This window comes from Arctopsyche grandis, chromosome 8 (assembly GCF_051622035.1).
Source record: "Arctopsyche grandis isolate Sample6627 chromosome 8, ASM5162203v2, whole genome shotgun sequence".
NCBI classification, from domain to species: domain Eukaryota; kingdom Metazoa; phylum Arthropoda; class Insecta; order Trichoptera; family Hydropsychidae; genus Arctopsyche; species Arctopsyche grandis.
This window is the reverse complement of record NC_135362.1, coordinates 11,099,950-11,208,914: the sequence shown is the minus strand read 5'-3', so window position 1 is coordinate 11,208,914 and position 108,965 is coordinate 11,099,950. Positions and strand designations below refer to the sequence as shown.

At 33.6% G+C, this 108,965-nt stretch overlaps 5 protein-coding genes and 1 non-coding gene across 6 annotated transcripts; 3 read left to right on the top strand and 3 right to left on the bottom strand.

Annotated features, from left to right (window-relative positions):
- Positions 1–7,296: 7,296 nt before the first annotated feature.
- LOC143915572 (isochorismatase domain-containing protein 2-like) lies at positions 7,297–8,468 on the bottom strand. The gene is made up of 4 exons (XM_077436271.1): positions 8,227–8,468; positions 7,947–8,156; positions 7,755–7,871; positions 7,297–7,672 (listed from the first exon to the last, which is right to left on the bottom strand). The coding sequence occupies exons 1-4, from the start codon at positions 8,359–8,361 to the stop codon at positions 7,517–7,519; spliced, it is 618 nt and encodes a 205-aa protein (XP_077292397.1). The 5' UTR covers positions 8,362–8,468; the 3' UTR covers positions 7,297–7,516.
- Positions 8,469–11,580: 3,112 nt separating this feature from the next.
- LOC143915827 (uncharacterized) lies at positions 11,581–17,904 on the top strand. The gene is made up of 9 exons (XM_077436645.1): positions 11,581–11,932; positions 13,375–13,599; positions 13,685–13,835; positions 13,973–14,258; positions 14,345–14,509; positions 14,582–15,738; positions 15,815–15,974; positions 16,059–16,205; positions 16,287–17,904. The coding sequence occupies exons 1-9, from the start codon at positions 11,581–11,583 to the stop codon at positions 16,449–16,451; spliced, it is 2,808 nt and encodes a 935-aa protein (XP_077292771.1). The 3' UTR covers positions 16,452–17,904.
- Positions 17,905–19,281: 1,377 nt separating this feature from the next.
- LOC143915826 (THUMP domain-containing protein 1 homolog) lies at positions 19,282–20,340 on the bottom strand. Its single transcript, XM_077436644.1, has one exon. It carries the CDS (start codon positions 20,338–20,340, stop codon positions 19,282–19,284), a length of 1,059 nt encoding a protein of 352 aa, XP_077292770.1.
- Positions 20,341–23,203: 2,863 nt separating this feature from the next.
- On the bottom strand, positions 23,204–92,326 carry unc-13-4A (BAI1 associated protein 3). The gene is made up of 22 exons (XM_077436296.1): positions 92,155–92,326; positions 82,983–83,214; positions 76,116–76,308; positions 54,758–54,977; positions 38,148–38,436; positions 36,205–36,383; positions 34,767–34,933; positions 34,467–34,690; positions 34,170–34,343; positions 32,295–32,378; positions 30,388–30,549; positions 30,239–30,290; positions 28,967–29,249; positions 28,824–28,887; positions 28,598–28,749; positions 28,436–28,526; positions 27,996–28,167; positions 26,495–26,720; positions 24,687–24,849; positions 24,453–24,612; positions 24,130–24,376; positions 23,204–24,050 (listed from the first exon to the last, which is right to left on the bottom strand). The coding sequence occupies exons 1-22, from the start codon at positions 92,324–92,326 to the stop codon at positions 23,956–23,958; spliced, it is 3,801 nt and encodes a 1,266-aa protein (XP_077292422.1). The 3' UTR covers positions 23,204–23,955.
- Positions 58,211–62,347, top strand: LOC143916064 (uncharacterized). The gene is made up of 2 exons (XM_077436952.1): positions 58,211–59,495; positions 61,950–62,347. The coding sequence occupies exon 1, from the start codon at positions 58,300–58,302 to the stop codon at positions 59,416–59,418; it is 1,119 nt and encodes a 372-aa protein (XP_077293078.1). The 5' UTR covers positions 58,211–58,299; the 3' UTR covers positions 59,419–59,495; positions 61,950–62,347.
- A 2,346-nt stretch (positions 92,327–94,672) lies between the features above and the next one.
- On the top strand, positions 94,673–94,746 carry TRNAI-AAU (transfer RNA isoleucine (anticodon AAU)). Its single transcript has one exon. It is a non-coding gene; the product is annotated as a tRNA-Ile (tRNA).
- Positions 94,747–108,965: the final 14,219 nt, after the last annotated feature.

The following is a 108,965-nucleotide window of genomic DNA, read 5'->3' as shown; positions in this document are numbered from 1 at the left end:
GTTCAGCAGCTTCCATCTCTACAATTTTTATACCTGCTTTATATTGAATTTCTAAATAATTCTAGTTGGAAATGTTGGCGAAATTTTCAGCGTGGCGGGCTTTCAACAGAAAAGACGCCAGCATTCAAAGGGTTATCCAGAAAAGCAGACAGAAAACCATGACGTTTAGTTCTGAACAGGACCAGACGACAAGGGAGACTGAACGTTTTCAAGTTCATTCATGAAAATATAGCGCTTTTGCCTTAATCCCAAATCTAGGACATTTTTCTTACGATGACCAAACAATATTCAAAGGCAGTCGCAAAGATAATAGAACATAAAAGACCTATGCGGACCGAAGCTACCTATATATGTATGTACCTGCTATCCCGTTATTTCCCAGAATTATAGTTCGGGTATGTTACAAGTTGTAACTTGCATCATCAATCCACAATTATACAACAAGACAAGCTAAATGCATTTTTAAAAGTGAGATGACTCTTTTCGTATTTTTTAAGGAATACCTATAATTTTTTCGACTCTCATTTCTTTCGACCGCCTTTATATTCCGGCCGCCTATGTGCGTTGCGCACATTTGTACATATGGTAGGCGCGGCCCTGATTATATCATAATGTTTCATAAAATCGACCAGAAGTGGTACCTCCTCTAATAAGTATTCTCTTTTTAAAAGCTTTTTATTAGCTACACTCTGATATACATATGTATATCATGTGTATAAATTGGAAAATAAATACATTAATCGAATTGAAAACTGTTTCAAATCAAAGTTTTACATCTACATTTTAATACATTTAAATTTTTGTGCCTTTTTATGTTCAGTTTCAAAGATTTTGATCAATACATACAAATAAAAAAAACGTATGATTGTCTGACCTTTGCTTTTGATGGTCTCTAACCTTTTACATAAATATGTGTTTCGAACCTTCCACGTTTAGTGTTTGTTAGGTCTTTTTATAATATTTCATCCCCTCTATGGTGGTGTGTTCATGTTGCGTTTACGGCAATATACCTACATACATTGTACATCCAAGTGTTCTCGTCTCGATAAAAATAGAATGAATTGTATAATCAAGCCAAGTTTAATCGAACAATGAAACTGACGTATAATCAATGTTTGTTCCACTTGCAACGGATGCTTTCGTGCAAATTTTACAAATGGGTGGATCGAATGAGCGAAAGGCAACATTTGAATGAAACCAATGCTTCAATCGAGTTGGATTTTGAATTTAGAACTACACATACATACATATGTATTTATATAAATATTTAGGTATATCTGCACAGTATAATATTGCGTTTGTATCACTTATTGGCTATTGCACGTCAGTTATTTATTGAAGGGTATCTCAAGCTTTGCTTCTGCGGCCCGATAAATCTTCATATCATACATTGTTATTTGTTTAAATTTGCGTTTACATTGAAATATATGTAATAGCTGCATATATGTAAAGATAATTCAGCTAAAATTAAATAAAAACTACTCATTTAATAATAAATTTAAAGTTTTCTCATAGTTTAGTATCGTTATATCTACATAACTAGCTGTATTACATGGCTTCGCTCGGTATTTGTAATATAAACCGCTTAAACATGACTAATCTAATAGTAAACATTTTATTAAATTTATTTGAATAGTTTTATTTCAAATAAATTTATTTGATTAGTTTTATTTTATACAAATTTATTTGAATACTCATTTGTTTTTTTTATTAAATTGACTGTCACGAACAAACAAACATATATAGTAAGTCTCTTATAAAAAATTAAATGTACACGAAATTATATGTATATCAGAATTCGGCGCTTGCGCCCCCGCGGCTGCGCCCCATAGGGCTTCGCCCCCGGCGCGAAGGTGGCTTCGCCCTCGGCGCCTTTGCCTCCGGGGACTTTGAATCTTTTGAATAGAAAAATATCGAATTATTTGTTCAATGACGTCACGGGCTTACGACCAACGAACGAAAGTTACATACAAAGTCTCTTTCCAAATTATATATTAGATATATAATTTCGAAAGAGACTTTGTATGTAAGTATGTTTCTATGTAAGTATTTTTGGTTGGGAACATTGAAAACAAAACAAAGTTTCTATGACGACGATTCGATATATATTTTTTTTCGATTCAAATAAATTTAATAAAAAAAAAATTAATATTTAATATTAGATTAGCCATGTTTAAGCTGTTTATATTACAAATACTGAGCGAAGCCGGGTAAAATAACTAGTATAATATATAGTTCGTTTACCATCGTTTTATATGCATTCTTTTTCATGTTACATAAAACGATATTTACATGCATTGAAAATCTATGTATACACTTATGAACATATGTATATGTATATACATATATACATATCTATGGAGTGCATTTGATCGAATTTATGCCGTTTTCAAATCTAAAATGAAGAAAAAGATCTTGGACCAGTGATGACTAGACGTCGGCGCTCGGGTTTTATTTCCCAGGAAAGATGGTTAATTTCTATTGTCCTACAAAGCTAGAGACCAAAAAATAAAAGGTTGACTATAGAAATTGACAATAGTGAACCCATTTTTTGTCCAAATAGAAGCCGACCGCCTACCTTAGTAATGACATATGGATGCGAAACTTGGGAATTGAACGCCAGAATGATGCATAAGGCCCAGTGCACTTAAAGAAGTATGGATCGCTGTGTGCTTGGCATAACGAGGATAGACAGAATACGAAATGAGAGTAAAGATATTGAAATGGCTATGGGCAGGTCACGTAGATAGAAGAACGGGCGATAGATGGACGAAAGAAGTGCTCGAAAGATACCTGGGAGAATGTAAAAAGTGCAAGGAAGGCCACAGATAATATGGGTGGATGAAATCATAATGCGTGGAATGAGAGAGATGGCAGTTGCCGAAAACAGAGACGAATGGAAGTGTGTTGGAGAGAAGTATGTAAGTATATATGTAAAGTTTAGATGGTATAATTTCTATGTCATTTTCTATGTCAAAGATATCGATTTCGATTTCGATTCAGATTTCGATTCCGATTCATGTTTCAGTTCTGGATCCGGATTTGTTTTTCAGTTCCGGTTCCGGATTCTTTTTTCAGTTTCAGTTCCAAATTCCTTTTTCATTTCCAGATCTGGAGTCTTTTTTCAGCTCCGGATCCTCCTTTTTCAGTTCTGGTTCCAGATTCATTTTTCAGTTCCGGTTCCAGATTCCTATTTCAGTTCTGGATCACGATTCCTTTTTTTAGTTTTTCTAAAAAGAAATACGGATCCGGATTATTTTTTCTGTTCAGTTTTTTATATAAGGGAACCATATATATGTAGGTATAAAAAAAACATTCGTTGTGTGGGTGTGTAATTGATTTCTTATTGGCATTTTCGATTCAAATAAATTTAATATAAAAACAAATTAATGTTTACTATTAGATTAGCCATTTTTAAGCGGTTTATAATTCAAATACCGAGCGAAGCCGGGTAAAACCACTAGTATCTTATAGAATGTAAAAACAAACTCGAAAACTTTGTAATATTATATATAAAAAAAAAAACGTGTTGGTCGCTTTTTTGTACCTGACTCGCCATTGGTCCAAAAAGATTAAACGAATCAATGGATGCAATAACTATTTAAATTTTATCAACGTGCTATGAAGGTTGAGGAATCCCTACACAGTTTTATATTTATTGCATTTTGGTGATTGTCTAGAAACCCTATGAGCAGTGGCGGACTGGGACTGAAATCAGTGCATGCCAGGAGTCAAAGGGGGCCCACCCACGGTTAAAAAAATTTGTCCCCCCCCCCCCCATATAACAAAATTTTCTTCTTTCCATCACGCTTAAAATCAAGGGTAAAAAATAAATAAAATTTTCAAAAATGGGAATAAACAAATTTAGGTACAAGAGAAATGGCAAACGCAAAATATATCCATAAATTGCATTTTATATTTCGTTTTAAGCCTTGTCCTAGGTAAATATTATAGAATGCATAGAATGTGGCATTAAAGCGGCTTTTACTTTCGGTAGAAAACAATTGGGGACGTCATTTCAGCTTTTTCTTGGGGGGGGGGGCAGATCTTGCTTATATCAGAATAAAAATGGATACACTTTTTCTATGTATACACCTTATTGAGTTATAAAATATGAAAAAAATATGCTTATTTTTAAAAAAATATTATGTAAAAAGCGAAAAAAGCGCCGCAGGCGAATCTTCACATGGTCAACAAAAATCGACCATCTAACTGAGTCACTAAAAAACTATCAATTAACTTAATTTCTACCGACTGTCTTTTCACTTTATCTATGTACATATGTACGTAATAATAATAGATAAAGTTGAGTGGAGTGGAGTGCCCCCCTATGCCCCCCCCCCCAAATTACGTCCCTGAAAACAATGCATAATATTTTCAATTAATGTTAATCGAAAATCAGGATTTTGGGGAGGGGGCCCCTATCCTATATTTCTATATACATGGATGTGTCTAGATTAGGAATAGATTTTAAATTCGGAAACTGTTTAAAATTGTGTATTTAAATCTTACTATATCGTCGAAGCATAATCAAATGTTATTTTGAAAGTATGAAATAAATTTAAATCGCTGGTTGATGATGAATCTTCCTATCGAAATTGTTTTAAGCAATTCAGTTTATATTATTCACGGAAATTCGTTTATTCCCATTTTTATTTCAGTAGGTAGTTGTTACATAGGTATTGGTAAATACATAATATTGAGGTTGGAAATGGGCCTGACAAAAGGGCCCACGCAACTTACATTTCGAGCCTAATAAAAAAAGTTAACCGATCCTTGGGCTGTTAAAGCAGGTATTATTAGTTGGTTGTGTATATCGTAAGAAATTTATTTTGTTGAAATACCCAAACTTTAGGTCCCAAAGTCCTATAAATTTTTACATACGTGAAATATAAAAAGTTATTTAATTTTACTGAGGGCCCATATTTTCTAACAGATAGTGGGGCCCACATGCCATCGGGCATGTTCGCATGTATGGCCAGTCCGCCACTGCCTATGAGAGTATTGCGCCTCGACAATATTCCTCCCTTTCTTAGTTAATCGTCCATAGGCAGTGGCGGACTGGGACTGAAATAAGTACATGCCAGGAGTCAAAAGGGGCCCACCCAGGGTTAAAAAATTTTGTTCCTCCCCCCCCCATATAACAAAATTTTCTTCTTTCCATCACGCTAAAAATCAAGGGCAAAAAATAAATAAAATTTAAAAAAATGGGAATAAACAAATTTAGGTACAAGAAAAATGGCAAAAGCAAAATAGATCCATAAATTACATTGTATATTTTGTTTTAATCCTTGTCCTAGGTAAATAGAATGCATCATAAAAGAATGCGGCATAAAAGCGGCATTCTTTTATGAAAAAATCGGGGATTTTTCTTGGGAGGGGCAGGCAAAGATTGGTCAAATTGAAAAATTTTCAAAAAATCTTGTTTATATCGGAATAAAAATGGAAAATATTCTTTGCATTCACCTTATTGAGTTTTAAAATATGAAAAAAAATAATCTTATTTTTGATAAAATAATTTTAAAAAGATATTATGTAAAAAGCGCCGCAGGCGAAAATTTTTTCCCAAAAATCGACCATCAAACTGAGTCACTAAAAAACTACTAATTGACTTAATTCCTACCGACTGTCTTTTCACTTTATCTACGTACATATGTACGTAATAACAATAGATAAAGTTTTGAGATCATGCGAAAATTCGAAAATAATGCATAATATTTTCAGTTAATGTTAATCGAAAATCGGGATTTTGGGGAGGGGGCCCCTATCCTATATTTCTGTATACATGGTTGTGTCTAGATTAGGAATAGATTTAATATTCAGAAACTGTTTAAAATTGTGTATTTAAATCTTACTATATCGTCGAAGTATAGTTAAATGTTATTATGAAGTAAATTTAAATCGCTGGTTGATGATGAATCGTCCTATCAAAATTGTTTTAAGCAATTCAGTTTATATTATTCACAGAAATTTGTTTATTCCCATTTTTATTTCAGTATGTAGTTGTTACATAGGTATTTGTATATACATATACATAATCTTGAGGTTAGAAATGGGCCCGGCAAAAGGGCCCACGCAAATGTTGAAACTTACATTTCGAGCCTAATAAAAAAAAGTTAACCGATCCTTGGGCTGTTAAAGCAGGTATTAATTGTTTGTGTATATCGTAAGAAATACGTTTTGTTAAAATACTCAAACTTAAGGTCCCAAAGTGCAATATCCTATATATATACACACGTGAAATAGTTAAAAAGTTATTTAATTTTACTGAGGGCCCATATTTTCTAACAGATAGTGGGGCCCACATGCCATCGGGCATGTTCGCTTGTATGGCCAGTCCGCCACTGTCCATAGGGATCGTCCATAACGAAAAGATACTGCATCTAATTTTAACAAGGTATGATCTTCGTATGAATCTAGTGGGATTTTGGTGATAATGAAATACTATTTTAATTAACACAAAATGTATTCATTTACTATCGAAATTCTACAATTCATACACTGTCGAAATTCGCTAGTATGTATGTAGTTTATTTTTATTTTGGAGTGCGCTTACCGTAAAACTGTACTTCTTCGCTAAATTATTTTATGGAAATATAGGTAAAGTCGTCGCTTCTGGTAGCAATATCATCAAGTGGATACCATTGTAACATCGTACTGAAGGCACGTATCTTTTTGAACGGGTCAGTACGTGGTTTGTTTCCCAAGTGTGACCCGCCGCGCAACTTGCGCCTTCGATCGCACTAGGTCACAATAAGGGTTGGTGGAATTATATTTGGGCCTCGGGTAGTCAAGGGGTGGAGCCGACATTACGCCACCATACCCTTTTCGCGGGTTTCTAGGTTACCAGGTCACGTGGAAGAGCGTCAACAAAGTACCTGACGCCTATCTACCAAAGAAAAACAAAACGCATAGGTAGTACTAAGCCTAACGCTTAATTCCATCTTTAAAAGTTTGAGAATATCAATAACTTTGGAGACGAAGCTCGTGTAGAAATTCATAAAGGAGATCGACCACTCCGTAGGTACACGCAATGAGTATAAATTACATCAATAAAGAAAATTGCTACCTCAGTGTGTGGTGTGATGTCAATAGATATAAAATAAGTATTTCACAAGCGCCAAATTATGACTGTATGTAAACTATAGACTGTTTTTGAAAAATTAAAATTATGGCTATATTTAATCGTCTGTATTAAAGTCTGAAATATTTTGTTGAAAAAGTTCTAATACACGAATGTATTCATAAAAGTATGTACATATGTGCATATAATATGTATAAAAAATATTCACAGCAACGCTTTTATACAATATTTATTCATTTTTAATACTCATAATGAACAAAAATAAATATACATATGTAGATATAAATGTTTTATTTGATAAAGATATAAATCAAAGGATAAAATATAAGAATAATCTCCATATTCATCAAAATTATGAAATTAATAACAAATTTCAATCTAAGCACCATGCATGATACATATATACAATTTTAATTACAAAATCAACAAATTTTACAACTTTGACAATGCGTCAAAGCCGAATGAGTCTGGAATAGGCTCTCGAACGAGTTTAGAAATTTCTTTAAATTGTGGGTGCTCTTTATCTTTCATCAGTTTGAAAAGCACGCTCTCCGAAGTTGTGATATGGCATCCGATGTCACGAAGCCTCTAAAAATGAAATTAAAGAAAACATATTTTGAAAAAGTGACGGCAGAAAAATAATAATCAAATTGGGTAAATGTATACACACTTGTAAAGCAAAAACTCTATCTTGTTGAGATCGAGATATGCACCCGTCGGCTAAAATATGCACATCTATGTTTTGACTTCGGAAATCCATCGCAGTCTGTTCTACACATACGTGAGCCTAAAATTTTAATTTACATATAATCAAATCAACTTGTTCAAAGATAATTTCAGTTGCTGTATAAAATAAATTTACTTCTAAGCCAAATAGAACTACGGCGTCCAATTTGTTAGGAAATTGTTTTTTTAAGTCATCGAGTAATATTGGAGTCGCCATGCTGAATTTGGTTTTATCGTATGTGATAGCTGCATTTTCTTTGTTGAAATCTTTAGTAGTGGGCCCTAAGCCACGGGGATATTGTTCAGATACGTATAGAGGGACGTTGAGAATTTTCGAAGCGGCGGACTGAAAAAAAGAAAATGTTAGAAACGAATATTGTGATATTGTTTGAACAAATTGTGTAATTTTTATTCACCATTCGGTTCGCCACTAAAACTAAAGTATTGAAGTTCGACATGGACTTCCTGAAGGCTTCTTGCACATCGCACGCAAGAAAAATAGTGCGGGATGCCTCTAAAAAACCTAGACGAAGCAAATTGTTTGCCGCCATCCTTCTTACAAATATATAGAATAAAAAATAGTCGGAAAAGCGAGCGACCTTTAAACTGTCATTAATGTCTGTCTAGTTCCGTCTAGAACATTCGTATTTCGACCATTAAAACAAAAGGTACAAACCTGAGAAAAAAATATACAAATAATCTTCTGAACGAAATACTCAATCGTTTTCCCAAGAATAATTGAAGCTATTTAAACATTTTCAAGTTGAAGACATCACACTGGGTAAATTTGTATTGAAAAGGTAGCACGAGTGTGAAAATAAGGTTGAAGTTCTTCTAGCATAAAATTAAAATTCTCGTTTCATTATCGTCGTTCTTAAATTGTATTTTATTTCCATTGTAATTCGTCTTAAACAGAAGTACAAATGGTGTATACTCGTAGTGTTTTCTGTCTTCGAGCTATTTGTTGGATGGGTTACAAATAATCCGTCTAGAAGAGTTGTAGTTTTTTCAGTAAAGGTAAAGAAATTATTCGTAATGTGACTGCAGCCAAACTGTGACTGAATTCTCACGAGCCACTACCTGATTAATTACAAGGTAGTGGCGGTTTATCATATATTGAAAATAAGCGCGCGCTCTTCCACCGAATACGTTGATGCACACGTATCGTGACTGATGACGGCGGCAGAAGTCCGTATGCGTCACCGTCCTGTGGCGGTGCGCGCACACCCATTACAAACCACGTACGTAAGTTGCATACTTTGGCGCAAATACGATACGTGTGCGTCAACGTATTCGGTGGAAGAGCGCCTTGAGGCTCTCGAATCTTAGGGACCCCGAAATGGGCCTTTGCTACCAAAATTCACAACTTACAAATTTATTGTTATCATTGTCCATAATACGTTTGTAAACCAAAAGAAATTAAATCAATACCTATTTCATATAGTATCTATTTTATTCCAAAAACTTTTTGTGTTTTAAGTAGATAAAGTAAATAAATTAAAAACATATGGTTTTGTAAAATCAAAATGAAAAATCATATATTCACTGAAAAGAATGGTAAAAAATGATGGTAGCATTTTTTTTTACTGAAGTGGGGGCCTCAAATTTCAAATGCGCCTGGGGTCCAGTGCCGCCCTTACACCCACCCTATGGCGCTCTCGGGCAATTTTTCTAAGCGCCCATAGAAAATTGTGACAAATTATTTTGTGACATTGTAGACAGGAGATAAGTTTCAATTTCAAATAATCAATTTAAGTTTCGCCTTTGGCACTCTAATCTAAAATTTTTTAGGGTCTTTGGCGCCCTAATTTTAAATTTTAAAGTGCCTTTGGTGTATGCAGTGGCACCCCAACATACATGCAGCAGCGCCCTCAAACGCTGCCCGACCCAGCCCCCCCCTAAAACCGGCACTGCTGGGGTCCCCCATTTACTTGATCCATTAGTAATTATTAGTTGCAGGCTTGATCTATCATAAATATTTCATAGATGAGCGAAAGCAGATTCGAGCGATCTTTCGAAATGGCTTCACACCGGGCTATTTCGGTTTGGTGATTACTGGTCACAGTCACTAAGATCTTATGGAGGATGAACGAATGAGACGACTGGCATGTTAATGCACGTGTTTATTATATGACAGCTGAAGACAGAGTGAGTAGTAGCTCTCCGAACCCAGCCGGTTTGGTCCCCACTCGCAGGAAGGCAACCAAACTCGACCATGTCGTATAAGCGAGCCGCCACATCACTCCCCCCCCAGCATCAGCGATACCAAAATTACAAAGAAACAAATTTTACAAAAGAAAAAAATTATTGTTACACAAAGAGAAAAAAATTATTACGTGGGGAGAAAAAAAATTGTTGACGTGGGTCATCCGCTGTGTACATAGGTGTACCGCCCTGAATGGTCGGTAGATTCGAGGGCGGTGACGTCGCGAGCAGGACGGTGGGTGGTCCGATGGTCGCGCCGATGCGATGCGATGCTGCGCCGGCGCCGCTCTTCCGAGGCTGATGTCGGTTGGTGGGGCGGCGGGGGCGGCAGGGGCATCGATGTGGTTGATGATACTCCGAGCTGGACTGTGAGTCGTTGTGGCTCGTGGAGGTGTTGTAGCGCTACCGCCCGTCTCGGCGTGACGACGCTCGTGGGGACGGACGGGGCCTTGATGATGATGATGATGATGGTGCTGAGGTGGTGTATGTCTTGTGGTGCTGGATGACCGTTCTATGTGTAGTGGATCGCGCATGACTCCACATCCAGCTGTCAAGATCGTCGTCTCATTCGCTCCCCCATTTTTTAAAAGCACCTGTCGTCGACGTTGTGGCTGGACGTCGGTAGGTAGGTAGGTAGGTAGGTAGCCGTGTCTGCTCGTTTATTGTCACCCGCGGGCCGCGACGCGCTCTGTTGATGGCGATGGGGGCGCGGCGGGTAGCTTCTCCCGCCTGACTCGGCGAGGCAGGGATGAGCGGCATGTTGAAATTGATCGAGGCTGCGTGGCTCGATGTCGGGGGTCACCAGTATGGAGGATGAACGAATGAGACGACTGGCATGTTAATGCACGTGTTTATTATATGACAGCTGAAGACAGAGTGAGTAGTAGCTCTCCGAACCCAGCCGGTTTGGTCCCCACTCGCAGGAAGGCAACCAAACTCGACCATGTCGTATAAGCGAGCCGCCACAATCTCTATAACGGAACATCTGGCAGCTGAAAAGTCCATCATACTATCGATAACTATCATACTAACGAGAACTTGAGTGCCAAAAATTGTCTTTGTGACCACCGCAACGTGACGAATAGTCGAATTACCGCTATTTCGATAGTGTTTTAGTTAAAGATCGATTTAAAAATTTTCAACTTGCTGTATCTAGTCTGCGTCTAAAAGTGAAACGACGATCTGAAACGACATAGAAAATTGTAAACGAGGGCGTCGAGTCAGGAAGCGTCGGTAATTTGGAGATAAATCGAAGCGAAAGATTGTGAGTGCGGTGGAATGAGCGATGGTGGCATAGACAAGAGCCGCGTGTGGTACCGCGTGGCGTCGCGCGGGAGTGCAGGGCGGGGGGGCGAGTGCGGGGCGCGGGGCGGGGCTAGCTAGCGGCGAGCGGTGTGCTCGGCTGCTGGTGCTGGCTCGCTCGCTCGACTCGACTGCGGCTTGCTAGAAAGCGCGGCAATAGCGCCAGTGCCAGTGCCAGTGGCAGTGATAGTGGTAGTGACAGGGCGGGAGAAGTAGTGTAGAGTAGAGTAGAGTAGAGTAGAGTAGTGAGGATTGGGAGCGCGATGCCGGCGCCTACCGTCTCGAACGGATGCGGGTCTCAGGCGGCGGGGGGCGCCCTCCGGCTGGCGCTGCAGGAGGCGGGGAGCGCGGGGGGGGCGGGCGGCGGGAGTGCGGCGTGCGGGGGCGCGGGGGGCGGCGCAGGGGGCGAGCTGTCGGCGCGGCTGAGCGGAGGCGTTCGCTCGCACCTGCTGTCGGCCGTGCAGTTCGAAGAGGCGGGCTCCTACCACCACCACCACCTGCTGCACTCCGTCTCGCTCAAGGCCAAATATCTGCTGCTGCGCCCCGAAGACAACTCGCATTCGCATTCGCATTCGCATTCACACTCCAACTCGCACGCCGCAGTGCACTCTCCGGGTATACATAACCTCTACCTATTTACTAAGTGCACGTTTCACACATTCACACTACCACACCAACACACCAACACACCAACACACATCCACACTTACGATGTATCTTTCGGCCCCGTGTTGTGGCGACACTTCGCGAAACGTCATTCGATTGTTTCAATTTGTTTGAAAATTTTTCCTCATTGATCCGCTATGCGATGTTAAACAAATGACAATCGAAATTTTTACATGCACTTAAAATAAATAATACAATTGTTTTTCTCTTCATAATAATTTTTTTTTTCAATTTAACTGTTGAATATAAATGCACTATGCTGTCATTTAAAAAATAAATAATAAAAACAACCGAAAGCCGATTGTTTATGTTAACAGTATTTTAATATATAAATTTTATTCATTCGATGTAAAATGAAGCTTATGAAATCTAGTAATGCTTGATAACAGCTACTAATGTACGAATATATGTGGGCAAATATTAATCGGTCAAAACCAGGGACCCAAACCGAAAACCAGAGAACTGTTGTTTTTGCCAAAATGAACCGATATTTTTTGCGGTTCGGTAAAATTATACTTTGGAAATGATATTTGATTTTAAATGCTTTTTATTATTACGAAATTATGTTCACAATACATCTTATATCTATTTTAATAGCTACTGATCTACTGATCATTTTCTATTTTACAATTTAATTTAATTTGGTTAGTAATCATAGTATTATATTATTCTAATGTTAATCTACAGCATAATAGGAAAAATAGCTCAAAAACCTATTTACAATCCTTATAAAAAATGCTCATAATACATCTAATACTAATTAAAGACTCACTAAAGTCGATGACCTAAAGCAGATTGTGTTTAGGTAATCTGTGTTTATACCTGAAGGGTATAGATATTTTGTTGTAATCGATAGAATTAATGATCACACATACGGGAATGTATATTGATATGTTTATTACAATAAGTTATGGCGAAAAGCCGTATAAAAAGAGTTATAGACAGTGCGGTTGTATTTACATTCGCTTGCTAATATTTCTAAACGGAACTATTCAATATAAATAAAAATAAGAATAAATGTCTTCTATAAATTGAAATCTAGGTTTAATATAAAGATGGTGTTTTCAATTGTTTTAATATTGATTCAGAAATAGTATAATTATTGAATATAACTTGTCTACCGAATCAACTTAATACGTATTCTATTCAAATTTAATTTTACTTTTATACAGTATTAGATAGCAAATATATATGCGGATGTTACGTATCGTACGTTTAGATTAGTTGTATGCAGGTTCAAAGTTCCAGGGCCCTGACTATTCGAGGGGCCCCATGTCGGAAATCATACCTATTATATTCTGATTATATTTTTTCACCACAAACTGACACCTCACTTATCTTTAAACCGCAAAATTTAATTGTATGTTTATATCAAATTTCCAATTTTACAGGAAAAGTGGAACAAGAAAATTCACTTCCATCGCCAAAGCGTGTACTTTTTCCACAATCTGCAGTTCGTCACGGTTGGCGGTTAGGATGGCAAGTGGGATCGGGAATGCAAAATATTGGCAATACGTGCTATCTAAATTCAACATTGCAAGCTTTATTCCACGTGTCCGCTTTCGCGAATTGGCTAATATCGGAAAATCATTCCGAAAAGTGTAATCAACAGAATGGTAAATATTTTTCTAGTAAAATTTTTCGTTCAAGCTTCGTACAACATAAGTTAAATTTTAACAATTGTCTATTCGATAATGTTAGGTAATTGTATAATTTGTGGTATGAGAAAAACTCTCATCGATACCCAAAATTCTGGAGGACCTATCAAGCCATGGCAGGTGTACTCGAATCTACGACTTATATGTCGTCATTTAACTCCAGGAAGGCAAGAGGATGCACACGAGTTTTTAAGGTAAATAAAAAATGGTAATCGAGGAAATAAAAGCAATGAAAATGGTTTATCTTATTTACTAATTTACCACCTTATCGTTCATTTTTTTGATAATTATCTTTTTAAGCTGAATGATAAGGCTGTTTTGATTTTTCTAGGTATTTAGTTGAAGCAATGGAAAAGGCTTATGTGTCTCGATTTGATTGCGCGCAACTAGATCAGTACAGTAAAGAAACTACTCCGCTCAATCAAATTCTTGGGGGATACCTCAGATCGGTTGTGAGATGTTTGGCTTGCGGTCGAGTGTCTACTACGTTTCAACATTTTCAAGATCTACTCGTGGACGCTAGAAAAGCTTCAACCATAGATGAAGCTTTAGAAACATTTTTTTCTAGAGAACGTCTCGAGGATTTAGGCTATAAATGTGAATTTTGTAATAAAAAGGTATGTTTTACTGTTCTCGCATGTATGTTTGTTATTGATAAAGATGACTAATTTTAACTTGTTATTGTTATTTTTAATAATCGTAGGTTTCTGCAACTAAGCAATTTTTTATTGAACGCGCCCCGATGGTATTGTGTATAGCTTTGAAGCGATTTTCAATAACTGGTGGTAAACTTACTAAACATGTTCAGTTTAGGCAACGTTTGTCTTTAAATAAATTTATGCACAATCAAAACAGTTCTCAGCAATTAGTAAGTCATTGAATTTTTTTCTTTTCAATAACTCATCATAGCTTGCTAATTAAAAAACATTTTCATTACTAGGGTTATCGGCTCGTCTCTGTGGTGACACATCTTGGACAATCGCAGAATTGTGGCCATTATACTGCAGTTGGCTACGGTCCGTCTGGCGCATTTTATCAATTTGACGATAGTTGTGTGCGAGAAATATCGATTTCTTCAGTTTTGAACACCAATGCCTACATTATGTTTTATGAACTTTGTTCCCCATTGAACAGTCCTAGCAAAAATAATATTAAGTCCACCATAATGTCTTCTAGCCAAACGTTAAAGGAATCCAAGGAAAATATCCCAAATTCCATTGGACCGTTGATGCTCAAACCCCTGAAATGCTTGGAAAGTAATTCCAGTAAGTCCACTAATACATCTGAAAGCAATTTAAATTTAGATCAAGAAAGATCTTCACCGATTATTCTGAAATTTAAACCTGGGAATATCACACCTTGTAAGTCATCAGTGCATAAACTGAATGAGAATGGTTTCAACGATTCGTCAAAAGACAAGTCTTTACTCAGCTTATCTCTCACCAATTCTAAACTTTGTGATCAAAAAACTAACGGTACCTCGAATAGTGTTTCTAATGGTCAAAATAAAATAACATACTTTAATACGAATGGTCAAATAGCGAATGGTGCATCTAGTAATCCACAACATAATAAAACGTCTAATAGTTCAATTAAAAATTCTTTGGGCAATTCCATTGCCCATTCATCGTCAAATGGTAAAATTACTAATGATAAAAATTCTAAAATTAGTTCAAATGGTGATCATAAAACGAACGGTAGTCAATATGGTGAACAAAAGATTAATAATCTGAACAAAGTAACTAATGGCAACCATAAAAACAGTGAACATAAGAACAGTATTGGTGAAAATAAATCAACTATCGTACAAAAGACGTTGCAAAATTCGAGTTCTTCGGCCAATTGTGTTATAAATGAGTCAAATTCAAACAAAACTCAGAAAAAGTCTGGACCATCCAACGGATCAACACCCACCTCACTCGTGCCTTACGATTCGGATGGTGACAATCAAGATGATGACGACGATGATGCTGATGCAAAGAACGATCATGAATCTAAATCTCCCGTAACAAAAGCAACATCACACGGATGGAAAGTTTCGCACGAAAATCCCGATGAAAGATTAAGTTCAAATTCACAGAAGAGTTCGAGCAATAAGTAATTGCTTTACATTTGAATTGCGCGCTAAAATTGACAAATCGGTTTACTGACGCATTTTTTGTCTTTATTTTAGGTCAACAAATGGAAACGAATCGCTAAATGAGACAGGTACGTCACGTGAAAATTTACTGAAAGACAATGAAGCCGTTGGCCAACTTCAACGTCTGTCTCATCGTGGATACGGAGCACCAGTTAGTACATGGAATGGAACTCATGCACAGCTTAACAGACAGGTTCATAGTTTCGTTGTTGAATTATTATTAAGAAGTTATGTGTTAGTCTAATTCGTGTAATGTTTTTTTTGTTTATTTTTAAAGGTATTCGAGGACAAAAAGAGTGAGTTAAAGAGAGCTGCTGAAGCAGATGATGAAATGGACAGAGGACGGGTAAAAAAGCCTAGGTATAATAATTACAATAACAATAAATATTACAATGGGCGACACAGCAACTATAATGGATTTCAGGTAAAAATAGTTTCTTGTTTTTATCGATGGAAATTTTAATTTTTAATATATGTAAATGTAATTAAATTTTTGTTTCTGTAGGAGAGCCAAAATCAGTTAAACAAATGGGGAAGTAAAAATGGTTTCAAGAAATTCTATCATCACAATCGAAATTTCAAACACAAATCAAGAGGAAGATTCGCTTCACATTATTCACGTCATCATTCCAACAATCATTATCATCAACAATACAATAGAAATCACTGACAACAATTTTACAGTTTACTTATATTAGTATCATGATTCATTTTTCTTATCGCATTTTAATTTATCAAATACACAATTAGACGTTTATATACATATTATAATATACGACTAATCTGGTTTTTAGCAATACTATTTCAGTGGTAAGACTTTATTTACTCAAGTTGCATTTAATTTTTGTTTATGTGTAATGAATTGTTTTTATATGTGTAATGAATTAGAAAACCTTATTTTTGAAACTAGTTTTAAATGAATTGTTAAGCAATCTAATAAAATAATTTGTGGGTGTTGCATTTGTACATATGTATGTATGTATGTACTGTTCAAAAGTGTCCTTTAAGAGGCATTTAAAACTGATATTCACTTAAAATCAGAATGTTTCAATACTTCTGTTTATGACTAATTTTAATTGTGTAAATATTTATGATTAAAGCTGATTGTTGATTTTAATTCAGTTTTATTCCAGTGTTTTTAATGGGTCCCATTCTGAAGTGGTTTTGAATTGGAATTAAAAACAGCATTTTTTAATTTGACAATGCAATGAAATTTAACTGCATTTGTATATTAGAGATATGTAAATTAAATGGTTTTAAACTAAAAAGAATGAAAGGTATAATTTTTTGCTTTTACAAATATAATTTGTATATTTATTTTTTGAACATTAATATATTTTAATTAGTACAAATTAGGAAGATGTATATAGTTGACACGTGCTTGTAAATATTTACTTATTCAGTTGAATCAGCTTGTGTCTGTATGGTTACAGTATTGATTTTTTTATTGTAAAATACCATCAAGGTTTTAAATGCTTGTAAACATTTTTTTATAACATTTTGTATAATAGTTTCAAGAATTCTTATCCAGTTTTAGCCGTCTGCATATGTGCTCGACTGTTTTGAGTATCATGTGCATTGCTTCCGTAAGACAATCATGTTTTATTTTAAATGAAATGCAATTTTTGAAATCTTTTTGATTTCATATGAAGCCAAAGCCAAGTAAATGGCGGCGAATACATTTTTAAGACATTGATAAAAATGCATAAATCTATTTTAATTATTCTTTTCGTTTTCAACCTTTTAATTTGATGTTAATTATGAATTATCTTGTTTTTACTTGACTACACTATTCACGAGGCCTTCCATGTATGTTGAAAGGCGATGCTTAGTTTTTAATAGTTGTTGGTGGCATTTAGCCGTTATTTATAAATAAAATAAAGTCATATTTTCATATTGTGATGCATACTAGCAAAATTTATCAAATGTTGACAGTGAAGTCATTCTTAAAATTTGCAATTTAATATTTTTCTTAATATTACGATGTAGCAATAAGTAAACTGCTGATTTCGGAATGTGGAGGTGTAGAAATATATTCAATATATGTTGAAAGATGGACAACGTATGTTGAAATGTTTGTCTTGTTTTGACGTTTGACTGATATATGTGAATTAGGAAGATACAACAAGAAAAAACACGGTCTCCGTGACGAGCCGGAATGTGAAATGCCGGAAAACGCAAATATCGGAAGGCAAAGATCTTAAGTCGAAAGATCAAAAAAAAGGGTGCATGGTAAACAGTACATACTCACTTAATTTGCGCGAGCAGGATACAACAGGAACAAGAGGAACAGGCTTTTCCTCCCGTATTAATGTGCGCGCAGAATACGGGAGGAAAAGCCTGTTTCTCTTGTTCCTGTTGTATCCTGCTCGCGCAAATTAAGTGAGTATGTACCGTTTACCATGCACCCTTTTTTATCTTTCGATTTTCGATCTTTACTTCCGATATTTGCGCTTTCCGGCATTTCACATTCCGGCCCATGAGGTAGACCCGAAAAAACAATATATAAATAAATATATATGAAGCATACACAATTACAGTATGTGAAATTAAGTCGTTGTTTTATTTCAAATGACCTTGAATGCTTTTTAGTATTAGTTTTCATTTCAAAACACGGCAGAGGGTTCAATTTGGGAAGACCATCTTCCATTAAATTGGGTCTGTCGTTTGGATCTCTTTCGGTTTTTTTATTTAATCTTCCATGCTGTTCAATATTTGTGGCAAGTATACCATGAGAGCTTGTTGACTATGAGGAAGGGGTAAAAGCATGTCCAATTTCGAATACGCTGATGATACCACTCTCATAGCTAACTTCGATCAAGAAATAGCAGATCTACTCGAGATGTACAGAGCGAAAACTAAGATTATGATGATGGACGCTTATCTGATCTTGAAGTTTTACACAAGTTAAATTTATCTCTGAACAACGAAGGGTGTGAGACTGAAATAAAATAAAATGCTTCTGGTCCAAGCTGTGGTTGTTTCCGTATTTTTATACCGAATGGAGACATAGATGGTGCGAGCAGGTGGATAGATAACAGACGCTTTTGAAATGTGGTGCTGGAGGTGGCTGCTTAGAATCTTCTGGACAGCGAGAAGATCCAATGTCTCCATCCTGCAAGAGCTGAGGGTTGGCGATAGGCTGTCATCTATATGTCTAAAGCGTGTATTGTAGTTCTTCGGGCACATCATGAGGAGAGACCAGAACAGCCTGGATAAACTGGTCGTTCTTGGAAGCTCAGGAAGATCCCAAATAAGATGGAGTGACCAGATCGGGGCTGCCACTGGGAAAACTGAAGTTGGATTATTGGAAGTTGTGGGGTGTTGAGAGAGCTGGATCACGACCATCAGGCATGAAGAATATGTGTTTTATAATTATATCTTGAAATTACCAATTGTATTTAGTTTAGATATTATTACAAAAAGGCTTTTTTTTTCAAAATTATATTTATTTTATTAAATACAAAATAATATTTGAATATAAGCAATTCAAGTGCGTATTAACATGCGGGAGTTTCATTAGCTGCAAGTTTTTCTGCATCATTTTCTTCAACATTAGTAGTAATGGGAATATTATCATCGGCAGGAACAGGAATATCTTCGTCAACAATGGGAATGATCTTATCAATAACAGGGGCGTCTTTGTCAGTAATGGTTACACTGTCATCATTGGCTTGTTTGTTAGCATTATCTTTATCTGGACTAGAGCACAGTTCGATTAAATTATATTTTTTTAATTTGTGATAGTCCGGCAGCACGCTCATCATGCACACGCCCTTGAGCACTTCTACGATAATGGCCAATTTAGGATTGGTCAGGTCTGCCTTGTGATTGCAGTTTTTAGACGTGACCAAATCTGCCAACTCTTTGATGATAATATCCCTAGATACGGAATTGTTGTATCTTCGGTTGAAAACGATGGAGAAAGTTGTTGGTTCGCATAGGAAATGTTTATCGAAGAGTTTTCCAGCAGAGTTGATGATGTCCGTGAGAGTTACGCTGCACGTGACTTCGATGGGTACCAGCCTAAGAAGGAATCTAGATTTTTGGATTTTGGTGTCGGCTATGTGTTTTGCAATTGTGTGCCCGAGAACGACCGGGTCCTCGACGTTGGCTTGAATGAATATGCAATTGTTAACGTTGGTAGTGAGCGAATAGAATCGTTTAGGCCGGTGTTCTTCGGCCTTGATTTCGGCTATTTGTTGGTGTAGCATCTCTGAGGGGTCTTCGCATTCGTCGTCGACCTTCGGTGCCGGGATTGAGGTTGGGGTTGGGGTGGGGGTGGGGTTGGGGGTGGCGGTCTGATTGACGGCGGGATCGGCTGGAGCGAACTCATTCAGCAGGTTGTACGCTTCTTTGATGCAGTTTTTCTCTTGGAAGTTGCACGTGCAGAAGAAACCGCGTGCGCCGACTTCTAGCTGTTGGAAATGTCGTTTTTTGCCGGCGCCCCACCAGCCGCCCCCGCCGCCCCTTCGCTGTCCACCGGCTCCCCTGCCGCCGCCTCCGCCTCTGCCCCGTCCACCTCCCCAGCCCCCGCCTCTGCGACCGCGCTCTTCCATGGCAGTTGCTGTCAAACTCACGTTGCGAATTGCCGGCGCGAAACGTCAGCTTACACGCACTGCTGCCAACCCACATTAACACCCCAACAATTATATTCCCGTTAATTCGAAATATGAACTGAATATTATTTTTCTGTTTTTCAATTATGGACAGTTATTGGATAGTAAGTTCTCACAAAACAACAAAAAAATATGCATTCACTACTATTCTGCGATCCGGATACATTCACAACGAATTTCGAATGTTGAATGCGTAGTTTATATACTCCACGTAGTATTTTTCTCGTTATCGTATCCATCTCTTTCCTTTACGTGTACTCCTAGGAGAATGGAAAATATTTTTCGAGTTGTAGGCATATAGTACAACTGAAATGATCTCATCAGGTCACTGCGACACATATCCAGGAAAGTCATTAACGCATGGCACACGCTCGCCTCGTCAAAAGGTCGACACGTGTTTCTATACACGTATCTGGGAAACAAAGGAAGAACACACTGAACCCATAAAAACCACGAACTACGTCCAGGCGTATGAACCCATAAAACCACGCTCGCAGCATAACTAGGGCAGCGCGAGTACCAAGAACAAAAGATGTGCACACGACACACTTCAACCCAAAACGTTTATAAAGCAACGCAGCAACCTCCACCGGCAGAGTGAGCCTCTAGAGTTCAACTAGATCACATCTCCGAAGAAACCTCTTTGTACATACAATAACCATTGTACCAATTGAACGCAAATAAACGATCCTCTTTCAAACTACACAACACGTGTTTCGTTAGACCGGGATACGGTCAACATACCTTCCCTGTCTTACAGAGTTAATTAATTAATTTTTGAACTGGGGGGGTATGGGGGTATGAGGGGGGATTCGTTGACTTTACCCATGATAACGTCCCTGACCACGCTTTTTTCGGGCATTTAACATTCACTAAGAACTAATTCGGGCTCGCTACCTATATAATATATGATATATTTATGTTTAATTGTTATTTTTTTTTTTTTTTTTTTTGTTATATTTTTTGACCATTGTGGCGCTTTAGGAATCCCTGTTATGCCACAATGGTCTGTTTAGAATAAATAAATAAATAAAATAATGTGTATTATAACAGCGTGTTCGCAAAATTGAACTGTGACTTTATATATTTAACCAGCAGAATAGACTAGTGTTTACTAACCACCAGTCAACCGTTAGCGTATAATGCTTTGAACAAAGTGGTCACGGATTCATATCCCACTGGTTTCTGTTGGCCAGACCTTGGATTTGAGACTCCAGGTCGATTGTTTCCTATCAGAGTTTACCAATTTATCTGATTTTCTTTGTAACGGTTTCAACAAATTAGCAACCTTACTCATTTTCTCGGAAATTTCGAATTTTAAGCAATCTCGAATTTCACTGAATTGTATAAAATGCTGCAAATTTACAAATTTGACCATAGATGTCTCTGCGGATATTAATTAATATGTATTTACTTTGTATAATACTATGGGGGTAGGGCGAGTGAGACGACTGTGTTGGTAATGCACAATTGTTTATTTTGGCTGCCGGGGAGGAAGTAAATGCCAACCGGGGAAGCACTGGCCAATCGATGGTTTTACGGTCAGTACCTCGGGGTTGCCACAATACTATTTGGACAAAAAATGGGAGTTTTGTGGTTATTTTTCAGGAAAGAGGGCAAACTACAAATCTAGAGAGCAAAAAAAGGCTCACCATAGAAATGGACATTGGTGCGCATGGTCGCCCCGAAGCTTACTAATAAAACCTGGCCAGAAAGGAGCATTGGGGTTATTTGTTAGGCCTTCCTGGTATAAACTAAAAATAATAATATAAAATATAATATAAGTACACCTATATATGCGTATCTCGCATCGTGGAAAATATTTTTCTCAAATATTGGAAGTATGTATATTGGAAGATTCCATTTAGTTAAGTTTTCCCAAATATCCTTCTCGTTTTCTTCTTTTGGATAGATTTTTTGGATGTTTTATATGAACAAGCCACTTATTAGCATATCACATTGATTTTTATCTTATATCAACATGAACTTTTTTGTTTCCTTTTGTTAAATTTACTTGTGTATAAAAACTCTTTAGAAATACAGAACCTTTATTTTTGATTCCGTTAATGAATTTTTTCATTTAAAAAACGTGTGCAATTTTTTAATTATTTTAAAAGCAAAATAAAAATTGATTATAATGTTTACGACTTGTATAATTCAAGATTCATACATAATAAAACATTCAGAACATAAAAAACTTATATAATATATTCCCAAATAAATATATTAAGTGACCGATGATCTTACTATTCCAACTGTAGAGTAAATAAAACTTTTTGTTGGTCTTTATTTTATTTGGAAATAAGGAATTTTTAAAATAGTTATTATGAATTGATTTTCCAAAATGAAAATACTTAATAATTAATTAGTGCTTTATTGGTATGTATATATACATACATATATACACTCATAGGTACAATACATAATTTTGTTTTAAAGCTAATGTTGAGAAATAGTGATTTTTGGTCCGATAACTTATGAAGATATATATATAAAAATCAATAAATTCTGTGAAATTTTAAATAATAAATATAAATATAATTTCGTTTTCAATTATAACACATACATACATACATATAATAGAATATCTGCATAGACATACATACATACATATATTGTATATGCCCCATAAAAATGAACAAATGCATGCAATATTTAGAATGCGCAAAGCATCTGAGTAAATATAATTATTCAGATTATACAGGGCATATTTATGGAATCATATAATTTATAAACAGTGGCAGACCAAATGTAAGCATTATATAGCATTTGGGTGAAGTATAAATTCTAATATATTTTGTTTAAATTAATGTTTTAAAGATGATTTGTTAGAACTGCCACTGTTTGCAGTATTTAAAATAATATTATATAACGGTGAAATATAGTATAATTTTTCACATTAGCATCTCCTCACAGCCAAGATATTTATTTACAGAATTTCTGTAGCCGAAACTACTTCAAAATTATATTTAACAATAATAAAGAGAGATTTCGAATACAATGGCGATTAGAATGAAAAAAGTGCATTTGACAAATCATCGTAAAAAAGTTCAGTCTTAAATATGACAAATTAACGATAGTTTATATAATATAGCTGTGGCGGTCACAGGAGCAGGCAGCGGATTTGTGCATGAGCGAAATGCACCCATCTCGACGAAATTTGCATCTGAATTCCGCAAGCCGATCCTCGACCACGGCGATCATTGTGTCAGAGGAGAATGAACGAATATACACACATAGACATTTTGACATTATCAATATACAAGATGGCCTTAAATTTATTGTCGATTATCTTGCGTCGAATTGATTGACAAGCAAAATTTGATTCAATTACAAGTACACATCAAACATATCGGATTATATTTGTAGCTTAGTACATACATATAGCTTCTTGAACGTCTCATAACCCAGAAGATCAACTTTCAACATGGCATTTCAATATGGCACATCTCGAATAAACATTTAAGTGATTTTAAATTACATTACATATGTTCTCCTTTAATATACAGATTGTCATTAGGTGAAGTATCATAATTCGTTTCAGTGTAAACACTCTTACTGGGTGGCGAATCTCAACTTCTGCTTCTTTACAAAGTCGATTGCTTGCTTGTCCATTACTCTGGAATCCAGTATTTGAAGTATAGGGTGCTCTGTAAAAGATATGCTCATTTTAATGTATGATACATTTTGTTATGTGAGAGTATGTACATATATGTATGTATATTTTACGTCTGTCATGTTGCTGCATCAATGGTAAATCAACTTGCTTGAGTCCATGGAAGTTGTCCACGTTTGAGGAGCTATCAGCAACTCCAGGAATGTGGACCAGAGAGAGAAAAGCCTCACCAGCAAAGTCATTGGCTGTGATGACATCGTGATCCATCACAGTGAAGGCAATCATGGATTCCTCTAGCAAACACTGCTCCAAAGTAATTGAGAACTCAAAGCATTCGTCGAATATGGGATTTAGCGTTTTCTGTAGAAAAATGGTGGTTAAGTATTAATATAAATATAAAAGTGTTGAAGTTTTAAACTATTTAAACTATCGAAACCTTATGAACGTTCGTTTGCTGTTCAGCACAGTGTGAAAAGACCCGTCTTGGCAACAGTTCAACGATGACGAAAGGATCGCTGAAACCATTAGGATCCAAAGGAAGAACATCTCTTGCTGATAACACTTCCACACACAATGAATCATGATTGAAATATGTTCTAAAATGCAAAATAAAACATTACAGCAAACTTTCTATCTTTACAAAAAGAAAATTGTAAATAGGAAAGCTTACCGAACGGATAGTATACCATATGGAGCATAAGTCGTATTGAATTGATCTTGTAATCGGTAGGCATAAAACAAATCGATCAGCTTTTCAGTAGGTGTCTTGTGATATTGGAGTCGTTGTTCAACTCTACAGTATGCATCAGAATGTAGATCAGATATTGCCAAGCCTATAAGATAGAAAATGTTACGACTATTTCTAAATTGATCTAATAATATTAGGCAAAGTTATGAGTCAATATTGGCACAATTGGGTTAGCTTTCTCAGTGGCAAAACGTAAATGTTTTCGCCCTCACTTATATAACATGATTGGTTCGGCTGCAGGGAATGTACCGTAGCTCGAGGAAAATTCGAAAAATTATGTGACGTTGAGATGATCGGACCGAAAATATAAAATTACGTAATTCTCAAATATATAACCAGCAGCATAGATCAATGATTAGCATGTTATGCTTTCGATTATGCTGGCCAGACCTTTTATATGCGACTTCAAAGTCAATCGTTTCCTTTCAGAGTTTGCCAATTTATCTGATTTCATTGAAACGGTTCCAACAAATTGGCAACCCTGTACTATCTCTCGATTTTCACTGTTTTGTATAAATACTGATAATTTATTCATATATGTATGTTTCTGTGGATGTAAATCGATATCTGTATTTGCTCTGTATAAAACTTCTGTACAATTTTTGACCATAGATGTCGTGTTTAAGGTAAATAAATGGGTGTATACCTGTATACATAATTAATTATTCTTAATCTGTATAGCATACTCGTCGCGTGGGAACAATCTGTTAGACGAATGTGTACGATAGATTGAATAATTAAAATCTAACAAAACAAGTGGGTGGCGGAAAGTCAAACATATAAGGCTGCTGACTACTAAACGTCAAGATGTCCAAAATTTTCGCATTTGTAAACATGTCTATTACGATTATTTTTCACCATCGCATTTGGCGGAATTGATTAAAATATCTGCGGAATTGATAAAAGCCGCGCAAAATGGCAAAGTTTCAAAACTTTGGAAAAAATATGGAAATTTCGCCTGAATTATTATCGAAGTGAAACATATAAAAACCTTGTAAAGATGATATCTAATATATAATTTCGAAAGAGACTTTGTACATATGAATGTATGTAAGGTTGGGTGTTAGAATTCGTGACGTTAAATTTAATAAAAAACACAAATTAATATTAAAATAACATAAAACTATTCAAGATAAATTTAATAAAATGTTTACTATTAAATTAGCCATGTTTAAGCGGTTTATATTAAAAATACCGAGCGAAGCTATAATACAAAGATGATATAGTATATGTAGCTCTTCCTACCTAGCTGAAATACGTTACCTACATAGCTCTTAAAAAAAATGATAAGTAATTATAGCCCATTGTATGAAAGACGTTTCTTAAAAACCAGTGATGCAAAACTTGATCCGAATGTATATTATATGTAGAATTTGTCTCAGAAAGTATTGTTTATTTATACATAACTATACATATTATATTTGGAGGAAAATCCGATATTGCTGTGCAGCATATTTTTTCTCGAGATGCATAACATTTAACTGCGAAACGAAATCAGAGATTTAAACCGCTAGCACTTTATTTAACAGCGTCCTTGGGCCGACTTTAACTCGATTCAATAACGTTCCGCAGAGGAGCGATATAAAATTATGTGACTTTTACAGCGCCATTGAAAAGGCTTTACGATCACAGCGGATAATGGTCGCTTTATTAGAGCCGTTGTGGCTCAGGGCGGATGAATAAATTTGAATACGTCGTATAAGGTGGCAATCTTAAACACGCTCTTGTACCTTTCCCTTCGGCGTGGAAGAAATCGGTGAGGATGTCCAAAGCTTCGGCGAGACGATCGTGGAAAACAGGTGGACGATCACCAACAGGTGCGTCGACTTGGGCTGCCAATTCAAACAAAGCTCCAGCCCAGACCACGGCGAGGACTCGTGTGAAGTTGCGCGGCAGAAGAGCACTGTTCAGCATCGCCAAGTGCATGTCCAGGTACTCCAGAAGTGGTGTAATCGCCTGAACAAAAGACGGTTTTAACTAGTGCTCGTCACTGGTGTTCAAGATGCTAGAAATCGATCGTGACAGCTCAAACTTTTTCCTCAGTAACGGGGCTTATGAATATGTACGTGTCAGACCTTACAACTAGTAATAGTCGTCAACTCAAGATAAAATAATATAATAATATAACCAACAACATAAACTAGTGGTTGGCATGTAATGATTTCGAACAAAGTGGTGACGGGTTCGATTCCCACTGGTTGCTGCTGGCCAGACCTTGGATATGTAACTCCAGGTCAATTGTTTCCTATCAGAGTTTGCCAATTTATCCGATTTTCATAAAAACGGTTCCTACAAATTGGCGTCCCTGTCCTATTTCGCAATAATTCAGCATCTCGATTTTTCGTTTATTTTCGGAAACAAATTGATCATTATTTAAAATAAAATTACAATACAAATAGTAATAATTAATCGGGAACGGAACTGAAACATAAATCGGGAATCGGAACTTTAACAGGGATCGGAAATCGGAATTGAAACAGGAATTGGGAATCGAAACTGAAAAGGGGATTGAGAATCGGAACTGAAATGGGATTACGGATCCGGAACTGAAAAAGGAATCGGGATCTGGAACTGAAAAAAGAATCTGGATCCAGAAGAGTGCCAGTAGAAATTAACCTTTATACAGCTAAAATATTAAGAAGCATAGTTTTTGCTATTCAAAATTTTAAAGTAGAATTGTCTGTCTGTCGTAGCAGTTTTTAGCAAATTACAACTTGTTTGGCAACAGAAAAGGTTTTACAATGGAATCGATAGGGTGATCCGAGCTTAGGGTGATTATTTCGTAGTTATACAGCAAGTCTGTAGCGATGAAGTTTATTTTTCTTGCTAATTTGCTATCGAATGTTTTTTCTTCAGCAAAATATTCTCAGAAATGATGGCTAGACATTTTTTTTGATAGAGTCGTAGCAGATACCCCATGAGAGACAAATCTTTGCGTTCATGAACATTAGCTAGATTTATTTTAATCGGAGTTAATAATGGTGAGCAGCTATAAAAGTATCAGAAGACTTATAAGCAAATATCGGCGTTGGAAGGATGCTTTTCAAATAACAATAGACCACCTCATTAGTGTTCAAAGCAATATAGCAAAAAAGCAAGGTTTTCCTAATAAATTGACAATAGTGAATCATTTTTTGTGCGAAAAGCATCCATCGACCGCCTAAGACTGCTTATAAGCTTGGAAAACTGCTTTAAACATAATTATTACACACACAGATAAAAAAAACTCACTTGAGGAGTAGGCAAGGAGTCCGGAGACCAAGCCAAGTGGAATATAGTCTTCTTCAAAGGAGATTCCATCTGCGGTGCGACTCTAGAAAGGACTTGTTCTGCGCGAGCTTCCAATTGTTGCAAAGCCGTGTCTAGCACTCGAGCACGTTCAGCATCGCCAATTTGTTCGGGTCTAAATTATTAAAAAAATATATCATCATCATCATCATCTACCTATACAGCCATTCCAACACGCTTCTTGACGGCCTCTCCAACACGCTTCCATTCGTCTCTGTTTTGCGCAACTCTCATTCATCACATTCCACAAATTTTCATAATTTCGTCTACCTTTTGCATCATCTCGGGTACCATTCTGGCATTTATTTTGTCCAGATTTCTTGGAAAAATTTATATCAAATACCACAATTAATATTCACCCAAAATTTTCGCACAATACGTACTTGATTTCATCACCGAATTCAGCCAGAGATCGCCTGACGTACTCCAGATTGTTAACGGCGACGCACATTTCATCAGTAGTTTTGAATGGACCTGTATTAAAAAATAGAAAATTGTACATCTAAGGCAATACTACAGATAATTATATGAGGAGTAAACAATACCAATTATGTCATAATATCCACTATCGGCAAGCCTCTGATGGACTAAATCTGCATAGTGAAGTGCTGCAGCACACAGTGCATCCAGAAGTTGCAGGGCATGCCCTTGATTGGGCCAGGCTAGTAAGCGCCAAAATTCACGTGCTTGATAAAAACTGAAAGTACAATATTATTATAAATAGAAAATGTAATAGTTATTGATTGAAGGTTATGTGAATATTGTAATTACCAAGCGGCAGTATCGACGGAAGAGGTACTGTGCTTCACGATGAATTCCCCTTCACACATTCGATCTGAGAAATGATTTATTGAAAATTTCAATCTCATCTGATTGTATACGAGCTATATGTATTATTTTAACGATAAGGTTACCTAATGAGATAGCGGCACGCACTCTGTGCAAAGCTTTAGCTTTGGTTATGGCGAGCCACCGTTCCACTGCTGGGGTAAACCACTCGTGACACGCTGATAACGAGAGTGGTTTATCGGTGGCCGATATGGGCAGGTGTAGTTTGAGTGCTGAAAACTCCTGAAGACCCAAATAAAGCTCGAAGGGCAAGGTTTGGGCTGGTTCTTTGTCGCCTTCGGCAGCTGCCCAGTGGTATGGAGGAGGCTGCTCCCAACTATCCAAACAACGGGACACGTCGTCGGCCAACTTTGAAAGTACATTTGAATAATAAATTAGAGCTTAGATCAATTTGAACAGGTATCGTCGAAGCAGTGCGAATTAATTCAGAGGAAGATAGATTAGGCATCGTGTGCTACCGAACTATGTATATTTACTCGATCGCTTCGTTAGTATTCCTGTCAATATTCATATACGAAGGTACAATATAGCAATTTAATAATTCTGATTTGCCTCACATAAGTCAATATTGCGGTGATGTGAATTGTGTGATATACGTATGCCAATTATATACGTATATTCATATGTACATATATGTATATATGTATATAATATATTTAATTTATAATTCATGCTATTACAGAATGTTCCAGTCTGTTGCCAATCCTGTCTTATTGTTGACGGTAATATACTATTACTATAATATATTTGCGCCTTTGATTATAAATAGAGTTGTTGTTAATCTATTAAATAAATTAGAGTAGGTATATTTGTTCTCATAAATGGCTAATTAAAAAATTCATTTGTATCCAGTTTTATTACTATGGTAAAAAATTAAATACAAATCTAATATTAAAACGGCGAAAGTTGAGTATAATTTAATTAAGCTCACCACTCAGACTAAGCTGTCAGAATAAATTTTTATTATGGATGAGATTATTACAAAACTTTTTAAAAATTAAAATAATCAACGGATAAAAAATAATGTTTGAAACACACCATCTGGATGGGCTTTTAATATTTAATACTACATATGTATGCATGTATTTACATAGGTATCAAAACGAAATAAGTTTTAGTAAGGAAAACATTGCAGTCGTTGGCTACGTTGGATTTAAATAATATATAATATTGTAGCGTGGACGTGTGGAGTGGTTTCCATATTGAATGAAGACGCAGTAATTAGAGTTGCAAGAGGTTTTTTTTAAATTAAAAATATGTTCTTATAACTACTCTATACAAGAAATGATATTTAATGCCATAAATGACATAAGGAGAAGGGTGTGGCAAAAACTCACCATTTTATCGAGCTGTTTATACACAACGGTAAAGTAGGGTATGCCGTTGGTCCTGAAATCACAAAACGGACAATGTGTATGTACATATACATAAATAATAAGAAACACCATGAAATGTCCATTCAAACACAATTTAAAAGGAGACGCACGTTTCGAATAGAGGATGATAGTAGGTGAAGCCCTGCTGAAGGTCCACTAGTAGGGTTGTCGACAAGTCCAACAATTTAATGGCGCAAGTTCTCTTTCCTTCTCGCGCCAATCTCGTGTACCATTCTGCTGTGCCTTTTCTTATCGAAACGGCAATTTCACCCCTGAAAATTACGATCATCTTTACGTTTCGTATAAAAAAGCGTACGTCGTAGCGTGAATTTTCCTTTGTTAATATCCGGTGTAATGACACGCAAGGGTGCGCACCAGATCGTTACTGATTATATATTAAAAAAATTCTAGGTCTGTAGTAAAGCACGCCCCCCCCCCATGGTAATCTCACCCTTAATAGATTATGGACGTTTTAATAAATCTACGGTGTCTGTTCGGTTTACGTAACGACGTTCGGAAGGGCTATATTATTCAAAACGTTGAAAGTTAGCACGCCTAGTTAAAGTTTCTCCTCTTTCGAATAATAAATATTTAACGTACGAAGTTGATTTCATAACAAAATTTTAGCTAATACATATTTCAATTATAACTTTTGTCGAAATAATAAACAATAAAATTAGGTTATATCAATATTGTTTTGCGACGAATGGAGTCGGGCCGGGTCAAGCGAAACGGAGCGGAGCTCGACGTGCGTCATATTTTCGAAAAATTTACGAATACATACAACTCTATATTATTTAGATTGTATGGATTACTAGGCAAACTCTAGATCTAGATTATTATCACTAGATAATATTTATTGTTTACCTTTAATATATACAATGTATGTTATCGTATTTTTTTTTTATCTAAAGATCTTAGTTGACTAATAGGAATAGGGTTTTTTTTAGTACTTCCAAGTGAAATTTATTTTATTTTATATAATTTTTCACCATATGTGCTATGACAGGTTGTCCCAAAATGACATCTATGGCCAAACTTATAAAAAATACTATACACATTCTATAATGTAGGTAATATTAAACAGTCAACAAATTTGTGACAAAACTGATGGAAGGGGGGGGGGGGGTAATATGATGTGGTTTTATTAATACAGTAACAGCTTAGTGCACTGGTAGAGCTATTCCATAGATTGGTCCCTGCCAAATACGTTGCTAGCGAGTAGATATTAAAAATAGTCTTGTGGATATTAAAAAATACAGATTGACCAAGTCCAAGACCATGACCAAGAATTTTGCGATTTTTCTCTTTTAATTGTTGTGACGGATCCAATAAATCAACCTCCCTTACAGTTTCTCGCGAACTCGATTTATTATTATTTGGAATTTGTTGAATATTATAAATGCTATCTACATAATGCATTTCTTGCAAATTTTCTATGTATCAAAATTTTTGAGAAATTGTACATTGTCTGTCGATTGATGTCTCTATTTGTATTCTATGGTATTCTATGTACTGGTATGTTTAAAAAAATATTAGTAATCATGTTCAAAAATGAATCTAACCATATACGTCGCCTTGGGGGTAATTCCTGTCATGGCACATATGATGTATGTATGTATTTATGTAAAAAAATATATATATATATTGAAAGAGAATGATCACACTAATGAAGACACCGTACTACATATTAAAAAAAACATTTTTGATATATGCATGTATGTACTAATGTAATATGATATTAAATGCTGAAATATTTATCAAACATTCGTTTAATCTATGGTTTAAATGTTAAGGAAATTTACAATCAAATCATTAATAATAAAGTAAGTACATGTATATACATGGACACTATGCTTTTAGATAATTATACGCTGTTAATAATTAATTTAACGAAGGAAATGCTTTAATTAAGTTTTAAGAGTGGCTTTTTATAATTAAAATGTGGAAAATTTTGACATGTCAGTTTCCATTGTGCACACGCGCATTTTTAATGTTAACTTTTTATAATACTCGCCTGATTTCCTTGTTGAACGGACAGCATTTCCAGAAGGCTTTCATCTGAGCGAGGAAATTCAAGCATCGCAGTAAGCCCTCAAGCCTGCAAAAATGAAAGAAGCTTTTATATCGCGCAGATGCACTTTCCACGGTGCAGTATACTTATCAAAGAAGTAGATGTATGTATTACTGAAGAAACGGCACACTTCTCGCTTTACGACGTTCACGTATGTACATATGTAGGCAGAAAAAAGCTAGATAATTTCTATACTAAAGTGCACATCATCGAAACCGTCGAAAGTACATATGTCAATCGTCAACTTATACATTCGCCTTAATTAGAATACTATACTCAATTATATTAAATTAGAGAAGACTGGTTAAGTATATACAAGGTGAATATAATTTCTGGAAACCATTCCTAAGTGAAAGTCACGAAAAGGCCACAGCCAATTTTGATAATAGCGAGCGTATAACAGCTGGTAATTTATTATTCATTTCCCATTAGCACAAAATCCGATTATTATTGGGAATAAAATCGAATACGCCGTAGGTACGAAATGTATCATATTTAGACGCAAAATATTTAATTTGTAAGCTCCGATTTCGAATTGATATAAACGAAATATTAATTGAATAAACATCAAAATATGTTTTGAATGTTTCAGATTAATATTTATAAATATAAAATGAATAATGATAATTATTTACAAAATAACAATGGTGTGAGAGATTTTTTATATTTTAAATTTATTAGCTCTATACAGCATTTAGTTTTCCCTTGAATTTCGTCTTCTTTCTCCATCTATAATGATTTTTACTATTTTTGCATTTCTATATTACTATGTTTTTGTCATATTTATATGTTTAAATGATATTGTTGCGTACGGGTGGGTGTAGGATCCAAATGAGAGGCCAAAGTCGCTTCACAGCATTTATTCAACGATTCAAGAGGTCCACATGGAACCACTGCTCACTACAAAATGATCTGATCTACTGTGTGTACCTCCTTATAAAAGACAAGTTGTACATTACAGCTTTCCCGATCCATTAATATGTGTTTTGTCTAGGCAGGTAAATGTCTATCCGGGCGAGTCTATTGTTTACGCACGCATTCGTCCAGGTATGTATGTGAGAACTCTAGCGTATCCTTTGTTCGAGCACTTACTCCCGTTTGCCTAATCCGGGGTTTCTATTGTTCGCATATGAATGCACTGCTACAGTGAATACTCTTTCTCATGTTCACACGTTACAATATATTATTACTTTTATCCATTGATGTTATTTTTTATTATTATTATTGTTTATATTATAAAATGTATTGAAATGTGTTTTTAGTTGTAAATAAATAAATAAATAAATAAATATTATGTAAATTTTCTGCTAAGATTGCAAGTGGTCGTGTCGAGGTAACGAATGTATTTCCCGAGAGCTGAAAATTCTTTTGTTAGAGTGCTGTCTATTGTTGTGTCCTTGGAGCTTTCCCGCGTTGCAACTGTTCTTTAACAATGGTTTATACGAAATCGATATTGAAATTCATCCCTTCTGTTATATACATCTTTGAGAACGGAAGATTTTCCGCGACAGTCGCTCCAGCGTCCACTCAGGGATTTTCCAACGTCTAGGTTTACTTGGATGGGTCGCAAAATTTGCAAACCGTTTATGCTTCCGCACAAATAACATTTCGGTCGGTTTTGTGCGAAAGAATATGCGATACGTATTTGTGTGTATGTATATACATATGTATATACATATGTATGTATGTATGTAGAGTAAATAAAGTTTCAGTTATGCGTATGTGGTGAGAAGTTCGATTGCTCTGTTGGGTAAAAGGGACAAAAATTGCGACCGAGAAATTGGATGAAAGGGGAATCGAATTTAGTTCATTGATTACCTGACAAGGGACGGTGGATGCAGTGCCGGAAATAGTTCTCTGTGCTTTTGTATTTGAAGTAATGATCGTTCCAGAAATATTGCAAACGATTCTGCCAACCACTGCTCTTCTTCTTTGGATACGGTCCTTCCACACCAAACTTTCTCCAGATCAGCCAGCAATTTTTGCATATATCTAATAACATATTGAGTATTTAAAAGTGAAAAATATTGATTAAAAATGTGTAAATGACCAAAGGAATACTTTCCAAACTATTATACACACACACGCACACATAATAACATTTGACTGTAATACCTGGCATCTAAGGTAGTGTCCAAATTCTGCCGAGCAGCGCCGGCCCAATGAGCGATAGCCAATTGCATCGACGAAAGATCTCCCTGAACGGCATGCTGATGAAGTAAGGTGGCAGCTGGACCCGATAGACCACAGCCTGGATTACTAGGCAGTCCTTCATTTTGTCCCAGGCTGCGAGTTTCGTAAGCGAGAAGTACCGCGAACAATCGCTCTTGCTGGCGAACCTAACGTTTAGCAGATCCATTCAATTGCATAACAGAGATACTTTATAATTGGCTTTTGACAAATGTCACGACTTACTTCCGCCCAGTTGTCTTCCTCAGAAGTACCTCTGTCTTCTCGAGTACTCAACCACAGCTTGAGACGAATTCGACCCTGGACCGATGATCTTTGAGAGCGAGCGTCCAATTTAAACCACCCCTCAAGACCGGTCGATGGTATTTCGTGAAGCGGAATATTTACGCAACCTATGTAGTATATGGAAATATGAAAACGGTTAACATGTCTAAGCAATTCTAATTTAATTTAATTGATTTCAAATATACGATCTTTCAGAGGCGAGTAATTTACTTTGAAATAAAGCCATACGTGTGTCAAATACATAGTATTCACTAATGTACAATATAATATTATACATACATATATTATATATGAAAGCGACTTCAAAGCTTGATAAGATTGAAATAATAAGACCATAACTTCCACGTAACCTGTTTGTACGTAGTGAAAACTTAGATATATTATTAAGATGTTATATTAGAATTTAGGATATGTGATTTTGGAAACGGAAGTAGAGGATTTCTCAGAAATGGTAAACAAACTAATACAAAGTTCTATATTTGGAGAATTGAATATTAATTAACTATGTTTAGATAGATTTTTACATGAAAATAAACACTGGTCTACCAAATTTGAAGAAAATGTAGAAAACAAGTTGAAATAATAAGATCGTAGGAATTAATAATGACACAAAGATACACACGAGTGCGTCCCGTGCAGAGTGTTCTTACATAAGTCGTAGTGATTGATGGCGTAGAAAAAAATAAAAGATTCTTTGTATTTAAGAGGTTGTAATATAGTAATATATCTTTGTACCAATTGAAGAAATAAGAGTACTTTGCAATTAATTACATACATACTACATCTTTTGAGTGATGCAACGACGAGCAAACACATCCAAGAATGAAAAAAATATCGTGTATGTTTTTATTGATAAAATATGATTTATCATCTTAAACTATTTAAATTCTCTATAAGGCAAAAAGTGCGTAAATTTTAGGCGTTGATTTTCTCATATTTTCAATTGCCTTCAAGCGGCGATTTCTGTCTACAAACTATGTAGAACAACTTATTAAGAATATTCAGCGACGAAAGTAAGTTATTTACGTGAGTCGAAAACGAAGTTGAAAGTCGTACGTGAAGTAATTTATGAAATGGTATTCTTCCACGATGATACCTACCACGAACAAACGCAACTCTACCTCTGCTCTGTGGGATTTTATTAAAAAGAAAAGTTTTCAACGCTTTCCACGAAGCTGTAACCGAGCCGCCATCTACTCGCATCGGATTTTTCCGTTCGCTTTAACCTTCTCGAGGCGTGGTTTCGCATAAAAATGAAATATACACTCGCCAACTTTGTGTAGAAAAGGGAAAATTTGGGTCTCGTTTCATTTCAACGCCCGAACGTCTTGAAAATCAATGACGACAATAATACTTGAAGTTTCTTTTTATCTCTTACCCAAAAAGTCATCTTGGCTCCCCTGCCTTGCCGACTGGCAGACTTGCTTGAAGAAACGTCCAAGTCCTCGCACTCCTCGAACTTCGTTCAATTTTGAAACTGCATCCAGCACAGAGCTCTCGTCGTCGTGATCCCAAATGTCCAAATGCAATGAATCACTCTGCACATCGTCAATATCGCTGAAAAAAATAAAATTCTTCTATTTAAGTTGTGATTACTTAATTTATAGCCTCAAAAAGTCAACAACTAATGTCGACGCAGAAGAAAATAATGTCCTTGTGCGTGCAAAGATTTAGCAAAAACTTCGCTCTAACTAATTTTGTATATTGTGTTAGCAAAAAGTTTTTGCTTTATTAAGTTTCATCACGGTTTAACGGCGAGGGATACTATTAACCTTTTCCCTTTTCGCGTAAACGTATCCATTGATTGAAAAAATAATTAATACAAGAATACTGTGGCACATTTTTATGTGTAGATTGAACAAGGAAATATTTTTTTGTAATGTAATATCTAAAAATGGATCCGTGGTAAAACAAATAAAATGCTAAGAATCACCGACATAAATGATCTTTTTCAAGGAGTCAGGTAATTTGAAATTTAAACTAGCTTGCAGTTCCATTTTATCTACGCGTACTATATATCTATGTATGTACCTATTTTTATACGTATAGTAGAATCTCATTAACACCGGAACCCCTAGAACCGATCTCCAGATGGCGGTCGTCCAAAATGACGTTAAAATGGGTGCAACGTGCACCGATTGCAAAGAAGAAATGCTTCAACAGACAATTCTGGTCTCTGGCTTCCAATCCAGTGTGGGGAGGGAGGTACAAATTGCCGGTATAAAATTGTGTGCCAACCCAACTGGGATGATTCAATTTGGTTCGCAGCGATCGGGTACTTGCTGGGACCATTTTTAGAAGCCAACCGTCTAATTTTGCGTAAAGCAGGAGAGCACTCGACGGTAAATTCGTTACATACCCAACAATGGCCAAAGTGGGTGAAAATTGTCACCCGATGCAGCGTGCGGTTAGTTTAATTATTCGGCTCTGTGCTCGACCTCGACATGCCTTGCACAGTATACTAATTAAATCAGGGTTTAATTTTCTTTTCAGAAATACACTAATTTGTTATAAAATTTGATGTTAATTTGGGTTTTGACAAACATTTTTGATGTTAACATTTGCCGTACTGTGATGGATAGCGAGTGAACAGAAGGGTTTTCATATTTTATGTATTACTCATCAAAACCTCTATGACTCTAATGATGTCATTACAAAAATAAATACAGTGATCAATTTCAACAGAAAACCTTTTGTACAAATGCCTCACAGATACGAGAGAGAGAGAGGGAGAATTCAGTACGTGCCGCGCTCAACGGTCAGTGTAAGAGTGATATCCGCTTTTAATACATAATACGTTTGGCACACGAAATATTGATTTTTATAGAGAATTAAAATAATTAATCTCGCAGATTTTGCATTATTTTAGCTTGGCGTCCAGCACAGTGGCTATCGGATTATTTTAGCACAGTAAGGCAAGTGTTAATTTGAAGTTAAAGCTATATTTTCCGTTATAGAAAAGCATCACTAAAGCGAGGTTTCAAAGTTAATAAGTATTAATATATATCTTCTAATGAATAATTATGAAAAAAAATAAGGTCGATAAAATTTTTATGATCTTTGAAAATCTAATATATAATTTCAAAAGAGACTTTGTATGTTTGTTTGGTTCTTAGAATCGATGACGTCATCGAAAAAATCAAAGTTTCTGTGCCGACGATATTGATATCCGTTGAATATAATTTTTTTTCGATTCAAATAAATTTAATAAAAAAAATAAATGAATGTTTACTATTAGATTATTCATTTTTTAAGCGGTTTATATTACAAACACTGAGCGAAGCCGGGTAAAACCACAAGTATTTTATATAACAGACTTACAAGCGAAATTTCTCGCTCCACTTCGGGCACAACGTATGCGGTTTGACAGATGTGGCACGAATAAACTTGGCTGGAAGCTGTCCAGCTAAGCTGTCTCGATGCTCCCTGCGTGAAGAGCCTTCTCTACGTTTAAAACTGAGCCGAAAGCTGTGATGTTTGCGAAGCTTGTCGTGACCTTGGGGTCCATGATCTTCGCTCGAAGGTTCGCTCAACCGTGGAGAAGGTGGTTGGGGTGATGGGGGCGCCGCCACAGGTTGAATACCCAACATGCAGTATGGGTCACTGAAACCTGAAAAAGAATTATACATTCGAAATACATATTTTTGGACATCTACATACGTATAGATACATATATAAATAATACATACACATATAAAAGGCGATAAACGGACTATTGCGCAAATTACGATCGCGCGCACGACAATCGTTGCCACAAAAATCGCGAATACGGAATATCTGGCAATCGAGTTCTCATTATTATAATATTTCGTGTGGATAGTTTTCAATTGATGACGTTTTTGGGTGCCAGATGTTCCGTTATCGAGATTTTCATATTATGCATATATTTGAATAAAAAAAATTACATTACAAGGTATTGTAATGTATAATTACAGTGAGCAGAAAAAAATCACGGTTTGGAATTATCAGATCGGAGACTAAAAAATCTTCACTAAGTTTGATCCATTGAGTTCGAATATGATATAAAAATGATTTTTTGGTTTGGTCTTGTTTATGAGATATGTATGAGCGTTTAAAAAAATGCGCAATTTTCACGGATTTTTGGCTTTTGCAGTCTTTAGTTCAAAATCTAGTATTGCTATATTCAAAGTGAGTATTGAAATCAATAGTCAGATGATTTTTCTATTGATTGTGTTTTTTTATTGCTTTGAAATATTAATTATTTTACGAATTTTAAAAGTCAAAAAAATTTATTATTTTATACAATTTTTTTGATAACGTGAAGACCGCTCTTATATTATTAATGTACTACATATATAAATTTCCTTAAAATATGAAGTACTATAATATTTCATTTTATTGCTTACCGGATGGGAAATACTTCTTGAAATTGATAACAATCAACTAATTAAAATGAGAGCTTTCCACTACATCATCTGAGCAGTATTCAAAATTTGTAAACCACATTTAATATAGTAATAATTCAATACGAACAATACAAAGAATAATCGCCCAATCAAAACGATTAATTAATTTTGCGTTGAACGATCGTTTTGATATAAAATACGAAACCTCAAGTCTCAAGGGAAGGTAAGGCTTTAAACATTAATAATGAATATCATACTATTCCAAGAAAAGTACGCACTTGTGACACTTGTGATGAATTATATTTTGAATTAGTTTATTATTATTATGTATAAACAAGTTTGCTTTGCTTTCAAAATCAAAATTCACACATTTGGCTTCCATTATTATTATTAACATATATACATATTTATAGACTCAATTTTAATACTATTTAAGTAATTGCCGACGGAAAATAGCCTATTAAAAGATTAATGTTTTTGATAATTGCTTCCAAACTCAATAAGCATACATATGTATACGTGTATGATTATAAACGTAAAACAAAGGTATTCAAACTCGAATACACTGCAATGAAATGGGTCGTGACTTGTAGAACGTGAAAAAATCTCGGACATTTTCATTGGAGCAGGTTGCCATTCGTCTCGCTGAATGATGATAGCCATCAGCATTTTGCGAATAAGGTTTTTGTGATTTATGTCACACACTCGATGGGGAATTTTATTAGAGGGACACGGCTTATGACACACCTGTGACTCGAGAGCTTCTTTCAGCAGATTGATGGGAAAAGCCTGGCACGCGTGTAATTCAGTCTGTGGAATGAGAAACGAATGGATCGCAATAAAGACGCCATTCCCCAGATACGGCTTATTTTTATCGTGAATTTTGAACGATACTTAGTAATTTCTAGAAAAAATACGATTGGATTTTATGAATATCAAAGAAAATAGCTCGAGTCACATTATTGCACAAAGTGTGTGAGATTTTGATAGGACCGATGATTTCAATTGAAAGAAAATATACGACGGTGGAAATGGGATGGGGCTCGTTGGATTCGGAATATCTTGAATTCTTAGAATCACCCCAAAGTAAATCTGAATATCTGAGGGTCCTTATGTATATGAGATTGATCCTAAGGGTTCTCATACATTGAATGAAAGTCCGAGTTAATTTAATTCAGCGAAATATACCAATATCTTATCATTATGATTATTGAACTGTGTTTGATAATATAGGTACATATTTTATAAAATTATGTATCTTTGTCTCATGCCTATGTACATATGAGCCATTATATTTGAAAGTGGCGGAATTCCAATTTTAAGTTTTAAAAACACTATTTCTGTTGACTTATTTACAAGTTCTTATCCTTTCTTTTAATTCGACATGTCCATAATTCGAATAAACGTATTACAGGCCACCAGTATTTTTAAATATTGTTAAACGCAAAATATTATAGTTAATATTTTTCGAAATATTTCTCGAAATGTACATTCATATATGTATACATACAACCACGTGTATATGTGCATACATATCATATTGTTGCGTAGGGGTGGGTGGAGGATCCTAGTAAAAGGCCAAAGTCGTTTCACAGTATTTATTGGTGATTAAGGAGATACACGCACTGGCAGTGCTCCGTCCAGAATGTCTTGATATGGTCTAAGTACCTCTTTATAAAGGACAGGTCGCTCGGGCATCTTCGACGTCCGGTTACTTCCCCATTGTTTAGTCACATATTCGGATGTGCTGTCCCATGTTTTGGCATTGTCAGTTTTAAGAACTCCACGGGAATGCGACCGAGTGCCGTTACCACCGCTAAGTGCATTCGGGGGTCTCTCATTGTCAGCTGACTTGCACTTAAGCCTGGAGATAATCCTCGAAACTAATTATAACGGCGGCTCCTTTTAGCATACGCTACAATATCATAAATAACAGATCATTGGTGATGATTTATGATAGATTGATAATAATGTACCATACATACTCAATAGTTTAATTTTCCGCTATGCATATCTATATGTACAATATCATATAAGAAGTACTAAATTTTATAAATTCTTTGAAAATATATATGGGAAAACTATACTACTAGTATACCGTTTTTGAAAGGGATCAAAACTCGGTGTGTCTCATACAAAATATTTTGAAAAAGTAATTTTTTTTACATTTCAATTCAAATTTTACTTTTAAGGCTTTTCATTGAAATATTCCAAATAAGCTGGTTGGGGCATATTCTACAGATGTGTCAAAGAAGTATCGTGAAAAAATTGTAACAAAAATGAAAAGGGAAGTAAGATGAGAAGTTTGCTATGATATTATGCAGCTGAGGATACAGTGGGCTAATATTCTAAAGATAGCATACTTATATAGGGTAATAAACCCAACATATTGAATGTTTGATTTAATACAAATTATATTATACGTAGATACCTAGTACGTATGGATGTGGATAATATATAAACGCGAACACCTGCCATTTCTCATCATTTTCAATCGAACATCATTTATACGGTAAACGTATTATTTATTTGATTATAATCTTTCTCGCAAGCTCCGGCTGAAAAATATGACGATATTTTCTAATATAATATGTCTTTTTATGTTATATCCAAGTGTCACGTATGAGTTCAAAGACCAATACAAACTTTTTCCAAACACACGATCAGTATTGGAGGCACTTAATTGCGTGGCGAGAAAACCGATAAATTGTGGGCGAGAAGAACGCTCCGGTGTGTTTCATTCTCGGTCTGTGGAAAAAGGTTTCGTTTTTTATTTGCAACGCTTAAAAGCTGGCCCTCTTACGTCCAAAATAATAATGAACTTTGGGAAAATATGCCGAAGGCGTCCCAGGATAAGTTTTCGTGTGCCTAACTTCAAGACGTGGCCCGTCTACATATTTGATTTCGTGGTACATTTGAGAACAAGCAATTTGAACGTATTTGTACTTTTTAAACTGGAAATTTCATAATGGGTCTTTCAAAAGTTGAGTTGAGTGTTGACTGACTCGATGGAAAAAAAAAAGAAATTATGAAAGTTTGTCTTTGAAATACATAGCAGATTTTTCAAGGACTCGAGGTTCAAATGAATATTTATACTATTAACAGAATTATTTTTTTTTTCAATATTACATATGTATGTATCATATATAGGTATATGTACATATTTACAAAATATTTTTGTAAGTAGTGTAACGTAAGCGTATGACAGAGAGTATCCACTGTCTGAGTGCATTCGTGGGAGAACAATAGTTACCCCAGATGAGGCTAACGGGACTCAGTAAGTGCCCGAACAAAGGATACGCTGGAGTTCTCACAGAACAATAGACTGAGCATGATAGACTTGTACGTTCCTAGATAATAGATACATAAATAGATCGGGGAAGCTGTGGTGGGCGGCTTGTCGTTTATAAGGATGTACACATGTTAAATCAGATTGTTCTGCAGTGAGCTGTGGATCCGTGTAAACCTCTTGAATCGTTGAATAAATGCTGTGAAGCGACTTTGGCCTTTCATTTCGATTCTGAACTCACAACTACGCAACAGTAGAAATATCTACGTCAGGCAAATTGGGTGATATTAGGATTTGTGAGATTTAGTATTTTCATAGCTTTCTAAAGCAATTTAATTTATTTTAATATTTGCTTTTTTATTTTATTTATTTGAATCGATCATGCACACTTGTTGTAACAGATTGCTGTAAAGCAACGAGTGTGGTATATAGATTAAGAATTATTAATTATATTTGTATACAGGTTTACACCAATATATTTACATTAAACAAAACAATATATGTATTGTATTGTATTGATAGAAGTATTGTAAGTATTATACAAAGCAAATACAAACATCGGTTAAACATTAAACATGACATATATGGACAAATTTGCTGCATTAATAAAAATCAGTGAAATTCGAGATGCTGAAAAACTCTAAATGTTGTGAGAAAATAGGTAAAGGTTGCTAATTTGTTAGAACAGTTTCAATCAAAATCAGATAAATTGGCAAACTCAGATAGGAAACGATTGATCTGATAGGAAACGAGTCACATATTCAAGATCTGGCCAGCGGCAACCGGTGGGATTGAACCCGTGACCACTTTGTTCAAAAGAATTTTATGCTAACCAAGACCTGGGCAAACTGCGGCCATACATATGTACATGAGTATCAAAAAAGTCAAACATAAATATATCATATCCATAAAATTATTACGTCGACATCTTACTTCTTGTTATATTCTCACGTAAACTTAATAAAGTAGTGTACATATATATATATATATATATATATATATATATATATATATATATATATATATATATTGATAATAGGATAACATTACACTCCTTGTTTTGTAATAATTTATGTATACAACATATGAGGTTATTATTAGGATAATTTGAGATATCAATATTGAATTTTTTCTTTGTGTCTTTTAAATAGCTCAGAATAAAATTATATGTATGATGTTATATGTAGATAGAAAGTGAAGGCGTATTAAGACATCAAAAAGGTACATATTTTTATCATGTATTACACACACTTGTATATCAAAAAATAAATCAATTCTGAAATATAATACGATGGTAAATATTTGTGAAAATTTTCACGCTGTCATTTAAGATCTATGAATATTGTTGATACTATTCAAGTCAAATTTAATAAACAATAAATTGTTAAAAAAATGATTCCTAACAATTTACTATAAAATATAATATTTGATGTGTCCTCGATGCGATGTACAACATCTTGAAGTGTAGCAAGTTGAAAGCTTTGCTATTATAGTTCATATTTATACATGTATTACGTATGTACATACTTAACAGCTATATTTGTAGAATGTCGAACAAAATATGAGATGTCGACAAGCACGTTTGCTATTGTCGCAGGAAACATCGGTATCCGCGTTCAACCAGAACAGGAAACTTTAGACTTGTCCAAATAAGATAGCAAATAGTATATTCTGCGATGCTGAACTTGCTTAAGAAATATTAAATCCTTTCAGCGAAATTAAAATTCTACGAAAGTCCTGCTGGAGTTTCAATGAAAAAGTTTCACGCTTATATTACATTTGCTCTCGCTTTTGTCGAAGATTTGAACACAATCAATAGATTAAATATTATTCCAGCTGGAAGCAAAAATTTATCATGCGTTTTATTTTTGGTATAGTGTATGTATGTGTATCTACGTATATGTATATAGCTGGAGGTTATTGATTGGATTGTCCCGAACGGGGACATTGCATTTCCCCGAATTTTCCGCCTCATTTGAGCTACAATAAATTGCAAATCGAAACTGAAAATCAATTTTCCTCTTTGCAAAATAAACAGTCGCCTGTCGACAAACACAGCATTGATTTTAAAAATATAACAGTAATGGCAATGAAAAATCGCGTCGGACAGAAAAAATTGAATGAAAATTCTTATAGAAATATATCTATGTAGGTAATAAAATTTGTTATGCGCAAAATTGAACCGAATTTCCACTCATTTTCCGGTCAAATTAAATTTGACATCGACGGAAAAATTCTAGGGGAAATTTTTAAATTGCTCAGTCTCATCGCTCATTCAATTAGTGTATGTGATTTATGATTATATGTATATTCGCACAGCCATTTTAGTAACGTTGACATTTCATGTATGCCTACAAAATGCAATATCGATTTTATGGTCATTAAGTCTATGCACGATTTAGTGGCCTTTACTTGTCCGCGTTTATGAGAAATACACTTTTGATTAAGTCTACATAATGAGAAGACTCAGTGTGAATCTAATCAATTCAGAGACATGGGTAAACTTAATCAGAAGTGTGCAATGGAAGAGGGTGCGTTAATTCGATTATTCCACTCTGCGTGCTTTTATGGAGTCTTATAAGCTTTTATTCAATAATGTATATTTTCAAATGAGTTTAGGTATTTTCGGATATTTTCCTCGTTTGAAAATGCGAAACTGAGAACGAGACGTCAATTATGGCATGGTGTATGTATTATAAACCATGCAAGTTTTAATTGGACACTGTTACAAGTGTACATAGAATACTCGAGTGCTTTTGGAAAACTGTATTACACTATGTATAATAAAACGGGAAACTATACGTGGAAACAAATTCGTTGAATTTCGTGCTTGATATTAGTAATTTAGTTGAAACGAGAGCAAGGGAGAGACGTCCGTTCAAAGCAAATTTGATCCCCTTCAAACGATTCAATGAAATAGCCGTTTCTATCTAATGCAGGCTTACTTATAATAATGATTAATTATTATACTGCTAACAGCTTTCTGTGTTAGCAGTATAATAATTATCGGTGTATAATAGCAGTATAATAATTATCCACACATCGGTACTTCTAAAGACGGGTTCATGACGTAGCAATTAAAAATACATTGTATTGTAGCTATGGAAAATAAGAACTGTGAATATAAGATGGAAGATTATTATTAGACTGGCTGATTATCCTTTTTATGTATAACTAGTGAATAGCCCGATGAAATATCATCGCATGGGTATAAAATTATTATATACTCGTATAAAACTAAAACGGACCCGGAACCGTTATTTTTGTAGACTCTCATAGATAGTTTTCAATTATTTATTTGTAATAATTTTCAATTCTTAAAGTTAACGTTAAACAAAATGTTAATTAAAGTTAACAAAATGTAATATTTTCCGATTATACACAAACGGTCATTGACCTCGTAACGTTGAATATTATTATTGCACATAACAAATTACGTGCATATACGTATTCTGGGCGAGGATATGGCGTGCGGCGCGGCTCGTGAGAACATTGCGTTTGGATCGAAGGGTCCAAGGTTCGATTCCCGGCGCCCGCGGTGAATGAAATCAATTTTTTTCTCGAATATCGTCAAAATATAAATAATTTAAATTCAATTAAAAATAAATATATAAAAACATGGTTCAAAACCTCGCTAAATGAAATTATTAAAATTACATATTTTTATATGGCGAGAAGGAATATTTCAATTAATGTTTAAAAAAAAAGGCGAAACGAAGAATTGGATTTGGCGTGATGTTCGTGACCATTAGCTCAATTTAGACTTATATTCAGGCTATTTGGGGTGATCGGTTCGAGTCGCGACAAAGTCGTCTCGTCGAAAAATGAATTTATTGATTTTTATCGATTCATTCATTATGTTCGGCAAGAGTTAGGACACACACACAGATTACCGTCTTTATATATATGATATAAATGTAATCAAGTTTTATGAATATACATATGTATATTAAATTAAAACAATGTTAATATTAATTAAGTACATATGTTTTGAAATTTTTAATATAAAACACATTAAAACTATTGCTCAAACGATTTACTGGATATTTATTTTAAATTTATATTTTTTGTACTATATTTAGAAAAAATATATACAATATGCCGCAGGGGGTGTTTTTTAAATTACATTTTTTTCTTATGAATGAATAAAACATCAAGCTATAAGACATTATGTTTACATACTTTATACATACGTATTAGAAAGCCCATTATTAATAGATGAACATTATTATTATTATTATTAGTAAATGGTCCGAAAAATAACTCTGTAAATTATTGATAATTCTTGATATAAATATTCAATTAATTATTGATATAAATATTCAATTCGAAATATTGCTTATATTGTCTAGAACTTGGGATTTTTTGTTTAAAAATAAGATATGTTCATATTTATGGGTACATAAATATACGTATGTAATACATATGTATAATATTTATAGTATATGTATATGAATATGGCAGAAAGGAGGCGTTAGCTAGATTTTTGGTTTGGTTGGTCGTGATTTTACCGACAAAGCTTTATCTGAAACTGCTATCTAGTTTCAAACATGTAAATGTCGAGCTTAAAAGTTTTTCCCGTACTACATGTGTAACTTGGTAAATATTTACGAGGCGTCTGAAGTGCGGGCCATCCTCAGCGCTCAAGGGGTTAAAATGGATCTCGTCTGACGCCGATGCGATACGGAGAATGAGCTTGAAAGTTGAAAAGCCGGCATGAAATGGACACTGAGTCTTATGTATGGTTTATATAATATATTAAAATCGACGGACAAATATTTATTGTTTGGCAAGTGGAAATTAGGGCGAGAGAAAAGCAAGGCGAAGCCACCGGAAAATCCGGACAGCTTTTGATGTGTGCGTGCTTGTGGGGGCTTTTGTGCGTATTCATTATTTTTGATGAAAGCTCACATGAAAGGCTCCGGTATATTCGGATTGCGCAATAAACATGTCGAATTTACATGAAAATGAATATTATACTTATTTTAGTGTTTCACAAAAACAAATAGTCATTTTGTAACGCTTCACTTTGTTGGAGGACTTTTAACGCGAATTTATAATAATAAAATAGAGAATGTGATATACAATAATAGAATTGAATTTTTATACATATAACTATAAATAATATGATGTTTTATAAATTTCATGAGAAGTATTCATAATATTTTGATTTTAATTAAACACTTTATTTTATTTTGATTTTGATTTTTAAATGCTTTTTATTATTACGAAATTATGTTCACATACATCTTATATCTATTTTAATAGCTACTGATCTACTGATCATTTTCTATTTTACAATTTAATTTAATTTGGTTATTAATCACAGTATTATATTAGTATTATATTAATCTAAAGCATAATAGGAAAAAGAGCTCAAAAACCTATTTACAATCCTTATAAATGTTCATAATACATCTAATACATAATATTAATTAAAGACTCTCTAAAGTCGATGACCTAAAGCAGATTGTGTTTAGGTAATCTGTGTTTATACCTGAAGGGTATAGACATTTTATTGTAATCACCGAGACTCTTCACAAGTGTGTTAGTATGGTTATTAGTGATTCTGTCATAGAATCTACTGGTTAGTTTGTTAGTAATGTCTGTAACAAACGGAATATTATATATATGGCATGCAGATTTTTCAGGTTAGTATATATGGGTGTATTATAAATTATTTTTAGGGATTAATTTTGTATTACTTGGAGCTTGGAAAGGTTAGTATTCGAGGCGTTATTCCATACAGGTGAAGCATAGGTTAATAATGGTAATATGAGCGCGCGATATAATTTTATTTTATTTAGCGTTGATAAAGAACTATGGCGATTAAATATTGGATATATTGAGGATATACCCCGCATCGCCTTGCATTTCGCTGCCTCAATGTGAGGTGCCCATCTCATTCTTTTATCAAACGTTACTCCTAAATATTTTATTACTGACTGCCATTTATTTTATTTAAATAATATTATACATATATAATAATTGATAATGAGCACTGTTTCCCAACGTAGAGCGTAAGCTCCCCCTCCCCCAGCCGGGCAATTAGAATATTTTGGGGAGTAATGAGAAATTCATTAATATTTGTTGCATAAATTTGTGCTATAAATTCCATTTGCTGAAATTAATTTTTGGTACTTCAATTGAAAAATTATAAAAAAGGATCACCAATAAATTTGTTGATCTCTGCACGAAATTCTAAAAAAATCGTACTTTTGAAGCTGGTTATGATATTTCTGTTTTCATAGATTAATTAAGAAAAAAAATAAGGGAAGATTAGTTAAATCAGTTTTTCTCAAAAAAGTTCCGGAAATACATAGATAATAAATATGTCAGAGAAATTCCACTGAGCAATAGCACTATTGAAGCATTGAAGTGGGGCGTGGTACAAAAAAGGTTGAAAAAACTGACATAAAGTAAACGATTCATTTATTTTATTTTATTATTATTATAGAAGTTGTAGATTAAGTGTAAATTTTTAAAATAAACATTTAATATTTCCCATTTATTAAAGTAATTGATGAATTGTAGAGTAAATTAGTAGAATCAATGAGTTGATTAATTAATTAATTGTAGAATTAGTTCCATAAGACAGATAGTACATATATACACACATACACATACACATGTGTATATTCCAAATTTGGTGGGTTGCACAATTCATATTAAATTTGTGTGAAAATATCTGCGTTTTTTTAATTAATTTGCGGCTTGATGAAGTAGTATTATTATAATCTAAAGCTTGCGAACTCTACAAATATTTTCAGCTTAAACATTTCTCGTATTCCAATTGATATAATAATATTACTAATGTATCCGTATATACCTATATGTATGTATGTACATACAAATGTACACATATGAACGTATTATTGACAGTGTTTAGACTGGAGCTTCCTACATACATATATTAATATAAAGGCGTGATTTCAAATTGGAACTATTTACATTATTCATACGAATGTTTGAGATACGCATGTATGTAACTATTAGGTAAACAAGCCGGAACGTTTGAAACAACTGTCTTGTATTTGGCTAGCGTTTATAAGGCAGGGCGCGGCGCGCACACGTGTCGTCGACGTTTTCAGTTGATTCGTGAAATTCTTAATGCTACGTACAATTCCCCATGGCACCGAAGAGTATCAAAAAGACGTATATAGAAAGCTCCTTTAATACGTCTTCGTCCGGATGGCGGCTAATCCGCCTCTTTCCAACCTACAGGAAAAAGTAAAAATAAACAACGACAAAGGTAAATTTTAGCAAAGAATAGCACGTGATGAATTACAGTCGTAGACATAAAAAAAATGCCGCATGACTGCATAGTACAATTCGATGTTATATATTTAATGTTATAAGATCGATCTTGGCAATACGCTGTAAAAAATGTGATGATTTTAGAGTGTAATATATAGCATCGATTTGAGATATATTTCTTATTATTATGTACGTTTGTAACAATAGATGAAGTTTTGTGATCATGCGAAAATTCGAACTCGAGATTTTGACTGATTCGAACTCAGAATCGATCACGTTTTCATGATCTAGAAAAAAATGTGTGTGTGTGTGTATTTTGGGGATATTTTTAACACCGTTAGTCCTATCGAACTAAAACTTAGTATCGGTTACTGAAATTCTTATCGACACGACGTAATTTTTTTTCAAATTTTTAAGTTGACCGGAAATGGTACCTCCCCTTATAGGTGTCCTCTTTTTTTTAAGTTTTTGAATTCAATTATCTCCCAAACCACTAACTGAATCGGACTGATTTTTTTTTAAATATGATAGAAATAATAATTTTTATAACCTTATATTTTTTAAATATTTCTATCTGAACAGGAAGTAGTACTTTTACTTTAGAGAATCGAGTTTTTTAATATTTTTCTCATAAACGTTTTTGGTTTATTGAACTGAAATTTCATATCTAGAAGTTTAAGCTTAATACCAAGTTATTTATAAAATTTAGTAAGCATCCGTCAACCGGAAGTGGTAATTTACTCTTGTTCGATTTTTCTTCCACTATTTTTTTTTCTTATTATTTTTTAACAATGATAAGAAACGATCGACTTGTACTCACAAACACCCAAGTCTGACCAGTAGTATAGCGGGCTTGAACCCAATAATCACTTGGTGCAAAACATATACGCTACCACTGAGCCAAACTACTGGCTATACATATATACAAATATATGTGGGGTGCAAATAGAACATTAAATTTGATCATATTCACTTTTATAAAAAAAACTACAATGACTAGGTGTACCAAGTTAAAAGTATCTATTTTGAAGCTAAAAATTTTTGAAATAAAGTTAAGGCGTAGAGTTAACATTATATATTTTATAGTCAAGGTGTACCAAGTGAAAAGTATCTAATTTTAAGTGTAAAGTGGCTGTATTAAAATTCAGTGTATTGTACTTAGGGAATACCCTCTAACATAAAGTTCAATTATATATCCTCCATATATGTACACATACATGTTTGTATGCAAGGAAGGTGACTTTCACGTTTCAATTTCATTTCATTTTATGCGAGTTTGTATGGTGGTGAAAATGTAAAGAAAAAATTATCGATAATGAAAAAAATATGACGTCAGATAGTCACTCCGTTATGAACGATTGTATGTAGTAGCGGATGGAGATGAGAATGCACCAGAGTAGTTGATTAGCAGAAAGGGGCATATATGTATAATATATGTAGATACATATGTACATATGTATTATATGCACATATGATATTTACCTATAATATCATGACCCAATTTCGTATTGAATATATACATAAGTACATACGTGTATGATCTTATGTTTATATTCATATATGTATAATACGTGTACATAAATATACATATGTAATAGTAACTTATAAAAGATTATTACAATGCCGGTAAAAAAATTTATGCATTTTTATTCACAAGGTAAAACCGGCTATTTTCTACATCAAAGAGCTCGATCTATGCCTAGAGCCAGTTAATACGGCAATGCACTTTGTTGCAAGAATTGCTTTAGTTTTATTTTCAGAGAGTAAAAACGTAAAAAACGGAAAAAGAAAGAGCTTATGTGCATTGAAGCTTTGCTACGAAGTAAAACGTGTGGTTTATTGTCTCAGTGGTACAATTACATTGAGAGCTTTTGTATATACATACGTATGTATGTATCCATACAATAACGAGTGAAGAAAAATTTGTCTACAAATAGCTGAATTGTCTCGTGTTCGATATATTGGTCAATTATGATTTAAATGACGATCGAAGCAATTGATGATTACATAATTATTTAAAATATTTGGAATTGACTACTTGGGAATCATAAAATGGTATTAAAACGGCGAACGAAAAACGATTGAAAGGCCTATAAAACACGTGTGATAGAAAATGGTTTAAGTTTTATTAATTTTAATACGAATTGAAGACGAGTGTTAATTAATGTTTTTATCCATATCAAAAAAAAATAAAGGCGCTTAATTTAATTATAAAATATGTTTAAAATTCATTTCACTCGAAAGAGTATTGAAGTGTTCAATCTCTTTAAAAAATATATATATACCTGAAAAAAAAAATGAGTAAAGCAAACATCAAAAAATCGTTAGTATCTTTAATATATTCATATATTCATAGAGAAATGTTTGATAATAAATCATTCTATATATTTATGTACATATGTATATGTGCATACAATAAAATAAAGTAAAAATTCATTGATATTTTTACGCCTCTATAGTTTTTTGCCGATTTTAGCATAATTACATATTTTTTCATGACCGCTTCGCAAACATGCGTCGAGATCATACGCAACATCATTCATCACGCTTAATGATCCAATGGTGACGTTCGAGACTTTAATAACGTGATGCTATTTCGCCGAAAAAATTAGTACACGAAAAATAAGTTTATGTAAGCTTATTTTCCACGGCCGGAGAATTTTAGGTGATATGCAAAAAAAAAATGAAAATAATAAAGCACGCTGGCTAAATACATAGAAAGGCACGACAAGAAAGGCGGAAAAATTATTCGTGAGATTTTTCTAGTAAAAAGTCGACAGGGTATTTTGTTTGAGTAAACTTTTTTAATATCATCTATTCAACGAGACAGCGGCGACTTTTATCAATGGGGGATTACGCTCTCAAAAAAGAAAAATTTGGGCTAACCTTCACACGAGTTTCACCAACTCAAAATGTATTTCATAATGGTCCATTGACATAATTTAGATACTATACGAAACATGTATATTTATGTAATACATACATATATGAAATAAATATTCATTTTTTTTATATAATGTTTTTTAATATAATGCATACATATATTTCCATACACTAAAAATACACGTAGGTATATACATACATACATACATATGTTGTTCTGGGTATACGTTTGTGGTTTTAATATGACATATTGAATTTATAGAATGTTACACAGCACGACAAAAATGCGATTAATAAAAAAAAATGAAACAGTGGAGAGCAAAAGCGAGGAAAATAAAACCGGAAGGTTTCCGACGACATCGAACAGAGATCTCCTTTTACAGGTGCTTTCATTCAATAGTCTATATTGCCCTGGACTATTTCTTCAGGTAAACAACGAAAAAAGGCGCAAATAAATGTTCAATTCAAACCCAGCTGTCTGACAGGTGTATACACAAAAATCACAATTCAAAATATTGTAGTATCAATTGCGATGTTGAAAAAAATTGCCAACAACGAATTAAATAAAATAAATAAATAACGAAAAAAATTCATACAACTCTTCTCAGCAAAGCTTATTTAAATGGGGTTTTCCTTTATATAAATATATATTTTTTAACTCTCTGAATTTCGCTACCGTTCGTTTTCCGGGCGCGCCCGTGGAAATTCCGTAAAAAAACATAAACAAAAAAAAAAACAATAATTTTAACGAGAGGAATAGACGAACGAGAGCAAATTTTCAATTCTCAATTTAAGGCAATCTCGTTTTTGAAATTAATGTTGTTTTTTCGAGTGCTTTCTCGTTTCGCATATTCGTTATGAAAGAAGGTTTCCCTGCGCACGCTTTTCATATTTGGGTCAATTTTCTATTATATTATGTCGTATTTTACGTCTGAGACTTCACAATCATCCCCCGTACCCGGTTATATATGTACATATATTATATGCGTTGAATTTAATTTACATAGTGAACATTCAGCTCCGGAAAAAACACGCTACCGCAAATGTTATAGGAATCCACCGAGTACATTAAATCCACGTTGAATGCATCACACTGTGAATCAGTGGCGAGAGATAGACTTGCATGGAAATTGCTTCAAAAAATTCCTCGATGAACTTTAGCGTATGGGTTATTATCAAAATGAAATAGAATAGATTTGAAACAATTTTAAATGATCTTACGTTCATGTGATTTTTTTCTGCACGACCCCTTTCACTATCGAAATGTACGTACATGACGAATTACTCTATACAATGTATAGGTATTATATAAAACATCCTTTAATGTCTTTTTTCCGAAAGGCGTTAATCTCTTGTAGGATTATTTTTTTGTTGGACATCCGTCGCAAGGGTCGTTTTAAGCATCTTATTGGGGGCGTTTTCCGTAAGTTTTCCGGCTGATCCGATCGGTCCTATTGTCTGAGTTTCCGTAGCCCTTTGAGCCTGGGATGAGTGGGTTGTGACAGAGTGTGGGGGGGTTGCTCCCTAATAAATAGAAGCGAAAGGGATTTCTTGTCGCTGGAGACGTTTAAAAGGATTACAGCACTCGCTTCTTCGTTTCCCATGAGAATCGTAACGATCGGAATACGGACCTTATTGTATTCGACGATATTTGAACAGCATCTACTGCCTCCCAACCCCACATTTTTAATCCATATTCACGAGCAAGCTTTTCAATTACGATTAAATATGTAATGTTTTGAATATAAAAGCGATGTATTTCAAAATGTAATGAAAACCTACATAGTACTACATGTTTACATACGTGTTGTACGTATTGCGTCTTATGGAAGATTTTGCACTTGGAAACACGGTACGTATCGAATGTACATAAGTCTCTTCACTGAACTACAAACCGAACTATATACCATTCTATCTATACGTCCGTTTATAAATCGCCGATCTCTTGAAGGATCACGTACCGTTTCACACACCAACGATGTTTGCTCCAACTCTACGAGCACTTTCAGATACTCCAAGGCGGGATTCAAACAAATATTGGATATGCGATCCGAACTAAGGTGCACCGTTTTACGGGTTTTGCAACTATGTTTCACAAGAAGGCTTCAGCAACATTATCGTTAAGTTTCACTCACCGTTTGCGTCTTTGGCTTCCAATCCGTCAGCTTCGATGACAGCTACGGAAAGGACAACGATCGGCGGTTTTTCCTCGCCGGCAGCGTGCAACAGGCGATAGTGTCGTTCTGGACTCATGTCGAAAGCCCTCTGAGCATACAGATGAAGGTCCTCTTTGTAATGGCCGTATTGTCCTCCCGGTGCAGGTGCTCCGACGGTGTTGGCGATCGTGTACAACACCTGAAAAACAAACATTGGTTCAGGTCAAACGTGTGCTATGGGGCGTGTTTATTAGGGTCGTTGACGTTTGTGTAGTTAAATCGACGTAGACGAAGATAAAGTCTGGGAATAGCATCATCGGATTCACCGTCAAAACATGTCGTTTGAAGACAAAGAAAGCACTAAAGCGAAGATAATTCACAATTCCATTGGAAATGTAGTCGTACCCTTTTTATTACTTATGTCAAATGTTTAGTAAACTAGACTAGACCTTTGGTATTTAAACAATGAGAAGTTTTCGACAAAGTATGAGATCTTAAGACTAGAAATTTTAGGTAAGAGATGTGCCGTAATGACACTATTTTAAATAACTGAAAATGTCAATACATATTAGCAACAAAAAAAATATATATCGGAGCGGAAACTAATCAATCTCTACTAAGTTTGATCCAATGAATTTGTATATGACAATAATTTTTATTGGCTTGCTCTCATTTCAGAGATATGAGCGTTTAAAGAACTGTGCAATTTCTATAGAGTTTTGGCTTTTGCATTCATTAATTCAACATATAGTATTGTTATGAAAAAAGTGAGTATTATAGTCAATGGTCAGATGTTTTTTCTATTGATTATGATTTCTTATTGCTTTAAAATATTTATAACTTATTATCTATCGAATTTTAAAAGTAAAAAATGTACACATTTTTTTCCATGATATTCAAAATTAGCTTGATAATTAATTTAAATATTTTAGATAAAAAAAAATCACAATAAATAGAAAAGATATCTAAATATTTTATTGCTATAAAATACTTTTTACTTTTTACTTTTACGAATTTTTAAAATCAAAAATATACTTTTTTTAAACATTTTTTTCCCGCAATATTGTGAGCTAATTTCGCTCATTTTTCCTTTAACAATGAAAAACTCGATTTTTAATTATAGATTGAAAAAGCCAAAAATCTGTAAATTTTGCACATTTTTTTAAACAAGAGCAATTTAAAAAGCGCTCATATTTCTTAAAAAAGAGCAATCCAATAAAAATTATTATCTAATACGAGTTTATTATGCCAAACTTAGTAAAGATTGATTAGTCTCCACTTCGGTAAGTAAAAAACGTGATTTTTTGTTACTCAGTGTAATTTAATTTTATTTTCGTATAAACTGTTATGAATTCCAGATGCGTAATTATATTAGATTAAACGAAATATATAATTTTTCGCTCTTATTAAAATTACAATTGAATATAAAACAAAATTTATCTTTAATGAATTAGATTTGAAAACTCTTTGAAAATGGAATTTTGCAGACTTCAGCGTAAATATTAAGTATATTCTATTATTAAATTTTATGTAAAATAACAAGATCAAATACAATAAAAACAGTCAAAATACTTCAAATCTATAATGAATTCGTTCGTCAAAGTGTGCATTTTATTTGGGAAGGTAAGTTTTTTTTTAATATACATAATGTACATAAAGCAGAGTAATGTTATTATATGTAAATATAAAAGCCGGGTAATATATTTAAACAAAAAATATGATTTCATTCGAAACAGAAAAACATATTTAATAAAAATTAGCATACTTATAAATGAGTGTAGCTTTAATTAACATATTAATTAAGTAAGATAGAAAAGCATGATATTTTGGGGAGAGTAATTTCAAAAAGATTTCTGAAAGGGTTGAAAATTTGGAATTTGAAACAGAAGAAATAGTTAATTGGTGTTTCTATATGCGTGCTTTCTAATTTGGACGCACCCTTAAAAAATTTAATAATAATCGAGAAAATTGTATACACATACATATGTATGTACGTATGTACATATTTCGATTTCAGTAGTAGTAATAACACGCAAAATTGACTAACATTAAATAAAAACAGAAAAAATTAAAGCTTTCCTATCATAAAATCTCATTTAATTTGTGATATACATACAAAAAATTGATAACATGGTTAAAATTTCAGGTTTAATATTACATTTCTTGCACGCAACAATGATTTTATCATCCATAGTATATATTTCGAAAAATATTTTTTCTTTAGAGCAAAATCACGTACAAGATATATTGAAAGGAATCAATTACTTTCGCTTCGGCTGATGAAACGTTTCTCAGTAATGAACCGTACCTGAGGGTCAACGGTACAACCCCGGGACCCCAGGGGGAATCTGGAACCCCATGTGAGGGCAGGTGAAACCCCGAGACACCCCTCGCTGATTTATCAACACCATCCCCCGACCGCGTTTATACATCAATCGAATCAACTCGTGCTCGCTTTCCTCGAGGTTTTCATACGACTCCTTCCCACCCTTTAAGCCCTCCCATACAACCTCCCACTCGCGTCCGCAATTTCCCGGGGAAAAATAGGTGCGCGCGTGCAAATTGCGCGAGATTTGACAGAGCAACGCCACTCTAACAGACAGCGAAAACAAAGATTGATCGTGCACGCTCGCGAAAGTTTGTTTTACATTTTTATATATTCCTGTGTGTTTTTATCAGTGGTTGAACGACCTAAAATCGACGAGTAGAAAGGGAGATGTTAATTTATATTTTTGAAATCACGATTACTAATAAGATGCTGTTAATGAATTTCTCGTCTCGTTCTGGATAATTAAATGAACGTAAATTAAAGACGTTTCAGGTGCTTGAAATTGATTGCTACCAATAAATCGTTCGACATACTTTATTTATCGGTATAATTATTTTGATTGAAAATAAGCATTTTGCTATAGGGCTATTCACAAATTAAAGTCAATAAAGTAATAGACGTAAATATAATATAAACAGAAATATGCCAGAGTTGTACATTATAACAAACTTATACATTGGTTAATTACACTGAGGTTAATAAACATTTTTTTTAATTATTTTCAAGCGTTTTTCAATTAATTTGGCGTTAAATTAGATAACCTTGTGAAGGTTAAAATATTAAATGTAAATTAAAATAATTAAAGAAAAGTTTCTGCTAATCATAACTAAGCAAAGCATAATTATTTAAATTTGGCACACATATTTATATTTTGATTTTTGTTTTATTATATGTATAATATCTATAGTATATGACTCACTCACAAGTAAACAATCACACTCGTCACTCGACGCTCCGTGAGAACGGACGTGCCGAAGACGTACTCTCTGTGCGAGCGCTCATAATACAGCGATACGCCATACCGTCAAAAAACCCACACCTTTTAACATACAAAACAAACACCCCCCACAAAACGAACACCAAACGAACACATGTTGGCACCATGCGAGGATCCAACCTGAAAAAGCGAATTAAGAAGACACTGATAACTACAACCGAAGCTCCTCAACCAGGCTGCTCTCAGACCGCTCAGATGGAGACCGAGTGGCAGTTTCCAAAACATACGGCAAAGAACGTGAAAGATGTTGCTCCTGAATTTAAAATTCAGGAGAAAAACAAATTTGAAGGGCTCTTGGAAGTTTCCGATGTCCCCAGAAGCGGTGGAAGAATCCCGCCCATCATCATGACAGCTACTGGCACTCACGGCAGCATGATCGAGTCGATCAAGAAGTTTATAAAAGACTTCACAATGACTTACATTGGTCAAAATAATGTCAAGATACAATGTAAAAGTCTTGAAGACTTTAAAAAACTTCGGGATGGATTGACACCAGACCGACAATTCCATACCTTTTCCAGGAAGGAGGAAAAGGAAATAAAAAGTGTCGTACGTGGCTTGCCGAAATTGCCGGAAGCTGATATTAAAGATGACATCATCAGACAGGGATTCCCTGTAACCAAAGTCATACAGATGAAGACGAAGGAGCCTAGGAGCAACGCCACCGAGCTATACTTGGTGTTCTTCGAGCCATCGGTATCGGCAAAGAAGATTAAAGAAATCCGGTACATCTGTTACACAAAGGTCAGTGTCGTTAAATATACTAGTAAATCACAAAATATTACTCAATGTTTCAGATGCCAAGAATATGGACACGCTGCGAAAAACTGCAATCGGCAGGCCAAGTGCGTCAAATGTGCCGGCACTCACCTCACCGCACAATGCAATAAAGGAATAGTTACCCCTGCTGTCTGCTCAGGCTGTTCAGGATCTCACCCCGCTAACTTCAAAGACTGTCCAAAAAGACAGAGCTATCTGAAAATGCTGGAATCGAGGAAGAATCGAGCATCAATTGTCAAAGCCAACCCTTGGAAACTCCCAGTGGCGCAGCCACAAAATATCCCGGTCGTTAACGATCATAACTTCCCAAAGCTACCGACCATTAAAACTCCTTCACCAAATATCCCAAATATCCCTAAAAAACCCCACCAACCAACCAATCCCAACATTCAACCAACAACAGACCTAACTTCCATGGCGTCTATGACGAAGATGTTGAAGATCCTCCAGGAGATTCGTGCCAAGGCCAGCGGTTGCACCGACAAACTAGAGCTGGCACTCATGCTTGTCGAATATCTCGATGTCTTTGATTAACGGGAGGCGCCTGAACATTCTAGCTTGGAATGCTCGTGGACTTAAGAATAAGATTGACGAACTAGAGTCGGCGATCGGTGAGTACTGTGTTGACATAGTTTTAATCTCCGAGACCTTCTTAAAACCTCATATCCGTATTAACCTACCTAACTTTAACTGCTATCGCGAAGACCGAGAACAGCATGGAGGGGGAGTTGCCATTTTTATAAAATCGTCAATTAAACATTGTCGCGTAATAACCCCGCCACTAAAAAATTTAGAACTAACCGCCATCGAACTAACAATTAACAACACCCATCACATAGTAGCATCCGCTTACAATCCTCCCCAAAAACGATTATTGGCATCCGATCTTAACAAAATATTTAACATTGGTAGTTCGGTAGTGGTAGCTGGTGACTTTAATGCCAAACATCCGTTATGGAGTTGCGTAAACACTGACCTACAAGGCACAACTCTTTATAAATACATTCAACTAACAGATACAATCTTACTTCATCCGGATACATACACACACTATCCCACAAATAACTCACAACCATCCACACTAGATCTTGTCCTCGTCAAGAACTGCCTAAAAATATCGACACCAAATGCCCTTCAAACCCTGTCGTCTGATCATCTCCCGATAATCTTCTCAATCGACGGGAAACCCGAGGAAATCATCAAGCATAGTTGGGATTACGGGAGAGCTAACTGGCGAGAGTTCAAGTCATACATAAATGACCAAACCATTCTAACTTCAACCACACTCACAAACAAAACCGAAATCGACAGCTCCATAATACACCTAACGGAATCAATAACTCGATCCAAACACCTTCACATACCTAAGACACAATACATTGAACACAAATTAGAGATAACTGACTTTGTTGCAAATCTAATTAAAAGTAAAAATAAACTCCGTAAAATTTGGCAAACATCAAAAAATCCAGCATTGAAAACATTAATTAATAAGCTCACATATCAAATTAAAATTAGAATCAAAGAAATCAAAAATGAAGCTTGGTCTAAAAAATTAGAAAAATTGAGCTCAGTTGATGGCTCTCTATGGAAATTAGCTAAAGCGATTCGCAGGACAAAAAACTCGATTCCTCCATTAGATGATGCAGGAATCTCAGTGACGCGTGATTGCGACAAAGCAGAACTATTATCAAAATCCTTCCAAAAACATCACACACTCACACAACATTACAATCACATACCAACGCATAATAAAGTCAACCGGTCCATTAAAATCATCACAAAAACTCCCACTAACAGTACTAAAAATATAAAATTGGTGCATCCGTGTGAAATCCAAAATATAATACGTAATTTAAAAAATAAAAAGGCACCTGGGCGAGATTCAATAGATAACATCATAATCAAACAACTTCCATTTAAAGCTTTAGTCTCACTATCTAAAATATTCAACGCATGTTTACTCACCGGGTATTTCCCAGAATACTGGAAAACAGCCAACGTAATTCCCATACTTAAGCCCGATAAAAGCTCAAAAAACCCGGCCAATTATCGACCCATTAGCTTACTTTGCACGCTTTCAAAAATTCTGGAAAAAATAATCTACACACGTTTACTTAAAGTCGTAAATAAGAAATTAATAAATGAACAATTTGGATTTCGCACTGGACATTCCACGACCCAACAACTAACAAGACTAACTGAACACGTGACGAAGAACTTTAATATGAAGAGAAGTACCGGAATGGTATGTCTCGACATAGAAAAGGCCTTCGACACGGTTTGGCACGATGGACTCATTCATAAGCTCCTTATTAACAAAATACCAAACTATCTAATTCTCATCATCAAATCGTACTTAACTCGTAGAAAGCTAGTGGTTAGCGTAAATAATGAATTATCGTCTCCAAAAATAATCGCAGCTGGCGTTCCGCAGGGGAGCTTGCTTGGCCCACTCTTGTTCTCCATATATATAAATGACATACCTATTCCAAAAAACTGTCACATAGCCCTATATGCAGATGATACAGCTTGCTTCACAAGTAGCAAAAAACCAGACACTATTCTTAAAAATCTTGAATTTGCAATTAAAACAATGACTGAACACTTCACTAAGTGGAAAATTCAAATTAATCAAACCAAAACAGACGCCATATTCTTTAGTGTTAGAAAACATAAGCCAAGTTCAGATCTGAAAATCCCCTCTGGAGAAAGTCTGAAATGGCAGTCAGTAATAAAATATTTAGGAGTAACGTTTGATAAAAGAATGAGATGGGCACCTCACATTGAGGCAGCGAAATGCAAGGCGATGCGGGGTATATCCTCAATATATCCAATATTTAATCGCCATAGTTCTTTATCAACGCTAAATAAAATAAAATAATATCGCGCGCTCATATTACCATTATTAACCTATGCTTCACCTGTATGGAATAACGCCTCGAATACTAACCTTTCCAAGCTCCAAGTAATACAAAATAAATCCCTTAAAATAATTTATAATACACCCATATATACTAACCTGAAAAAACTGCATGCTATATATAATATTCCGTTTGTTACAGACATTACTAACAAACTAACCAGTAGATTCTATGAAAGAATCACTAATAACCATACTAACACACTTGTGAAGAGTCTCGGTGATTACAACAAAATGTCTATACCCTTCAGGTATAAACACAGATTACCTAAACACAATCTGCTTTAGGTCATCGACTTTAGATAGTCTTTAATTAATATTATGTATTAGATGTATTATGAACATTTATAAGGATTGTAAATAGGTTTTTGAGCTCTTTTTCCTATTATGCTTTAGATTAACATTAGAATAATATAATACTGTAATTACTAACCAAATTAAATTAAAATTGTAAAATAGAAAATGATCAGTAGATCAGTAGCTATTAAAATAGATATAAGATGTATTGTGAACATAATTTCGTAATAATAAAAAGCATTTAAAAATCAAAAACAAGTAAACAAGAGTCATTCAAACTACACTTTTGCAATAATCTAAAATTGTGACTTGTATTGTGTGTATGATTGCGTTTTTCGTTGGATTTCAGCGTTACAAATCATAATTTTCAGTTATTTAAAACATAATTAATTATCAGCTAATCTTTATTCCTCACATGAACTATGCGAGAAGACATTCGAAATGAATTTAATCCAATTTTCCACTTTGTAAATTCGTGTTAGATAAAAACCGCGTAAATTGAGGAACGTATTTACGTGTATGAAACATACGTGAATGAAGGTATAGGCAACAGACAGATAATATAATATACACATTTATAAATAAATATAACAATGGTGGAAATCATTGCTTCTGAACGTCAAAAAATATTATTTACACTTGATCCAAAGCACAGACGTCGGATTATTCAAAGAATACTGTAAATTTTCCACTGCATTTTCCTCGATTCACAGGCGAGCTTTTGTTGGTCTTCTCTAACGCCAACAAAGCCTTACGCTTTTCCACAGACTTTGCATGGAATTTTCACATACTTACTCCACATACGTAATAAATCTCGGGATTGTGTCATATGACACTTCAAATATCCTCACCGAGGTTGAAGTTTTCCGAACGCAATCTCCGTTCAAAGATCGGTAATTGGGATGGTGTCGTAATTTAATCCGTCTAGACATTTTTATCTGACCCAAATCACGCTTCGTTACCGATTCCCTCTTTGCGTCTACACCCTCTGCTATATTTAAATTATAGATCTGCGATTCCTTTCAATTACGAAAGATGGATATAATTTATTCCGGTTGTGGAATATATAATATGTTTGCTTCGAATACGACGCACACAAATTGGAATACATACGTATATACATACATAGGTACACAACTTTCATGAAATTAAAAAATAGAGTTCGAATATACATACATATGTACATACAATATGATAATGATCAACAGCGCGTTTAAAAACTGTGTTAAAACCGTTTGCTCGTTCAAAAAATGCAGATCTATAAAAACATTTCATCTACAATTGATATCAAAAGCATTCCCAGACTCAAAAGCAACCGCATGCTTGCTCCACAAATATTTGCATCCTTTGATATTGTTTTAAAACACGATGAATTTAAATTTGAATAAAACAAAATTTATCATTAGTTTTTAATTGCCTGAGACGATTTTACAATGGATTCATCAACAAATTTTATGTGAGAGTTGCTGCTTTATACATTTATTTTATTTTATTTATTCAATTAATCATGTACACTTGTCTTAGATCACTCCAATACGACGAGTTTACTATACAGATGAAGAAACACACCAAATTATATATTAATACATAAATATTATATGTCTACCATTATATATCTGTCGTCAAACATTGCAAAGTGCATTGTTAACATCGTATATAATACGATAAATAAGCATTTATACAATACCATTTTTTTTATACGATAATCATCTACAGAGATATCAATGGAGAGAAATTTTTGCAACATTTCATATATAACTCGGTGAATCTTGAGATGCTGAATAAATCAAGATTTGTGAGAGAAATAGGGGAGGGAAAATCAATTTTGCAGGAAACATTTCATTGAAAAATTGGCAAACTCTGATAGGAAACGATCGCCCTGGAGTCACAAACCAAGGTCTGGCCAGCGGCAACCAGTGGGACTCGAACCCGTAACTACACTGTTCATGGTAAGATATGCTAACTACTAAATATTAATCTTAATTAATAAATATTAAGTCTTAAATATTAATCGTAACAATAAAATTAGCAATAATACTGAATATGAATAGGTCAACAAATTTTTATTGTTAAAAATCGTCTTTCATGTTGTGTTCAAGGAAAAAGGTATTATTGACATGATGAATATAATATCGGATTTACAACGATTTCAAAGGCGATCTGATATGCACCCTCACGAATAGATGGAGCTCTAAATCAAAAACGTAAAACAGCAATCGAACCGACCCGAAGTGAAATATTTAATTCACGAAGAGCATTGAATCATCGTAGCAGTCGTAGGGCTGTGAGCAGAAACGCACGAAGGGCTTCTTCACCCACACTTGAGAATCGAATCACGTCAGTGCACGTCGAATACGAATCTAACGAGGGCCAACAATACGAAGTTCGGAAGTGGGAGGGTTTTGAGAGAGGGACGACCCCAATCTTAGTTGAACTTTGACGGCTGTAGAGTGTACTCTCGACGTTTGAGGGTACATCTAGAGTTTGAAAACTTCAGCACGCGCCCCCGAGGCTGTACATCGGGACACGTGCACGCGTGCTTTCAGTAATCTCATTGTCCTTCTTTTTACTTGCTTTTTTTGAGTTGGAGTAGCGTATGTGTATAAATAAAGTCAATGCAAGTTTGCGTGTTTGGTGTCACTCTCACGCCATTCCCTAGTGTGGTGCCTATGGGAATCGCGTGAAACACTTTGATAGAGTACTTATAGGCTTCGGTATGCTATTTCACTTCGTGTAATTTATTTTTCAAAATAAAGACGTATAATATATCAGGCTAGTTGGAGGTTATTCCAAATGACCTCCTGGTCATTTGGAATAACAAAAATTTACCGCGATGAATATAATAACTCGTACAGCTTTTATAGTTTTTGATATTACTCAGTTGCAGGGCCGGTACGAGGGTGAGGCACTTGTCTTTGGTGAACGATGGAAAGGGCGTCTAATTGGCGCCGAAAGTCAAAATTAAAATTTTGATGGAAAAAAAGACATTTGAAATTTGTAAGCTTACTAATTTCCAAGGCATTTCAGGGTTTTTTTCATGCGACCCCAAATGTTTTGTGAGTCCGCTTAGCGTTGGGCTGCCATAATTGTCAAAATGTCGACCAGGACGTTTGGAATTGAATTGAAAAACTGGTGATTTCAACTTCAATCACAACTAAGAGGAAGGTGTGAATAACTGTATTACTTTTGAAGATATTTTTTTTTGAACAGTGACCAGGGCGTCATTTGGGGGGGCGGGGGGGGGGGCATCTACGTTGTTTAATGTATTATTATGATTTTGAATTAATATACTAAACCGACAAAAATAGAATACTGAAATTCTTCGATTCGATTTTTCCCAGGAAAAAAATATTAGCTCCCAAATATATTATATTTTGTTTTGTTGGTTGTCTTGCTTTGAAAGATATTTGTAAAACTCGTTTATCCTACGAGAAAAAATGATTAAATGAAATAGGTAAAATCGTTAGAAAATCATTATTTACTGGTCAAAAATTTTGTCCTGTTGAAATGACACCTCTGACAGTGACCCATAGAGCTAATATTTTACACCGGCTTTCTCAAATATCCAAAAACAATTTTCGTATTTTTTTTACTAAGCACATTGCATAAGAATAATATTTTAATTCTGATACCCTAATCTTAAAAATATGTTTACTCATATTTTACATATTACATATAAAGTTTTTAAAGTATTAGTCATGTATCACCCTCTCATTAAATTAATATCAGGCCCTCCCTTAAGTATTGTATATGTAATAACTTATTTTTTTATTATACTTATACATAAAATACTACATACATAATGTTGCAATGTCTAGTGTCAGTACTAATACATTACAGTAATTTAAGTATATTTTGATGAAAACTAGTATAACTGGAATTTTTAATGTGTTTAAATAAAACATAAAATTATGTGTTTTATCTACAAATAAGGCATGTTGAGATTTTTTTTATGTACATATGTACGTATGCATGAAGGTAGAATATCGTGACCTTTTGATTTATATGATATTTATTTAAGTGCGCTACAGTTGGGAAATAAAATTTAATCAAACAAAAGAAATATATAAGGCCACTGAAGGTGTTCTTGAATTTCTTTTGATAATCTTATAAACTGAAACTATGTATGCTAAGAATCATTTAATTACATATATATATATATATATATATATATATATATATATATATATATATATATATATATATATATATATATATATATATATATATATATATATATATATGTATATATATATATATACATTCATGAATAATTTATGTAAACTTTTATAAAATTGAAAATATGTATTTTACTTGGGTTTAATATATCATCAATATATCAAAAGAAAAAGTATAAAAAATTTATACATATATGTAAAGCTTACCGACTTTTAACGTGAATTATTATATTATAATGAATTCATATTTGCATGTTATATTTACGTAGCATGTAGCAACATGCTTTTATAATATGAAATTACATATAAATAATCGAAAATAATGGAATATATAATACATATTTTATATAATATATATTTTTAAAAATATTTGAATATTCAATTTCTATTCTTCGTATACGCACTAGTCATAAAATTTTATGTGCCTTTTTAATATTAAAAAAAAAACAATACCTGGAAGTGAAAGAGTTTAATAAAACATGTATGTATGTATGTACGTACGTACATTTATAGAAATATTGAATGATAAATGAAGGTTTGTATATTCGTACACGTGAATGATCTTTGGTTGAAAGGCTATACAGAGCCATTATGTATAATAAATTGCAGAATAATGAGAAAAATAGTATAATAAAAACGATCTACAATAAACATCGCAAAGTTTCACAAACATAAAGATTGTTAACAATTCAAATTTTTATTTCATTTTCAAACTTATATGTCAAAATACAATTACCCGAGCCGCTACAAGACCAATTATTTTTGACTATCAAAGTGAGCTTTAAAAGTAAGTTAACACCTTGGAGTGGGATAACTTCTCCTTAGTGAGAAACCAGAGATGTCCGTTATCAAGCACAAGATTACTACTTCTTGTTAAATATAATTCTAGTGCTTCGTTATTAAGGTAATATCATGTTATATTATACAACAGCAAACTTTACAGTAATAAACAACAAACTAATATATATATCGAGTGTGCCATCAGTTCCTATTTACTATATGAAATAATTTGTCAAGTCGTTAGAGATGAAAATTTTCATTTTGGCACATGACTTATCCGGATCTTGAATTATTTGTAATTTATGTACATATGTACGTATTGTAAACTTAACTTTGAGAGTGGTACCAACAGAATCTATGTACTTTACGGTCATAATTTAACTAGAATTTAAGCGTGCCAGACGGTAAACTTTAAATAGAAATTCAAGTGCACGCTTTATGACGTTATCTAACATTAATCAATACGATATTTTTGTGCTATACAAAATTTAATAATTATTACATATGTAAACAATTTTAACAGACCTGTAGCGGGATAGATATGAATAGTTTAATAGTCGTAACAATTATAGAAATTGATGACATTCATATATCATTAGGTATTGTTATCATTATATTGTATCGTACAAATGAGCGGCACTGTGAAAATTGAATTGATAAATTGCGACACATTGTCTGGAGGCTTAGTCGTCATTAATCAAAAGGTAGCCGTTGAAATATTGTGAAATTTCGTATTTTAAATGGTCATTATACTAAAAATGAGACTTAAATGATTTAAATGAAATGAGTTTAAATTTCATTTAAATCGCACGACCGGAAGTGGATGTTTAATCGACGCCTTTGTGGCGCTTTGTTCTATGTGACAGTTTAAAATTAAAACACCTACTTTGAAATTCATGTACATGTATATGTATAATATGTATGTATGTACAATTAAGTGATTTTTTTTTTTATTTTCATCACGTTGATACAAGAATTATACTTGAATTTTTTCGTGAAGAACACACATGTTTAAGGGGTAGAAAAAAATAGTGGAAGAAAAATCGAACAAGAGTAAACTGCCACTTCCGGTTGAGGGATGCTTATCAAATTTTATACATATCTTCGTAGTACGCTTAAACTTCTAGATATGAAATTTCAGTTCAATAAACCAAAATGTTTCTGACAAAAACATAAAAAACCTCGATTCTCTAGAGTAACAGTACTACTTCCGAATCAGATAAAATTATTAGATTATAAAATTTATAATTTTTATTGGGTTTGGTGCATCCGCTCTAAAATCGCCAGATAAACGAATGACAGATTAACAGAACGGCAGCTTTAAACGTAATTCTCGTTTTCTCGAATGATAGATTGCACATCAGATGACGAGTAACCTTTCGATGTGCACAGATGCAATTATTAAAATGTTAATTATTAAAATTGAGTTGGATCTTTCTGGCGAGTTTAATAAGGCAAGATTCGGAACTTATCGAATCTTGCCTTATTAAACTCGCCTGGAAGATCCAACTCAATTTTAATAATTGCATCTGTGCACATCGAAAGGTTACCCGTCATCTGATGTGCAATCTATCAATCGAGAAGACGAGAATTGCATTTAAAGCAGCCGTCCGTTAATCTGTCGTTCAATTTGTCTGGCGATTTTAGAGCGGATGCACCGCATCCATTTTTATTACATTTGAAAAAAATTTACGTCGGGTCGATAAGAATTCCAGTAACCGATACTAAGTTTCAGTTCGATAAGACTACCGGTGTTCAAAAATCCCCAAAACACACACACATTTTTTCTAGATCATGAAAACTTGATCAATGATCGATTCTGAGTTCGAATTAGTCAAAATCTCGAGTTCGAATTTTTGCATGATCACAAAACTATTGCTACTACGTACATAGATAAAGTATGTAATTATTGCTAGATTTCAATAATCTGTACTATTCTATCTAGGTACATATGTACGTTCGTGTGTCCACGGTTAATAAGTATACCGTATTTACATTTCGACCACGGGTGTCACGACTAACAAACATTTCAGTGTCCAAAACGTCAAGTAACCACTATCCGTTTAATGGAAGCCGGATTTCAATCATCATCAACACGGCAATTAACACCTACGAAGGCGTTAAACCGGCAGTAATTAAGTGAAACCTGCGTGACAAAATCAGAAGTTCGGTTTTGGGTGGGTGACGACGAGCCGGAAATCCGACAAAGCTTGATTGACGTTCACACGTCGTCGCTAAGGCTTTTCAGGAACACGTCGTCGCAATACGTAATACGCCTCCAGGGAAAATATGAAAATTTTCAGCAAAAAAAATTTTTTTTCCTCGACTCCGGTGTCCCATCACGCGAGTATAATAAATATCAATTATTTTCGACCCTATCTTGTGGCTCGAGTTAATTTACGTTCGGGTCTTGCGAAAACGGGGAAAAGTCAACATTAATTATTTTTATTAGGGCCATTGTATTGACTGGAGCGGTCTACCGCACAACGAGAGCTAAATCTAAATGCTCACGCTATTCACATGCGTTGAAATGCGTAATTCTACATGCATTTATGTACTGGAAGGATTTAGAAGTTTATTACGGTTTCGAGCAGCTATAAAAAGTATAGCCTCGATACACGAAATTTGCGCTTTAAAGTTCTTGAACCGTCGAATTACTATACAAAGCTCATAAGACAATACTTCATCAAAAAGTTTTTCAAAGGTAATGTTTTCAAATAAAATGTCTTTGAAAGTGGCAAAAGTCCAATTTTCAGTTGCAAAAACACTATTTCTGTCTGGCTTAATTCATAAATTGTTATCACTTCTTTGAATTCAATATGTCCAGAATCCCGGAAATGTAGAATACACGTATTATAAACCACCACTGTTTTTAAATATTGTTAAACGTTAAGACTTTTGCCACTTTCAAATATAACAGCAAATCTAATGGCTCATATAACGGCATGAAAAATTGACATTCAGAAATACGCTATTAAACAAAGTATATCGCTATGTATCAGATATTTGCAAAATTTCGTGCCCGTTTACAACATATTAAAAAACTATCCCGCTACATTTGAAAATCATGCACGAACTAATTATCCTAAATGTACATATATTTGAATTGCGAGAAAATTATGCTTTTCATAATAACACCTTCTTCACGTGCCAAATACGCAGGAGATCGTATTTCTCGTTCCGCATCACCAAAGTACTTCAATTTACGCCTTTTCACACTTTTGAGCACTTCAAAATGCTTTCCCACCAGGGCAAACACCTCGGCATCGGTACGACGCGCCATCCATGAGATTCTCAGTATCCTTCTGTATGTCCACATCTCAAAGGCCTGTAGTATTTTTTTGCACGTGGCATCTGTCAGGGTCCATGCTTCTGTGCCATACAGAAGGATGCTGAAAACGTAGCATCGTAGAAGTCTTAGTCGGAGGGCTATACTGAGATCACGTGTGGTTAGGACATTGTTCAATTTCAAGAATGCAGCTGTTGCTTGCTCCACTCTAACACGAAATCAATAATCAAATATTTTTTCAAATTCTTCATATTGTAATTAAAAATCATCTACCTCATGAATTAGTACGTTTAGGTTAAAATAAATATCGAGACTTTAAATATCCTTGTAAACGTAGTGACATATAAAATTGGCCCTATGGATACATGGCTCGAGAATAAAATAAATTTTGACTTTTAAAATTCGCTAGATATATAATTATACCTATTTTAAAGCAATAAAAAATTACAATCAATAGAAAAACATCTGATTATTGATTGAACCATAAAAAATTGCGCATTTTTTAGGCGCTCATCTATATACATATGTATATAAAATTAAATGTTTGTCTATTTGTCTGTCTGTCTTGAATAGGCTCCTAAACCACTGAACCGATTACGATGGAACTTTCAGTATTTGTTGTATGCATGTCTGGAAAGATTACTGTGAAAAAAAACGGGAAATAACCTCTTAATAATAATATTCGTAATTCGTATTATCGACGCAAAAGTATGAAGCGCCATTGTGTAGTTAAGGAAATTTGTTTGTTGGCAACCACGATAACCAGTTGGTTTTTGACGGCACGGCTTTAAAAAGACGTTGTTTGATCTCCAACCATCACTTGAAACGCGATATACAAGTCCGCCAACTCCAACCATTACTTAAAACGCGACGTTTGCCAATTAAAGAAAGCAAATTCGTATTAAGTCGCGGACAAAGCAACGGAAAGCCAGGAACATTAACAAATACAAAAACCAAGGAGCATTTACATTACCAGTGTTTTTATTGGTAGGTAAAGTAGGAAACTACCATTTCATACATTTAAATAAAAAGGCTCCTAAAACAATCAACCGATTATGATGGAATTTTCAGGATTTGTTGAATGCATGTCCGGGAAGCTGTAGCAGAACAAGCTAAAACTAAATTAACAAGACGCTTTGTAAAACTACACACCACAAAAGAGATTCTGAAGGTTCATTTATGACACTATTGGCGAAAGACATCAAGTCACTAGGCAAAACGAACATTTTGTCATTCGATCACAGTGCGTTGACAAGAGAAAATTATTTTATCGCTACCGCAAACTCTGGCGATCATATGCTTTTATCATATGCTGGCGAAGCTATGGGAAGAGTATTGGTAGACATGTATTTCCGTGAGTGCAAATATTAAAGGTTACATTGTATATTTACCTATTTACTTTAATTTGACATGTAACGAAAACTTAAGGCGGTGTTAGACATTTCCACTTGATTGGTAAAATAAAATTGTTAGGGTTGTTAGGGTAAAATAAACAAACAATTATTTCAAATGTGTTCGCTGCTTGCGTTTTTCCGACAAATGGGAACGGTAATGGGATGAATATTATAATTATATCGAGAGAAAAACAACAAAAACCATTGTCAAATTCGAATTTTGTAAAGATTGATTAGTCTCCGCTCCGGTATATTTTTGTGGCTCAGTGTGATTCGTTCGTAGTAAGTTCACAGTATTGCGTCAAAGGTTGATGATTCTGTAAAGCGTCGTTCAATGATGTTCACAAAGCAATTTGAGCAATTTGAGAAAAGCGAAAAATATGAGATAAATGAATCATAATTTTTTTAATCAATGTAATTTTTTAAAGAAAAAAGTAATGTATAATATAAAATCACATTCTATCGTCGATCGGAATATTTGTATAGAGTAATACGTAAGCGAGTATTTCTTTTCGCATTACTCTCTCCATTGGCGTGCCGGAAACGATTCGCAATTTTTACTTATTAAAGTGACGTTTTCCGTACATGCGTGTCCAAAGTCACTTACTTTCGCCGTATCGTCCGGAAAGATACGACTCCATTAATTCGAGTCAACCGGGAGCGGGTTCAGGTCATTGCGATTCTAAATCCGTTGTATCATTATCCTTTTTTTATTATACTTTGTGTATAACGGCGTTAATTGAACTCCGACAAACGGCTGCTGCGAGCTTTGTGCCGATGAACGTACAAAGTATGACTTTTAGATTAGAAAAGGGGGTAGAAGAACACCCCTGAGGCTGAAACGATCTCTATTATTATATACATATACTATGGAATGCTTCGCTTCTGAAAACATTCCATGGAGTACTTGAAGAATCTCTTCTCATCAAATATATTAATAAATAGGGTTGCGTTTGAATTTTCCCGAATAAATATGATGTTTTTTTATCAAACATTATTTTGCAAACTTTTTACTAAAAATAATATTCGTAGAATATTAAGGAGAAGAAAGAAAAAGCAGATAAAAATATAAAATAGGTAAAAGTGCCAAACGATAAAAATTGTACTTTATTTAAAATCAATATACCTACAAATAATGTACGTATGATACATTAATATAAAACGTATATAGAATCAAATGTATGATAAATACAAATATTATTTCCACATATTTTTATATTACAAAATGTTTTACTCCTTGAACACCTTATTTAAACGGGTGGTTTCTTTTCGACAGGATTTGTAATATTATATATTCAATTAACATAATTTGTTATATGCAATATATGTACATATAAATTATGCGCAAATATTTATAGCCGTAAAACTGTTTTTGCAGTTCGGTACAAATGTATAGAAATATAAATAAAAGCTTTTAAAAATCAGCGATTCGTGAAGCCAAAAGTACTTGTGCGTGACCGTCAAAAGCGTTTTAAACGTTGAATCATTAAATTGTCAAACTTCAAGTTAGCGATTTTGAATATTTTGAATAAATAGATTTTGAATATTTTAAAAAATATTTTGTAACTTGTAAATCTAATTTCAAATTTACAAATTGAAATTAAATTGTTAAATTAAATTGTTTTAAAATTAAAGTTGAATAAATAATCTTAATTTTTGTCTACGATGAATATTCTTTAACATGATGAAAGTCACTCTTTTATCAATTTAAATGTTATGATAAAATATGAGGAAATGGAAATGTTCACAAATAGGAGTGCTCGATAATTTAATTTTCTTGTACTTGTATTGTACACCTGAAGTAAAAGGAAAAAAAAAACTATGAGCTCAATGGGCCGCTGTTCGAACAAGAGCATGCGCTTCCTTCCACTTCCAGTCCTGACCGGTATTTATTAGTAATTGGTACAATAACATTTTATAATTACCAATAAAATATAAATTAACTATCCGTCAGCTAATAATTAATTATTTTATTCAATCACTATGATTAATTACTTTTTGAATTACAAAATAGTGTACATCGTGCGAATTACCGATCAGCGAGTGTCAAAAAAAAGTGAATGAATTTTTGCGAGCTCCTTGTTTTGAAAAATTCAAATGATTTTAAAGATTTTAAATATTATATGTGTATGTTTTTAAATAATTGTCTAGTGAAAAAATTGATTTATGAAACAATCGGAAGCCGACGAGACTTCTCATTCTCAAGTGATTTTAAAGATTTTAAATATTATATGTGTATGTTTTCAAATAATTGTCGAGTGAAAAAATTGGCTTATGAAACAATCGGAAGCCGACGAGACTTTTCATTTTTAACAGTCAGTTATATATTAATATACACATATAATCGGAAATATTCTCAGGTATAAGTACGATATTTTCGATCTTTGATTTTAAATCTATGATACACGTAGTGACTCTTTTGAATAGCAGTTTAAAAATAATGTTGAGTGTTTCATTTTTACTCATTTTTAGACTAATTCATTCAAATTATTCAATACAGCGTTTTCTTCTAAATTCAAAACAATTCAATGACGTACAATTGAAATTATTATATTTCGGTACTACCGGTAGTCTATTTTGTACTACTAGTAGTACTGAAGGTTAAATTTTGACAAACAAAATCTAGTAATACCGGTATTGGGATCCCTAGTTGCTTTATACATATACATATGTATATGTATGTTTTTATACGCGTCATAGTTTAATGCACGCATTCATTTTATTTTAATTCCATGTTTCAACGGGAAAAGTCTAAAGTTTTACTTGGTGTTTGATTGCGTGTCACATGCAACGAGCTCTTATTGCAACGTCTCAAAGGAGAAGACAACAAATTGTCAGCCATTTAACACGCCGAGTGCGAAGATGAAAGAGGAATCGAGATGGGGTGGCGGGCGTACAAATCAACAGAAAAATCGTATTAAAAGTTGTCCTTTTTTTCATTCCCCGTGAACGAAAAAGAAGCAACGGTGCTTTTGATTTCGAGCTTCTATATCGTCCGACATCGTTCTCGAGCACATCAAAGCGAGGCCTCTTTAATGCAAAGCACTCCTAGCGAATTGCCAAAGTTTTAATGGAGAACTTCGGCACTTGTACCTACGACCGGGTGGATCAAAACCGAACGAATCGAATGCGAAACTTCACAGCTCGAAACATATTCAAGGAATAAGAAGTAAATTAGCAAAAAAGGGTGACCTCGACGTCTACATATACATACATATGCTATACAAACTAAATGATAATTAGTTTTAGCTAGACTGACAGTGAATCCATCTCATGTGACATACGTGCGGCAGAAATACGGGTGATTTTTTTTTTATCTCTACGTACGGCAGTAGTGGCCACGCGGGCAATTTTTGGGCTTAGTTAATTTTTCCAGTATTATCTTACTGGCCTATTTTTTTTTCTATAGATGCAGTTGACAGGGGCTTTCATTATAAAATATAATATATATTTCAACAAAATAAACAAGTACTGTAATAAATTATTGTAATAAAATAAATAACTATGTAAATAACAATATTTATATTTTCGTGTTAAATATTTTGGATAAGTTTATCTTTCTCGGTGAGGTTTATACCTACTTTTCTAATTAGGCTTGCACTTACATAAATTTAACAACATTGGCCTGTCCGTCCGTAATAAACATTATTTCCTATTTTTAACTATTCGGCTCTTTTGAGAGTATTATTTTTTAAATAAAATGAACATCCCTGCTGGCAGCTAAATAATCTCTTACTAAGAGAAAAAAGTATTTAGTTAACAGTCATTTCACACAAAAATAATCTCAATGAACGGGAATAGCAGGTACTATGTAATATATTGTTGCAAAGGAGTGCGTTTAGGATCCAAATGAAAGGCCAAAGTCGCTTCACAGCATTTATTCAACGATCTGGGAGGTCCACGCAAAACCACCGCTCACTCCAGAACAATCTGATCTACCGTGTGTACTTCCTTATAAAGGACAAGTTGCACACCACAGCTTACCCGATCTACTAGTGTGTCTATTGTCTAGGCACTCAAAGAGTCTATTGTTCTGAGAGAACTCCAGCGTATCCTTTGTTCGGGCACTTACGAGTCCTGTTAGCCTAATCCAGGGTCTCTATTGTTCACCCACGAATGTATTTAGATAGTGGATACTCACTCTCATGTTCCCAAGTTACAATATCATAAATATTAATTGCAGGTATTTATTATCAAAAGAAGCGAAAATAATATCGACTTCTTGACTGGTACTCGTCCTTTATTAGTCGAAAAAAAAGGTTCACGCTCAAAATATAAACTACGCTCGCGTAGCCAACACTGACGCACGTAGTATCAATATATGGATAGTTTTTATTTTTTATTAGTGAATGATAAAGATGATGAATTACCTCGACGTAAAGGGCTTCCTTTTCGTGTGGGCTCATTTCGCTGGACTTGCGAGCAATTCCCAAAGCCGATTCGCATGGTGGAGGCTGCTCTGCTCTGGCTTCTCCGGCTCTCAAAGCGCCCAGCCTTCTATTTTCTTGTTTCCATGACAAGGCTGTGAAGCTTTCGAAGTACGATCCGTCTGTTTCTTGTACCCTAAAGATAAAATGAAACAATTAAAATGAATAGTACTAAAAATTACGACTTTTAAAAATATAGATTTTTGATCAAATTGAACTCGGTGCTTTTAAACTTTATCCAATAAAATAAAATATGTACATAGGCGATAAAGAGCTTCGAACTATTTCCAAGTTACGAAAGTGGAATAAAACGTACGAAGAATCGTTTGCTTTAGAAGAATTTATCTTTTGAAACTATGCGCAATTTGCACCATTTTGTCATTGTTTTTTTTTTTTATAAAATTTAAAATGTATTAAGTAAAAAAAAATTAAAGCATTCTGCCCAAAACTTTCTCAATTAATAATAGAATGTTTTAAAAATATATTGATTGAATAAATATAAGATTATTCATTAAATATATGTATTGTGTACAGGAACACAATGGCTCTCATTAAATTATATATAGAACTAAAGCTTTCACAAACATAAACCTTGATGTGGGTTGGTGAAGTCAATGTATCACATTACGTTATATTATACATGCATCTGTTGAATTTAGACAATCATTTAAACAACAAACATAATGCCACTCACATTACATTCACTCAAAGCACACATCATTTTAATGCAAATAAAAAAAATCCTTCTTCGAACAGTGCCGATTTAAATGTAATTTTTCGTATATTTAATTTGAATGCAAAATTATTTAAATTCAGCCTCGATAGAACGACCTGGAAAAATGGACGTCTTATACTGAAATTGAATCAAGTCTCAAAGTAATTTATATTTCGAATAAAGCGTTCGATATTCCAGACCAAGAGACGGATTATTGAAATTGGTTTTAATGAACAACGAGTTTATTAACGAATTTCCAAGAAAATATTTATTACATTTTTTCAGCAGCAGGTGCAAATATTTAATTTCACTCTAAACAAACATTTTCCTTTGTTGTTTTTAGGATATATAATATAATGCTCATAGAGTGAGGTCGAATTCGTTCTAGAGAACACGTGTATTTTCTTTTATATTTATTTCGCACTAATAGAAAGTGTTTATGTGTAATTGTGTGTGTTTTCCGTGGCTATAAGAACTGCTGAAAACGCGCTTGTTAAAAGCTTTCGCATGAATGAAGTCCTTCAGAGTATTCCCCGAGAGACGAGCTTTCAGCAGTCGCCTTTTATTATCGCGTTAAATGTTTAGCTTTCACTCGACGTTCATATATTTATGTAGCGTTCGTGAAATTTTTCGCCGCCATTTCTGTTTATTTTAAAAACGTCAACTTCGCACAAAAAACCACGTTGAATATTTATTTAACCAGGCTGACTTAATCCGCACAAATTAATTATTCGGCACACCGAAACAACCCGCACATTTTGTTCGATCACGTACACTGCTTTTATCTCATGAAGACGTAATGTTTTCACGATTCCCACTAGTAAAGCGTGTTTTTTCTATAAATATACACTTATTAATATATATTGGTCACGAATAAGTTCCAATATATGTACATACATACATATGTACTTATTTCTTATACATTTGAAATAAGCCCAGTAGAATTTTTAAAACACTGCCTGAGCATAAAGCTTTTTTCCTCGACCATTAAATATACGAGCCGTTATAATTGAAAGTGTCATAAGTCCACTTTTCTTCATTTCGAGAAATATCCCGCAAAGCATTAAATATAATGTTTTGCGTTTAGCAATATTTAAAAATACTGGTAATACGTTTTTTCTTCTTTTTCAAAATTTTGGATATATCGAATTAAAATAAGTGATAACAATTTGTGAATTAAGTTCCAGTTCCAAAAACAATATTCCTGTTTAGGAATAGTTTTTTTGGAACTGGAAATTGGACTTCCGCCACTTTCAAATATAACTGCTCATATATTATACATGCATGTATATACCCACAGTGTAGCTGACTGGAAGAGCTATTGCTTACCAGTAGAGAAGTCCCGGCCAAATACAGTACTGGCAAGATTTTGTGGTTATTAAAAAAACACAGATCTTATCTCGCTTAACTCTGTGATTTTTTTCTCACAAATTTGCTGTATATCAAAAATTTGTCGATTGTACCATAGATATCTCTATTGTATTCTATATAGATACATATAATTGTACTGTAACGTTTGAAATTGTTATTACTTACATATGTAAATATAATCTAACCACATTTGTGTCGCCTTGGGATTACTCCTATCAAAGCACCTTCGATAGAATTGTATTTAATAAAAAAAAATATGTGTAAGCTTTCACGAATAGACTAATTATTAATACCAATAGACTAATACTAATAACACATGAATGATTTTGAAATGCGATTCGGTGCAAATGTTTATTGCAGCCGGCATGATGAGCGACGTCAAAGCTAAAACAATTAGACGCCAGATTAGACGTTCGGTTAGGATTAACTGATTGTGGGATTTCAATTTAGTGTCCTGTCTATTCAGATACACACACACACACACACACAAACGATCCTGGACGTGAAGGATCAAAAGGATCAAGGCGGAGACCACACACTTCCGACCAGGTACATATACGTAAATTTGGACCAATCTAAATTCCAACGACGTACCACCCGATCTGTTTGGATACCACATACATAGATACGAGACATATCTATAGAACTATAGCTGAATTGAGCGCTTCTCAAACTGTAGAACATTGACTATCGAGGAGCCACAATTAACCCTTACCATTGTACATATTGAGGTGCGCTAACACTACCTCGGACATTATCTACGTAGACATATTGATTCAAACACGGAACATAGTAGTACATATGAAAATTAATATAATATTAATATTATGGCATTTTTTTTTAATTAAGTAGTAGAGTACTTCTGTTCTTGTTTTCGTATACTATCAGTGCACACATTGTCATTTTACATATTTTATTTCATGTTATTTTTACATACATACATATATACCAAGAATACCTAACAGGCAAACACCAATGCGCCTTCCTGGCCAATTACAAGCATCGATATACAATTTTCAGAATAATTTTAACGAAGCATCATAGAGACATCTATGGATACATTTTTGATAGAAATATGTACATTTTCATAGCATTTTGATATAAATCGTCAAATATCGAGATGCTGAAAAACTTGAAATTTGCGAGACATTTATGGATAAATTAGCATTTTTATACGAATTAGCGAAATTGGAAATGCCAAAAACTCTAAATTTGCGAGAAATGGGTAAAGGTTGCCAATTTGTTGGAACCGTTTCAATGAAAATCAGATAAATTGGCAAACTCGATAGGAAACGATCGACCTGGAGTCACAAAACACAGCAACCAGTGAGACTCGAACCCGTGACCACTATGTTCGAAAGCATATATGCTAACCACTAGTCCACAATGCTGGTTATGTATATAAAATATCTATGTATATAGGTATAAAAGTCATAAGTTTTATCTATGACTTTTATATATGTATGTACATTGATATGTAATTCCAAATCCACTCATTGACACATTCACAGGCAAAATCTATATACATATGTACATATATGTAGGTATGTATATAAAAATGAATATCTGTATGTGTGTCTCGAATATGCTCCTAAGCCACTAAACCGATTACGATGGAACTTTCAGGATTTGGTGTATGCATTTCCGGCAAGATTACTGTGAAAATAAACCGGGAAAAAACGGGAATGAGTGTTATTGCAACGCAATAATTTCAAATGTGTTCGCTGCCTGCGTTTTTCCGACAAATGGGAATAGGAACGAGAATGGGAACGAGAATAGGAACGAGAACGGGAACGGGAGCGGGAACGGGAACGGGAACGAGAACGGGAACGGGAATGGGAATTGCATGCGTTATTTTGGCATTGCAACGCATGTAGGGTTCAGCTAGTATCACTATAAAATAATTTCAAGTCATTGAAAGACTGGAGTGAATAATGAACAGTTATCAGATTTGCGCTCTAATGAGGCGATATATGTACATGTGTTTTAATTCCATGTTAGTGGTAGTATTGGGTAGTTGGAAAAATTTTAATCCCGGGTATTGTTATGACAAAACAATGCTCGATGGATGCGTGTGCCTAACGGAGATAGGTACCTGAAAACACTTTTGTTTCAGCGATCAAAGCCCAAAATCGCTATCCACATGCCCTATTTCAGAGCTAAAAAGCTTCTATAAATAGGTATAACTAGGGGTTGGTCTACTCTCCAAAATCTACCCTCGTCCTGCCCACCGATACTTTATTTACCGACCGCTCACGTATCGGTTCCGGAAAAACCACAATTTAATTCTGTCACTGACGCTAGCGACTTTTCCAACGCTCATTATACAAACACCTTTTTACGTACATATATTTTTAATCTAATCAAACATATAGGCTTGATATACCTAGTAAGTTAAATAAATATTTAATCAAAAGCCTAGTTTAAAAGCTCGGCCTTCTTTGAAATTAAAGTTAGGATTTAAAATTTCAAACGATTGCTGTTTTTTAGGTACTCACATAAATATGTATTTACATTCATAAATGTTATTTTGCATTATTTCTTCTTACCGTTTAAACTGCATTGAAAATATACTATGCGATAGTCAAGAGAATCACAGATAAAACAAAATTTTGACAAGTAATTATTCAATGCAATGAAACACAAATTTTAAATCTATCGTAATATGCTAAATTTCATCGAATGCAAAAAACAAAATGAGTATTGATTTATGAAACACACGCGGTATTGCTGTAGAGTCCGCTTTACATATTCAATACATAAACATCAATTTTGAATAATTCGAATACAAAAGCAATACCAAAAATACACGCTTCGATTCGTCACTATTTCCAATTAGCAATAAGCGTATTGTATTTAATCAAGCAAATAATTGAAGAGATTTATCTAAAAATTAATATAAAAATGAAGGCAAAAAAAAATACAAATAAAAATACACAAAATATATGAATAAATTTAATATAATTAATAAAATTTGAATTTAATATATTTTCAATGGTCTAAATATGCAAATTGCAGTCACGATAATTATGCATGATTGAAGTGAAAATAATATACAGTCGAGTGATTTAATTGAAAAAGTACATGCAATGAGCATATCTATATATGTATGTATATATGGATATACATACATATATAAATGGTTTAATGATAACCAAAACTTTGAAAATACTCATTTTATTATGTAATGCAATATATACAGGGTTTCTATCTCAAATTAATTATTTTACATTTTAAATTAAATATTTTCCATTTCAAATTAAATAATTTTCATTTTAAATTAATATTCTTTTTAAATAACATAATATTATTTTCATATTTACATGTAATCATTATTATGAAAGTTAATGACTGGAAAACAGTAATAAGAGAACATTAAATGATTACATAACGCTTTTAAAATATAATAATTTATAACGCTTCTTTAAAAGAAGCTGCAGGCAATTTCCTGTACATATTGATGTATGTATGTATGTACATAGTATTTGTTATAATTTTTCTCAAGCTCAAGCACTTCAGGGGTATGGTAGATGCTGGCGTTGTATCATACTTTTTCAAGATTATTTTCTTCTAATATCTGCAATAATCTTTCAAGAAAGTCGCAAAAAATATTGGAATTAATTGTGGAGTGCTCAATAATTTCATGCCACACAATTCCATCAATATACATTGCCGCAATCAATAAATATTTCATTTGAAATGCAAAATATTTAATTTGAAATGGAAAATATTTAATTTGAAATGGAAAATATTGAATTTGAGGTGGAAAATATTGAATTTGAGGTAGAAAACCTGTATGTAGTATGTAAATATACAAAATTGCTTATTTATATTTAAATCGATATTTTAAGTGTTTAAATACTACTTTTAACGTAATAAAAGAAAAGAAAATAAAAAAATTGGATGTGACTAGGCCCCGACTTTATTTACATATAAGAAGGAATATAAGAAGAATTCAAAAATCAAACGGATAAACACGGAAGTATGAAAAATGATGATTATCTGAAAATAACGTTTCCCCCATACAAACCATCCATTGTGAGCATGGCTCGCGTTGTATGGGGACTTTTGAGCAAAAAGGCGACTTGAACTTTCGTAAATCATTCAAAACTCATCATACCTGACTCAATAAATCTGTAATAAATTAATATTTATTGTGTTTATTTTTTTAAATAATAAAAAATCAAATTTACTTTCGAAAAACTCTACTTTTTTAAGATATTTCTCGAGATAAATTGATTGGTTGGAGGCACAGGACATTGTTTATAATCAATGAAATTTTTATTTAACGTTCCTTTGATACGACGAAAGTTTTCTTCTAAGTAAGTTGATGAAAATTAAAAATTCACTCCAGCATATGTGTACATACATACATGTATCAGGCCTTTAGGGTATACTGGAAACGGCGAATTTTGGATTTTGGAAACAACTCGAGGTGGAAAAGTTGTTCTGTATCATAGGGAATTCGTTAAAATCATATAAAAATTAAAAAAAAATTACTCTTTACATATGAATACACAAAATTTTTAACAAAGAAAAATTTGACCTTGTAAAATATTTATACTGTATATTTGCAAGTATTTCGAATTTTTTTGTTCAGCAATATAAAATATGTACATACATAAAATGAGTTAGAATTCTTTTGAATTTGATATGCTCTCGATTGTGTGTATGGGGTTCTAGTTTCGATATCACCAAGGGGGCTTATTAAAAATGTATCATACCCAGAGGTGGCGTGCTGGTCGACCTCTGGCCAGGAGAGGCGCCTCCTGCAGAAGGCGAGGGGGGGTCGATGCGGGGGAGCAATGGGGCCTGGACTGGGGGCTGCATCTCGGCGAGGCTGTCTCAGGGAGCCCCCGCGGGGTGTACGCCCCGGGGGTGGCGCCAGGCACTCCAGGGTGCGGCGCCTGTTCGCCAGCACGCTGGTGCCCGGCGTTGGAACTACTTTCGGAAAACCTGAAAATTCAATTAAAATGTGCATGTCAATATCGTACTAAAATTATGTTTTGTATATATATATCATAACATTTGCGGCTTCTGCTCGACAATTGTCATGGAATTTATGATTTTTCAAGATAGTAACGAACTCGACTAATCGAATAGATAGTGATGTATCACAAATTATGAAAGAATATTTACAAAATAATCGTAAGTACACATTTTCCTCAAATGGCAATTTTGAATGGGTAAGAAGTTTTTTGATTTTCAGTGTTTAAATACTATAAATTTCTGAGAAATTTATTTTATTTATTTATATATACATATTTTAGCTATCAAGCTAATTTAGAGAGTATAAGTTTAATATAATTGACTTCAAAAGGGTTTTGTATAGAAAATTTGAACAATTATAACTGATTCATATTACGAATATTTAGTGCTGTCGGTTAAAAATCTTTTACTTTAAATAATTTGAGACGGAATTATGTACATACATATATTGTAAAACTTTCTCCTCTTCCCATCCTTATTATTTTGATCGAAATTGAAAATATTTTTATGAAATCTCAATTCTAAATACATACATATGTACATTCCACGAGTAGTTAAAAATGAATATGGGAAATCATTAAATATCATTTTATGTAAATTTTCAAATATCTACAAAAAAAAACAACGATAATAATAAGAGGTAAGTAAAAATACCATAATTTCTTTCGTTAAGAAAATTGCACCACAGGAATTTTTTATAATATTATTAAATTATGTCTTGATGGGTAATATAAATAATTTAATTTGATATACATAGTAAAAATATTATATAATCTTAACTATGTTAAGTTTTAATTAAAAAAAACACAGTCCCGAAAAAATAATTATGTTTTTCATCAAAAATGTTACGTATGTATTATGTATTCTTATTATATTATTATTGTATCGTATATGCATTATATATACATATTAAAAGAAATACTCCAGTAAATATTACATTTTAGTTATCATTAAACGAAGAATCTCCACAAATTCAATTGCTTATTCTATTTGAGAAAAATATAAAACATCAATATGTATTTGCATATTTGAAAAGTCGAAAATAAATAATATAACCCTGAAACAGTCTTTGAATTACGTTTTCACATAATACCGTATAAGTATATATATGTATATATATATATTTTTTTTATATAATATATAACTTTATTTTAATTCTTTTATATTGATACTTTATATATACTATGTATATATATACTTTTTATATTTCGTGTATACTTTCCGTAGTTACCCGCTGGAATCAACGGGTACAAAACTAGTTATGTATAAAAACGAATGTATAAGTATATATGTATTATATATAAATTACATACCTTACATTATATTTATATATAACATATAACTTTATTTAAATTCGTTTATCAATTCCTTTCCGAAACCACCCGTTGAAATCAACTAGTAATAAATAAACAAGGATTTGAAGTGACTGTCGATCGCTCAGACGCAAATTAATCTGAAAGTCTCGAATTAAACGAATCATGAATTAAAAAGCCACTCGCTTTCGTGAAATTGGAAATCGACGTCTTCTTCTTCCTCGACTGTGATACATCTTGGAAACGTTTCCAATAATACGACTGCGTCTACCCGGGGAGGCATTTAAACTTCGGGGACGCGGCTCTGGGGTGACTTTTAGTCGCCCTAGAGTACAAACTTGACGAGATTTACATTGCATATATTATATACGTCTACGTGAGATGCTCTGCAGTGTATAGGTAGGTTAGATAATTCACCTATAGGCGTTATTTCACGTCACGAACGCAACATTTGTCATGTAGAACGAGCGACACATACGGTATGACGAGTTTTTCCCAGACGATTTTACTCCCTGTGTACATTCCATATTTCGTCGTTCGAAATAACCTTGTTAAATTTGAGATTCTCGAATGCTTATTTCGAGGTTTCATACGTGATAGGAATTGATGTGCACGAACAATTTCGTAACACGTGCAACAAGTTAAAAACGATTTATTTTGACTCAAATACGTATATACATAATATATGTGGTGATATAAATAAGGTTTTGAGGTAAGGATCTCTCAGTTGAACAATAATAATATTTTTATCGTTGAATATAACAAGAGTTATATATAATACTTCATAAGAATTAGTAGTTGGCTTGGTGATTCGCCATATTTAAACAAAAATATGAGGTTTATTCTGAATAGTCACAATGATTTAAAATTTAACGTATATTACTAGAAATATGGTTTTATTCAGCCGAAAACTCAATATGAATATGAATAGCATACGTACGTACTTGATTGTGGCTTTGTGTGTGCAATTTGGTTTTTCGAGGTTTCGTAAGTATATCTATGTATGTACATATATACATTTGAATATGCAGTCACTATTGGATACATTGCATTATTTATCATGAACCCATTATTTATCATGGGCCCATCTCATTCTTTTATCGAACGTTCTCCAGAGGGGATTTTCAGATCTGAACTTGGCTTATGCTTTCTAACAATAAGTCGGTTAGATCAATTTGAATTTTCCTTAATAATTTGACTTTTGAATCATTATAATGTAATTTGAAATATACATCAAATTCAGGAAAATTTATTATTCACGTTATAGAAAACGAGCAATTTGTCAAAAAAAGGAATCAACCAAAATATAGCACATATAAATGGGAAATAACGTGACTGCGACAAAAATATTACATATTCCAAAAAAAAATCACGAGAATTCGGCACAATTTCGCGAGCGATTAGGCAGATCTTTAAAAACGTGCGCGTTTGAAGAGCATTGACTGAAGAACTGATTGACTAATGATGCGCGAAATATTCACTAAACGAAATAAGTGTGATAAAAAAGAAACTCGAAATCGTATCAAAGTGTATCTAAATATATGTATGTATGTAAATAGATATTTACAAATAAACTTGAGGTTAAATAAATTTTCAAGACACACTGCACTTGTTGAATTTGAAACGGTTTCTTTTCAAAGGGAAAGTTACGCTGAGAGCTCGAAACTTTTCCATTGTAAATTGTTTTTTCATTGAAAATTTTAAATGTCTCTTTAAAAAATAAACTCAAATTATTTATATAATAGATGCGAACAAGAACAGTATATATCCGAATTTTGCAAAATCGACCTTGCAGTTTTAGGTCACCCGGTTTGACCGGATATTATCAATTTCGAAACTGTGAGTGACTAATTTGTGACTGTAATTTATACAAATTTTAATTTACATTTAAAGTGATTTTTATGAGTACTGAAACTTTGAAGAATAGACTATTTTTCAATATAAAATATATTATATATCACATTAAAATTTACAGGTATATGATTAAATATACATATGTATGATTTGAATGTAATAGTTTGAGCTTTCGGAATGTAAATAAGCCGTTTGATTCGTTTTACGAAAAGTAATTAGATTACGTGAAAGAAAAGCTTTTACGCACATCAAAAACGAGGTGGAATGTTTTTCGGTGCGAGGAAATGTATGCAATTTTACTCACATTTATGTAATTTGAAGCTAAGACCACAGGTAATGAGATATTTTATACGGGTTTTCAGCGGCACGTTCCACAACGAAAAGAGGAAAAACATCAGTAGGCTCTTTCGGTGAAAATCCCACCCAGAATACATTAAATATTTCCGTCAGAGAGTAAGATGGGATTACGCAGTTTTAGACTGACAAGCGACTACTCGTGGAAGCCAAAAAAGTCGGTTCGAATATTTTAATTTTTAATACTATCGGTTTTCGGTGGGTTTGTTTTCCACTTTCCTCTCATTTTTTCTGTCGAGACATCTCTCCGATCGAGAATTTTAAATGGAATTTTTAAAATTTAAAGTTCACTTAGATAGACTGGTCAATTTACGATTCAAATACTATCATAGAAATTTTAAGATATATTATACATATTTGGAAGGATAGTAAGTGTAATCCACTTATTTCAGTGTCGGTTTTCCGGTACACTTTCAAACGACTTTTACCGCTCGTTTGTGCGCTATATTCGGTCATTAATTTCAATTTAACCGCTTCGCACTGCTTGTTCTCTCGTTAATTGGATGGTGATTAGAGTTTCATCTCGGCAAAAATTCTTTTTAATTACAATTAAATTGAGACAACAATGCGCGATCTATCTTATAGGTAACATTTTTGGATTTTCAGAGAGAACGATCAAGAATAGTGGAAGTTAGCATAAATTTTCTCAAGATATTAGTTAGGGATAGATAGATAGATATGAAAATACAAACGTAAAATATGAATTCAATTTATAATGATATGTCAATTACATAGGATGAGGCATGTTATGTGAGAGAGGGCTTTTATACGTATTAAAAAAAAATCCGATAAAAAGATTCTGAAGATTCTATGCATTGATATTTGAGAGGCGCTTTTAGAAGAGACAGGTAAAGACTTGACTCAAGTATAAACCATATTAAAGAATGGTGAATTGAATAAAGTACAGTGATGATGTAGTCATACAATATGATATATGAATGGTAGTAAATTATGAATTTATGTTCAATATTGTCATGCTTACATTTTTAATGAGAAATTCTTCTCGGGTTTCAAAGCTTTGTACCTGTAGTAAAGGTTTAAATAACATTACGACGGAGTGAATCAAATCCTTTGATCAATATTAATAGTCGCGACGAGCGCAATGAACGTAATTTATTTAATTTTCTTGATTAAAAATGTGACACAAGAGTAAACTGCGCCATTCGGTAGAATTATTCAAAAGTATTCCTGCAATGAACTCGGCTCAAAAAAATAACATTTTCATTCAATATTATGATGAAATTTATTCCAAGATGGATGAAATTCAAACTGTTTATTATATAAAATATCATATTACATATGAATATACGCACGGGTCTTCAATAAATTTTACTCTTGCCAGATATATAATACATCACGCTAAATAAAAAGAAAAATCGGCAGACAGGTTAAACCACGTATTATAATACTTCAATAAATTAAAAAGTTATACAGTTTTAAATTTCCCAAAAATGTTCAAACATACTTTATTACGACACGAAAATTGGTGCGAAGGAGAAACGATAGACAAGAAACTTTTAATTGGTCGGGTCATAACTGTGGTTAATTGGATTACGCATACCTTTAAAAATAGTCTCGTTTTGGGGAGGGATCGAATTTGAATAATGAAAATTACCCCGACTTGGAAAAACCCACCCTTTATATTACATACTAGACCCTATAATTTTCAACTCCACGCGGCCACTACCGAAGATAATTTCCCACGAAAAATAACATACCATTAGACACACACCCAGACATTAATTATTCAGGGGAGCCGTCGTATACGGCAAACTTCATAAGTATCAAGAAGAATAATATAAAAAAAAAGAAAATCCATATTCCATTCGGTAGATACATACATACATACCGACCCATCATGGTTCGAATTGACGTTCTCTCTCTATCTTCGTTTTCGCTCACGATAGAGGTATCTGTTCCTCCGTATGTACCAATAATAAATTGAATATAATGACTTTGATATACATACAATACCCAAACTTCGCGGGGCTTAATATTAATTAAGTTTAAAATGGTGGTTTATGATGCGGTGTCGGTAATCAGCTTCAAATGAAGATGTCCTCATTACGGCTCTAACTGAAGGGTTAAAGTCTATTAATCACCGAATATAATCTCTACGGCACTTAATCCACATCCCCGCCCGTTTTAATGGATTACCCTTAATGCCGAGTTCAAGTATCGCGATATCTACATACTTATGTATGTATACTACCGTTTGTTCCCCTCCTCCCCCATCTCTCGCTTTGGTCCAAATCCCCGGTTTAATGCGTAGGAAAATTGACAAACCCGCTCGATGCACATGTTATAGTGGTAGTGAGTTTTTATCTCGTATCGCACTAATAAATCTGTATTATCGACGTGTTGTTTCGGGCTATTGATAACGTTTGTCATCATTAACGTCAAGCCGGATTTTCGTCCCGCATATTATTTTGCTATGTGTGTAAGATGTCGAACGTCGTTGTCGTGTAATAAACGTTTCCAGAGACAAAAACATGATACATGGCAAATGAAATCATTATAACTCATGAGATAAACGACGGCTATAGTGTATCGGTTAGCTTTTATATAAAAAAAAATATGTAGCGTTGTGTATTTATTACGTACTACTTATTGGGATTACGTTAAAATAGCAAATCAATATAAATGTAAACGCCTAATAAATGTTAAATAAATGAAATGGTCAAACGTGCCATACTTTATTGTGCATTATATTATATTTGAAACAATAAATTTGAAGCGGGTCTTTGGTAGATCTTTCTCTCTTTTTTTCATAGAGATGCACCAGGGGGTGACTGTGGATGATTTTGTGATCTATTTTCAACGGTTATTGTAAACATTTGGTGTGCATTTTAGTTGCATTCAATTCAAGTACAAGCTTCAAATCTTAGTGATATTAAAAAAAAAAATTCTTATGTCTTTTGGAGAAGGCATTAATGCATATGGTTTAGGAAGCAATGTAAACTTTTCCTTTGAATCGTGTCCTTCTAATGATGGTTCTCAAAAGAACAAATATTTAATTGTTTGAGGATTTAGTACTATAAAAAGATTCCAAGTGACGAATCGAGTTTGTAACAATTATTCCACTCTCGAAAAGTACGAGCGTGTTACATCATAATTTTGTACTCTTTTTCGAACGTGTTTTTTTATGGATAAGTACTTAAAGTGATATGTTTATTTTCGAAATGGAATATAAAATACATTTACTTATCATTGCGAATATAGACAGGCAGGTGACAGTGAAATCGTTTTAAATCCATCGTGTACAATCTCCCGGCATCCCGGAGGAAACGCTTTTTGCGTAAGCGGTTAGCAAAATCTCAGGGTTCCCGAAATAGACTCAAATTACCCAAATCCTTTCTATACGCACATATACATATATAGAGGTGAATTTTAAATCCGATCGTTTTATCATTCAAATCACGCGTACACTATAGCCAGCTAGTCGAAGTCCTGAGAGATATATAAAAGTAATCGCGGGATGGTGAGCGTCGAGATGCGTAACAACGGCTAACAGTTAAGTTTAACCGAGCGATTAATTGAATGGATACGTGTCTATGCGAAGCGTACGAATCTAGAATTTCTCGAGAACGTTCAAAAACAAAAACAAAAAAATACAACAAAAGACAAAAAAAGGATTGCAAACACACGCACGAACTTGTTTATATAAGAGAGGTTTTCTTTTTGCGTGAACTTTTACTTTGAAACTAATGAAATTTATCTTGATTACTCGCACTAATATTCCTTCCGAAAGTACTCTATCTTTTAAGTTTAAGCCCTGGCCCTTTCCTCTCTGCGACTACCGTTTATATTTATTATCCGGTCTGTGCGTACATTTTCCACGGCCTAACTACTCTGCATGTGAAATTTATTACACATTATTTCGGGTCTACTATGTAAATTTTCGTGTAAGGAAATTGTACAAAATTACAATAATTTGTATTCAGGTTTATTTTTTTACTACATTCAAATCAACTTTACAATTAAATTACACAAGTAAACTACGTGAACATAAAATAAAAGTAGTAATTTCTTTATATAGGTAGATAGGAACGATTGTTAAAAATATAAATAATATAATATACCTATATATTATATCAAAAATTTAAAGAAAGTTTGAATGTTGTCATATATTTGCAAAACAGTGAAAATATCATCGACTAAAATGTAAATATATGTTTTTTCGGGGTGTTCTGTTGAAACTTTTTTCAATTGAGAATTTTCCGCGGCGATTTCTGGAAAATTCACAATAATCTCTGTTTGTTTATACTTCAAACGAAGAAACCGATGATACTACGGCAGCCAAAAATATGAAGCAAAATGTTAAATTGAAAATATTTTTCCAACAAATAAAATAGGCATAACGGTGTTTACATGGCAAAAATCTTTAATATATTCAAAATATACGATCAATTTTATATAGAAATCATAATTTGATGGTTGTACCTCCTGCCGGCACAGTTTTTTATTAGATGGCTCCTAATCCAAGAGCTATCCAACTTCTTATTGAAATAATTGCTGCTGTGCCTGATTGTGATACTTTCCACCTCAGTGAGTTTTATCGGCTATTATTTTAACCTATTTGTCTAGTGATCTGTTATTTGATTTTTTAAATTTTGTTATTTGATATTTTTACTTTTTCTGCTATTGTTTTTATGGTTACGTATAAATGTATTTTTTTCTATTTATGTATATATATTTTTATATCTCTGTATTATTTTCAACTATTGTGGCGCATTAGGGGCTCTTGTAATGCCACAATGGTCCAAACTTAAATAAGTAAATAATTAATTATTCAGTCACTTTTATTAAAATGTTTCTTATATATTCTTTACAAAAAAAGCTAGTCAATATTCAATGAGAAATTCTTGGAAACGTATTCTCTTATACAGATTCATTACATGGTAAACTTTCATTACATGGTAAAGTTTCCCACGATGTAGCAGCTGCGTTCGAAATCGAGAGTTTCACATTAAAACATAAGATCTATCTGCATGTAAAATATTAAAATTTTGACATTGAAGCGATTCTTATTTGTAAAGAACGGGGTATGAGATTTTGAACTAGTGAGTCGCAATCATAATAATTTAATAATGTTAAACACAAAGGAAGGCCGGAATGCGTCTGACATTGACGCGCCAATCTTTTTTTTTACCAGTCTATCAAAAATATAAAATAATTTTTTGAAAAAAAAGCAAATGCAGATACGCTGCTGAAATCAAATGAGCTACGCCGCACTTTACGGATCGGTGATCCGGATTATCCGGAATGCGGAAGAGCTCCGAGCGCAAAAAGTCGTATATACGCTGAAAGTGTTCAATTACATTAGCGCAATATGAAAGCAGATAGATGTATCATATTATATGGAATGTGTGTGTAATTGACTTACCATGGTGCACTGCAGGGGCGGAGGCTCCAGGGGCGCCGACTATGGGGGCTGGAGACGCCGGTGGAGGAGTGTCACCAGAGCCCTGTCTGGACAGAGAGAATCTTTTGGGACTCAGGGAAAGTCCAGCCACACTATCGGCTACATACTGTCCTATAGAACTGAAGAAACTCATCTTGATGTGGTCAAATTACACTTTTAACATAACACAATATATACTTGAACCGGCACTTCACTTAAAGTTGGATTTATTTATAAATATAGCACTCTTTGATAATTAAAATTGTCGGGTCGTAGATTTTCAACATCCATTCTTCAGTTGTTCGCTTCCAGGAAAACGTTGCTCCGGTGGGTTTTCTGAGGAAAATTCCGCGTAGTCCATTGCGAGTTTTCCGTTAGTTTAGTCTACCTAAAAGGGGCAAGAAGAAGAAACATTATTAGACGTCGGATTTACGGGGAATTTTTGAGCTCGAGTCGCTTTTCATTACATCATGACGCTAATGTTTTTGACACCCGGCTTTCTCTCGCTCCGTTCGCAGAAAATTGATAAGATAAAGGCTCGATTATGGGAACCACCGCGATGTCGGAAAACCCTGAAATGTCATCGCCAATCACGGTCGACTTTCGCATCGTCAAAGAAAAGCGTGCGACGGACTGCTTTGTGAATAAAAAAAATTCAAAAAGCAATTTGATTACACGCGAATATAGTGAGCGGCTGATAATACAATTTATTTTATACAAATTTAAAATACTAACATAAAATTCGTATCTTGAAAGAATTGAGTTTCACATATCGGAAAACATGCGCGCTCTAGTTTTTCTTCATGTAAATAATAACGTTGAACCTTTTTGACCTTTTAAATTTGAGCAGACGTTTTAATTTAAGACTTCCGACAGATGTACTAAAACTTACTTAAAGAAACATTAAGGAACTCCCAATGGAACTGTAAATACACATAATGGCTTATTTATACAAGCTGTATCGTTTGTTTTGATTCACCGAGAAAACATTTGCTGTGTATCTATTGTAGACTTGAGAGTATTACATAAATTCAACAACTAAGGTTGAGAAATGAATAAGACGTTCAAATTGGACTATAAATAATAATAGCGTTCATTATAAATATCACCTTGTGATTATTGATCAAGATAATTAAAATTCAAGCCATGAACTTATCATAAATCTACGCATGTACGTTACATAAAAACATTTGAAAAAATGTATAATATGTACATATGTACATATATTGCTAAATAATATGCATACGTCTGTATGTACATATGTATGTAAATATATAATATGAAATTAAAAAACAAAGCATTAGGATATATTTGTTTAAAAACCACACCCAATTCAATGATATTTCATTTTTATGGACAGTCGAAATATCATATATCGAATAATATTGATTTATTTTTATTAAATACTGTATATGAATTATAGCAATTATAAAATAAAAAAAAGAGTTTTCAATGATACGATATTTATAATTTTGGAATTTCGCTTTGTGAACATCATTGCAATATTATATAACAACGCGTAGTGTACTGATAGAGCTAGTGCATACCGGTAGAGAGGTCATGGGTTCAATTCCCGACTAAACACGCTACTGGTGAGATACTGTGGTAATTAAAACATAAATCGACCTTCTGTTAGAAATTTATAATTTTGCTAGGTTCGTAGTAGTGACGGATCCAATAAATCGGTATCCTCCCCCCCCCCCCCGCTCAGTTTCTCACAAATTCGAGCTATTAGTATCTGCAATTTATTGAATCCTATAATAATATGCTACCTACATAACGGATTTCTCGCAAATTAGCTGTGTATTAAAAAAAATGTGGCTTTCGGGTAATCCCTATCATGGCACATATGATGTTTGTATATTTTAGTTTACATACATTTTAGTTTACTTAGGTAAACCCCAACGCGCCTTACAATTGTTGCAGCATTTTTATTACACAAATCGCTAAATTTCGCGATATATATATGGATTTACATAAATCATATTCAAATAGTGGTGACATAGTGGGTAGGATGTTAGCCAATTTGATGGAGGAACCGTTTCAACGATGAAATCAGATAAATTTACAATCTATGATAGGAAACGATCAACTTGCAGTCACAAATATCCAAGTGTGACCAGCAGCATTAAAGGTTATACTCAGAATAGATCAAGGTCAGCTCACGGAATTGAACCCGGCGACCTCTCGGTGCTAAGCATAAGCGCAACCACCGAGCCATGCTGCTGGCTTTATACATATAAAAATAAAATAAAATAATACATTTATTTGGTAACGGGACTCTGCATACTATGTATTTACCAAATTCATATATTTTTCGCAACTGTTATTATTGTCATTTTATGGATTTATAACGATTTTAAAGGTGACATATGTTTCGGATAATATTCATATGCACATATACATGTAGTTCTATGTCAATACAGCTGTTTACAAAATTATAAGAAAATACTAAAGATTAATTCCATTGAGTAAAAAACTGAAATAATACGTAGCATGTGGCCCATTAGCTCAGTTGGTTAGAGCGTCGTGCTAATAACGCGAAGGTCGTGGGTTCGATCCCCCCATGGGCCAACGATATATTTTTTTTAAATGTCCATATTATTTCTTTTACGATCGTATGAACCTCCTGTCTGTCCGAGTATTTACGTTCGATTGCGATTAAAACCGAAAAGGTGATAAACGGTCGGTTAATGGAATCATATACATAATATATTTCTTTTTTTCCGTTCCCCTTATTCCGCATTTGAATTTACATTTACGAATGAAATGTTTTATCTGGCACTTTTTAATAATGTTCTCGATCATATTTCAGATCGTGGGGGTCGGTCTGTATGTGTGTGTGTGTTATTTTCGAGCTCGGGAAAATTGAATAGCTTTCCATGCGAAACCCGACAATTCGCTCGATCGGATCGAGTGTGAAAATCGCAATCGCGAAACATAATATAAAATATCCATATGCTCTGTTGAATTTGAGGGATTCTCGTTTATTTACAGGGTTTTGAATTTCGCCTTTTTTTAGTATTCGGACTGCTTTGAAAATTTTGAGTTGCCCGTAGTTCTATAAATTCTAATACGTTGATATAAATTCAGCTTTCCAGATATATTTAATATAATTTTATGTGAAAATCAATAAAATTCTATATGTGTACATATGTATGTATTTTAGTTTATCCTGTCAAACAATTATATGTGCAAAATAATAATTGGGAGAGACATGAAACGGAATAATGGGTTTTACTAGGGTAGCTGGAATAATGGAGCGAGTGAAGAGATTAAAACGGCATAGTTAGAAGAATGGACAAAAGATTGACAAAATCAGTGCTCAAATGGTACCTAAAAATTGTTTAAGAGTTCAAGGAAGGTCACAAGTATTTTTAAATATTAATATGTAAATGTAAATATCTGTAGATATGTAAGTAAATACTTTTAACATTCATCAAAATTCTCATATTGTTTGATATTCTACATATAAATTACAATAGTATTAATACATAAATTATTTTTAGATATACATTTTTGAATATTAAAAATCTTAAGTAATTATATTTGCATACACACCACCCTTGTTTATTTATTTTTTGTCGTGCAGTACAATGTTTGTGTATACGGTGTATTAAAAAACATAAGTTTTTATCTATCTGTACAGTATGTACGGAAAATAATATTAAAAATCCACTTTATTTATTTTTAAAAAAGAATGAAAAGGGTAGTTCGCATCTGGCTTATGCATATTTCCGCGTACGAGTCTCTTTACGATATGATCTGCTGCTTTTTGAAACGTGAAAAAATAAACAAAAATATCGTGCGATTATAAAGCGCACGGAAAATGTGATGAGAGCCGGTTTATTTGTTTTTCATCACAGAGAATTATTGCGAGGCAGGTGGTATCTATTCAAATATACGAGAGAATAATCTATCATTCATGTGACATAAAACACGCATAAACTGGCGTGAAATTCGTGGAAATTTCACAGAGACATCTGTTGGCAAATCAATTTAAAAAATATGTTTGATATATTCGCGCATTAATTACGAGTAAATGAGTTGACATGGTTGGTGAAAAATTAGGTTAAAATATTAAAAGTTAATTCATAGGCAGTGCTGTTTTTTTTTCTTTATTTTTTAACACTTAACCTTCACACGAGTTTCTTTAGACAATAAATTATAATGTTTTTACATCCATATGTACATATGTCAAAAAATATTTTATGCGAAAAATTCCCCTTTTTAATGTAACAACATATAAACTTCAGTCAACATCAAATAAAAAGACGAAGATCTGTGTATGTTTGTTTAATTTGTTCATATGTATCTTCACAATAGCTAATGTGGTCGAATAGATATGTACAGGCTATAGACGTTTACAAAAATTTACAGTAAACAATTACAAAATACATATAGCAGAAATGGTAGTATTAAAAAGCATATTATTTCGTAAAGTAATATTAAGCAAATACATATGTAGTTTTTTCAAACTTATATATTTTTCAAGGTTGAACTGATTAAATTTATTCTAAATGAATTGAATTTTTATGTTTATGTTACAGTCCAAGTGTACATTTCATTCGTTCATGAATATACTAGTTTGTTGATACACGAAAATATCTGGCCAGTTATAAGTGAATACAAAAGAAAAAAATATGCATATGTAGTTTGTTCATGGACAAACTTTTAGCCAGTATTACTAATCGTTTGTCCCATCCTATATATACATATGTATATATGTATATGTATATGCTTAACATAGGTTGCAATAATTTTAATATTATCAGAAACGGGAACAATAGCAACGTTGTAATGTGGCTTCCATAAGATTGTAATATTTATTTGAAATTTAATATTTATATTTATGCTTACTTAATTTAATATTATTATTACATAAAATATGTAATAATAATAAAATTTTAATTACTTTAAGCACTTATAAAGTAATTAACATTTTAAAATTTTAAATATTATCATAAAGTGTTATAAGGAAAAGCTAATTATAAGAAGAAATTCAGTCTGTCATTCTGCATATTTCCGTTCATTCGAAATTTTCCACTCACATTTTCCCTATCGCAAAACTATAAGGAGTGAGTTGTCAAAGTGGTTCTCGAGAGGCGAAACTCTCCTTGTTTTCCAGCAAATTTTCAGGTAATCTCATTACCAAGAAGCGGTGCAAGAAGCTTCGACAAAACAAAAGGAGATAACGATTTTCCAAACAGATTCTTCTATCGACAACTCTGATGCTATCCACACACTCCCCATACAAATATATAGGCCATCGGTTGAATACAAAGAAAAACTCCACACTGGGAAAGACTTCATCTCTTTGAGTTGAAGGTGCATGTAAAAATGTGAGTAAAGTTTCTACAGCCTCCTGGTAAATCGTCGTCTTTTTTATATTCCGGTCGCGTTGTTTTGGGTCGATATCGTCTATCGATTTTGACGTGCAACGGAATTTATTTGCTCGTCGAGCCATCGATAGACGATAGACCATATTAGATAAAGCCTCGCGTTTCATATTGATGAGCAAGGGTTGGTGACCTCATATAAATAAAAGTCGCTTTGAAAGCCTTTCACAAATTAAAATCCATCACGTCATCTATAATTTATAAATATACACTGCAATAAATTCGATCGGATTATAATAATAAATATTCGCCTAATTTATTCAACTCTTAAAATAACAACACGCTCGTACTCTTTTGGAGACATGTACATATTTTGTTTTGTGAATCATCAAATACATGAAAAATTCATAACTAATTTCATTACAACTTGTAAAAGAAGTACTAGAAAAAAATCTTGCAAATGCTTTTTTTTTTACTTTTCCTTTAAATCTTTCGTGTACCGCAGCTTAATAAGCACTGTATTATATAATAACAGCTGATTAAATCGGGCTCCTGTTCGTGATAGTTTTTATCGCTGAACTATTTATACTTTGCAAAGCGATAAAAATCAATCTATGAAAATATCATATTATTATACCAATATAGAAGAACAATAAATAATTTCAATGATTTATGGTTCGATCGGTGAATGCGCTCTTTAATATACCCGACATAAATCCTAATTATTTAGGCTTTTAGATTATAGTGTATGCATATTTGGATAATTTTGGGCTTGTATAATATAAATAAAAGAAAGCGACCGCTCTTGAGTGTATTTTTGTACCTTAATCAGTGCCAGGGAATTTTGTAAATGTCGTAGCAGAGGCGTCTAGTCACGCGTCATGTGTCAAGTCTGGAACAAGCGAGATAATTCCAGGGAATAAAAATTGTAGAAAATTCGACATTGAAAATTGTGTAGCGATTCAATCGTAACGCTTTTGCATAAAACATGTCTTGAATTAATAATTCAATGGTATTATTTCGAGATTGATTTTGCAAAACATTTTACTGAAAAATATTATAATATTTTGAAATAAAAAAAAAAAATATTTTTTTATTCTTTTAGAGGAAAACTCAATTATCATACACTGTATACTGTAATTGACTATAACAATCGTTTGCACATAATTAATATTCAGTATTAAAACTTACATACGCACGTACTTATTTACACATGTATGTTCAGTCTGAATATTATATGATACATCGAAATAAATGATATTCTTGCTAATTCGGATTTTATTAATTACTTAATTTATTGGATTATATGTGCCTAAATGAATCCTGGATAAATCGTGACGGTATACTTTAATATACTAATAAAATACTAACAGCGCTTAAATCCTGTAATCTGTTTTTGAATGCTTTGAGTCACAATTTCGCCCAGCCAATCACGCAAAACTAATTTGTAAATTAAATTCGGAAAATTTTAAATTCGACCAATTTACACATCCAATTAATTTATAAATTAAACTAAAGTACGACGAATGGAATTTTTAGTAAAAGCATCCGGAAAATACCCTCAACAATTTTGTTTGTTTTGAAAATTAACAATGGAGTAAAATACTCAAATAAAATATTTCATCAGAAATTCATCTGCACGTACATAAACTTTTAACATTAAAATAATTGCATATATTAGTTTTGCGATAGCAGCATAGACAGTTTTATATGATACTAGTTGGTTTACCCGGCTTCGCTCAGTATTTGTAATATAAACAGCTTAAACATGGTGAATCTAATAGAAAATATTCATTTGTTTTTTTATTAAATTTATTTGAATCGAAAAAAAAATATACGTTTTGTTTATGAAGTTCCCCTTCGGCGATTGCCCCCGGCCGGGCATTCGCCCCCTGCACCCCCGGGAGCCTTCGCCCCCGGCACCCCCCGGGCCTTCGCTCCCGGTGCCCTCCGGGCCTTCACCCCCGTCCCCCATCCCCATATCGTCTTGGAAATTTTGATTTGTTTTCGAAGCTCCCAACCATTAACCGACCAACAATATTTACATACAAAGTCTCTTTCGAAATTATATATTACATTAAATATAGGATTATATATTACAAATAACGACTGTCAGTAACGCCTATATTTTCGAATCTGAAAGGTGAAATGATACGATTATAATTCCCCGATAGTTCAGATCTAAATAATTCACCTAATATTCAAAATATTCACCTATAGTTCAGATCTAAATAAACGCGTCAGAAATATAGGAGAATTTATCAGGTATTGAATGAATAAACTGTCCTTAATCCTTATTTAAATGTAGAACAATTTTTTAGATCTTGTATAGGAATAGATGTATGTATACAATCAGTGGGAAAATAAATGACGCCATATCGATATCATCACACGCTTCTACTATAAATACATATGCTAAAAAGGTGCGTTTATTAGGCGTGGTTATACTCGTAGCTGTCGGAAAAGCCCTTGTCAACTCGAAACGTAGTCCCTTTGTACTTGGGACAGTGGGTCGTTTTTCCGTTTGACGTCAGTGGAACAATCGGGTCTCCACCGGTGCGGTTTCCCTCCGATTTTCACTTAATGACCCTCCCCTTCATCGTTCGAAACACTACACTGAACCAGTACCAGCGTAACCCCTATATACTGTACCAATAATGACTTCCACTCGGATGCTGCCGAGGGCCTTTCCACACAGGCATCCGCAATCGCGTCAAAACGTGTGCTCAAATATCATCACAACTTAATCGGAATAATGAACGTGAAGCTACGACAATTTTTTTTTTTTTTATCTAAGAATCGTTTTGTCATAAACTGAAGACTATTTATTTCAACTGATTCTGAAAATATCTGTTAAACAATTTTTCAGCGTCACTATTTATTAGTAGTATTTTTGAGATCGAGACATGAGTTTGATGAATTATATTATTTTTTTCCTTGAATAGTCGGTAATGGTAAATTGGACAGATGGATCTCAAAAAAATAAAACTATAAGAAATTAAGTAAGATCTGAACTGAACGGATGCTGTGAACATCGATTATTCGTACCTGAGTATTTGCAATGTTGAAGAAACGTGTGCGTTAATTCCTCACGATCCCGAGGGTCTTAATCGTTCAAAGGTATCAACGGATTAACCGTTATCTAATTTGGATAGGGGTCACGCGTGCAGGGGTGGCGTGGAAAGGGTTAAGGACAATCGCGACCTGCGCTGCGTCCAAAATAAGCGGATTTGTTTGAAAAGCGCCACCCAAATGCTTTTAATCCATGCTCAAACCTTCGGTTCGGTAAGGTTTAAATAATACATTATACAGTGTGAGTAAATAAAAATTTACGCTTCGAGCCCTGATTCTTTATTTTAAGAATATCTGAAATACATACATACATATGACGGTGAAATGTTAGTGCATTTAGAATCATACATAAATAGAAAAATTAACATACTCAAAAACTGAGAAAATTTGAGCGACAAAACATGGCAAAAACAAATGTTTAAATTGTGGGGAGTGCATTATGAGACGGGCGTTTGATGACTGGGAGGGGAGGTAAAAGCATGTCTAATCTCAAATAGGTCGATGATACCACTCCCATAGCCAAATCCGAAGAGGAAGATCTACTCCATCGTTTGCAACATTGATCAATGGTTAGCCTGTAATGCTTTCAATTGTGTGGTCACGGGTTCTATCCCTGGATTTGTTGCTGGCCAGGCCTTGGATATGTGACGTTTCCTTTCAGAGTTTGCCAACTTATCTGATTTCATTGGAAACGGTTCCAACAAATTAGCAATCTTGTCCTATTTCTCATACATAGAATTTGAGTTTACAGCATTTCAAAATTTGTTAATAAATATTTAAAATGCTGCAATAATTATGTACCTATACAATTTTTGACCATATACATTGTATGTCGTGTAAAATAAAAATGGGTATATATCTGTATCATCATATGTATATATAATATTGCTATTCTGTCTGTGTATCTATGTGTCTGTGTGTCTGTCATTATGTCTGAGATAACGCTTGCCGTACTATAATAGTCGTTTCGATTGACATGTGTACGTCTCAGCTAAACCACTACCAAAACGTCTACATATACGAATACATAAACAAAATAAAAAAAAACTTCTACCTATATATGTATGTATGTATGTGCCCATAATTATGAAGTATTGATTCTAAACCACGTTTATGAGTGTCGGTAGGGAACATGTTTTGATTTTAAGAGGGACAAGGTCTGATATTGGAAAATTAATAGTTGATTTCTAGACTATTCCTACTTTGCATACATTAGTCAATGCTTACCGATTTTGTCATGTAAGATTCAGAATTAACATTGCTATGATGTATTATTTAGTACAATTTTCAATATACACAGAACCATTCAAATGTACTTTAACCTCTCATGGTACTTAACCTAACCATTCAGGTTAGGTTAAGGTCAGGTTATGTTAAATGTACTTTAACATCTTATGGTACTTTAACCTTACCATTCAGGTGAAGTCAAAGGATTTTCAAACAAAATTTTCGGAAAAAGTTCCAGCTTTGACATACATACATATGTTAATAAAAAGATAATGACGGAGTATCCCCGGGTTATATGGTTATTATTTATTTGTAAATGATAACAATTATCATTATATGGTTCTCGGAAGGCAACACAAAATACCTTTAAAAACCACGACAAAATAAACATTAATAGTCTGATAAAGAAGCTATTTTTAAAGTCGAGATGTGCTATTTAAAATTTGTTATATTTAAGAGACCGAGTTAAAAATAAACAAATGAAAATAGAATATCTATTCTTACAGTAATTACAATCATAATAATCTACTTGAGTTCAAAACAATTATTAAAGTTCTATATTATATAATATAATAATATTATTTCATAATGATCTTTTTGTTTCCGTAAAATCTAGGAGGAAATTTGCTGTTTTATGTTTAAGCTTTTGAATTGCATAATTGACAGTCTTAATAAATTAAGAAAAATTCTACATATTTCCAATGTCCAATCATCCCTCCGTAATCCTTCATTATTTCAGATTAATCCCCGTTCTTCCAACTATTCCAGTAATTCCTTTTTATATAGATTTTGCTCTTCTGTTAATAATATTCCCCCTCATATACATATATCCGATCTTTTTTGTTACTTTTCTTGTGTTAAATTTCTTTATTCTTAATATCACACAAATCCCATGTCTACCACTATTCTTATTTGTTTATATTTTATTTCATCTATATTTAGGTATCAATATTATATCATATACATACATATGTACGTTGTAATGCTGATTGTAAATAAAAATAATATTACAGAATTGTACCTTATAACAAAAAAATCGAAATTCGCAACAACCGTTGGTCAGTACACAAAGAAAATTTGACGTGCATGTTTGCGACATTTTCACTTACATTTACAACTTAATTGCATAAAATTTCACCCGATAAAATACAACGAACATCCTGTACGTACATACATACATACATATATATGTAAATACATACATACATAAGCACGCTTCGTACGATGGTGTTGAAAGCGATATTTGGCGCGTGACAAGGGGGAGTCGCACGTACCCGTTCGTTACAAGCGACTTCTAAGGACCTCGTAATGGACATTTTTGGGTCTTTTAAACGTCACTAAATAAAGTAACGCCATGTTTAACCCCCCCATAGCGAAAGGCACACACACTTTCGTGTATCGTTTTTGTCCGTCACAAAGGAACGCGGAGCTTTTGCGTGGCGTGGGTCATTCGGTTTCATGTTCCGTTGATTTCGCGTGCTTCCGGTCAATGAGGGAAATCTGTGACCCGTTTTCCCGGCAATGTAAGGGTCACCGTGTGTACATGTGTGTGTGGAAATCACGCTCGTTTACATGCCTGTTTCGTCAGCATATGACGAGAGTAAATCGAAACACGTACTATTGTTAAATAATCTGGAAGGCGGCGCGCTATTGCGAATATATTACGTGTGTATTTAATACGTACCAAATTTAATGTTACATAAATAATGCATCGTTTATTATCGTTACGTTTATTTTCAATTTGTATCTCGTTTATTGCGAAATTTTAAAACACAATCGCTATTAACATATTCAATCTCGTTTCATTCAGCGCGCGCACGCTTTTTTATTTCATTTTTTATTCATGACGATAAAGGTTATTGCGAAAAATACAACAATTTAATAAAATCGCTTTTCTTTCTATTTTGAAACTCAAAATATAATTTTCATACAGTGTATTGAAAATTCACAACGAAACAGATTTATCAATCGCGTTCGCGCACGCTTCATATATGTATAAACGACTATACAATATATACATACATATGTATTTAATTATATAAATTTATTTACTTTTGAAATTTGAATAAAATCATATATATTTATTTTTTTATGCATGTGTTTATTACTCTCTTGATATACATATGTATATTTTATACATATGAGCAGTTATATTTGAAAGAGGCATAAGTACACTTTTCTTCATTTCAAGAAATATCTTGCAAAACATTAAATACGATTTGCGTTTAAACATACTGTTGGTCTGTAATACGTTTATTCTGTTGTTCCGAGATTTTGGACATATCGAATTAAAAGATGTGATATCAATTCGCGAATTAAATCAAACAGAAATAGTATTTTTTGAACTGAAAATTGGACTTCTGCCACTTTCAAAAAAACAACGGCTCATATGTATAAATATAAAAATGAAACCTTTCATCATTTGAATTTTGTTTCAAAGGTATTAAAAATATGTTTCAAAGGTATTAAAAAACATGATTTCCAAGATAAAACTAAAGCTTAAGATAAAGCTTCAAAGCGATATGTAAAAAAATATTTAATTAAACAAAGTGTTTTGTATACACGTTCTGTTCGCCGAACAAACAAAGTTAAAAGTTATATACAAATACTTCAATAATAAACTGCTCAAGTTACACAAAAATAAATAACGAGAATACACGACAACCCAACGCTACGGAGCTTATTATCTACCGTATGAAAATTACTTTCGCAAATTTGAACTCGAAGATTGAACACACACACATACGCATACCCAATGTAAGGATTCTCAAAACACTAATTATAACGCAATTAACTAAGCGTAAATATTTACCTGTATTCATACAAAGTGTTATGGCGACATGCCCTATATCGTACATTTTATTCAATAAATACAATACAATATATGTACTAGGTGGGTAATGTAGCCTATACATATTAGAATATGTCGCATATTGCGTTCACCGTATACACGCTCAAAACGAAAATAATCTCGTTTATAGAGTTCTCTCTTTATCTCTTTCCCATATATATATATTATACATATGGGAGTGTATTTTGTATTTCATATTGTAAAACTACTACATACATATCTCCGCGTGCACCTTTGTGATGTTATATTGAAAATACTTTTGTATGCTGCTATGGTCACAGTCGCACACGTTTGATATACTTTTATATATTATGAGAGTGTTTTTCTGGATTTTTTGTGTTCTTTTTGAGCGACTAGCGTCTAACAAACTGTATTCTGTGGAATATTCCATTTTCGCAACCTCTTTGATCTAGGCAAATATTAGCAAAATATAGCTCCTGTAAATATGTACCTATGTATTATTTTACTCACAGCTATAATGAAAATTCAGAAGGTAGAACCTTGAAGCTGAAGGTTTTGGTTTAAAAATTAGGGAAATATTTTTTGTAATATTTATTAGCAGTTGAATGAGCGAGATGAGATTTGCCCAAAATAGAGACGAATGGAAGCGTGTTGGAGAGAGCTTCATCCAGCAGTGGATAGTGAATGGCTGTGAATTAAGATGATGACAATAATATGGTACAAAAAAATAACTAAAACATTGAAAAGAGGACATATCTAATGAATTCTGGTCGGCCAATATTTTTGAAAAAGTATTACAAAATTAATGCATTAGTAAATCATTTCACTATTTAATCCAAAGTAGAATTAATAATGCAGTTCGAGTTATCCTCAATACACACACATTTTCTACAAACTTTTAAAACGTGATCAATAAGTATCAGTCATTCTCACAATCACAATATGTACTCGTACTTTATCAAAACTTAATATAAATGTATGTATGTAGATGGAGTGAATAGTATCTAAAGGAGGAAATCTCCAACTCAAATATATAAATGAATTATATCTTAACAAGTACATATAATGACATTCATAAAAACGTATTTGTATCCAGGCGGAAAACTATGAAAATACTACGGCTTCCTCGGGGATTTATAAAATGCTATTATTCAGTGACTACTTTGGTTTTATTCCGTTTTGTTTTTCTTCCTGTCGACTTGTTTACGGTGTTTTACGTCGAAACACTGGTGGAAAATTCTGTTTATTATGCGCAGTCTGCTCTTAACTCAAGAGGTTAAAAAAAAAGACCAAATGAAGACGTGTTTTCTGAAAGAGAGCGAAAACGTGCTGTATGGAAACCTTTTGGTCCGCTCTTTGCAATTTCACATTAATAAATGAAATTAAAATATGCACTGCCCATCAATATTTTATCAATCGATAAAATATCAAGCATACGCATATAAAAAAAATATGTACATCATTTTTATTTGACCAGCGTTTTATATATATACATACATACAGCACATACACCATACAGAACATGTACATGTACATACATACATACATTAGTAATCAAATAGAGTGTTTCGCATCGGTTTTGTTCGCATGACAGTTTTTTTTATCCTATTTTAAATTTAAAGAATATACCTATATATGTATACAACAAGGCTGTGAAGTTGGAGTCAGATTCGAAGACAGATTCGAGTCGTGGAGTCGGAGTATTTCAAGCGGAGTTGGGGTCAGAATCGGAGTCGAAAAAAATCAACCGACTCCGAGTCCCTTATATTATTTTTACTTTATCTATGTTTTTAATTGATAGTATTACGGTATGCTTCAATTAGAGTACCTGATTATATTGAAGTGAATCGACTAATAAATTGAAATTTTATAATTTATTTATAAATTGCATTATAAATAAAATCGTTGAATTTCACAAATTTTAATGTGGAATTTCATACACATATGTATGTACATACATACAATACTATGAATGAACTTAATTTTTATATATAACTATTTAATTACCAATAATTCAATAAACTGGGTTACATGTCAATTTTTATTGATTTTTTCAATTTATAACTATTTTTATTACTAATAATTTTAGACGTTGGCAAGAAAAATCAATTTTATTCAAATCGCTCAAATTGGAGTCGGAGTCAGTAAATTCTGATCCGACTCCCCAGATCTGGGTATATAATGTAAACACGAATGAATTTCAGTCGGAAAAGTTTTAATGGTTCCGAACTAACGAGAACTTGTTTTACAAGAACTTTTTTTCATATTTTCCCTATTCGCTTCATATTATGCTTATGCCGCTCCATGGAAAATAAGATGTAACATTTTTAGAAATCCTCACAAATACTGTCGAGTATCCATATAACATGTAACAAGGATCTAAGGAAATCTCGTTAGAGACGATGTATGTCACGACATTGTATGTGCTGCGTGCAACAAGCTTAGCTTTCTATGAAAATGTATTATATTTCACAAACAAATATTTCACATGCATTCTCGTATACGTATTTTTTTACTAACTATAATTTAAATACATACACATATTTATGTTACCATCCATACAAGGCGTGTTTCATTTGTCAGGAATTATATGAAATAGATTGTTAAACTATCAAAATGTTAATATTATGTATAGTATAGTTATGTAATAATAATATGAAGCTTTTAAAATACGATTTTAATATTTATATTTTGATATTGTAACGTAGAGATTCCAGAATAATGGAAAGTGGTGATTTTTTACGGAATTTCCAGTTTGTGGGAAAAAACGTTTATGGGGAATGCCGGGGTTTTTCGGACTACTGCATGTATGAACACTTGGCTATCTGCCTTTAAATTAGGGTGCATAAGGTGAACGGACAGTCGCGGTGGTTCCAGGTAGAATAAATACTGTGAGCCGACTTTGGACTATCATTTTGATTTTTGGACTCATCCTTACGCAACACTATGATAATAATTTTGTATAAAAATTTAATACGTTCATTTATTTAAAAATATGCTATACCTATGTAAATATAAAAAGGAAAAATTAAATATCACCATAAAAGGTACAAAATTGAAATTAAAATATTTAAATTTGTTAAATGTAAAATATTACAAAGAAAATGTTTGAATAGAGCTTGAAAATAAATCGATCTTTTTAAATTTAAATAAAAAAATATATATACGGTCCCTCAAAATGCAATTATCGCACTACGTAATTTTCAATTGGTTTATACATATTTCGGCTATGACTAGGATAGTACGATATACATATGTACATACATAAATATTTTCCCGAGAAACATATGTTGAAATTCATTTCTAGGGCACGGGGTTGCTAGGATAAACGAAGAGGGGGAAAATCTACGATCGTAGCTTTCTCGGGTCGCAATTCCCTTGTTTAAAATTCGATAAAGGGCGGGTGCGAGAGCTCTACGCGCCCTTGGGGCCATATAAATAACCCCGACCAAGGGTCGTTCACAGACGAAAAAATGTCGATTCACCAACTGGGCCAGAAGACGCCTTCGAAATTTTCCTAATAATGCCGAAATCCCCAACAGTTTCACCCGGAAATCTGATGCAAGAACACATTCGTTTCAGAGCGAATGAAATTTGTCACTTTTCACTAACAAGATTGAACGCCTACATATGTACATACCTAAGTCAGGTAGGAACATGCTTACATATATATGTATATACATACATACATACATATACCATACATCAAGATTTCCTTCGCAATTTATTATACATAGTATGCAAGAAATGTCCATAAAACATATTGTCACTAAGCTCAGCATAAGGTTTACTTCACAATAAATTAACATAAACCTTATAGCAGTTTAACTGCACAATTCCTATGTACAATTTTAATTTAACCTATAAAGACGCAATACTTGTATTTTCAAGAGTCAGTTTTAATTACGCACTTTACGGGCGAATGCAAAAACTTTACGGCTTCCATGGATCCGTACGATATCCGCCCCTTGCTTATATGTAGTTTTCCCCGTGAACTTAACTTTAATTATGCAAAATACATACAGCTGTATATTCGTGGCGTACGTGGAAGTAATTAAAATTAATTTAAACCCTGAAATTGTGTTATTCGATGTGATAAAGATATTTCCCGTTAGAGAATCGCGTTTAGCATTATTGACGCTTAGGAATAAATATGAAAACGTATTTTTATATTTTTCCACCTATTTGTCAGAAGATGTCTACTAAATAAAAATGAATGTTTGTTGGTATTTATGCCAAGTATAATAAAAGGGATTTGTACTCCAAATCCCCAAATTAGGTTTACTAGCTTTCTTAGTACTTACATAATTTTATGAAAAGTCATTGTTTACTTTTTTCCTTCA

Excerpts from the sequence above, each read along its gene's own strand:
- unc-13-4A (XM_077436296.1), bottom strand. The coding sequence starts at position 92,326 with ATGAGTTTCTTCAGTTCTATAGGACAGTATGTAGCCGATAGTGTGGCT. Across the intron at positions 83,215-92,154 it reads CGCCCCTGCAGTGCACCATG|GTTTTCCGAAAGTAGTTCCA; the intron begins GTAAGTCAATTA and ends TTGAATTTTCAG. Across the intron at positions 38,437-54,757 it reads GGAAGCCAAAGACGCAAACG|GTTTCAGTGACCCATACTGC; the intron begins GTGAGTGAAACT and ends ATTCTTTTTCAG.
- LOC143916064 (XM_077436952.1), top strand. The coding sequence starts at position 58,300 with ATGGAGACCGAGTGGCAGTTTCCAAAACATACGGCAAAGAACGTGAAA.
- LOC143915827 (XM_077436645.1), top strand. The coding sequence starts at position 11,581 with ATGCCGGCGCCTACCGTCTCGAACGGATGCGGGTCTCAGGCGGCGGGG. Across the intron at positions 11,933-13,374 it reads CGCCGCAGTGCACTCTCCGG|GAAAAGTGGAACAAGAAAAT; the intron begins GTATACATAACC and ends CCAATTTTACAG. Across the intron at positions 14,510-14,581 it reads AAAACAGTTCTCAGCAATTA|GGTTATCGGCTCGTCTCTGT; the intron begins GTAAGTCATTGA and ends TTTCATTACTAG.
- LOC143915826 (XM_077436644.1), bottom strand. The coding sequence starts at position 20,340 with ATGGAAGAGCGCGGTCGCAGAGGCGGGGGCTGGGGAGGTGGACGGGGC.
- LOC143915572 (XM_077436271.1), bottom strand. The coding sequence starts at position 8,361 with ATGGCGGCAAACAATTTGCTTCGTCTAGGTTTTTTAGAGGCATCCCGC. Across the intron at positions 8,157-8,226 it reads TTTTAGTGGCGAACCGAATG|TCCGCCGCTTCGAAAATTCT; the intron begins GTGAATAAAAAT and ends TCTTTTTTTCAG. Across the intron at positions 7,872-7,946 it reads TAGTTCTATTTGGCTTAGAA|GCTCACGTATGTGTAGAACA; the intron begins GTAAATTTATTT and ends TTAAAATTTTAG.